The sequence below is a fragment of the Uloborus diversus genome, chromosome 5, assembly GCF_026930045.1.
Source record: "Uloborus diversus isolate 005 chromosome 5, Udiv.v.3.1, whole genome shotgun sequence".
Lineage (NCBI taxonomy): Eukaryota > Metazoa > Arthropoda > Arachnida > Araneae > Uloboridae > Uloborus > Uloborus diversus.
In genome coordinates this window covers 82,092,269-82,236,447 of record NC_072735.1, presented here as the reverse complement: position 1 = coordinate 82,236,447, position 144,179 = coordinate 82,092,269, and the positions used below count along the sequence as shown (strand labels likewise).

Below are 144,179 nucleotides of genomic sequence, written 5' to 3'. Positions count from 1 at the left end.
GTCACAATTTCATGAACCTGTCTCCCTTTCAATGACATCACTTGTGAAGGATCCCATTTATCATGTCAAAACTGCTATTTACTAAACAATTTTTTTTTTTTTTAACACAATCACTAAAAAAACTTCATGTATTTTTAAACATTTATACAGTAATTAGACAAACTGACTTTTACTGCTGAGAGTGTGGTAGGGGGAAAAGCAATAATCATAAAACTTTAAAATATAAGCGTATGAGAACTATAGTTTCATATAAGTCATCTTAGTCATCTAATGTAATATTTTCATTTTCAAATTTTATGACTTCTATAAGCAATTTGTAAATCACATCTTTATGAAAAATATATAAATATGCGAAAATACTACATTAAAATTTCAAAATAAAAAGCTGTAATTTAATAGTAAAATACACTAAAACATTGATTTACTTTGTAAGTCTTACTTGATCTAAAGCCCTCGATCCGTCTCTTAAGTGGCGACACGCTCCAGCGTCCGCCATTTTGTGTCGTTCCGCAACTTTCTCCCTATCTGAATAGTAGAAAAATGCAGAGTTTCGCTCATTGAAAAGTATCTTTTTATCAACGAATGTTTGCAATTTTTTGATCGTAACTTATGTAACTGATAATATACATACAAAAATGTTGAATTTTGCCTTAGTAAAATATTTTTTTTATTATTAAACCGAATATTAGTAAAAAGGTGTTTTGAAGAAATTTTCGACTATTTTTAAGAGTAACTTCTTTTTTCCCCCCCCCCATATAGACCTTCTGAGTTACAAATTACTTGAAGTGTTTTAAATATGCGTTTTATTATTAGAAAGTTGGTGTAGTAGAACCAGGGATGGATACAGAAAAATCTCTCGGGGGGACCCGGGAAATTGAATAGCACCTCCTTCTTCCCCCTGCTACATACGGTGTTTCATAACAAAGTTTTCATTACTTTATTTTAAAATGTCTTTTTTTAAATTTTTTTAGGATCGCTTAAGCTAATGATACACTTCTAAGAACATACATATTATGTACCAATATACTTTGAATGTGGACGTAAAACATCTTTAACGTTTCAAGCCAATTAAATACTAAACCATAATAATGTTACCTAAATGCTATACAATTAGCGGTTTTAATTTTAGGAACAATGTCGTAATGATTATAACACGAGGGCAAGGTTATTCAATAAAAAAAATATACCCATACCTTATTTGAGGTTTTAATATTATTTTATAGTATTTTAACTATAAAATATTATTTAATTAAGAAAATCATAGCTATTAAACATATAAGTTTTACTGAAAAATTCAGGACAATTTCTGTGCGGATTTCGAAGTAGATGCTAATTGTTCTTGAATCCATGATACAGTTGAGATAACATATTCATATTACATACCGCCTCCATTAATATCATGGTTTTCTGAAGAAACTACGATATGATTTCTTTCATTTTGCATTTTTTATAAGCTGAAAAAGAAAAAGCTATTACTTCGCAAATAGCTTCCTGGATCAAAATAATTCTTTTTGGCACGTCTGCACATTTTTTGAAGAATGTTAGTTATTGATTCCATCAAAGAAAAATTAGTGGACGAATCGCGATATTACGTTCCCTTGAATTCAAAACCAGCGGGCACGGGCCTCCTCCCCCTCCCTTAAATCCACTACTGAGTAGAACAGTAGTGAGCTAAATTGATTATGTCATAAATTATTTGTGGGCAACAGTTTGAACTTATTCATGCAAAGCAGTATCATTTATATTACTAAAGTGTGTAGTTTTCTTTCTTTCTTTTTTTTTTTTTTGCCAACACTTTTTTGTTTCTCATGACGATTTTACATTAAAAAATGCCTTTCATTTAAACCTGATATTTAAGGATACTACTAGTTCTTAAAAATTCAACGAAATGATGATAAAATGTAAACAGTTTTAAATCAATATTTAAAAAAAATAATAATTGAAGTATTTGATACCAATAGGAATTCAAATAAAAGAGTGCAGATTACATCTGTGACGAACTGTTATAAATAGTAATAATGAATTTGTAAATTAACAGATACTGTGATAAATCATATATATATATATATATATATATATATATATATATATATACATATACATATTTTTTATTAAAAAAGTTTTCACATAAAAATAAAAATTAAACGAAAACAGATTTTTTTTCCGGGCAAAAAAAAAAAAATTCTTCACATAATTATATAACTTGACTTGAGTTACATGTTACTGTAATCTCAAAGAAGCTTAATTTTTTTAATGAATAATTTCACACTTTTAATATCTTAATTTTTACGCACAAAATAGATAAATAATTAACTTGGCAACACACTGAAACTCATGGCTATGACACAATTAAAAGCAAAACGACGTGTTCTTAAAATAATTTTGCTACAGTTATTGAGACATTTTGAAACTAACTAAACAATAGAAAATTTACATTAAAAATAAATAAAATAACTGGTATATTTAAATTTTGGCGGTTTTGCTATCATAAACTCAGAAAAATCAGTTTGGAAAACAGGGCAAATATTTTATTACTGCTAGCAATTTATTAGGTGCCATTACATAATTGAGCTTTACAATATTTGAAGGAACTATTTATGATGATTTTAGTGAATGTCCTTATTATCCCATAAAAATTAACAAACCATGAGGCAGTTTCATGAAAAGTAAAAAATATTACAATTTCAACAAGAGTTTCATAAACTATCTGAAATTGCGCAGCAATATTGATGAAAACATTTAAAATACATAAATAATCTTTCAATGTACTTCGATATAGTAATTTTGAACTGTTAGAACATCTTAATGCACTACACCAAGGCATCTTCACATTAAAGATAGCGTTTGATAAAAAATACGAATAGCAAAGAGAAAATATCTAGTATTCCGCACAGTGAAATCACACAGGCAACGACACAAAATGGCGGACTGAACCCACGTGACTGCCTGCCTCCAATCGCAGTCGAAAGCGGCGCGCCGTGCATGGATCAAAGTGTGTCGCCACTTAAGAGACGGATCCAGGGCTTTAACTTGATCGACCTACTAAATTTGAAAAAGAAAAAAGTGTGAGCTGTTGACATTTGTTTCCTTTCAGTCTTCCTCAAACTGTTCGATTTCAGGAATATTACATCTATATAAAAATTAAATAGTAAAATATACAAAACTGCTACGTTACATTTATTTATTTAAAAAAAAGTGTTTAATTTAACAATAAAATATGCCAAATCTCAACGTGTTTATTTTTCTTTCCCAGCCGCGATCAACTCAGTTGAGACAGAATTCCCCCCCCCCCTCTTTGCCCTTGTGGCGAAGCTAATAGTTCTTGATCAAAGTATTTTAAAAGACTGTCATAGAGGATGGTTATGTAGGAGTGATGAAGGAGTTTGAAGGGCCCTTCAAAACAATTTCCTAAATGAAGAAGTTTTGAAGGAGCGTACGAACCCTGGTCTACCGGTAGCTGTTCACGCAAGTTAAGAAGAGATTTTTATGTAGATCTTCTCGATTACCTCTCAAATTAAATTATTGTAGTAAAAATGCCATCAAATAGGCAAATTTTAAGCATTTTTTTATTTTTTACAATGACAAAAAAGCAAGAAGTACAGCATTATTGCTTCAAGAATTTCTGTTTCCTGGCAAAAACTCACCAATTCCTACTAGAAGGATGGACACTGAATTGATAAGTTAGCCTAACTCTATAATGCATGAAATAATTACAGATTTTTTTTTTTTTTTTTTTCAATAATTTCAGGTTAAAAAAAAGGAGGAGAAAAGATCTTTTTGAGGGGAGAGATTTGAAAATACGGATTATTTCTCTGACAGTGCATGTACATATGCTTTGAAAGACATCAAAAATGAAAATAATAGGAAATTCTGAATTCTTCAGTGCAAAAAAGGAAGCCCGGGCTCCAAAAGGGAGTTGTTCAAACGAAAAGAACTTATGAAGAAATGGAATAACAATGTCTCATCAAAAGCTTATGATTTAGCTTCTAGTTTCAAACATCTCAAGCAACGATGGCCCCTTTGTTGTGGAGGTCCCGGAGCAGTAGCCCCGCCTGCCCTCCCTTAAATCAGGCCCTGTAGGCAGTATCCTTTACCTAGGAAAATAGTCCATCTTCTAGACCATCACTCACATAACTGGTTCCTTCATTTAACCAGTTACTATTTTCCTTGTTTGGCAACTGTTTTGCAGACTTTTTTATTTAAAATTCTACTTAAAGCACTATTTTTAGACCATAACTTAGTGGCAGCCCTGTTCTGTTTATCACGGCAGCATCAAAAACTTGGCAATCTGATATTTATCAATGGAACAATGATATGATGAAAAAGGATGGCTTATAAAAATTGTTTTTGGTTGAGACATTTTTTTTTCCATTCTGGTTCATATTTGATCTACCATCGTAAAAATGTTATTGAAGAAGGGCTTGATTTGGAAAACGTTCAGTTAGGCCTTAATCATCGATGAAACAATTTTATGATCTTAAATCATTTCTTGAGAATTTCTCAGCCAGGGATTTTACCTGGGTGGGAAGGCCGAAGGACCTAAGTTTTGTCATGTTTTTGACTACTATATTAGAATTGGTAATATATGTTATAACGAAGGGCTCTGGGGACTCAAAACTCTCTTTGCTGCCCCACTACTTAAGTCATATTAATAAATTTTGTTATACATAATTGGTATCTTTTGTTATGTGTAATATATAATTCTTACTATGCATTTATTTAGCCTATTTCACTGTGTAAATTAATGTGTAATTATATCTTAAGTGACTAATTGTTTTTTTTTCTTTAGCTAGTGTAAAAATTAAGTACTAACAAGCAGAGACTAATTCCATTAGCCATCAAGTCAGTAAAGTGCTAGCTGGTGCTGCTGATTGGAACTTGCATCGTTGTAGAAAAATCGAAAAAGGATACTAGACTTGCAAATCCGAATAAGAAGAAAATGTATAGATGCAAAAAAAAAATGTATAAAACTTTTTTATTCATAATAAATTTGTAAATATATAAATTGCTCCAAAATATTCTTTTTGAAGAAAAAAAAAACAAAGAAACAAACTTCCTAAAATAATAGTGGCTGCTTACCGTTGGAAGCTCCCTATTAGCCATTAGAAAAGTTTTTATAATCTTGTAGCGCATGAATGCAACATGTTTCCTATTTTTTGTTTTAATGACTTTACTTTTATCATTTAGAGAAAACATTCTTACAGAATTAAAATATCAATGAGTAGAATAGGATGTTCGCATCTGATACTTAATCTTAATACATTCAGGGTCTGGTTTAAGCGTAAGCATGAGAAGCACAGGCTTTAAGGACCCCAAAAATTACAAAAAAATATATAAAAATTTCATAATGGGTGTTTAAATTTGTATTGCACTATAAAATTTTTCTAAACATTTTTATTCAAGTATAAGTTTATTGCTGGCTCTGTTTTAACGAGGTTTACGAGTTCAGTGGAAACCTAACTCTCTCCCCATGGATTGATTAAACTATTTGGAGTGATGTCTACTCACTATCTGGAGTAATGTATGAGATCACTCAGATGTAACTCTGTGTTGGTACGGATCGAACTATTACTGCTTAAGGCATTTATTTTGTTTCTGTTGATTTACAATGTTTCAAAATGTTTGAATCTTTTGTATTTTTTTTTAATGTAAGTTTCAAGTTACAAATACAGAACTGTTGATATTTATCCGGATTATACAGGCTGATAAATTGACTAGCACCTAATTTGCTGGGCCCAGAGCCTGTTCTGAGTTTTCACTTTTGTATCCGTAATGTAAAAACAATTTCTTATTACTATCTAGCGTTTCATTTAGTTAGAAGCAATACTTAACATGCAACTAACAAAATACATGCTGAGCTTGGAAACCAGTTTGGGGGAAGGAAAAGACTTAGTTTAAGATATTCAGTGACATTATCAAAACAGATATACCCCGAAATTTTTTGAAATTGCAGCTGCAAAAACCCAGTTTTGGGTAATGTTTGAGGGAAGAAAGATTGGGGCCAATCCCTGGGAATTTTTTGAAATTGAAATCTTCACAACACAATTGTGATAATATCTTGGGCATGGGCGGAGTTGAGGGGGGGCTTAAGGGGGCTAAGCCCCCCCAGACAATCTATTAGCCCCCCCAAACGGAAAATAAGAGTATCAAGCGAGGTTAAAAGATTTTTTTTTAATATATGTATGTCTAAAACAAATTATTTTCGCTCTTCCAAAAATTTTTTTTAACAGTTAAGATTCATTTTTGTTCATCAAACACTCTGCAAGACTTTTCCTCTTTCACTTAAGGTATACTCTTCTTATTTCTTTCATAGTGCATCCATTACGGATATCGAACGGTGCTGCCTACCGAATTATTTTGCTGGAATACAAAGTAATGCACGAGCGGAATTTAATTAGACCAGACTCTTTTATTTTTAGCCCCCTCCCCTCCCCCACCAAAAGGAATCTACAAGACCCCATACACCCACTTATTTATCTTACTGCTTATTCCCTCTTCCTCTCAAAGTTACGACTTTCACGGAACCCCTTAAATGATTTGCGTAGTTCTTAATATTGAAAAGAAACTTTTTTTTTACTGCTACAGGTGCATACTGCTACAGTGGCATTGTAGCAGTTAAAAAAATCCAATATTTTATCATTTGTTATTGAAATTATGAAAAAAAAATATTCCGATTGTTTCATCGTTTTTTTTTTGACTCGGGACCAAGACCGTGTAATAAATCTTGGAAATTTCCATTTTATGGGCCAATTCGTTCAAAACTGTTTTTAGTGGGTTTTCTCAAGCACGATCACGTCTTTCAGAGATAAAAGAAAACAAATGACATGTTTTGGTTTGTTATTTTCCCTTTTCTATTTGACTGCTCAAATGTAGATTCCACATTTATTAATAACGCCTGCCCAGCTTGGACAACTCCTTCAAAGGCAGTGCTAACAATCCATGGAGTACCCGACTGCCCCCAAGACGCGGACATTAACAATGACAAAACCGCAAAAACAGTGTTACTCCTTTTAATCTGTGGGAAAAAATTAGATTGGGAAGGAAGAACCTATCGGACATTCGGCCGAGGCGAAGCCCTAGGGCTTGGGAGCATGTACATGGTCTCTGTTTAAAATGTCCACTTCCTGCCTGGTTCCAGGGATCTTTTGTGAGTATGGAGGAGGAAGGGATGCTTTTATGGCCCTTTTATTTAAGGCTGTCTGAGAAATCGTTACTTTCTATTCTTTTTCAAAGGCACTGGCGCCATAGTTGCATCAAGTAAAACATCCGATAACAAATACTTTGTTTCTTTTTTCGCCGTGTTTACTTTTTTTTTTTTTCTCTTTCCATCAGTTTACATGCATACCGCTTTGAACCAATGACTTTTTGAACCAATTAGGTTATTTTGAAGATTTCATTCTAGCAAGAGAGCTGTGGCTGTGAATCATTTATTCTTTAGCTCGTACTATGATACATGTGTTTTCCTGCTCTATGCCACTCAATTGACGGAGGAAATTCTCTTTTTGAGGTAAGTACGATACTTAAGAAAAAAAGTTTAGTTCTCTAAACTATATTGATTGAAAATAGTCATCACTTTTATTAAATGTAACCTGAAATAACAATTTTTCATAACAAATATATTTAATGAAATTTTGAAATATTTGCTGTACAAAATGCTTTCTTGAGATTTAAGTAAAAACAGTTTGCATTAACCCAGAATGTTTTCCCCTATTATGAATGTATTTATTAAAAATTAAAATATCATCTATCGTAACTTTTTATGAAGAGCCAGAGGACAGCTAACATATTTTTTTTTTGTAAATCAGACTTGCAATCAGCATCAAAAGTTACCCGTTCATAAGAACCAAACCTTTCCTCAACCTAAAATTTTTAACATAAAATATTTAGTTAAAAAAAAAAAAAACACAGTACGTTATTCGCATTTTTTTAAGCTTAGTACTTTTATAGTTAATAACCTCATTATTTTACGAATAATGGGAAAAGTGCTTTTCTATTACTGATATTTTGAGTTTGAAGGAGATCTACAATTGGTAAAAAAGAAGACATGTGTATCAATAGCTTACCGTTTAATAGATCTTACCACATGCAAGAGATTTTTAAGTGATTTCTTTCAGCTCTATTAAATTGAGAAAAAATTATTTCGTACTGCTGAAATATTTTCTTTTACATACCGTATCTAAACTACCATAGGCCAGGGTTCGAAAATATCATGATGTTTTCAAAAATATCCGATATTTTTAATTAGCACAAACTAAAATCTTCCAAACAGATAATGCATCCTTAAATATCTCTTGATTTTCTTATATTATAATTACAATGTGCAGACGTAAATAATTCAGGTTTCTTTCATAATTTATATCTAATATTCCATTTTACATTTCTACCAATTTTAATTGGGTTAATTTAGCATGAGCTGTATTACTCATTTTTCTTCTGTTAGCTACTTTTACAGTTATATGATTCAGAAATGAATAATATACATTAGTCGGTGCACGGTCATAAGAAATTTTGTTTTTTCTGAGCAATATTTAATGTTTAACTAGGCACTTCTAATATGAATTAAAATTGTTACATTGCTAATAATTTTATGAATATAAAATGCAAGTAAAATGGGATTATTCTATTACTTCGTTATATTAATGATGTGTTAATACATCACAGAAATATAGTACACAACTTTTTGGTAATTTTAATAACGAATGAACAATATTTTTATGATTAATGTACTTTTTTAATTGAAAATACCGTAGTTGAAAAAATAAATATTGAAAATATCAAAATATCGTGATATTTTCAAAATAGATATCGGATATATATCTTGATATATTTCTACTGATATATATCGGCGAACCCTGCCATAAGCACGTAACTATTATTTTAATATATTACCTTTAATTAATGCCTTTTGTAAATTAAAATATTTTGACTTTCCAAATGAGATATTAAATTAACAATTTAAAATGTAATCCAAAACCATATGGTAACATAAGTATTTAAAATATAACATAATAATTTGGAGAAGATCTTCTCTGTATCTACTTCAAATTTCTATTCAAAATATTAAAGTTTTTTAACTACTACTTAAAAATACTTTGCGTCTCCAAATAAAAACGTTCTGACTTCTCTACCAATTTTACAAGGGTCAATATTTGGATTCCTCATCACAATACTATGTTCCATTTCTTTACATAAAGTCATCTAGTACAAGTCCTGATTTTGGCAGGGGCACCATAGAAGATTGTAAATAAGAGCAGACTTGTCGAGAATTAAAATAGAAGTTTAGTTTAGGAAGATCACCTAGGATTTCTTTTAATATATGCATAAAAAGTTGGTAGTACTAGACCAGTGGTTCTAGTAGTTTTTGAGTCCGTTGCTCTAGAGGCTGACTGACACTTATCCCGCCATTCTTCCTTTCTTATGCCTAACTGCAGTTAAAAAGTTAAAGTAAAGTGTATACAAAAAGCAATTTTATCTAATCGCTGTTTAACTTTAAAAAAAAAAAAAAAAAGTAAAATTATCTTATTTACGTTTTTTCTTTCTTTTTGATAGCTATTTGAAAGGAAATTCTCAACTTAGATCACTGACGTACTTTTCATAAGTAGAAAAACCTTTTTCAATCAAATTTGGTCATTTCAATCAATCCTTTTTAAATTGGACTGTGAGGAAATAAAAAAAAAACTAATGTAAAACAAAGCTAAAATTTAAAAATTCTTCAACTTGGCAATGAATGATAAAATATTTCCCAAAGGTTCAACCGAGGCATTAGTGGCTGGTGCAATTAGGTATTTCACAAAGCACGCATACAATCCGGGATCAAAACCAATCGGGGAGTTTCTGTGTTCATGTGCTAATTGACCGATAGAAAATGCTTTTTGAAGAACAAAAACTGGAACTTGTACGCACAATTGAAAACGTATTTTTAGATGCACAATGCAAAATCTAAAAGCCAACATATTAAAGAAAATAATCACTGATTTTTAGCTGACACCGAAGTTAGAGATAAGAGATTACACTGCATATGGAAAGAGATCCAGCGGCTAATTCATAAAGTGACCTGTGTTTCTATTGTAACAATTGTTTTTTACGAGCTAGTTACTTTGTAATAGTAACTTAAAAAAAATGCCTTCTGTTTGCTTTTAGAATGCAGAGAAGTAAAGATATACGATCTTTTTTTGGTGCAGAAAGAAAAGAAGACGAATGCCATTCTGCGCCAAGTCTAAGTCCCGATTTGCTTATTGACAGAGAAATAGTATCTAATCCCAAAATTGTTCAACATGAAACAACGGATCAAGGCCTGGCGATTGCTAATGCAGTTGAAGATTTAGGGAGCATTGATTCTGGCCCTAAGCAGCCTCATTTAAGTAAATATCCTTTGACTAAATTCTCGAAGCAAAATCGTTCCTTTTCTTCCAGCTTGTTTTCTTCTTTCAAATGGCTAGAGTACATAGGCGGATTTACGGGGGTGCCAGGGGGTGCACCGCACCCCCAAAATTTTGGTTAGGTTTTCAAAAAAAAAAAAAAAATGATTTAGTATATTTCACTCAGAAGAGCAGTGGGGGAAAAAAATTCATAGCTGCTATACTAGTAAATTTACTTGAATCCAGTGTATCACCACACTTCACTAGTGCAAGAAAAACATAACTGTGTTTTCATATTAAGAATTAAAGTAATTTTATCCATTTGGAAAAAAAACCCTAATAAATAATTTCATGCAAATAAAGAAACTTCTCAAACATTTTATTCTTCAGTGTTGTGTTATTGTATAGAATAATTGCATATTCTGTAATTGGGTATTAATTCGTATATCAATATCAATTCTTCTATTTTGAAACAACTACGGCTAATAAAGTCCCCAAAAAAAAAAAAAAAAAAACATGACTGTTGCAACAATATTTATCAAATGAAATCTATTCCGAAATCAACTAAAAACCAACATTTTTAAGGTAAATTTTCAAAAATGTTTGAAGGAGGACTCTTGGACATTTTGCTGCAGTCAGGGCCCGATTAAGACATCGAGGGGCCCTAGGTCAAATACATTTTGGGGGCCCCCTGTATTTAAACTTCATAACTTTAGCCATTTGCTGAAACAATTTTAGCCATTTGAGGGACCTAGGCCACGGCCTAGTTGGCCTGTTCAGGAATCAAGCTCTGCCTGCCATGCTGCATCCAGGGGGAGGGGGCACAAGACCGGTGATCCTCCCCACAAAATGCTGAAATGATGTTTTTAAAAAAATATTCTTTATTATTGAATGGAAGAAAAGATCTTATTTTGAGAAAACGCAGTTACTTGAAGAAAAAAAAAGAATGTTGGGGAAAAAATCTTAAAACGAATTGTGTGCTCCCCCCCCCTCTCCTCGCACAATCCTCTTTCTTTCATATCTCCTCCCTTTTTTTTCTTTTTTTTTAAATTTCGTTTTCATTTTTTCTATTTCGTTTTCATTTTTTCCAGTTGTCCTCAAAATTTTTCTTCCCTGAAGCCTCTCTGCAGTCAAAGTTAATACAGAGCATCTCAAATTTCGTTTGTTGGGCTTCACTTTCGCAAAATTTCTCTAATCACCTAAAAGCATTGAAAATTATTTAAAATTGCCTATTGCCTTTTTGGAGCTTCAGTTTTGAAAAACTGCAGTGTCCCTAACGTTACCAAATATGGTCTTACACATGTGTTTAAGATTTTAATTTTGGAAAATATTCGAACAATGGCCTCCGACCCCCTTTCTCTAATATTATCAAAAGATTGTTAATATTTTGGTTTTGAAAACTACTATTTCGTAATATTTAGTGGGAGAATCCTTTTTTAATACCATGGAGTATTGCATAAGAACTTCATTTTTAGGACTTCAATTTCGAAATTTTTCCAGGGGAGAGCTCCAGAACACCTCGTCCGGTAACAACATCAAAACTTGTTCACCGTAGCGTTTTTGGAACTTCAATTATGAAAAATTAAAGAGGTAGTTTGTGGGGGGGGGACGTATTTCTATCTGTTTTTTCAAAAAATCGATTGGAGACAATCCATAAGTATCATTCCTAACCCAAACTATAAATATGGACTATAATCACATAAGACTTAAATTTCTACAAAAAGCGTTGGAGCCCCACGTACCTTCGTCCCCTAAAATATCACCAAGAACTGTAAAACTGCGTTTTACAAACTACTATTGTAATTTTTTTCTGGGGCGTGAATGCCCTTCCAAACCAGAAGCTGGATTCACCCATTGCTTCTAACAACATCGACTTTCGGTGAAGATTTTGTGCAGTTTGAAATGTTAAGAATTGCCAATCCCCTAATATTACTAAATATGATTTGCATCGCGTTTTTTAGACTTAAAAGTGCGTTCCGACCTAAAATTTCTTTCTGATTTCGCCACTGCCTTGTTATTCCGGGAATATCCCCCCTCCAGATCCCGTTATTGTTGCACCCCCAAAACTTTCGACCTAAATCCGCCTATGCTAGAGTATAGCGTTCAAACAGATAAAGTGTTTTGTTTTGTTTGTCGACATTTTGACTCAAATGGTACGGTAAGTCCTTTTGTTAAAACAGGTTTCAATAATTGGAAGAAAGCAAAGGAAAAGCTTCAAGAGCATAGCAAAACTCATTCACACTTGACCTCTAATTTAAAATATGAAGATTATATAACTTCCCAAAATGTTGGTAGTGTGCAAGACCAAATTTTCTCTCAAGCGAGAGAGGAAGCAGAAAAAAGAAAAAAATATGTGAAAAAAGTCATTGATTTTATTTTATACCTCACAAGGCAAGGAAATGCATTGAGAGGTAATGATGAAACCGAAAACTCTCCAAACAGGGGAAATTTCTTGGAGTTATGTGAACTCTTTTCAAAGTACGATAACGAATTCTCTTTGATGCATCAACACTATTTCAACTTTAGCAGTGGAGTAATCCAAAATGAAATTGTGGAAATAATCGCTAATTTAACAATTAAGAAAATAGCTCACGAAATCAGAGAGTGCGGCGTCTTTTCACTCATTGCAGATGAAGCACGGTGCTACAAAGAAAAGCAATTTTCGATTTGCATACGATATGAGAAAAATTTTGAACCGCAAGAAAAATTTCTAACATTTTTGGACTGCTCTCAAATTCAAGATGCGGAAAACTTGACTCATTTAATAATATCTTCCATCAAAAAGTTTGGCTTAGAAAATATTCCTATTGTTGGCCAATCCTACGACGGTGCAAGCGTAATGTCTGGTATCTATTCTGGAGTTCAGACTCGCATCAAAGAAATTTATCCAGAAGCAACATTCGTCCATTGTAGTGCACACAAAATTAATCTAATAATTACAGACACATGCAAACACATCCAAAGCACTCAAACATTTTTCAATATTGTAGAAAGTTTGTATCACCATTTTGCAAAACCTTCGTCGCATCAAGTTCTCATTGACATTCAGAAAAAAATGGGAATAAAACACTTTGAAATTGGAACGCTGAGTATCACGAGATGGTCATGCAGATACAAAAACTGTAGCACCATCATTAAACATTTTGATGCGATTACAGATGCATTGGAAGTTGAAATTGAAGACGGAAAAGACAAAGGAGCTATTGAAGCCATGGGCATACTCTCTAATATGAATACGGCGAATTTTATTGTGAATCTCTTTGTAATGCATGATATTTTGGAAACAACAGAGGTTTTAAATAAATTTTTTCAAAGCACAGAATCAACTATTGGGCAAGCAATAACGTTGGTGAATAACACGATAAAATGCTTAGAGTCATCTCGGCAAGAAAAAGGCTTTGACCAGTTATGGAGCAAAATCCATAATTTTGCGGAAGATAGAAACATTTCTTTGCAAGGAAGTAGTACAAAAAAACGTAAATTGAAAGAAAGCAGTCGTTTAAGCGATAGCGTCACCTATTCTACGATTGGTAGTCGTATGCACAGCGAAGAAAACCTTCCAGCTAAAGAGCATTGGCAAAGAACTGTTTTCTACAGGGTGTTCGATGAAGTATTACAAAATTTTAAGTTCCGTTTTTCGGGTGAATTCCAAGATATGGCCCTAGCAATTGAGAATTTTTTGAATTTAGATTTTGATACTTCAACGTGTTTCATTAATGCATATAAGAAATGCCTGAATATTGACGAAAACCTTTTAAAAGCAGAAATGAAAGTGGTGAAAAATTACTTTAAAAATGATCAAATTTCAATCGCTGAACTTAAAAAATTTGTTAGTAAAAACGTATTTCCAAACGTTTATTTATTGCTCAAAGTGGCAGTCTCTATACCAATCAGTTCAGCAACAGGAGAAAGGTCTTTTTCTGCAATGCGACGAGTGAAAACGTGGCTAAGGAAATCTATGACTCAAGCGAGATTTGCAAATATATCTGTCATTCACATTGAAAACGAGTTTGTGAAACAAAATGTTAATGTTGACGAAGTTTTCGGAGAGTTCTCTTCACGGAAAAATCGGAAATTTTAAAAATGGTTGCTATGTAAATAGGGAAAACAGCGTTTAAGCATCAAATTTAGAGAAGAATGGTACAGTGACTCACATTTTTCGTCTGGGGCGCAAGATTCTCTATTTTTTCTGAATTATGTATTCAAGATTTATATTTATATTATAATTTAACTTTTTATTATTGCTTGTAAGCATATCTGGCATGATTTCATGTGTGAAACTAATAAACAATTTCTGGAACTGAAGTACCTGTAAGTTTAAGATTTTGTTATTTAAGTGTTTTAGTATAGCTATCTTTTAAAACTGCTTCTAATAAGGAAATTATAAGGAAAGTAACTTTGATTTTATATTTTAACGATACATAGAAGAGTACTGATATCAAACTTTAGGAATTAAATTTTTAAAATGTTTTCTAGCTTGAAAATATCTACATAATCTTTTGTAAAACTCCAAATTGAGCAAACTATACATCATACCTCTACTTGTGTTTTTTAGTTATTTTTATTCGGTCTCATATGAAATAAGAGGATAAGTAGGTTTATGGGGAAAAAATGTAAATTGAAGAAAAAAAAACCCTTTGTTATAATAGTAATTTTTTATAATTTAGTTGGAGTCGAGCCCGGATTTACGTACAAGCTAAGCAAGCTATAGCTTAGGGCCCCCGCTTTGTTGGGGATCCCCAACTCCCGGAATTTCGCATGATTCGTTCCAATAAAAAGAAAAAGTACTTCAAAAAATATATTTTAATTTCTTGTGCTTGAAAACCTTGAAAATTTGGATAAGTGTGACTAAAAAACCACTAATGAAAGGGGGGGGGGGTGGAGTGCCAATATATATCAAATTCAGCTCCTAGCTGCATCCTGCAACAAAACTGGAAGAATAATGGTTCTCACGTTTTTGAAACACATTACAAATTTTTGTGACTCGCATGTTTCATATCTTGCTATTTATATAATTCCGAATGCAGTATTTTAAAGTTTTTTTTGTTATTGCTCGCTTTTATCTTACTTCTGCACATTGTCAATCTGTTTAGCCCGAAAAAAAAAGTACTCTACCTCTATTCCTTATCGTTTTATGCCCCACTTGCAACTGTTGCAAAGAAAAGTTGTTGTCATGAGAAATTCATAGTTTCTTTTTTCTTTCAAATTTAAAATAACCGTTTCTTACAAAGTTAGAACCGGGTATAAAAATGTACAATCAAGTACTAAAATATCAAACTGTTAAATGAAGTGCGTTAAATAATTTTGATTGTTCTAGAGTATCCCCCCTTGTAAATAATTAGATAAGTCGTTGAAAATCCGATAAGCAAAGTAGGCGTAGGCTCCAGTTTTATTTCTTTTCAAGTGTATAAATTAAGAATTATCCAAATGGGTTGAATGTTACTCTTGTTACCCGTTTTCTAACTTTTTACACCATGTCTTTTAAAACATTTTTTACTATTGATTACTTCATATTTAATTCATTGCTGTATTTGTCAGTGGGTTGGGGGGATGATTAAAAAACTAATTGTACCGAAAGCCAATGTCAGCAATTAACAATGCATTATCTTTTCTCTTCCAGCGCTCTTTCTCTCTGTCAACTGCTGTCATTGATTTGTGGAATCAAAAGCAATTTTTACTGTATTATCTTAATTTGTGAAAGAGAATATAGTTTTTAAAAGTTTTGTTTGCCTACTTCCGTCCTGATATTTTTGTAGTTTCAATCACATCTTATAGGGCTTCAAAATGCAGAATTTTATATCTGTTTTTCAGAATTTTCTCCGGGGGAAACCCCTTGGCCCCGAACCCCCTACAATTGGGGATTGTCTATACTCCACTTAAATGGGAGTCTCGGCTCATTCTTTTGATACCATTCCCCCTCTTAAAGTCAATCCAAAAAGGAAAACAGGTTTTTTTTTTTAAATTCATATTCTACATTTTCTTTCCAACATTTTATTTAATATATATATATATATATATATATATATATATATATATATATATATATATATATATATGTGTGTGTGTGTGTGTGTGTATTTATATATATATATATATATATATATATATATATGTATAGGGATATGATATTTTAGGGATTGGGGCTTAGCCCCCCCAGACAAAAAAACCTAACTCCGCCCATGATCTTGGGTAACGTTTAGGGGACCTGCAATCTTTACCCATTGAAGCTCTAAAAACGTAATTTTGGTTGACTTTCAATGATGTTATGTGGAAGAATTTTCGGAAGCTCCTCTCCTGAAAATTTTCAAAATTTAAGCCCTAAAAACTAAATTTCAAACAATCGTTAATGGTAGAGAGGGGGGTGGGGCGAAGAAACATTCCGCCGAAAATTTTTTGAAGTTAGCTTTTGAAAAGGCAGGTTTTTAGAGGATTTTCGGTACTGTTTGTGGGAGGAGAGATTTGGGGCCACTTTTCGTTAATTTTCGGCGACCGTCTCCCGGAATTTTTTCCAGAATTGAAGCCCTGAAAACGAAAGTTTGAACGATCTTTGGTAATATTGGAGGCGGGAGTTCGAACACAACTCGAATTTTTCCGAATTGAAGTCCGAAAAACGAAATTTTTCGCAATTTATTTTTGTGAAGGTTCGAAAATTTCCCCCCGCTGGCTGCGGCCTTGCTTGAAAAACATCCCCAACATTTTAAGATATAGAATTAATCCTTCGGGGTGAATGACACCCAAAATGTGTCTTAAGAGCGTACGAAAAAATACATGCTCAAAACTTGCTCCAATATTTAAAATTTATAGAATCCAACAAACGCAGTAGCATTACTACAAGAAGGGGGGTGCTACTTGAATGGGTTTAAAAGTTAATTAAAAGTATAAAAATTTCATTTCAGAAATTATTTTCAGATTTTTTGGTTGTATTAAACGTTGCATATTTATTTTGATTAGGTAACATCCTTGCTTTAAATTACTTTAGAATTCTCGCGAAAATCTTCAAAAATCCCGGAATAATCCCAGTTTTTTCTATTCTTTGTAATACTACTTATGACTGAAAGGTGGAGGGTGAACGACCTTGGAAACTAATACGAGCGAAGGCAATATTCCACAACAGTATTGCCCAATAATATATGCAGGGCCAATGTCACCTGGTTACCAAAGTATCTGCCAAAGTTGCGAAAAAACTTGCCGGCAGTATTGCCCAATATAATTACCCAACATTGTGAAAACCTTTACCGTTTGGTGGCGGCCGACCCAATTAGACCGATAATGACGAATTTTGTTCTACAAAATTGGCCAGCCCTGCATCTGCCAGTGTTGCAAAAAGCTTGCCGGCATGCACTGGCTAATTTTGTTCTGCCAGTATCAGCTAATACTGGCGTTGTGTAGTGCCCAATATTGTATAAAGTAAACCGTTTGATGTCAGCTATCCTAACTTTACGTGATATTGGCCAGTCTTCCAAACATCTTGTTTGCGACATTTTTTCATTGCACATTCTTTGTCGTAGATGGAACAAAACCCAGCGCCGGAGCGGCAACTTATGAAGGAGAAAATTTTTAAGTGCACTGCGCACCTTGACGAGACCTGGGAGAGCATAAACATGCTTTTAGTTTCGAAAAATTTCTGGGGTACAGCCTCCTGATTTCCTAGCCCCTCCCTCTCTTGTCAGAAAAAGAGCTAAAAACCCTAGTAGCACATGACGTACGACAATATCGTAAAAATACCAATGCTATATCGCTGTGTCATCGGGTCACAATATAAAACGATGTCTAATCTGACAGAGCGTGCGCTATTGTGACTATCGTTACGCGTCATTGTAACGATGACGCAAGTGTCATTATGTAGTCATCCTTTCCTATAGTTACGATATCTTCCTATATCGTTTATGCGTCATTGTAACCATAACGTAAGTGTCATCGTGTCGCAATGAGAGAGGGGTGTAAAATTTCAAAAATTTGAAATTTTTAAATAAAACTGGATTATTTTTTATTTATTCCATTTTATTCATAAAATAACAGTATAGCTTTGAAATATGACTATAATAAAAATAATTTTGTAAAATATCGTTTCTCGTAATATCGTGACGATGACGCGCTATACAGCAAAAACAGTATACGCAATGACGTACAGATGACGCCACGATATGGTGTGCTACTACGGAAAGCTATCTTTTTAAAACTTGAGCTTAGAAAGGTTTCGAAATGGAAAGTTTGAGCGACGAGCATGTTGGGTGCTGGGAACATTTTGGGCTCCCAGCACATTGGGCCCAATGATCCCATCGCCCAAAATGCTCGGCGCCCAATGTTCCAGGCGCTCAATATGCTCGGCGCCCAAAGTTCCTAGATCGGAAAGGTTTACGCTGGAGAGTCACTTACCTTGCCTCTGCTTCTCTGACCTGGCTCAACAGAGCCTAAAATGGCGTTTTTGGGACATCAGTAATTTCTTACAATTTCCCAAGCGATTCCCCCTCCCCCGTCTTGTAATAAAGCCAAAGATAGCTTTAAAATGTTTTAAGGTGTAGGTATAAAGACTCCCAAAGTTAATTATTACCTAAAGATAGCTTTGTTTTTAGAGCTTAACTCTTCCTTGGACACCCCCAAACCCTTTTACGTTGAAAGGTGTCCGTAGGAGAGTACTCTCACCCTTCCAAAGTTTCGCTTATACAGGCTAAAATTGCGTTTTTAAAATTCAATATGAAAAAGTTTCAAGAGCAGCGCCAACCCTGACCTTTTAAGTAATACACTATAAAAATCATTTCTAGGCCTTGAATTTCAGAAGTTTTCCGGGGGAGGTGTTCCTTTATTCCACCTCCATTTCTCTTGCGTTAATACCAAAAAAAAAAAAAGTCAGACATTGCATGCTTTTGATTTCCATTATGAAAATTTCCAAAGTAGATCCCCCTCTCATTTTCTTCAAAGATAGCGAAAGATATATAGCAGAAAATTGATTTCAGTTTCGATACCGTTACAAAACAAAGTCCCGTTTTAAGGTGCAATTTCAAAAAAATTCCGGACTAGAGCCACTTAACTTCTCTTTCAGTAACAAGACATCCCCATAACATCACCAAAAGATCATAGGCGGCTGTACCAAAAAAGGGGTTAAACGAAGTGTAGAGGTTGGGGGGGGGGAAACACTGAAGCTTTTTTTTTTATTATTATTCGTGAAATTGGGCTATAGTATTCCTGGCTTTTAATGCTACTGATTCAATTTACTTCTTAAACTGCAAAATATGGCCTCGAAATTCGGGGCGGAGAATCACTTTAGATTTTTCCTTTCAATTTTAAAATTCCATTTTTATGAAATAAGATGAGTAATGTCCCTTTATTTGGAATATTTAGTTCATACTTTCGTGAAATAAATCAATTTACTCTATAAAAAATTAAAAAATCATTTTTCAATCGGTGTCTTTGTTCATCCTCTTATATTAACGAAAACCACCAAAAATTGCAATTTTAGTTTAACTCGTTACCTTCAAATTACTAATAGATTCACCTCCCCCCTCCCTTTTTCCTGCGATTAAATCTTAAAATTTTATTTAAAAACTTGAAGGAATCAAAATGGTGGATTCAGGGCCTGGTTTTAGTGGTGGTCCTTTCCAAAAAAGGAAGGGGGAGGCCGTCATTTAGGGATTCAGGAGGAGCAAATGCCCCCACCCCCCATGTGCTAGGTCGAATCTTTTTTTTTTTTTGAAGTTCGAAATTTTATGTCAATGAAACGTTGCCCCAGAGGCTGCGACTGGGACTGAAAAGTGCGGGGGGTGGGGGGGGGGGGCAAAAAGAAAAACCTAAAAGCCATAGGATTTTTAGCGGCAGCAAAAAAATGAAAAAAAAAAAGTGTAAAATTTTGTTAGGGCTGGTTTTGAGAGCAGATGAGGGGTAATTGATGTGAACTCACTTATTTCTTAAGATGTTGATGAATTTTGTACACAATAACTTTCTTCGAAGAAACACTTAGACTTACAATAGTTACCAGAAGTTTTTTGAGATGTTAGAAAAGGTTGGTAAAAATTTCATTAAACAACTACACTCCTGTTTGTGAACATTGCAACACCATGAAGGAAGCATCATAGTTGAATAAAATTCAATACCCAGTTGAGTGATAATGGTACAAATAAATGATTACATTTTCAAACCAAACAAACAATAAAAAGAGATAGAAAATTTTGTGGGGCCACCACGCGTCGCAATAAGAGCTGCTACACGACTCGACATGGAGTGAAACAAAGTTTGAATATCTGCCTGCGGAAGAGTATTCCATATTGTTTGTATGCGCAACCAAAGTTCGTCTGTCGAAACAACAGGACGAGGATCACGAGCGAGACGCCGCCCAACGAAATCTCACACATGTTCAATCGGTGACATATCCGGGAAATATGCAGGCCAAGGAAGAAGTTGTACCTGCTGCGAATCAAGGTAGGATTTGACAGTCCAGGCGACATGTGAACGGGCATTATCCTGCTGGAATACAGCCCCTGGCAATCCTTCAGGAAAGGAATAACTTGGGGCTGTAAAACTTTGTTTATGTATCGAATACTGTTCAAATTGCCCACAATTCGTAGCAATTGTGATCGTCCATGATATGCTATGGCACCCCAGACCATAACTCCGAGTGTTCGTCCATGTGGCGTTCGATAATGCACTCCGGAATGTGCCGTTCACCAGCATAGCGCCTGACACGAATTCGGCCATCATGGTGCCACAAATTGAAGCGGGATTCGTCTGTAAAGACGAGCTGCTGCCAATCAGCACTCCAGCTCCTATGCACATTGGCTCATTGTAGCCTCAGGCGGCGATGGTTTTGCGTAAGAGGAATCCTGTATAAAGGAATCCTTGCGCGCAGCCTACGCTGTAGCAAACGTCTCCGAATTGATGAAGCACACAATGAAACACCTGTAGCTGTTGACCACTGTGCTGCCAATTGTCTTGAAAAATCTGTGCGGTCTGTCAGCGCCATACGCACCAGGTGTCTTTCATCGCGAGCTGACGTCACATTTCAGGATCCACTCCCAGATTTCCGAGCTGTCCAACCTTCGTCCGTCCACTGCTTCATCCAAACATGCATGATTGTGCTGCTGTTATGCTGCACAAGAGCGGCTACTGCACGATAAGACAATCCAGCTTCACGAAGGTGAACTATTCTGCTCCATTCAAACTCCGAAATTTGCTCAAATTTCGCTTTCTTTCGTCGAAGAGGCATAGTAAAGATTCAGTTACTCTAGCATATAACCACCGATAATCATACACGCCTCGCTACAGCCGTCTACTTATATTCGGTTCGATCCGCAGTTCAGAGGAAGCTGTTCAGCATACGCATGCGCTACCGGTCTGCAATTCTGATCATTTGCATATCATGCCGTACTTTACATTTCCTGCAATTTTCAGCTCACTCGCGTAAGTCATTCGTGGTGTTGCAATTTTCCCAAACGGGAGTGTATTTAAGTAAAACAATTGATTTACTAATATCTAAACAATGAATACATAAACTAAAAGTTACTGCTTGTGATAAATAATGTTCGGTAAACAGATATACAAAGTAAAACAAAGAATTATGTTCAAAAAATTTTTGACATTTCTGTTTTTGTTTTTTTTATTTTTAGATTTGGTTTCTAAATTGGAAAATAAAATAAATAAATGAACCATAGAAAAATAACCCCCATCCCCCCCCCCTCCGAATCGCCGCCACTGCGTTGCCCTTATAACCTCACATGCGCCACGAAAATATTTAGGCGTCCAGCAAAATGTATAAAATGTATAATTCTTTTCAAAAAAGTTATTTAAATAAAATATCAAGTTCAAAATTTAACTTAAATTTGAAAAAGTCTATATATTGAGCACCATGTGGGAGACATTAATATATTGCAGGAGAGCTAACATTTCTATTCAACGCTTATCGGCTTAACTGTTTATATTGTTCAGCTTGATAACTTTTTGAAGGAAATTTCAAAATATAGGTCTCTTGCGTGTCACCTAAATATTTTTGTGGCACATGTGGGGCCAACTTTTTATCATCATGAAATTTCGAACTGCAAAAAACTTTTTTTTTCGATACGGCCTAGTACAGTGCTGGTTCACACTTTCAGGCTCAAGTCGGCACGGATTGTCATTGTTCAAATTATATGAAACTTTTTTACAATTGTTTTTGCCCATAAGGAAAAACATGAGGCTGTTCGTCTTGAAAAATCTACTTTCGTTTTCTTTTTGGGACACCCCAAATACGCATGCGTGTGTGTACGCACATGCGATATTGGCATTCTTTCCATCTTAAAATTTTGAAGCTTTTTTTTCGATTGGGTCCAATTCCCCCCCCCCCCCCCCTCATGCGGGGAGGACAAGGCGATCAAGCGCTCTCTCGCGGAAATTTAACGTGGACCAAAACGCATTTTTAAGCAGGCTTTGCTTAGAGGATGAGATTATTATAGGGCACTTAGCCCTTGTAGCAAACATATAATATAGGGAAAGTGGGATCCATTCTCTTATACGTATTAATAATACTTAGTGCAAAAATTCCTATAGAAGTGTGCACTTTAGGTGAAACTATAATTGAAGTTTAATGAGCATAAGTAATAAACACTAACCTGGAAACGCTTCTGTGAAAAATGTCGCTTGAACTCCCTAAAACATTATTTTTTGGAAATTTGTTTTGCCTTTAATTCTGTGACGCAGAAAACGAAGCCCAAAAATGTGCAAAACCAACCATACTGTGATGACAGGATTGCCATTTGCCACTCACTTATAGGTAAAAAATTCTTCGAGTTTACCCTGTGTGAGTAGCAGCATCACAACTGAGCAAACACTAATCCAGTATAATTTCGGTTTAACGATATCAAATTTACGGATTCCCTCAATTAAATGATACATTTCACTGGTTCGGATTTAACTTTATTGAATATATATATGCTGCTCGATTTAACGATAACTTTCTCCAGTCCCTTGACAATTGTTAAATCGGTGTATTTGTATAAGAAAATGAATGTCCTAAAAGTTTCATAAAAACTTTTAGGACATTAATTTTCTTTTAAACTTTTAAGACATTAATTTTAGGACGGAGGGAAAATATAAATTAATAAATTAAAGAGGAAATGAAGAATTCATTAAAACTGAAATAAATAGCATGGTGACTGAATATTTATATATTTAACTTTTTTATTTTTTTTAAAAAAAATCTCTCTTTAAATCATTCATTGCTTGTACCTTAAAAGAAAAACACTAAAAGTTAGCAGAACAGTACATTGAAGACTAATCTCATGATCTCTAAATTAAATTAGCATAAAATTCAAGATGCATGTCAAATAAAATATTCAAGACCATTTGATTTTACGATAGATATTTTAAAATTTACTCAAACAAAAACCTGGGGAAAAAAATGTGTATGTTAAAGCAAAATTGATTTTTATTTTAGTCTATTCATTTAATTTTAACTTTTATTTAATTATTAGTAGCTTATACATTTAGCAATTTTTGCAACTTCCATTTCTGAAACATCCTGCATTTTAAGAAAATTTGCAAAATTCCCTAGTTTTTTCCTTTTTTTTCGCGGGGCGGGGGGGGGGGGGGAGATTTTGAATTCTTTGTATTTTCTGGTTTTTCTATGGTATGGCAACCCTGCGTGACATGATTAGTGTAAATAAGTACAAAAGCTTGATGGATATTTAAGTTTTACGGGTGTGACCCACTTTCCCCAACGAACAAAACCTAAGAAGACATAATATAGTAAACTTTATTCTTCATTCTGTTTTTAATAACGTAGTTGACTCTCTTTTGTCCTAAATGATAAATAGCTGAAAAAAACTACCAATGAAAACAATTATTTATTTTTTATTATGTTATTTTTCCATTATATTGATTAAACTTTTTGGAAAACCAGAACTAGTTAGTGTTCCAAATATTTACTGGCGAGTTAGAAAACATAAAGCATAGTAGTGACAGAAATGTACATAATGTGATTTTGTAGAAATGGCAGTCTCTGGAACCTTGAAGTGAGAATCTTTACTTATCCTTATCAAAAGCTAAAATTGAAGGAAACTGACATCCTGAGTTTCCAGTCAAAAGAGTCATTGGGATTCTACCTTATTCCCGAAATATAGCAGCCAACTAATTGTTTTTTCGTTTATCTTGATGGTTGTGTAAAGTCATCCCTGGCTATTTGATAAAATTCTTGATAATTTAACTTTCTCACTATCTTTTTGCACTGAGGAATTCTTTTCTCAACTTCTCTGATAAAGAAAAATTGTGACAACATAAAATAGGTCAGTTAGAATGAGTCAAAAAGCACAAGCAGAGGAAATGGCAGTTAATGAAACCCAATTTCTCTGCTATGTGCCATTCAGTGGGTACAAAAATATAAGCTTCTTGGGAAAGTGGAGTGAAAAAAAAAACATACATTATGAAATCAAATTTATTAATATATGAATACATTTTAACAGAATAGAATACAGTAACGGCTTTGCAACTTGTTCAATCAGAAAAAAGGTTTTTTAGTAGTAACTGCAACAAAACTATCTTTTTTTTTCCTGCAATTGTTAGTAAACAAGTTCCTATACTAATTCATCCTTTACACTTCCAGTTAGTTCTAATTTGGTTACAGTACTTTTACTACTGTTGCATTTTTTCTCTTGCTAAAGCCTTTGGTAAATAAATTACCTTTTGTAGCTTTCTGCCATTTGCACCTATCATCATCATTGCATTTTTTAAAATATGTTTATCTACTTTAGAGAGTTTATACTTTCTACTTGGGGCTAATTTCTTCAATATTAGTGAAATTAATATTGCTTGGAGAGAATTATAACATAAAAAGATTTATAAACTAGTTCACACAATGATTGAAAATATTTTTTTCATCATACAACAAATAGATAAGTGTGAGGCATATAACTATATGATGTTTGCTGCAATATATTTAAAATGTGTTTCTGGAATTTCTAGAAATTTTTCTAGGTCAATCTTTATCTATCCAAAAATTAAAATTCAAGAAATTGATGCCAGTTATAGTAGCTTCAAGTTAAAAGGGTTTCTGATAATCGACATTCTACCCTACTTCAAAACAGCTCAATAATCTAAACAACGCTAACTTTCTTACTAATCTAAACTCACCAACTTCTAAAGCATTAATTGTAATTAAAAGAAATACATAGGATTAACATAATTTAAAACATAGAGTACGAGTATTTAAAACACAGTATTATATTAATAGGAGTGACTTAACAGCATGCAGTAAAGTGAAATATAAACTGTTATAACAATAAATAAGATGATTTAGGACATGAAGACAGCTGTTTTTTGATCCAGACCAAGAGCGGAACACGTCCAGGGGTACTGCAACTTTACTTTGAATGTAAGGCACCAAGAGAAAATGTGTCGACGAGGATGCACTGAAAAATACAAGCAGAGGAAATAGTAGCTAAAATGACACCAAATCTCTCCACTATGTGTCATTCAGTTTTGAGCAGTCACAAAATTTCAGGAACCTGGAGGGTAAAAAAGAAAGCATTCATTTTTCAGTTAAAATATATAATAAATATAAATCAATAACATATAGTTGATCTTAATTTATTCAACCAGAATATTTTTTTTGTAGTTTTTGCATTAAAATAGTTTTTTATCTGCTAATATCAGAAAACAAACCTTTTCTAAAATTTAATATTGATTCGAAAGATCTGTAGTTTGAAAAATACACAAAGAGAAATTAGAATGGAAACAATATCAACAAAACAAAGGTGTTATGCAATTCAGTAAATAATATAATTATTATTCAGTAAAACTTTGGATTCTTGAACAAAAAATTTACTTCACCTATAAATGAAAGCAACACAGCACCATAAACTAGCATAGAAGGATACAATTTTGAAGCAATGCATTACATTTTGTAATCAAGGGTCCACTGTACATGGTTTAGGGCCCTGAAGACCACTGTTCCTTGATCCAGACCGAGAGCCGCGCACCCCTGGGGTAGAGAATAGAAGAATGTATGGCACCAACAAAATATATGTCGACGAGGAAGCACTGAAAAACACAAGCAGAGGAAATGGTAGCTAAAATGAAACCAAGTCTCTCCACTACGTGTCATTCAGTTTTGAGCGGACACAAATTACAGGAACCTAGAGGGTAGAAAAAAGCATTCATTTTTAAGTTAAAATACATGACAAATACAAATCAATAACATATAGTTGATCTTAATTTTTACAAACAGAACTTTTTCAATAAAATATTTTTTTATCTGCTAATATATATGTCAGAAAACAAACCCTTAAACAAAATCATACTCTTCACTTCCAGTTGTTTTATTTATTTCATTATACCAGTTGAATTATGTTGCATTACTTTGATTTCAGTTATTCTTTTGCTTAAGAAAATTTCAGTAATTTGCACCTAACTCATGCTTTTGCAAATTTTTAATCTGATACTCTTCCTAGACCTAGAAACACTTCTTTGAGCCACTTTTTTCTATTCTAAAATTTAAACTTGATTCGAAAGATCTGTAGTTGCAACACAAACTAGCAAAGAATCATACAATTTTGATGCAATACACTACATTTTATAATCAAGGGTCCACTGTATATGGTTTAGGGCCCTTTGAGACCTGCTACATGTTGCTGTGCTTGAGTCCCCAGTGGAGCTGATATTTTGTTTGACTCGGGTTGCACTTTCTGAAGAAGAAAGGCACCCTTTACGAGGAGAAACCCCTCGGCTTCCCTCATGTGCCAGTCCATCAGCAACTTCATTTCCATAAACATTTACATGTGACGGTATCCACTGAAAAGTAATTTTAGGACGTCTGTAAAAGTAATGTCTGTCTACCTGTTACTATCAGAAAGATTTTCATAACATACAGCACTAGCCAAATGTATATAAAAACAGCACATTTAAGATCCGTTACAAAATGACATCACTATTCACAGAATACAGCAAATTTCTCATTAAAGAAAGTTGAAGAATTTACAAAATACAGCAAGTGAAACAAATTGAAAAGAAAAGAGTATTAACAGAACAAATGTATTTTCCAATAAAATAAATACACATGTATTCAGGAAGAATTGCTTTTTATAATCAATGACATTTTAGTAAATTAAGGTAGCACAAGTAAAGATTATGTATTAAAACAAGGATAAAATAATTACTAATGTACACACAATTGTTCATACTATATAATTCACATTTCAAAACTATTTCCCCCAGAAATATTCCAATTAAAAAATTTGTTTAATTAAGCTGCGATGTCTATAAAGTAACACACACAGGTAGGTTACAGGATTTTAAATTTCTCCTTATTAAAACACATAATTAAACAATAATATTATGGAGACAATTCATACGGATTGACTTCCATTAAAATGCAGATACTTCTAAATATTTCACTTTTTACACATATTAATTTCGTTTGAGATGTTAATAAGAACAATTAAAATGACTTACATCGAATAACTTTAAATTCTGGTTCATTCTTGAATTGCAAATATCAATTTCTTACTTCAGTCATTACATCGGAATGACGGGTCATAATCAAGAAAAAACACACACTTGGTTTCGTAATTTGTTCAATCAGGTTTTTTGTATCTCTCACTATGAGATAACAAACCCTTTAAAATAAAAACAATCCATTCTCTTCTCTTGAAATTGTTTTATTTGATGATACCAGTTGTACTTGTGTTGCAGAACTTTGACTTCAGTTGATTCTTCTGCTAAGGCAGTTTTCAGCAATATGTACCTAACTACTGTTTCTGCAAATTTTCAATCTGATCCTCTTACTAGAGTAAAAATCAACTCTTGGAGCTACTTGTCTCTATACTTGAAAGACCTGCAGTTTATAAAATATACCAACAGAAATTAGAACGAAAAGAATAGCAACATAACAAAGGTATTAGGGAATTCAATAAGCAATATAAATATCATTCAGTGAAACCTGATTATCTTAACATACAACATTTTCCAAAAATAAATAAAAGCAACACAGAAATATAAACTAGAAACACAGAGCATATAATTTTGAAGCAATACATTACATGACAATCCAAGGTCCAAGTGCCACAGTTTAGGGCACCGAAGAATGCTGTTTTTTGATCCAGACCAGGAGCCGAGCACCCCCAGAGGTATTGCAGCGATGTACGAATGGATGGTAACAAGAGAAAATACCTTGATCCATGGATGAGAAAACACTGAAAAAAACAAGCAGAGGAAATGGCAACTAAAATGAAACCAAATCCCCCTGCTGTGTTTCATTCAGTTTGGAGAGGACACAAAAAACGTACTTCAGGAACCTGGAGAGGAAAAAAAGCATTCAATATAAATCAAAATTTATAATCAAGAAAAAACACACACTTGGTTTCGTAATTTGTTCAATCAGGTTTTTTGTATCTCTCACTATGAGATAACACAAACCCTTTAAAATAAAAACAACCCATTGTCTTCTCTTGAAATTGTTTTATTTGATGATACCAGTTGTACAGTAAAATCCCTCTAATATGGACACTATCGGGACAATTTTTTTTGTCCGCAGTAGAGAGGTGTCTGCAGAACAGGGGTTTAATAATGTTATTTGCATTGGAACTGGGGAATTAAAAATTGTCCGCATAAGAGGGGTGTCCGCCTTTGAGGGGTGTCCGTTAGGAGGGGTTTCACTGTACTTGTGTTGCAGAACTTTGATTTCAGTTGATTCTTCTGCTAAGGCAGTTTTCAGCAATATGTACCTAACTACTGTTTCTGCAAATTTTCAATCTGATCCTCTTACTAGAGTTAAAATCAACTCTTGGAGCTACTTGTCTCTATACTTGAAAGACCTGCAGCTTATAAAATATACCAACAGAAATTAGAACGAAAAGAATAGCAACAGAACATAGGTGTTAGGGAATTCAATAAACAATATAAATATCATTCAGTGAAACCTGATTATCTTAACATACAACATTTTCCAAAAATAAATAAAAGCAACACATTACATGACAATCCAAGGTCCAAGTGCCACAGTTTAGGGCACCGAAGAATGCTGTTTTTTGATCCAGACCAGGAACCGAGCACCCCCAGAGGTATTGCAGTGATATACGAATGGATGGTAACAAGAGAAAATACCTCGATCCATGGATGAGAAAACACTGAAAAAAACAAGCAGAGGAAATGGCAACTAAAATGAAACCAAATCCCCCTGCTGTGTTTCATTCAGTTTGGAGAAGACACAAAAAACGTATTTCAGGAACATGGAGAGGAAAAAAAGCATTCACTATTAAGTCAAAATTTATAATTAAGAAAAAAAAAACACACACATGGTTTCTTAATTTGTTCAATCAGGTTTTTTGTATCTCTCACTATCAGAAAACAAACCTTGTTTCATTTAATTCACTATACCAGTTGCATTTATGTTGCAGAACTTTGATTTCAGTTTTCATTATTCTTTCGCTTAAGAAATTGAATAGAAAAGAGCATTAACAGAGCAACAGTACTTTTCAATACAATAAATACACGTAATTTCAGCAAGACTTGCTTTTTATAATCAATGACATTTTAGTAAATTAATATAGCATAAGTAATTACTAATGTACTACACATAAGATAAACTAATTACTACTAATGTACTACACATAATTGTTCAACGTTCATACTACATAATTCACATTTCAAAATTATTTCCCACAGAAATATTCCAATTAAGAAAATTTATCATTAAGCTGTAATGTCTATAAAGTAGCACACACAGAGGCTACAGGATCTTAAATTTCTCTTCATTGAAACACATAATTAAACAATAATTGAGACAATTCATATAAATTGGCTTCTATTTAAATGCAGATACTAAATAGTTCACTTTTTCTACACATATTAAATTTGTTTGAGATGTTAATGAAAGTAATTAAAATAACTTACTTCGAATTACTTTACATTTTGATTCTTTCTTGAATTGCCAATAGCAATTTCTTACTTCTGTCGTTCGGGCAGGAACGGTACCTGGAAATAAAGAATATTTTAACAAAACAAATTCCAGAAATTGATTCCTCACCTAAATCAAGTCAGCAAAGAGAGCAATGAAGTTTTTTTTTTCTGATATCATAAAAGGCATAATAAAAGATAAGTAATTAATGCATTAAAACAAAAGAAGGTACCTTGCCGCTACCCACATTGCACGTTGGACAAAACAAAGGTGTTTTGCAATTCAGTAAATAATATAATTATTCAGTAAAAATTTGGATTCCTGAACAAAAAACATACTTCACCTATAAATAAAAGCAACATAAACTAGCATAGAAACATAATTTTGAAGCAATACATTGCATTATATAATCAAGGGTTCACAGTACATATTTTAGGGCCCTTTGAGACCTGCCACATGTTGCTGTGCTTGACTGTGTGCGCTTCGTAGTAAGGCTAGTACCATTTGATCTTCCCAGCTGATTGCCATAAGTAAAGCAAAAACAGGGTGGGTTGCTTTTTACCCATGTGCAGGAGCCCGTCTCTAAGCGGAGCTGATATTTTGCTTCTCTGGTTGCAATTTCTGAAGAAGAAAGGCACCCTTTACGAGGAGAAATCCCTCGGCTCCCCTCATGTGCCAGTCCGTTAGCAACTTCATTTCCATAAACATTTACATGTGACTAACCACTGAAAAGTTTTTTTAGGACGTCTGTAAAAGTAACGTCTGTCTACCTGTTACTATCAGAAAACAAATCCCCCCCCCCCTTTCTAAAATTTATCCTTTTCACTTCCGGTTGTTTTATTTATTTCACTTTTCCAGTTGCTTTACCCTCTGTATTACATTATTCTTTTGCTAAAGCAATTTTCTGAGACTTGATTTTCATAACAAACAGCACTAGCCAAATGTACATAAAAGAGCACATCCAAGGTACAAGATTAGTTACAAAATGACATCACTTTTCACAGAATGCAGCAAATTTCTCATTAAAGAAGGTTGAATAATTTATAAAATACAGCAAGAGAAACCAATTGAATAGAAAATATTATTAACAGATCAAAGGTATTTTTCAATAAAATATATACACATATGTTCAGGAAGACTTGCTTTTTATAGCCAACGACATTTTAGTAAATTAAGGTAGCATAAGTAAAGGATTATGATTAAAACAAGGATAAAATAATTAATAAAGTACACACGATTGTTCATACTACATAACTCACATTCCAAAATTATTCCCCCCCCCCCCCAAATATTCCAATTAAAAAAATTTGTTTAATTAGCTACAATGTCTATAAAGTAACACACACGCCTAGGTTACAGGATTTTAAATTTCTCCTTATTAAAACACATAATTAAAACAATAATATCGAGACAATTCATATGGATTGGCTGCCATTAAAATGCAGATACTACTAAATCTTACACTTTTTCTACACATATTAATTTCGTTTGAGATGCTAATGAGAGGAATTAAAATGACTTACTTCGTATCACTTTAAATTTTGATTCTTTCTTTTGAATTGCAATTCTTACTTCACAGTATTCGTTACATCGGGATGAGGGTAACCTGGAAATAAAGAATATTTTAACAATACAAATTTCAGAAATTGATTTCTCACCCAAATCAAGTCAGCAAAGAAAGTGTTGAAGCTTTTTATTTTGAAATAAAAAAGGCATAATTAAAGATAAGCAATTAATGCGTTAAAACAAAAGAACATACCTGACCATTACCCACGTTGGACGCTGGACGATCCCATTCTTGAGCGGCAAATAGGGGGTATAGGAATAAGATGACATCACCGGCCGGCAGCATAAGAAATGTTTATATTTTTCGAGTCCGGGCAGCCGGCAGCGGAGTCACTTTCGTATTTGGCACAAAGAAGATGTGTTTTCATAGACTAATAATAAGAGTAGACCGAGCTTTTTCATTCTTGCTGATGAAGAAAATTGGTTCATAGATGTATCACGTGACTAGTGGAAGGGCTTGGCGAAAACTTTGGCAGCATGGTTGCTAGATGGCAGCATTATCTATAGTTTGACACTCGACATGTATTTTAAGACAATGTGTCTTCATTAAAAAAAAATTTCCAAGTGCAGAGATTGAACTGTTTTTCTTTTAGTTATGCATTATTTTTGACATTAATAGTTTTGATCAGTTTTCGGTAACTTTTATTTCATTTGGAGCTCTCAGCGTTGGCGTGAACGAAATGGCGTAAACGTTTTTGCATTAACGCAAAAATGTACTAATCGGTATCTTAAATTGAAACTGTAGGTGAAAAATCTTGCCATTTGCTTTCAGAACCTTTTTAGGTTGCGTTCGACGAGTACGACCGGTTACTTAATCACGTGACAACTAATGATCACTTGCTCCAATCAACAGCTTAAATTGGTAACCGGTGAGGTTAACCGATAGATGATAGAACGCTGCGGTTTGTAACTTGTTACTACCGGTCTACCGGTGAGGTTCGTCGAACGCAACCTTGGTAAACAACAACAACGTTAACAGCCATGTGGCCATAGCAACCATAGAAACCTTGAAAGTACGCATGTTTTCTGGAAGACTTTTTTAAATCAGTGGCGAGACAAAAGAAACAAAAATGTTGTGAGAAGAAATTGCATTGTATTTTGGAGAAAGTTCCTGCTGCTCAGATAAATGGGCTTGCAGTTAATTTTTGCCGCTGAAAAGTTTGTAAAATGTATGTAAAACATTGCTCTTTTCCCTCGGTATTTACGACAGAAGCAATATTTGTCAGGATAAGTACTTTTTAAATGCATTTTCAAACTTGAAAAATCCATCATTCTGCTATAGTTTCCAGAAATGTTCTAGTTATCAATATGCCAGTATGTACTGAAATAATTTTGGTATATTCTTAAAAGCACACATTCTACAATAAAGTTATGTAATACTACTTAGAATTTTTTCTTCCTTTTTCAGCCAAAAAAGAAACTTCTTAGTAAAAGAACAAAATCTTGGAAATTGTCACCTAAAAGAAATGCAAGTGATAACCTTGCTGGTAAGTTTTGCCTCATGTTATTAACAATTAGCAATTTTATTCTCATCCTAAGAATAATGTTAGACGTTTATTTTAAAGATATATCTTGAAGCTATCCCATTTTCATTATAAGACTTCTTCCATGCTGTCTGAACAAAGCCGTTTGAATTCTATCTGCCCATATCATATTCAAATTTGAGATGTTAAAACTTTTCTAAACTTCAAAGGTTGGGGTCTGTTGCCTTTGCTATAGATTTCAGGAAAAAAAAAAAATGTCTTTGTACATTTGTTTTTTTATTGTTTCTCTTTCTCTGAAAAAACTTTGACTTTTTCTATTCTTTACTATGTACTAAACTTTTTATATTCTGAAACAATGCTTAGTAAACTAAAGAAGAAGAAGCTTATTGCAGATGTAAACATTATTGCCAAACACAATTAGTATGCTTGTTAATGGCAGCAACATTCTTACCTTTTTGTGAAATGTCTTAATTCATCATAACGTCCTTGTAAGAAGTAAAATTAACACAATGGATTCTTTGTGATGCCAGAACTGTGTCGCCAAAAACAATGAAATTTATTAGTAACTCATTACTTCTCTGCTTTTAAAACATTGCCACAAATAACGAAAAATAGTATTCTTTTTAATGTTAATTTTATAAATAAACTGATTTCATGGCTGAACATAAGAAATGTTTATTTTGAGTATTCTGCTTGCTCGTGACTGAGCGAAAGCGTATTTCTGTCACGTCTCATTAATAGATGACTGTTTGTTACTATTTAGTCAACAGAGATAAGCCTTCTGAGAGAATATAAATATAATAAAATAAAATATAAAAGCTAAATATTAGCCTTTCATATAGATGTTTTTACTTATATGTTTTCATTACTGAAATATTTTATGAGCTTGTATGCTTGCGTGACTGCATTTTTTAAAAAATAAAAATTGTAAAACTAGTTAATAATTTAAATATTTTAAAGCATACTTGCTGTTTTACTTAAACCAAAATTTAAAAGCTTTAAATGAAACAGATTAAAATGTTTAAAAAGCATTTTTTTTACTGTACTTTTTTTAAATTACTTTGAAATTCCAGTAGGTAGTAGGTAAATATGTTTTAACTTTCAAAAATTTTTGCCGAAAGAAACTTTAAACCTGAATAACTTTAAAATTTAGCATTAAAAATAATTTTTAAATTTAAAGACTATTTCTATATCCTTGGTTTCAACTAAAAGTATGAAATAAAATGATTTCTTGATTAAAACCTGAAAAAATTGCAGTTGTTCTTAATATCTGTATATTTAGGCAATTCTAAGGCAGAGCCAATAAAATTTAAATTACAAATTGAGGGAAGACGAAATAGAGGTGGTAAAACAAAAGCTATTGGTTAAAAGGTGTATACTGCCTATTTTTTAATCTCACTTTTAAATTTTATTAGCTACTTTGGAATTATCCTAAATATTTAGATGTTAAGATCAACTGCAATTTTTTACTGTTTTAATCAAGAAATCATGTACTTACTATTTTTCATGCTTTTTAGTGTGAACCAAGCATATAAAAATAGTCTTTAGGTTTTCAAATAATTTTTTACAGAACAAAACCCCTCCTAACGGACACTCCTCTGTGCAACAGTTTTTAATTCCCTGATTACAAGGCAAATGACATTATTAAACCCCTTTCCAGTGGAAAACCCTTTATTGTGGACAAAAAAATTTGTCCCCTTAGTGGCTCCATAAGAGGGTTTTTACTGTATTCTATTTCCAAAACATTATTCCAGACAGTAAAAAGAGGACAATTACAAATTGTAGCAAGACTTCACAAGATATTTTTAAAGCTCTGTATCACATTGGTGCTCATTCCCCCCCCCCCCCAAAGCTCAATGGCGTACCCCCCCCCCCCTATTTTTCTCTACCCTCTTTCCCTTTTTTATTATTTTGCTCTCTTCTTTTTATATTGTTTTTTAAAAATATTTTTCATAAAAAAATTTTTTGTTTATTTTTTATTTATTTATTTTTAATTATCATTATTATTATTATTTTTTTGAAAAGTTATGTGCTACGCCAATGACATACACACACACAAACTTTATAAATAAATGAAATGAAATACAAATACAATGAAATAAAATAAATAACTTCAATCAATCAATAAATTTTCATAAATAAAATTTTAAAAATCCCCCCAAAAATTTTGATGGCACTACTTGCGAAATTATACCCCCCCCCCTGTGGGCACCCCTTATGTATTCAAACTTTTAAACATTAAATCTGATTTGAGTGAAATGTACATTTTCTTCATAGTTTTCTTCTCAAATCACTACACTTAAAATATGTTTCAATTAGCAATTCATCAAGATGGAGATTATGAAGATCAAAAAGGAATTCAGATTGCAGTTGAATTGAAGAAAAACAAAGTACGCATTTTCCTTGTTCTTCAGTTTTTTATACATATTCAGAAGAAGTTGATTGTAATAAGACAAAATCATTGTTTAACAATGATCTGTCTGTTTTGTAGTGTTATTTTTTAAATAATTTTTTGATGCCAGAATCTTACATTGCTTAGGAATAAGATTATTAAAATGCAACTTCTTTTTACCCATGGTTTTGCTATAATTACCGTGATCTTATCTCCGAGCAAAGCAAATATACTGTGTCAAGAAACATAACTTCTAAATACCAAAAATGGGAAAAATTTTACGAGCACAAGAAGCATTAAAAAAGAAAAAAAAACTGTACCACTCTGCTTCATGAGCTGTGTTAGCCGAAGTAAACAGTGCAATATGACCCTTTGCAATGTAGTTCTGCCTTAGCCCTGGCTTAGGGTCGGTAACTTGCTGCTAAATACCCAAGCTTTGCCTTCAATTCACGAGTCGAACCGCACCATGCTGCAGACACTAGCTGGTGGGATAAATTTTCTTTATCTGCCAGTTTGTTGGCACTCTCAGCTTCAATGAGTTGACATTTGCCTCCAGCTCAGTTATTCACTAATCCAGACTAATGAGTTCTAATAAGAATGAAACTGCAGTCTTTGGATGTGATAAACAGGCTGTCTGGTATATTACACGTAGTTCTGCCTTAGCCTTGGCTTAGAGGCAGTAACGTGCTGCTAAAAACTGGTATCCCCTGAAAGAAGAGAAATTTCATGCCTCAGTAGACTTTGGCTGATGTCTAATCAAATGGGGGTATCAGGCAACTTATACTTACAATTACAACACATCTTGTGCTGGCGCGAGATCATCAGCAAAAGTGTCAAGGAAAAAGGTTCCCAAGGAGTCCTTTCACCACTGGTGTATGGCCAACTAGCCGTGGACATTGCTTAATGCTGAATGGGTCGCCGCAAGTCTTCATGTCTATCAGGACTCCGCACATGACACCCTAGGGCTCTCATGTTCACAGCCGGAGAAAGTTTTTCCAACTGACACAATTTCTAACCAGGGGTCGATCCAGCGCCAAATTGGGGCCGCTTTGCGGCCCCTTCACAAAATTCCGCATGGCAAAAGCGGCCCCATTCACAAAATTCCGCGTCGCAGAAGCGGCCCCATTCACAAAATTCCTCATCGCAAAAGCGGCCCCATTCACAAAATTCCGCGTCGTAAAAGCAGCCCCTTCACAAAAATTTATAAAAAGGCAGCCTTTTCACAATATTTTTTTAACGTAAATGTGTACGCATCTACGCGGGAGCCTCTTCCACCTTCCCCCATCTTATCTTTTTGCTTGCTGCGTGTGAGGTGTTTTTGCTTGAGAGCGTCAGAGGGGGGACGGGAGAGGGACACTTGTGATTGGTAGCTTGTTTTCAGGAAAATCTTAAATTTTACTTTGATTACGCAATATATATTTAGTATTAATTTGTGTTGAGTTTCAAAATCCAATTCTAAAATACCTTTACTTAAAATAAAATTATTTTACATGCTGTTTTTATATTTTTATTTGTTTTGAAGATCTTGATTTCCTTACATCGGCCATGGTAAACGACTTTTTCGCATTTTTGATGTTTGCTGTACCTTGTTAAGAGGCAAACAAATAAAATTTCTTATATATTTATTAACATCATTAAATTGCAAAGTTTTAAACGAAATACCTATTCTGTAAGAAGGTCAAAAATCAAAAAATTAAACGCTGAATGCTGGGTGCAGTATTATTTTGGGTTTTAATTACTTTTAAGTTTTTCAAACACATACATGGAATCTTTAATGAGTATTTCACTTCTGTGTTAAGAAATATGTGATATTTTTGAGTCTGTTCATATTGTATTTATTAGGAGTTATCATTACGTTCAGCAGCATGTGCAATTTTCATTGCTCTTAAAGTATTTGAGAGGGGCAAACAGGAAATCTGTTGTGAGACTTTCACCTTAAGAAAGTGTGCCTTGCATATGTATATTTGTAAAAAGCAATAAATGTAATGTATGTCAAATTACGAATAAAATGTTAAGGGTCTTACTTCCCCCCTCCCCCAGCGCATTTTCTCTTGACAGCTTTCAGGTATTCTTCAAGAACTTGCAATCACCCCTGAAACCTGTCTAAGGCTTTTCTATAATGATACGGCAGCTAAAAATGCTTTAATGTAATCTTTTCCAAGAAAAAAATCACGAGAAGGTCTTTTTTACAAAAATAAAGAAAATTCACAAAAATATTTTGCTTTTTCACAAAAATAACGAAATTTCACAAAAATATTTTGTTTTTTCACAAAATGGGGACCCAAAAAATAAAACCTGGATCGACCCCTGCTAACAAACAGCCTCAAGCATTGGGAAAACACATTCTGGATTGTACTGGGCTAATAAAAATTTAACTCTTTTCTACTAACTTTCTAGAGGTTTTTGAATCTTTATGTGTTTTTGATATTGTAGGTCTTATTTAATTTAAATTTCTTTTAGATTTTTACTTTTAGATATTTCTGTGTATTTTTAGATATTACTGTTCCATGTCCATGAGTTTGTGTATTTGCACTATGCATTTTTAAAAAATAATTTTTTGCTGCTTGGCGTTAATTGAGAATTTGTAAATATTTGCTCCTTTGCTAAATGTGTTAGTTAAAATTTTACTCTTTTTTTCAATGTAAATAGTTACTGCTTATTTCTGTGTAAATAGTTACATTAGTTATATAGTTTAAATAGTTGGTATTTCTTTCTTTTTTGAAGTTGAATGCATTTCCTTATCTTTGAGATTCGCTTTCTTCTGATTATAACCTTCTTTTTGTTGATTTTTCTATCTCTTTGTTATACTAGGAATCAAAAATAGCAGATGAAAATGAATTATTGCACCAATTTGCTGCATGTAATAGTACCTACCTACAGAACAAAGCATCTGCCTGGGAATTGCAGTGTGTATGTTGTTTTCCACTAATAATATGTTTGGTTCTTTTTCAATGTAAAACTTGATTTAATGTAAGCATGAAGCCTTATCATCACATAACTAATTCAGGCATTGTATCAAGGTCTTAAATTTCCTGTGTCTCTACAGACTAGCTTTTAAATCTATCTTCTGACTTCTGACAGAAATTTTATTTTTTATGAAAACAAGAACGCGGCCTCCAGCCGATTTGCTGCATTTCCCCTTCTGTGTAGCGCCGAAAGAATAGTTAAACGCAATGCCATTTTGTTCTCACTAAATTCAATATCCAGGATAAAATGGCAACTCAAAAAAAAAAAATTTTTGCTATATAACTTAATTAAAAGTGTTCTCTGGTCACTTGTTGCAATTTTTTTTTTTTTTTTTTCAGGTCTGCCATTATGTGAAGAGTTCCTTAAAAACCCTCATTTTTTTTCAAATGCCTCTAAAATCTGTTAAACAAAAAAGTGGAAACTCTCTTTTTCAGGGAACGTAGAGCTCAGTGGTACTAGCAGGGGCCAATCCAGGATATTTTTCTCGCTACCTATTTTTGTGAAAGTATTGCATCATTCTATTTTTGTGAAAGTTTTTTTTTTTTTTTTTTATCAGCATTGTTTTTGTGAGCTTTTAGAGGCATTCTAATTTTTGTAAAAGAGAAGTAGAACAAGTGAAATTTTAGTTTGAAAAGTGTAAATGTCATCTAGTATTATTTTTAGCAGGTTTTGTTTTTTGGGGAGGGGGAGGGGGGAGCTAAAAACCTAAGAAGTACCAAAAATACCATCGTAATTTCAGCTTAATGGGCTATGTACTGTGTACAATATCGGAAATTATGAGAAAAACGGTTCCCCAAAACATGTTAAAAGATTGAGATAATATTGCATAAATGCACTTTGGCGAGAAACAGCTAAAAATTAGTTAAAATACCACAAAAAGGTTGCTTTTTAAGCGATTTTTCATATAAACCTGCTTAGAATTTTGTTATAAGTAAATTTTGTTTTAAACAGAGAAACAAATTTTATATTTTAAAATGCGAGTTTTTGTGAAATTTTCGATGTTTTTGTGAAGCTACCTGATTTTATAAATAAAATCAGGTAGTCATTTACTTATAACAAAATTCTAATGCTTAGAATTTTGTTATAAGTAAATTTTGTTTTAAACAGAGAAACAAATTTTATATTTTAAAATGCGAGTTTTTGTGAAATTTTCGATGTTTTTGTGAAGCTACCTGATTTTATTACTTGATTTTTGTGAAAGTACCTATTTCAAAACAAGATTTTTGTGAAGGTACCGAAAAACGGTAGCAAAATCAGCCTATATTGGGCCCTGACTAGTAAACTGTAAAAAAATGAAAATTTTTGAAATTGGCATATTTGAGAAAAATTTTAAAAAAAATAATTTTTTTTCAAAAGACTGGAAAAAAAAATAAAGCACATATTTCAAAATGTTGCATATGTTTTTAAACAAGAAAAAATATCCTTTTAAATAAAACAAACCGCAACAAAATATGTTCTTAAGTTCCTGAGGTAATGGACTTTAAAAATTTTGACAAAAATCTGAAATGAGAAGGGCCATCTTTAGCGATCTGTATCTCGACACAAGAGTTTTTTTGGGCTGAACAAAAAAATGTATATCTTGATTTTTTATGAATTTTAACATATGTTAAATTCAAAAAAATCCGAGACCATCATGTTACACCCCTTGTTGAATTGACATGGATTCTACCATTATTATTTTTATTTGAAAGTGATTGCTTAGGAAATTTTAGGCAACAAAACTGTTTGCTGACAGTTGCTATCACTTAAGCAAAGTCAAAAAATAAGCAAACTAGGACACAGTGTAGGTACCTGTTGTTGGCATAAATTAAAGTTAAGTTTAAAATCCAAAAGTTAAGATATTTAAACTAAGCCAACATTAACTGGCCGTGTAATGTCAAGTTGGAGACAAGCAAAAAACATGTTTCAGAAAAATACATTTATTAAATATGACTAGAATAACATCCCCATAAAATACACCCCCAAAATATCATAACAAAAGTGGTTCCAGAAAATAAAGAAAAATGTCACCAAAATGTCGATGCAATCGCTTGCCACTCCGAAGGATCAGCTTGAAGACTCACAAAAGGTCCGCCGAATCACACTTCAGGAATGTCCATACTGAACAGGCAACATTACACAATTCGTAGATCGGTGAGCATCACAGGTAGACACGTGGAACACACTTCCCCGACATTTTAATTGGTCGGACACAACACAACTGGTTCTTCACCTGGACTCACTAATTCCAGGACTTGGAAGATTAAATATCACATACCAAAAAAACCCCCGCTAGCATCGCGGGGAAAAAACCCCCCCCACACGTGAGCCGGACTAGGCTTCACGATCAAACACAACAACTGGGGATCGTTGAGAGAAGAGAAGACGAGAGAAGAGCGACCGCCTGCTGCCACTCGCCACAATATATATGTTTTATCAACCAATGAGATTCCATGCCTCGATGACGTCACCCCACTAACTTCTACTTCGACCATCACTCATTTGCATATTCCACTGCCGCGAATATTCGTACTCCTCTCCATAGCACGTGCGGTCAACGAGTGGAATTAATTCGAGTCGATCAGGTGACAACTCAACTTTTCTGAATCGACACATCGAGACATGCAATCTCCGATGGTTTCAGTAAGCAGTCGCCATTAATTATGGCGTGGGGGAATCGTCGATTGAAGTGTTAGCACCAACTAGTTGACAGGTTCTACTTTTACCAGACTGGGCGTAAAGTAGGTACACTTAACTTTAAATTATTTTCTTTAAACTATCGGCTGTGGACCGAGAATAAAAAATAAAATAAAATAATATTTTATGCTAACAAATTCCCCCCTTCTCGGTTACACAGCACGATACACTTCAAAACGACATGAAAACTGACATATTTCAAACAACAATTAAAAAAAAATTTTAAACACTTTTGAGAAACATTGAAAAATTTACACACTTGAATATTAAACTTTTACATTTTCATAATTACCAAAAATGAGTTTGCACATTTTTTTCAATGTACCCCGAGTCAGAGGCTTGGTAAACGTATCCGCAGGATTTTCTGCGCTTTTCACATATTTTAATTCAAATGTATTCTCCTCTACTAAGTTTCTCAAAAAATGTTATCTGACATCAATATGCTTTGTTCTGGAATTTTCTATAGGGGAATTTGAAAATTCTATTGCAGCTATATTGTCACAATTAATTACAGACCCGGTAAATTTATATCCAGCTATTTCAAAATGTGATGTTTCTTCTAAAATCCTTTTTAACCACACCACTTCTTTTGCTGCTTCTGTCAAAGAGATATACTCAGCTTCCATGGTGGACAATGAAACACACTTTTGTTTAAATGTTCGCCAGATAATAGGTACTTTGTCAATGTAAATAATAATTCCCCCCATCGAAATCCTATCGTCCCTATTTGCAGCATAGTCTGAGTCAGAAAAACCATTGATTTTAATTTCATTTATTGCAGATAGACTTAATTTATAATAATTTGTATATTTTAAATAACCTAAAAGTCTTAATAAACACTGCCAATGTCTTTTACCCGGATTTGCTTGAAATTGAGATAATAGATTAACTGTATAGGCAATATCCGGTCTAGTTTTCCCTGCTATATAGGACAAACATCCCAATAAATTGCGATAAGGTACTTTCTCCATTTCTTTTATTTCTTGGTCCGTTTTTGGACAATCACCTAAAGACAAAATTGTACCTTTCGCTATTGGGAGGGTCGAGTATGGGTATTGATACTTTTCAAAATTTTCACAAACTGTCTTAATGTAAGAATTTTGGTGTATAAAAATTCCCCCATTGATTTCTTCAAATTCTACCCCCAATAATTTTTTAGTTCTCCCTAATTCTTTAATATCGTAATGTTTTGATAAATCCTGAATTGTTTCCTGAATTATGATTTCATTTTTTCCAAAAATTATTATATCATCTACATACATCAATAAAAACACATTTTTGTTTCTTGTATAAACAAAGTTACTACATTTAAATTTCAAAAAATTCAGACCTTGGAGAACCTTATCAATTTCCAGGTACCAATTTCTCCCCGATTGATGGAGACCATATAGCGATTTCTTTAGACGGCATACCCAGTCTTCTTTTCCCGGGATTACAAAACCCTGTGGTTGTCGCATATAGATTTCTTCATGCAAATCAGCATAAAGATATGCGTTTTTTACGTCTAATTGAAAATGGCTCCAACCCAGGAATATCACCAGAATTGAGAAAAACATTCTGATCAGGGAGAAATTGATAACTGGGGAGAAAACCTGAGAATACGATTCTCCTGCCACCTGCCTGTTTCCCATCGCAACCAATCTGCTTTTAAACCTGGCAATTTCCCCTTTAGCATTCCTCTTCAAGTCATAGACCCACTTATTACCAAGTACTGGTTTACCAACTGGCTGGGGAACTAACTGCCACACCCCCCTTTCTTGAATCACTTTCATTTCTTCTGACATGGCTTCTTGCCAATGTTTTACTTCTGGGGTTTTCAAGCATTGATTATAGTTTTGGGGAATTAGCACTTCCGACAAATTTGCCTCTGGCTCGGGTTCCATTTGTTCCTTAGGGGAATTAAAAATATCAAACAAAGGATTATAAGGTACATTTTTACTTTTGAAATCAAATAGTTCAGGATTGTAAACAATGTTATTCTTCTTACAATATTTTTCTACATCATTGGGTGACCTTAACCTGGTTTTATTTCCCTTTTCATAGTAGTAGATATCAGTACGGTCCCCTTTCTTTCTTTTTACTGCATCCCTCACCCATTCAATTTCCTCACAAGGGGTGGGAGCCTTTAGTTCATCTATCTCTTTATCTAAGAGAACTTCACTAATAGGTTTAATAAAAGAATAATCATCATCATTGTCTACATTCCCATTCAAGTTTGATTTCCCCCAAATTAAATTTTCCCTGAAGTCCACATTGATAGTTTCAAAAATTTTCTTTAGCTCTGGGTCCCAAATTCTGTACCCTTTTGCTTGGGTTGCGTAGCCCACCATTATGCCTTTCTTACTTCTCAAGTCAAATTTCTTTAGATTTTGTTTTGGCATGCCTCTGTAGGCAATACATCCAAACCTCCGGAAATGCCTTACTGAGGGCTTGTTTCCCCAGAACAGCTCAAATGGGGTTTTCCCCCTTTCTTTTAGGACTGTTCTATTCCTGACATAATCGAAGCATAAGGCGGCTTCCGCCCAAAATTCTTCCCTTAGTCCAGAGTCTTTCAGCATTGCCCTAACCCCATTCATTAATGTCAAATTGTATCTTTCTACTACCCCGTTCTGTTCGGGAGTATAAGGGTTGGTTCTTTCTATGCTGATGCCTTCTTTAATTAAGTGGGTCTCAAAATTAGAATTTGTAAATTCCCCCCCATTATCAGACCTTATGGCCAAAATTTTCTTGTTGAGGGCTCTCTCTACATGCCTCTGGTATCTAAGGAAATATTCAAAAGCTTCATCTTTTGACTTTAGAAAGTAAATAGTGGACTTCCTTGAGAAATCATCAATTATGGAAAAAATATATCTTTTCCCCCCGAGTGACTCCACCGGAAATGGCCCTGCTAGATCCATGAAAAGAAGCTCAAGTTGTCTTTTAGACCTTATCCCTGGAGTGGGCTTAAATGAACACCTTCTTTTCTTTGCAATAATACAAGGCTCACAATCTGGCCGGTTTCTACTTTTTATATTAAGTCCTTTGACACAGTTCTTCTTTTCAGTTTCCAAGATACTGTCATAATTAATATGGCAAAACCGTTCATGCCACAACTCCAGGTCTAATCCTTTGACCTCGGTTACATTTACATTTGGTGGTGAGTCACTACTTTGATTACTTAAAAATGAGGTGGGTTTTACAAAGTACAATTTATCAATTAAAAATGCAGAAAAAAGTTTGATACCATCATTATTAAAAATACATATTTTACCAGGATACCACCTTAATGAAAAACCAAGACTGTCTATCCTGGATCCGGAAAGCAAATTTCGTCTAACTGTTGGAGCATAATAGACCTCATTCAATGTGATGGTTACTAGCTTACCATCTGTTTTAATTTCGAAAACAATTTTCCCTACCCCCTCGACTTGACTATTTACATTGCCCACAGCTACTTCCATTTTTGTATTTTTAACAGGCCTCAATTCACAAAATAGGTCCCTATCTTTACAGAAATGTGCCGTGGCACCTGTATCCAGTAAAAATACTGGTATTTCCTCCTTCAAATTTGTGTTGTTGGCCTGTACCCCTGATACTTTACTGATGGTGCAAAACATTCCAGCCTTAGGGGGATTACTTTGTTTGGAAAAATTACGATTACCTTTATTTTGATTATTTGGTTTTCTGCTCCAACACCGAGCCGAAATATGCCCCTTTTTCCCACATGTGAAGCAAACTCTCGTTTCAAATTTATTTACATTTTCAACTTTCCGCCCAGTCTGGTGTTTATTTTGAACAGAAAAAGCATTAACACCTGAACTACTGTTTCCAAAATTTTCATTTCCTAAAAATTTTAATCTTCCCTCTTCTGCTAAAAGTTCATCCAAAACATTTGAAAAGTTAAATTTACTTTCATCCCATCTATAAATATTTTGTACTATTCCCCTAAAATTTTGATCTAAACTACGTATTAGTTGAAATCCCTTTAATTTCTCATCCATTTTATAGCCATTCTCCTCCAACTGTCGGAGCAAACACTTCAATCGAGCCGCGAACATCCCAATAGTTTCTTTTTCATTATTTCTGCTAGAAAAAAACTCCTCCCACAATCCGGCAACACGGGCTAAAGACGGAGGTTCAAAATTCAATTTTAATGACGTCCATACAGCATATGGATCGTCTAAATCATCTATTAGTTGTTTTAACTCATCCTCTATGTTGAGGTAAATAATCGCCACTGCTTGGCCCCTCCGTTTCTTTATTTCTGCCGAAATACCTTCTTCTAATTTTGTTTGGGTTAATTCCCATAAATCTCTTTCTATCAGTACCATTTTCATATTTTTCGACCATGTTGCCCAATTGCAGGAGTTAAGTTTCTTAATGTTTCGATAGTCCCGTTCCATTATTCTGAAAACTTTTGCAAATTTGTCTCCAACTAAAATGACATTCCACCACGCTCTGCTACCACTTTGTTGGCATAAATTAAAGTTAAGTTTAAAATCCAAAAGTTAAGATATTTAAACTAAGCCAACATTAACTGGCCGTGTAATGTCAAGTTGGAGACAAGCAAAAAACATGTTTCAGAAAAATACATTTATTAAATATGACTAGAATAACATCCCCATAAAATACACCCCCAAAATATCATAACAAAAGTGGTTCCAGAAAATAAAGAAAAATGTCACCAAAATGTCGATGCAATCGCTTGCCACTCCGAAGGATCAGCTTGAAGACTCACAAAAGGTCCGCCGAATCACACTTCAGGAATGTCCATACTGAACAGGCAACATTACACAATTCGTAGATCGGTGAGCATCACAGGTAGACACGTGGAACACACTTCCCCGACATTTTAATTGGCCGGACACAACACAACTGGTTCTTCACCTGGACTCACTAATTCCAGGACTTGGAAGATTAAATATCACATACCAAAAAAACCCCCGCTAGCATCGCGGGGAAAAAACCCCCCCACACGTGAGCCGGACTAGGCTTCACGATCAAACACAACAACTGGGGATCGTTGAGAGAAGAGAAGACGAGAGAAGAGCGACCGCCTGCTGCCACTCGCCACAATATATATGTTTTATCAACCAATGAGATTCCATGCCTCGATGACGTCACCCCACTAACTTCTACTTCGACCATCACTCATTTGCATATTCCACTGCCGCGAATATTCGTACTCCTCTCCATAGCACGTGCGGTCAACGAGTGGAATTAATTCGAGTCGATCAGGTGACAACTCAACTTTTCTGAATCGACACATCGAGACATGCAATCTCCGATGGTTTCAGTAAGCAGTCGCCATTAATTATGGCGTGGGGGAATCATCGATTGAAGTGTTAGCACCAACTAGTTGACAGGTTCTACTTTTACCAGACTGGGCGTAAAGTAGGTACACTTAACTTTAAATTATTTTCTTTAAATTATCGGCTGTGGACCGAGAATAAAAAATAAAATAAAATAATATTTTATGCTAACACCTGTTACAGAAAGCTCGATAAACAATCAAGCCAGCTGGTTGCCACAATGACAATCATTTTCTTATTATTAGCATGTAATCAAATCAATAGATAGTAATTATGATAGTAGGTTATGATAGTAGTTTTCAGTGGCGCCGACTCCTTGGGGCCTGAGGGGGCCCGAGCCCCCTCAAAAATATTTTTGAGGGGGCAGAGCCCCCCCAATAAATCAAAAAAATTATTAATTACATTATGCTTTTTAAACTCATAAATTTATCTTTTATTTTCCTTATTTGAAGATAGTTTACCTTGTAAAATACATTCAGTAATGAGTTAAAACAAATAATTATTACGGTTGTGTAAGCAGGTTAACTGAAAACAAGTGGTGTGAATAATGATAGTGTAACAGTGCTGCGAGTACTGTAAAAATTTGTCATAGTGCGCGAATTACGGGTCAAGTCTGTTGCCGGTGGGCAGCGCTGCGGTGCGCTCACCTAAGTGTTGCTGACCCGGAAAAAATATATGAGAGCATGATTTGTATATAAAATGGGAGGCGTGATAATTTTGAATACTTTTAGGAATTGTGTTTAAAAGAAAACCTTCACAAAATGATGATCCTTCCCTTCCTCGGAATCGACGTATACCAAAGAAGTGAAAACAACGAAGGCAGCTCACCGCACACTTTCAACCGCACACTTTTCAGGAATACTGTTGACTCCAACTACTTTTGCGAAATGGCTATAACTCGATTTTTTCTCCAGTATTCAGACCTAACGCGAATTTCGCACCCGCAACACGAAAATTCTCGGGAGGGAATCGTGGTGTGTTCGTATCGGCTTTGGCTACTAATTTTTTTTTTTTTTCATGAATGGATCTTTTTCCTTTTAGCATCGCTGAGAGTGGAAGTTCCGTTTTCATTTTAAATGCGAAAGTTAATGAAATATAATGACACCTAAGAGCACTGTTTCATTTAAAGTTTGTGAAGATAAAAGGAGAAAGTTTCTGACAATTAAAGAAAAGTTAGAGCTTCTTGAAAAGCTGAAGCTCAACTAAAAAATGCGTTGAAGGTACCACGAGAATTAGATATGAGTGAATCTTCCATACATACAATTACAAGTCAAGAAAAGGAAATCCGCAAAAATTCACCGAGTAGTGTCTTAGTAAAATGCAAATATTTATGAAAATGGAAACTGCTCATGTATTGTGTACAAATATCATTAATGGATCGACTGTTCAGTACAACTAAAGATGCATTTGCTTTTCTTACTATATACTGTGCTTGCCGTATACTGGTTTATTTTTTCTTTCTTTCCCATTGATCATTGATTTTGTACATCGTAGCAGTATTTTATGTTGAATAAAACGGTATTTTTAAAAAACAAGTAACATTCAGTTCTTTATGTAAGAAACAGGAATGTAAAGTTAGAGTAGAGTTAAGAGATGGTTTTTAACAGTTTGACGGGGTGTTTACAAGTGTCTAAAATAAATGGGTACGTTTATAAAAAAATTTACACATACCTTTTTCCACCACGCAAAATTTCGACTTACGCGAGGGGTCTTTTGGAATGCATCCCTCGCGTAGGTCGGGACTCCAGTGTACTACAAGGCAATATACATTGAGGTTTGTAAAATGGTGCAATTTTGCATTGTTGGGCGATTTACATCAACTGGACGCACACAGGTCATTGCAGTTGAACAAGAGTGCTTGCTTTTATTAAACAAAGGTGAAACATTTTGAAAAATCAACTGAGTTTTTCAAAAGTGACCTAGACATTGAGAGACTGCGTTTACGCTTGAATATGTTAGCCGATATCACTAATGAAAAAACAACTGGTCTTAAAAAGCATGCTTAAATTAAATTACCTTTTTACAAAAATACTGTGTGTGTTCGTATTTATTTTTTCCTTTTTTCAAAGCCTAAAAATATGTGTCGGGCTTGTCGACTTTTCGGGGCTCTAATGTTGATTATATGACTTTAAAATGCTTTAAAAAAACTTTAAAACTCACTATTTTTCATCTCAGATTTAGAAAATTTCCTGCGGCATACCCCCTCCCCCCAATATTTTTTAAGTCGGAGTTTCTGGGAGTGCCCTTCAGTGCAAGTCAAGCGCCGTACCTTTTCCATGCCTAGCTACGGCACTGCATGACTCCCCATAAAATAGAACAAAAAAATGTCTCTTACTAAGACAAGTGGCATGATCTAGTTGAACCAGAAAAATTTGTATACCAATTTTTGGATTGTTTTACTTTGAAAACGCCATGTCACATACTGTTTGTTTGTTTAAATTATACACACCAGAAAGTATGTAAATTGGCATTTTCAAGGCACGAAAAACGACCTTTCTTTGGGGGGGGGGGTAACCTCCACGGGGTTACATAACCCCATAAACCCCCGGTGATGACTGGCCCAGCCCCCTCAATAATTTTTCCAAGTCGGCGCCCCTGGTAGTTTTTAAAAATTGCAAGGAGAGTCGGTGAAAATTAAAGAAATAAAAAACCCGGAATCGGAATCAGCATGTTTTCAAATGACTCCGACTCCTTTACCTCCAAATCAGTCCAACTCTTTGACTCGGACTCCACAGCCCTGCTTATAACTGCGTTTTTAGAACCTATAATTAAAAAATTTTCTGGGGAAAGCATTTCTAGGATATTCATTTCCATTTTTGAAAAATTAGAGAGCATCCCAGTATCCTCCTCCCCCCCTCTCTCTCTCCCCCCTCTTCCCTCTTGTTAAAAATCGTCAAAAACTTTATTTTTAGGACTTCAATTTCGAGAAATTTCAAAGGCAGAGTCTACGAGCTTTACCCCTTCATAAAGTCTCTGAACCTCTCCTCCTCCTAACATTACCAGTGCTTGTGTAAACTGCAATTTTAGAACTATAGTTTCGAACATTTTCCGGGAGAGGAGGACCTTCACGAATGTTACACTTATGACTGTAGGTTCAAAAATGTAGACTCTCTCTCTATCTCTTGTTATATATACATTTCAAAAAAAAAATTGACTGACTTCAAGAATTTGGAAAGTGTCGAGGTCGAGATGTTTAACATTAGAGTGGTTAGCTTTTTTATACTTTTTATGAAAAAAAACTATCAAATACAATTCTGTTTCTCCACTGTACAGTGACTCATGGTATAACGCTTAACACTTTCAGGTCTGAGCTATTTTGCTCTCATATCTCCCTCCAGACTAGGGTTTTTTGGCGCTTTGCATGATTTTTTGAAAAATACTTAGAAGATGTGTATTTTAGTAATTTTTATTGTATTACATACTTCAAGATGTTTTCTTTCATATTAAAGGAACTATTTAAATGAAATAAAAATCAATTTTTAGAAAGAAATTGTCGAAAAAAGCATGTTTGAAATTAAAAAAAAAAAGGTTCCGCATAGGAAAACGTAATTTTTAACCATAAAAGCTTACCCAGACTCAATTAAAAACTTACCTAAATCTTGAACAAATATCTGAAAATAGTTTTAATTTGAAAATAAACATTGTTTAATAAAATTTGCATTTGTATAGTACATTTCAAAGCACAAACTCGAATTTAAACAGCCTATTCTATCATGATTCATGTAATTATTTCTGCCTGGTGCTGTCATCTACATTTTTTTTTTGAAAGTAAAAGGTTCATAGATAGTATCTAAAAAGGTTATAAACATATGGAATTCGTACTTTTATAGCTAAGAGAGTAAAAGTGTGACCCCGAGAGAATCTCGGGCTTAGTTCCCTTCACCAAAAACGAAAACCCGAGTGACGCTCGGGCATAGACCTCAAAGTGTTAAGATTACTATGAAACAGATGTCGCGGTGTAGAAGGCACACAAAGAGGTGAGGGTAGTCAACTGGATTTTTTTTAGTGGTTGGAGGGGGGAACCGCATGTCACTATTTTGCCCCGGGGCCCGGGTTGAGCTCTCGGCGGCCCTGCAAATGATTATGAGACCTGTAAATGTTAAATTTAATCTCTCAAATTTTGTAACTGAACCTTAATAGAATCAGTAGCGAATTTTAAGGGGGGGGACATTCGTCTATTAACCCATTCCCTGCCCTGGCTGATACAGGATCGGCCGCACAGTGTGTGTTAAAATTGCCGCATCCAATGTAGTCTCATCGCAAGAAAATGGTTCCTAACTGCCTTCGACGATCCTGTGTCGTCACGGCGTTTCTAGCAGTTTTTGCTTCGGCCGAATATGTGTCGGCGATCCTTCCAGGGGCAGAACCCTGGTATTGCGCTTCTCTGTTGGGTTCTGCTGCTTTTAGAGGAGCGGTAATCAAGCTCTTTTTCCTTAGTCAAAAGGGATGTAACTTATAGTATTTCAAGAAACTGTTGTTGTAATTTATTTTATTTTACTAAGATATTAACCTTTCAAGTACCCTTGGATGGGACACATATAATGCTTTAAATAATCAGGCAATATATTTTTATCTTTTCGTGGAAATTTGTTTCTTAGCATTCTGGCTTTTGAACTCATGATGAACAAGTGTGAAAATATTTCCTTACACATTTTACCAATATTTCTATGCTTGAATAAAGCAAAGAAACGGAAATATTTTTTTCTTGTTATCAAAGATCCACCTTCTTACACAAGCATCCTTCACTAATTTTTTCATAATCCTCAAATTTTATAATTTATTTTACAGAATATTATTTTTTTTTAAATTCTTTTACATATCTTAATTTTGTACGAGTATGTTTTATTTTTTTAAAATTATATAATGTGTTTATAACGCTTTTTATTTATTTGTATACTATTATTATTTTTTATTATTTTTTTATTGATTTATTTATTTTTAAATGATGATGTTTTCAAATTTAAATTATAACTTTTTATGTTCGCAGCACCCTTTGATGGATTTTTAGTGATACAGTTTTGAATATTTTTAATTTCACAAACAAAAATTATGACCACCACTATACGTAGAAGTTGACCTTGCAAAACATAAAAAATATACAACAGTACAAATGAAATGATATCTTGAGTTCTTTTGTTGCACGCTTTACTCATATGAAATGAAACATTTCTTTTCTCTCTTTCTTTTTCAGACTTTATTAATTGTCTTAAAATAGCTCCAATGTTTTAATTGCACTTTTTTATGAGATTTTAAAAATAAAAATAAAATATTTTGTTTCTTTTCAATAATCAAATTGCCTTAATTTGTAAATAATCCTATGAAACTAACTAAAATTTATCCAAGTATGTTTTAAAAAAAGAAAAAAAATCCGACTTGATTTCATGCAAGATTTTCTTTTTTTTTCTTCTGAAGACGTGGTCCGAAATGTAAGCAGTAGAGCTTGCTTTGAAATTCCTTTCTAATTTAAACTGTTTTTTTGTGAGAAAATGATGTGGAAGGGTTGACCACAAGATGCCAAGACTTTCTGACCACTCTTTGAATGGAACTAACTTGCTTGGATGTTTGCAAAAAGTGAGAAATAGGGGATTAACCACAAGTTCTGATCTTTTGTAATCATGTATCTTTAAAATACTTCCCACGCTTGAGCAACTGATATCTGGGCACTCAGAAGGGATTTAAAAGTCATCTGAGTTACGATAAAAAACCGACCAGCAAGGGGATGTCTCTGTGTTTATTAGTCATTTTGAAGTGTCATAATGTATCAAAAGGCACCGAAAAATACTTTTTATCCTCTTAGAAAATCATTCCCACAGTTAAAGTGTTTTTGTCCATTCAATTCCCTTGCTCACAGGTTGGATCGATCAGTCAATTATTTGAAGAATGTTTTGTTGAGGCCTTTTGAAAGATAGATCATCTAACCTTTAACAGTTTTGATTTCTTAAGTTTACAAAAAGAAAAAAAAAATGATGTACTGAGATAAAAGCAAAAAGAAAAATAAATCAATAAAATAATTAATGTTGTAAAAATAATTGCTCTTCATCCTATCCTCCACTGTTTATTATTTTTCTGTTATGTACTGTGTAAATTTAATGAATATTTCAGCACATATTAGCAACCTTGTGTTTTATTGCACTATTTAATTCAGTGCCTAAAAACTAATAAAGCGAAGCGATTTTCGAATGCAACCTGAACAGCAAAAACAGCATTAAAATCCTGATAGCAAAATGAGGAGAAAATTGCTATTACAACATAGCAAAAGGCAACTCCGTTTGTTATCTGTGGCATGCGCGTTAAGGGTTTTCGTGCTGATCATGGAATGAGTTAATTTTTACTTCCTTTTACAAAAAAGGAAGTATTGTATTCGCGAAAAAATTTTCACTCAAAAATCGCCCTTAATTTCCATTTTGCTCACCCCCAAATGAATGTTGAGTTTTTTTTTCGATTCGACCACATGCGGAAAAGTGCCTGAGAATGTATAGACACGCGAAATATCCATTTTGACCATCACCGAGGTAATTACAACGACTTTTCTCGTGACGTCTGTATGTATGTGCGTATGTGTGTATGTGCGTATGTGCGTATGTGCGTATGTGCGTATGTGCGTATGTATCTCGCATAACTCAAAAATGGTATGTCCTAGAAAGTTGAAATTTGGTACATAGACTCGTAGTGGGGTCTAGTTGTGCACCTCCTATTTTGGTTGCATTCGGGTGTTTCTAAAGGGGTCTTTTGCACCTTTTTGGGGGGAAATCATTGTTAATTTCGATGCAAACTCAAGTGGTGTTATAATTTGGCGGTCACTTGGCGATATATCGCCAGTCTTTTGGTTGCCAAGTTTTGTCGCCAACTTGGCGAAAAATTTGGCGATTTTTTTTTTTTTAAATCTGCTTTCAATGTGGCCATTGCTAGTGATATTTAAAGAGTTAGAGAGAGAATCCCATTAAAATTGCAATAATAGGGAAATAGCATTACATTGGTGTAAAAGGAAGTCATGTGATGCACACATCAGCTCGTTCTTTGATGGAATCAGTAATTGACATTTAAAAAAATATGTGAAGATAATCAGTAGCGTAACTAGGGGTTGGCAGGAGTGGCTCTCGCCAGGGGTGCAGCAACCAGGGGGGAGGCATTTCAAATGATTAAGAAAAGTTTTTTTTAGTTTTTTTTTTAATCATAGAACTTGAAAAACGTTAAAAAAAAAAACTCGCAAGAAAACGAATTAGAGACACTTACATAACATCTACTGAGAAAGAACATTGGGCATTGTTGAAAACTATTCTAAAAAAGAAAATAAGAAACAAATTACGATGCTGCCTCTTATTTGTCGAATCAAATAATCAAAATGTTAAAAAAAAAAATTTTTTTTGAGGTCACAATGACCTCCGGTGATTTTTCATATGGACGACCCTGGAGGAGGGTGCAATTTCTTTAGTTCGCCAGAGGCTTTCGACCTCATAGTTACGCTACTGAAGATAATCCTGGAAAAGCGCTATGAAAAATTGAAATGTGTGTGTGTGTGGGGGGGGGGGGGGCTTTCAATTTCTTGGGCACCCTCCAAAAATTATTTCTGTATCCGCCCCTAAATAGAATTAACATTTTGCATTTAAATCCCTAAGCACTGCTGAATGTAGCAACTAGTTTACCTGAAAAAAGACCACATTGTAAATAATGAGTTTACTTAAATGGAATGTATAGAGAAACACATGGTACAAGTTAGAGAGTGTTGCAAATCCAAAGTGGAGAACATATTTATAATTACATACCTAAAACAACTTTAGTATGTTAAAAAAAATTGATTTATATCTATATATATATATATTTTTTGCATGTACTGATATAGTTACTGACATAAATTAATATATTTAAAAAATGTATTATACCTCTGCTTTTTCACAGTGGAATCGTTTTGTGTACCGAAGTCGGGATTTGAATCCGTTAGATTTGCGACAACTGAATGCATATTTGACTGATTGGGAAGAAGATAATGCAAGCAATATTACAAATCTATTCCAGGATTTTCGCATTTGCCGAGAGGTTAGTGTAACCTTTCCTCCATTAATAGCATTTAGTTAGAATTTATGCATATTTCAAACTTTATAATTCTATCGAATGAATATAGTGTTGCCTTTTATGTAGTTTTCAAGCTTATATAATGTTTTCAATTCCAAATATTTAGTAATTTAATTTTGTCTATCCTCATTGCTGAAGAGATTCAACTTAAATTTTTAATCATACATTTTCTTTCTGATTGCACTTTTGCTATGACAAGATAACTGATATGGTATTTATTCAGCAGGTCTCACTAACTGTTACTGTATATTTTTGTAGATGTGTGAAGAGATTAAGTGTGGCCTTCTAGAATCATCAGAAATTAATTATAAAATTGTAAAAGCATGGATGGAGGTATGGATTTCATTTTATCTTTTATTATTGCATGGTATACACAATTATTTAAAACAAGTTTTGCATATCCTAAATACATTTTTAGTAAGCTCTATCCTTAATAATTATTTGATTACAGAAAAAAGTATTTTCTATTTGAAAAAAAATTTTTTTACACCTCCAGGAGCTTAACTGGGACCCAGGACAAAGTACTGACCTCTGTAACAATTTTGCTAAATTGCATCACATTCAACAACGCACTTTATGATTTCATAACATTCTAAAAAAGTATTGAATTGAAAAGAAGCAATTTTTTTCAATCACTTTGGGTCATTAATTTTTTTGAAAGAGTGATATATGTGCATAAAATTGAAGTCTTTTGTTATCTACTTGGAATAAGAGCAGTGAGGAGCAAGTTCAATCTTGAATGAATAAATCCAGTATAGTAAAAAAAGCTATATGTATGAAATGTTTTACGAAAATGCCGCAAAAGTACAGCACTACCCGAGTCAACCTCTACAAGGTTTTAATAATTTCTTAGAATTCTTATGTTAATTGGTTTCTGGAAGTAAAGTATTTGTTTTAGATTTCCTACAATATTTCTCTGTTGACAATTTAATGCACTATTTTTACCAAAAAAAGAGAGCATCTTTCCAAAATATATTTTTAATTATCAGCTTAAACGGTTCTAAACACTGCATTTTATTTAATATGCAATGCTTTTCAGGTAGGGCAAAGAAAGGAAATCATTGATAATGAGAAGAATATCATTGATAACATAAATCAGGGAAATTTGGTGATCTTAATCAGGGAAATCGGGGAAATGTCAGGAAACGTTTTTTACCAGTTCCTGTCACCACCCATGCATAAGGTTAATTCATTTCCATGGAATTCCCCCTCCCCCCAAAAAAAGGCTGTAAAATCACTGGGAAAAAAATGAAAAGTGTTATTAAGCTTAATGGAATAGAAATTTTATGTTGAGAAAATTTATCGTTTGCCCAATCTCAGAAGGTTTGCCACTTTTTTTTTTTTCTCGACTGTGACTAAATGAAATTTTGTTTTTGTTTTGAGATGAAAATTTTCCCTTTTGACTATTATTTGGCAATTTATCTTCTTTCTTTTTCTGTTGGATTTTAGGTGTTGCGTTTAATTTGTTCGAGAATTTTTGGTTTGCCATTCTCTTTCTTTAAGAATGATTATTTTGACGGGAAATTCACGATACTTTTTTCAATATTTCTTAAGCTTTGAATAAGAACAAAATATAAAATGAGCTTTAGTCTTAAACAATGGAACTATTATTTATACACATCATTGTGCTTATGATTTTATGACTCAGTTATAGATTGATCCTGGTATACTTTTAACTTATTTTAAATAAATAACTAAGTTTAATTTTGGAATTTAAAGCGGTAGATATATTTATTGCAATTTAAAACTTACACAAATAGTTAAGAATCAGAAATCTATTTTTATTGTAACCTATGCACATTTACCACCTATTATTTCATTTCCAGAGCATAAAAAACTTGCAGTTTATGATGCGAAGTAAAATAGACATTGCTACTTTTGAATTTTTGATGGTAAGTGTGTTATTTATCATGATTTTATTATTATTATTATTATTATTATTGTTTTTTTTTTTTTTTTTTTGAAACCTGACGAGTCATAAGTGTTTTATTACGTACTTTTTCTTTTTTTAGGAGAGAGTACTTAAATCTTCAGATTAAAAAAATTTCATACTTAATAAATTCATGCATATCATGCTTAAATTGGCCGCTTCAAAACTTTAATCTAAAATATAAACTTTTATCTTAAATTAAAGTCCTTAATTATCTTCAAAATATTTGGTCCAAGAAAGTTTCATGTATTATTTAAATTATTTTTCTTAACTTCCACTTTCATTCTAGAGGGCACTGTCCCCAATCTGTAGGTGCACAAAAGGATTATAGCAAAGTTTCCTGTTCAATTGAAGTTATGGCGTCCCTAATGGGTTCTGTAAATTTAATTGATTCATTTTCAAATGTATAATTAGAAATTATCCTTATTAGCTTTTTTAAGCATTAATGAGATATATCCTAAAAGGACTTTTCACTGCTTATCTTGAGGTAGTGATGCAAATAACATGAAACTAGATGAATATTTTCTGCACCTTGTCTTTTGGCATAAGAGGCAAAATCCTAACATTATGCAATAAACCATACACATAAATTTATGCTCCTGTTAAGCAATGTGTTGTACCTAGAGATGTAAAATTTCTGGAAATTTTGAAATGGTGAAAAAAAACAGGTTTTTTGCCGTTTTTTTCGGGGAAAATTTGAAAAAATGAAAAAATTGATTTTTTATGAATAAAAATAGGGTTTCTTACTAGCTGTGTGTTTCATTGAAGATATAAAGGGTTAAGCATCAAAAAATATATGCAATCTACACATCTTCTTTTTCTGCTTAACAGAAATACACATAAAGGTAAGTTTAATTAGATATATATTTTTTTTATAACTGATAGCTTTCTTGGTCACCAGAAATAAGTGAAGTCATCATTCAACCAATGATATTGGGTAAGGTGTGTCTAATCATAAGAATTACATTTTCTATTTTAGATTGCCTTTGAAACTTGAAATAATAATTGTAATTTTTGACTATCAAACATGATTGATATTGTTTGAAAGAAAAATAAGTATGATTTCTCTTCCTTACAATGTAACTTTGCTGTCTGAAAATGAAAGCTAGTGAGTTATGATTTTTTCCAGTCCAGTCCAGTCTAAGTCGAAATCAAAACTAATTTGGGTATTCTTTCCAACAGAAACCCCAAATCAAAACTGCGTGATGGTTTCTAAAGCTGAACCGAAACTGAAACCAGAGTTTCAGTTAACTCATAGGGCCGTGCTAAGCACAGTCGTAAAAGTAATCATACCTGCACTTTTGAACAAAACTGAGTTATTATAACCAAGTTTTTCTCGGTTTCGTATTTTACTTAATTAATAAAATGTTTTAGGGTCATTTAATCAGAAACTATTCTTTAAAAAAATTCTGGGGAAAAAAAAGCAAAAACATCTGAATCAAATATATGGAAGAGCCAAACTTTGAAACACAGTATCTCTGCTTGAGCTCACTTTTGTGCTTAGCACGGCAGTACACAGGTTGTGGCAAAAGCAAAAAAAAAAAAAAAAAAAAAAAAAAAAAAATCAGACTAAGATTGCATCATCAAATGGAAGTAAAGTAATTTCATCTTAATGAGTGTCGTATTTATTTTTGTCTCTCACTTAATTGGAAAATAATTTACAATAAAATGAGTGCAATTTTGTATTGTTTTTCTGTTTTCTTAGAATTTTAAGCAAAAGATCTGTCATTTTAAAGTTGTTTAACCAAGTAGAACAACAGTTTGTTGGCTTGTTGTGCCTCGGCAAACGGTATTTGATGCAGTATGTCGCTTCAAGTGACTTGGAAATGATAGTCGATATCCGGAAAGTGTACAAAAATGGACAGTGAACATTTTAGTTAATTGTCAGTTCATCTAAAAGCGAGTTCAATGAAATCATTGTATTTTCACGAGAGAAGTAGTTTGTAAGATGGGGTAATTTGACCGATAACACTCCAAGGTCTACCCTAAACTACACATAGTTTTGAATTCACTAAACCAGTTGCTTTATAGGGAATAGGATTGATTAAAGGACTTGCGGTCTTTGAATGAAAATTTCAATAAGCAGTTGCACCTCTGTATTACTTCAAAAGGCGGCCAGTTTGAAACCCTTTAATTTATCGATTGCTAAAAGTATTCTCATGTTATTATTTTATGTGTTTTGTTAATTTATTTATTTTTAATAAAGTACATGTAAAATTGCATGCCTGGGTTTTTCGTTGCCGCACCATGTACATTTGATTCGCAATAGGCAGAAACATAGTTCTGTGATTAAAGTTACGCTTGTTTGTTTTTTAAGAAGGAAAATAAATTCTTCACTAAGGATATTGGTTTTGTGCAAAAAGTATTAAATGTTTTATCTATATGCAAATTATATTTTCTCGCATTAACTTGTATTATCAAAGTTAGACAGTATTTTAACATACAAAGAAGGGGTAGGGGAGGAAATTGCATCAAAATTTAAGTATGAGAAATTTCTAATCACTTTTTGCTGAAACTTTCATTTAAAACTTCCTGAAAAGTTGAAAAAATTCAATTTTTCTGGAGTAAAAATGAACTTCTTCGGGGGAAAAAAAACGTTTTTTTTTCCGTTTTATTCCGAAATTTTTTGTTTTTTTTCCCTGACTGTTTTTATCTCTAGTTGTAACTAACTTTCATTAAATAAATAATCCTTGAAATTTCATTTGTTAATTTGTATAGTTTTGGTTCATTGTTAATTTTTTTTTAAAAGAATTGTTTTGACCAGTTATTAAACATTACTCTACTATGTCGTTTTAGGCCGGGAATGAGTACATCAATGATGAATCTTTTAACATAGAATACTGCATAACCGACAAGCCTGAAAAAGATATTAGCATTCCACCAATCACCATGTGTCTTTGGGGGAACCTTTCAAAAAACTTGAGGCATAAAGGAATGGACTTACCAGAGATTGGGCTGAGTTTTGAGTTACCCCCGGATCTGATTCGTATCAATTGTGCTGTACGCATTCTGCATTCTCTGTTTGATTTTGCAACTCCTTCTTTTTGTGCCACTTCTTTGCCCAAGTTCTTCAGTTTGGGAAACATACCTACTCAAGGTAGCATTTATTTTTCTTCGGAGTAATCAATTTGTATCCTTAGGAGTTACAGGCATAAATAGCTTTATTTCTTCTTCCCAAAGTTAATAAAATCATGTCTAATAGGGAAGGTTTGAACAGGTAAAAGTTATCAAGGAAAAGAAAAAGAAGAAAGGGAAAAAAAAAGTTGCAATTTTTGGCTTCTATTTTTTGTGTTTGTTATAACATGTTTTTAGAAAAATCTTTTGTATATAATAGAGAGAAATCTCATCTAGTGGCCTGTACTACTGTGCTATTTCTTTCAATTTCAAAGTAAAAAAAAAAGACCATACCTTTTTCGTATCAGTGGTTTGTTCAAATTTTGTAATCAGATCAATTTGATAATGCAGACAGCTCATTTTTTAAGCCACAATAAGGTTTTTTTTTTTTTTTTTTTGAATTATTTTGATTTTGTTGAACAAACTCAAAAAAAAAAAAAAAAAAGAAAATAATAATAATAATAATAATAATAAATGTATAGGGAAGATCTCTCTGAGGAGATTTTGCAATTCAAAACTATATTGATCAACGCTAACTGTGTTCATTAAAGAGAACCACTGAGAGTTGTTAGAAAAGAACTAATGTAACATCAAAAATAACAAATTTTAGCAGGTTAAAATACATGTAGCATTTCTAACAATTAAGGATTAATCGATTTTTTGATTTAAAATCTTATATGTGTATATATATATATATATATATATATATATATATATATATATATATATATATATATATATATATTCAATTTCTAATGGATAATTTTATTTTTTCATCATTTGTGTTGCTGAAAAATTGTATTTTTTTTTCTTTAGTTTCAATGATAATACACATTAAAACTACAAACACTATCATTTAGATACAATCATTTATCATAAAATCCCTATATCCCTATCGTTCACATCATATCACTGTTAGCCTTATTCAATAAAATTTCTAATGCTGTTTTTTATAATTTTGTTTTCTCTTAAACAGCTGAATCTAATGAAGTTTGATCTACAGTTTTGACTATGATACTAAATTGTTTAAAATAAAAAGTAACTCATTTTTGTGAACATTTAACATTTGTAATGTTTCAAACAAATACCAAGTGGCAAGTTATCGCATCGAGACTGCAGTTTCATCCGTGTTCTGAATTTTCAACCTGGAACAGCCATAGCAGAAAAAGAGGTTTTAAATTTTGCATGGAAGCTGAGATTACCCTCATATTGGTAGCTAAATTTCAATCCAGTGCAGCAGTGTGAAGATAATCTTAGCTTCTGTGAGAAATTTGCCACTTCCAGCATGTAAGAAATGATGTGTATTGAGCAAAAATCAGGTGTTAAGACCCAAAAAAATAAAAATGAAGACATTTTTATGAGAAATGCACATAGTCTGTTTTATTCAAAAGTTAATGATTATATTTATCTCAAAATGACAACATGTACTGCAATATTTATTTATTCTAACACCATACAGAACATTATTTATATGAATTTTATAATGACAATAAACAAAATGAATGTTGCATAGTATAATTTTTTTCCCTTTGATTGTGTAAAAGTGTTTATTGTATTTTAAGAAACATTAAATCTGCTTTCTTTTCCTTCTAGAAACTTATTTTGAAACTTTGCTGAAGGATATATATTCTGAGAATTATAGCCAGCATAAAGACATTCATAAGGTATCCCATTTAGTTTAAAAGTTATGGTTTTTATATAGTATTTTAATTTTTAGTATTTTTGCTTTTAAAATTGTTATACATGCATACTGTTTAGTGTATCTTTTTTTTTTTTCATTTTTTTAAACGTAGGAAGAAACAGTACTTGGGAAAAGTGCACCTGCTGCTGGCAAATTAGCTGCTGCTGTAGAAAATGCATTGACTGCAAAAGTAGATTCAGAAAAAACATCTCCGGCTATGGTTTTTAGTAAGAACAGTTTTCTGTATTCTTTGAATGAAGTATGTGTTATTGTTGGGAGTATGGGGGAATGTATGGAAATTAAACTTGTAGGTGCAACTATCTCGAAACGTCACAATGTGAATCTAGATATTGACACCAATAAAAATAATTATAACTTTTACAAAAACTTGTATTTATCCTAAAATTATTTCATTTATAAGAAGAGTGATTTTGTTATTTTCAACTACAGTAGAACCTCGATTTAATGATTGTCAAGGGACTGGAAAAAGTTATCAATAAACCAAGGATATTGTTAAATCAAGGAGCATAGACATTCAATGCAGTCAAATCCAGTCGAGTGAAATGTATGGTCAAATTGGGTAAATCATTACATTGGATATTGTTAAATCAAAGTTATACTGTATTATACAGGATTTGTATAAAAAGTAATGAGACTGAACTGTGTTTTAAGAATTTATTGAAGATATTAATACTCGTACTTAAAATTCTTCAAAATGAGACCCTTGGCCTAGCACACACTCAACCCAGTGAGTCTTCTAAGCTTTGAAGGCTGCTTTGTAGTCTGCTTCCAGAATGTCCTTTCAAAGTCTTGTACTAGCGTGTTCAAGGCATCCAGAGTTCCATAGTGATGCTCTTTTAGTGTTGTTTTCATCTTCTGGAATCGATAGCAGTCTGCTGGGGCTAAATAGTAACTGTATATGGGCTGGGGAAGCACAGAGATACCGGAATTGAACAGGAAGTCTTGGAGGATGAAGCAGATGTCTCCAGCATTTCCCAAGTTTTCAGCGATGATGTTGTGAACTGTCTTTTTATCAAGTCCAACTTCATCTGCAATCATTTTCACACTTAACTGGCGGTCCAAATTTAGCACAACATGCAAACGTTCCACATTTGTGTACGCTCTGCTGATTGACAGATACCCTGTTTCAGATTCATCCTTGAAGCTCTCCCGGCCATCTTTGAAACACTTGTGCCACCAAAACACATGCACCTTAATAGACAATTATCTCCAAATGCTTGCTTACACATCTCTTAAGTTTCTGAGGCGGATTTATCAAGTTCCACACAGAACTTAATCGTGTAACGCTGCTCAAATGTTCTCTGAATTTAGAAGCTGGAACCGACATTCGTAACACAGATACACTATAACAACAATGTTACCAGAACAAAGACTCCCAGGCAACTGTGAATCGGAGTGAGTCCCACCAGTAACAACCACCACCGACCTAACGAGTTTGTGTGCACTTGAAAGTTACAGTTGCATCAGGGAACTAGTATGTTGTGGCCATCACGAAACTTTCTTCTATATTTTTCCTTTTCTGATCCCTCCCCATGCTTGACGAGGAAGCAATATTCCTAACAAAAACAAAATTACACATGCAAAAACTTGACAACCATCCCAATGTCTGAATTATTGTAAAAGCAAAGCAAAGAGCGAAAATTGAAAGTTATTTTAAAAGCCTTGCTTGAATTAAATACAAATATTTTATTTGTTAACAAACATAAGATGGCAACAGTTAAAAATTTTAAATCATTGAAATAATATTTCCGATCATTTCATACAATTACTAGTATGTTGTGGCCATCACAAAACTTTCTTCTATATTTTTCTTTTTTTTTCTGATCCCTCCCCATGCTTGACGAGGAAGCAATATTCCCAACAAAAACAAAATTACACATGCAAAAACTTGACGACCATCCCAATGTCTGAATTATTGCAAAAGCAAAGCAAAGAGCGAAAATTGAAAGTTATTTTAAAAGCCTTGCTTGAATTAATTACAAATATTTTATTTGTTAACAAACATAAGATGGCAACAGTTAAAAATTTTAAATCATTGAGATAATATTTCCTATCATTTCCATAAAATTAAAATCACGAGAAATACGCAGACGACAATCCATTACGATTTATCTTTCTTATTGTTGCATTAATAAAAATATTTTTATTCGCCAAAAAAAAAAAAAAAAAAAAAAAATCAACACCTCTTGGAGCGATCGGCGTCAAAATTGAACCAAAGCCTGTTTACAAATGGATTCACATATATTCCAAATTTCAACCAGAACGTAGCATTACTTCTTGAGATAGGGCACTCAAAATGGAAAAAAAGAACGGGTGATTGCGCTACCCCCTTTTTAGCTGTTGACACAAAAATAAAATCAGTTCTTATACCCACTAAGGGCTACTTGCCGATAAATTTTTCTTTCATTCCGTTCATTATTTCTTGAGATACAGCAGTCACAATTGACGACAAAAAACGTTCTATAGCTCAACCCCCGTTTGAGTTATTGACACCAAAATTGAATCAGCACCTGTTCCTGTTAATACCAACATATGGACCAAATTTTGTTTGATTCCGCCAGTTACTTCCTGAGGAATAGCAAGCACGCGTAACTCGAAAAACGTCCCATTGCTCCACCCCCCTTGAAGGAATTCGCGCCAAAAACTAATGGGCACAAGTTCACATAGGGGCACATATGTGTACTAAATTTCGTTCGATTTCATGCGGTAGTTTTTGTTGTAGAGCGGCCACAAAAAACTGGTCACACACAGACGTGACACACATACATACACACACACACACATACATACATACACACACACACACATACAAACACACACACACACAGACAGACAGACATTTTCCAAAAGTGGTCGAAATGGACTCACCACACCTCAAAACGTTCGAATCCGTCAAAATTCGAAATTCGAAATTTTGCACGAATCCAATACTTTCTTCTATATATTAGATATAGAAGAAAGTAAAAATGAGTTTCATTACTTCCCAGTAAGCAAAATTTCTTGCCTCCGTATTGCATAAAGGTTGACATGTAAGAAAAATCATCTTGTAATAATGCTGCCTCAGTATTGTGATATTACTCCATTTATGCTGTCAGCAGGCTGCCACAATTTTGACTGACAAAGTGTATTTAGCATAATATCAGGAAAATATCAAGGTAGGCTGCTTTTGTAATCCTGCATAGGTATTGATGTCACAGGATAATATCAAGATGTTGTCATGAGAGCATTAAATCAAGGTCTAGGCAAGATGATCTTGCTTTTGTAATCTTGCATATGTATTGACTTTTTTTGCACGTCAGAACCGCTGCGGACCTCCACCAGAGTTTCCTCTGGCTTCGTCCGCATATGTATTGACAGGAAAATGTCGGGATACATTGACATGACAGTATGATATCAGTACGTTTGCAAGATGTTTTATCTATTTATTTATTTGTATTATTTTCACTTCAAAATCGAGAATTAAATTTCATTCTTTAATTATTTCTGTTATTCTTCAAGACTGATTAGTTTTCTAGCTTAAGAATATTTTCTTAAAGCTGACATCTGATCGGAAATTCATACAAAGATATTAATAGTACTCGCAATTAAATTTAAAAAATGAAAGTTTCTTCTTTTTGGGTAATACTTGACTTATTTTTTTAAATTCTTGCTTCTAATTGTATTATAAAGACATAAAATACCTAGTTAGGAATTATTGTGGAAGTTTTTATAGCACATTAAAAAGTAAATATAGCAATAAATAAATAAATACAATAAAGTACATTTCCGAAATGATGTCAGCATTGAAAATATCCCAGGCTCAAAACATATGAATTAATCTTAAAGAATAACAAACATAATCATTGAATAAAATTAAACTTACTCGTGAGATTGAAGTTATAATACGAAATTCTGGGCTGCATGTCCTTTGTTTCAAAGTCTAGGGACGAAAAACCTTTTTTTCGGCTATTCCTATCCTTGATCGCACATCGTCTGTGATATGACTTGTCTAGTACTATATAAATAAACTGATGCAGTTATCAGTCATTCATAAGTTTTTCCTGAAACAATACTATTCCACACTAAAAACTAAGCAACCAACTTAGCGAAGCCTAAAGAATGCAACGCCACGTGCAGCGTGGAGCTCCTGGATCGACTGTATCGAAGGTTGAAGGAGGAAGATAACATGCCAGCAATGCAAGGGACGCTGGGTATAAAGAACTGTGTGCATACGCAAGTATCAAAGAAGATCCACCTGTTCTATTGTGTATTAATTACCGTGACGGCGACAGCATGAAATCAATACCATCTTGACGGTGACAGCATGACATCAATACCATCTTGACGGCGTCAACATGTATGCAATGCTGGTATTGTAAGGTAATATCAATATCAGTATTTTAAGATGAATGCAATGTTGCATACGTGTTGTTATTGCAATATTGCTTTTTACTCTTTATGCAACCTTTATGCAGTATAAAACACGTCAATATTGATGCCGTCAGTATAATATCAAGATCTGTCAAGGTTGATACCAGAAATTTTGCTAGTAGGGTTTTTATACAGACCCTGTATTATAACCCTACTAGCAAAACCTTCTTCAAAGCCCCCTTTATAACTTTATAATTTTACCCTACTAGCACTTCAAAAAATCATCTTTTAACATTTTTTTTCTTCTTAAGTTACATTGTTAATGCTTGTGAAAACTAGTTTAAGATTTAATTGCATTTCTTTTTTCTGGTAAACAAAGGAAATATTGATAGAACCTATTGAACATTTTTTATGTTGTAGAATTAAACACACATTTATCTTATTTATGTATTATTGTTATTTTAATACAGCTCCACCTGAAGAGCCTGAAATAACAATTGTTGATCATTGTGAATATTTTGTTGTTGGAGGTTTTTACCATTTTGATCTACTTCAGCTACCTACTCCAACTGTGAAAGTTGACTGTTGGATTTTCACATATTGTAAGAAATTTTCTGAAATATTGTATATTTATTTCCTTAATTTCAAATGTACTTTTATTTGTGGATCATATGGTATTTTAAAGATCTCAAATTTAAGTTACGTAAAAAAAATTATTAGAACTGTTTTTCATCTAAATTGTTTATGACAAATGCAAAAGCTATTTAGCTACAAAAAGTTGTTACAAAAGTTATGCCTATTCAGTGGCCTTTTTTTCTTTTATAAAGTATGGGCACTAGCTTAAAGAATTTAAAAAAAATAAATAAATAAATAAAAAAGCTCTGGCAATGGGGTGGCACTTTACAGCTTTTTATCTTTTCTTTACAAGATGGTGCTGCACCCCGTTTGCGAACTTCTTAGTGGTGTGCTAAATTGAATTGAGCTGCCAATGTTAGGACTCGACCGATGCATCGGCGCCGATGGTTCAACAATTTAGCCATCGGCATCGGCGGCCGATGCTAACTTGCAGGAAACATTGACCCATCGACCTTAAAAAACATCGAAAAGCCGATGGAATTGGCCGATGTTTTTGAAAAAAAAAAGGACCTTTGTTGTTTTACTTTTTAATACAAAGTAACAGGAGTTATTGTTTTCATATAAAATTGTTTACTTAAATTTCAGTATAAATTTCTATTTTAGTCACCCCTGAAAGAGTTTTTTATACAGCATTCAGGTACCAAATAAGTTAATTGTTGCGTTGTTTCTTGCGGCTGGATGTACGTGTCTCTCATAATTCATAACTCAAAAATGGTAAACTGTAGAAGGCTAAATTTTCGCATGTGGGGTGTGCGTACGTTCCAGTTGTGAACTTCACTTTTTGTTTTCGATCGGGTGTTCTAAAAAGCCTATTTACTCATTTTTTGTGGCTATTAATTACTTATTTCAATGCTAAACTAATACAGCGTCTCAGACTGACGATCATTCGATGATATATTGCCGAATCGGAGACCATGGAAACAAATATGAGGTGGCGAAACCGGTTTTCTTTCATTTTTAACCGACTTCAAAAAGGAGGCGGTTATCAGTTCATACGGTATGTATGTTTTTTTTTTTTTTTTTGTCCACTCACAGCGTCTCACCTAGTGAACCGATTTTGATGATTATTTTTTTAATGGATAGGGGATGGCTCAACTTAGGTCCCATTACTTTGTTTGACCATATTTGTCCTTTAGAAAAAAGTTATGGGCAAAAAACAATAAATTTCATATAATTTCCCTATTAGATTTAAATATGAAACCCATTGTTATGAAAGTTTGGTGCCATACAGCAGTAACATTAATAGTAATTGTAATGATAATTTTGAATGAAGGCTTCTCTGAAGCATCAAATTTCTTCAAGGAATATTTCGATAATGGGGAATCTGGCGCTGTCGTCTCATTTTTGGCGCAAATAATTTTATTTTAGTAACCCTGCTAATTTATAGTAACCCTATGTGAAATATCAAAATCTTCCTTTCTTCAGTGCTTTTGCTCCATAGTAGGGGTAAACCTAACCTGGAAGCGAGGTGATGCAGTGATTAGGGTCTGCTTAGCCTTCACAATGCTACCATTAGGTTTGCCTCAACTACTCTGTAGTATTTTTATCATTATCATCTATGCCGATAACAGATGATCGGGGCTAAGTAAGAAAATACAGGATTGCATCATGAGCAACTTTGATGATGCTGTGAAATGTAAATTAGTTAGGAAAAACGCAATACTTAAATGGTTATAATTAAATTAACTACACATGATTTCCAGAGAGGAACAAAGATAAGATTTTAGTGTCAATCGCTTAAAGTTTAAGGCATGTCAAATTTTTTTTTTTTTTTAGTATGGAGCATTTTTAAGAAAAAAATGAAGTTTCGTGATGTTAACTTCTTACTATTTCTGAAATACCTACATTTACACTAAAAAGAATGAAATAAAAAAATTTTGAAAAAAAAAAAAAAAAATAGAACCGACTTCAAAATTGCTCTAAAAAGTGAAAAATAAATTTATTCTTTAAACACCATCGATAATGCTTTTAAACTTAATTTTTGAAGTTGGCGCAAAAACGATTGATAAAATCATTCACAGCCATAACTCAAATACAACTATAAATTTAACCAGGCCCAGTTTCTTCACTATCACATACATTATGCTTTGATGACAGCATATTTGAGTAACGATATAAATGTTTCGTACGTAACTTTGGATGCTTTTCTGAAAAAAAAATATGAACGAAGCATGGTTACACTGGATTTTACGTTTTGTTTTTGCGCCAACTTCAAAAAATATGTTTAAAAGCATTATCGATGGTGTTTAAAGAATAAAATTATTTTTCACTTTTTAGAGCAATTTTGAAGTCTGTTCTTTTTTTTTTTTTCAAAATTTTTTTATTAGATTCCAGTTGAAACGACGGTAATTTTTAATTTTTCGATACAGTCGACTCCTGCTACAACGCGATTCGACTTACGCGAAATGGCTACAACGCAAATTTTTTCATGAGTAACAAATTTTAGAGTTAACGCGAATTTTTTGTCGACAACACGAATTTTTTGGAAGGAAGTATCAGCTTTATATTAGCAACTAAATATTGATTTTGTGAATGTTATTACATTCCTTTAAGCATCACTGACAGCGAAAGTTCCCATATCAAACGAGTCTACGTGTCGCGTTAGTGTATCCAATAACCATTCAGCATCTTTTATTTATTTATTTTTTTCATTTTACATATTAAAGTTGATGAAATATAATGGTATCTTCATCTAAAGTTCGTGAAGATGGAAAGAAAAAGAAAGTTTCTGATTAAAAAAAAGCTAAGATTCTCGATATGCTTGAACAACTACAAAACGTCGATGGTAACGCGACAATAAGTATGAGTGAATCTTCCATATGTATACAATTAAAATTCAAAACAAAAAGATATCGGTAAAAGTTCAGAACTTAGTTTCAATATCGAAGCTTGCAGAGCAGTTTAGCAAAGTAAATGTTATGAAAATGGAAGCTGATCTTGTACTGTGGATTAGAGAAATGAGGAAGAGGACCTGTGTTGCTACAAATTGAAACGTTATAAAAGAAAAGGCAAAACAACCGTATTTAAAAATGTATTAGATCTGAACAACGATCTGATAATGAAGCATAAATCATCATTATCTTTATTTTTTAACTCATATTGTTACTGTATCTATTGTTAGAGTACTATTATAGTACAACATTTTATTATTACTAAATACTGTGCGTACTATGTTTTATTCTATGTCTTTCCCTCCCATTGATCATTCATTTTGTGCATCTTACGTATTTCAAGTTGAATAACAGTTTTTTATTTTTTAAATACAGTATAAGTTCAGTTCTTTACGTAAGAAACTGTACCGTACAGTTGAGGAATGCTACAAAGCAGTTTTAGGAGTGTTTATAAATGTCTAAAAGAATTTGATCTGCTTCTTAAAAAATTGTATACATATATTTTTTCACAACGCGAAATTTCGACTTACGCGAGGAGTCTTGGAACACATCCCTCGCGTAAGTCGGGACTCGACTGTATTTGTAATATGAATCACAGTAATGCAGTCTTTTCTGTATTGCTTCAGCGGAGCTACAAGTTTGAGGCCCGTCGAAATACATTTTGGGGCCCTATTTCTCTAGCACAGAAGTTGTAAAACATTTATCATAAGCATTTTTGTAACTCCTACGGTTCCCGTATGGTTATGGGGCCTCTCGCGCAATTGCAGCATTTGCTATATTTTAAATCCGCCACTGCACGTCAAAACAAACTAGGGTGCAAGTTTTAAAAGGGTTTTCCTGGCTCAATGTTTATGATTATTTTGAACTCTATTTTTTATGATTATTTTTTGTATTTCCGAGAACACTTGCATGCCCCTCCTCCAAATTGATCAGTTTCTGAAATTAAACTCTAGTTGTACTTCTGAGTTGTTCAAAATTCATAAAATTAGAGATTTTTTTTTCAAGCTTTATCTATTGTTGTCAGAAATTGATTAAAAACGTTTTGAATGGAAACAATTCTTTAACCAAAGGGACTTTTGAATTTTTTCTTCGAAAGTGCTGAAGTGGATTCAGAAACTCTTCCGAGGCGTTGGTGGTAGCGGTTCTCTACTAAAAAAATGTGGCCGAAGTTTAAAGTTGTGAGTCACTCCAAAATCAGACGGCGACCCCCCTAACCCACCCTCGTCGTTTCAAGCACTTCTTAAATATTTAGCGATTATTTATTTTGGTCAAGAAATATCATCTTGCGTATTTCTTATACTTGTTTCACCTATATTTCGTAATGCGCCATCTTTTTTGCATCATTAATAGCGATCGATTTTTTTTCTGTTGTGAGTAACTTATATATATATATATATATATATATATATATATATATATATATATATATATATATATATATATATATATATATATATATATATATATATATATATAATAAATGAGTAAGTTATTTTCGTTTTCATCATATTTTTAATAATATGTTATAGAAAAGTTTCTTAGGATTTTCTATTATGCAATTTTTTTAAATTTCAGAAAATTATTGTTAAATTTCAAAATTTAATTTGAATTTGTTTGTAGTGCTTCATAAAAGATTAAACAATCAAATTGTTCAATATTACGTGTGAAAACATCAGATCAAGTAGTATATGTATTCAGTTATTAACTTGATGCAAATATTGAGTTTGTTTATTGTGGCTGCGTTTTAAGAACCTCGCTCTTTTCGTGGCTATTTCTTTTTTTTCACAAAATTTATGTCACGGTTATAGCTTTTATGAAAAATGCAAACTTTTCCTTTCATAAATTTTAAATAAGTATAAAAATATTCCTATTATGATTTAATATTGTAATTTATCTGTTCCCTTTTTTGTTTAATTTGATGACTAAAAAATGTCTACGTGCAATCTTTCCACTTTAATTGCGTAATTTGTTGACGGTTTCATAGTTTTATTCTTAATTTTTTTTTGAGTGAATAAACAACATAATTTAATGTTTTTTAACGATGTTTAGTGTACCTAAATCCATACATTGTTACAATGTTACCTTAATCTTTGTTATTTGTTCAATTTAAAAAAAGAAACAATTGGTTATTAACACCGCCTGTCTCTAAATAATAACAGTCTCTTTGTTTTTCTTCCTTTATTTTTATTTTATTTATTTACTTATTTTATTATTTTTATTTTTTGCTGTTGTTCTTTCTCTTTCATCATACAGCAGTCAAAAAAGGAGAAGCATAACTACACCCTATACAGATTGTACATAGTACGATCCAAAAGTTCGGGAGACAAGCTGTATAAAACCTTACCCAAAATAGTTCACATTACCTAAGCACATCCACTTTCAAAAGGGCACCTTGAGAGACTATATACTTCTGCCAGTTTTCATATAACTCTTGGAAACACTCCTGGAAGCCATTTTTCGCTACCTTCTGTGATGCAGCTTTATCTTCTCCTGACGGAAGACAGCGGCGTCCATGCAAATGTCTTTTTTGCTGGGAACAGGTAAAAGTCACACGGAGCTAAGTCTGATGAAACGTTATGTTATTTCTTTGTCACATCAACGTTGGCAGAAGTGCATAGTCGTTCAAGGTGAGTATTTTGTAGATAGATGTACTTCAGTAATGTGAACTATTCAGGGTAAGGTTTTAAACAACTTGTCCTCGAACTTTTAGATGATACTACGTACGTATGAGTTTTCAACTTACTATTTCATAACGTTTTTGAGTGACGCAAGTTTACGCGCATGAAGCCATCACAAGAGACTTTGCGATAATTAACTAAGGAGGCGTTCAAAATAGATCGTTCGGTCATCTATATGTTCTTAGGTACATATGCATGTACAGATGTGCCAAAAAAACTTGTGAAGTTTAAATTGGGTGATCGTAAAATAAAAATTTAGGTCGAAATCTGATTTTTTCCTTTTTTTTTTGTGATTACAATTCCTTATTCGTAGAAAGGAAGTAAAGTGAAATGAATCAATGATCCTTTAAATCCCTGACAATCTTATCAATTTATTTCTGTTAGTTTTTTTTTGCCATCGGTCAACGGCATCGGCAATTGGCCATTTGGAGGAAAACAATCGGCCATCAGTCATCTTTGAACAATTCGCCAACAATCGGCATCGGCCTATCGGCCAAAAAATGCCATCGCTCGAGCCCTAGCCAATGTGAAGATAGTCTCAGCTTTTGTGAGAGTACGTTTAACACGTACGTAAAACACGTTTAGAGATAACATCATTGATTTTTTTTTCTAAATCATGCTGTACAGCAGCACCTACCAAGGATAACTGTAACTAGAACTGTAACTGTAACTAGGTAGCTTTGTTTACATCTAGCAGCAGCTAGCATGGCTGGAACGAAATGTTATACATAATAAATGTAGTCGAGATTAATCGTTGAAAATTTCACTCATTTCTATTTAATATGGTGTCAGAAGCAAAGTAAATCGTCCAAATAATCAGTATTTGCAATTAGTGGATTCATCATGGCGTCTAACCTTCCAGTTCTTCATATTTTCGTAGCTGGTGCTAACCCTTTGGAATCCTGGAAGTTTTGGAAGCAAGATTTTCCGAATTACTTGGAATCTTCAGGATTTACAACAGTTGCTGAAAAAAGGAAAACAGCTCTTTTCTGACATGTTTGCAGAGATGAACTTAAAAAGCAGTATAGAACATTTTCAATCCAGCCACTTGTGAATGCAACAGAAGTAAGCTTGCAGCAAATTTTAGAAGAATTTGATAAACAGTATCAAGATTATCAAAACGAGATTTACGCATCATTCGTTTTTCTGGAAATCAAGTAAAAGCAAGGCGCAACCTTCCAAGATTTTTATTACGGCTTGAAAATTGCTGTAGAGGACTGTAACTATGAAGCCAGCGCTGAGGGAATGTTATGCGATAAAATAATGCATGGATTACAGGACAAGCCTCTACAGGAACGACTTTTGAGGGAGACAAGTCGAAAAATAAAAACATTGCAGGAAATCCTGAGCAAGTGCCGAGCTGCAGAGCAGTCCAAGTGTCAAGCAGTTGCCGTGAATGAATCAACGGAAATTATTTTGTCTCCAAATCCCCCAAAACATTCCACGAGCCACCAGCAGTCAGAAAAAAAAGGGGACAGTTGTAGAAACTGTGGATATACCCATGAGCTATGCAAATGTCCAACTTATGGAACTACATGCAATTGTTGTGTTAAGAAAAATCATTGGGCAAAACTATGTCGGTCCAAAAGCTATAAACCTAAATCAAAACATTTGAATTCAAATGAAATGTACCTTGGCGAATTAAAATTAAACAGTATGAGTGGAACAGAAGAAAAAGACTGGGCTCAAGAATTGCAAATAAATGGATCTTTAATTAATTTTAAACTCGATACTGGAGCTCAAGTAAACGTCATTCCCAAAAGATTGTTTGAAACATTTACTCCTCAACCTGAATTATATCCTAGTGACTAACCTGTCCTCGACTATAACTGCAATCCTGTACCTATTTTGGGCACCTGCAAACTTCTGTGTGAAACTCCCAAAACAAAAAAACAGTTTAAATTTGTGATGACAAGCTTAAATTCAAGCCCTATTCTAGGACTAAATGCCTGTACAAAGTAAGGTCTTATCAAACGAGTATATCAACTGCAAGGGATGACAATTCAACCACCACTACCCAAGCCTAATAAGTGTTCTGATGATAACGTTTAACAGTTGTTAGAAGAATTTCATGATGTTTTTACTGGAATGGGAAAATTAAACAGAGTTGTAAAAACCAACTTGAACCCAAATAGTGTACCGCATGTCACAATTATATAATATCAAAGAACGAGGAATAATTATTAAAGTAGAACAATCGACAGAATGGGTCAGTAACATGGTTGTTGTTGACAGCCCCAAAAAGTTACGAATTTGTATTGACCCTAGAATGAAGCTATTCTAAGGCCTCTTTACCCCATTCCAGCAACCGAGAGGTTACTTACCAATCTGCAAGGATGTACAACCTTCAATGCATTTTTGCTCGATGCTAAAAATGGGTTCTGGCAACTACCTCTTGATGATGGAAGCTCCTACCTCACAGCATTAGCAACACCTTGGGATAAGTACCGATTTCGTGTTCTGCCTTTCAGCTTAAACAACACACCTGAAGAATACCAAAGAGCAATGGAAGAAATTTTCGAAAATGAGCCACAAATACTGCCATATTTTGATGACATAGCGTTAGACTCAGAAAATGTGTCCGAGCATTACTCTTTACTTAGAAGAGCACTTACAATTGCCAGAAAAGCTAATTTGAAGTTTAATCCCTCAAAACTGCTGTAAGCTCAACAACAAATAGTGTACTTAGATCACATAATTTCATACAATAGTCCGTGGAGTTTGTGACAAAAATACCCAAAACATTTCACTTCCGGATACCAGTCTGAAATTTTTCACAATGCTTATGTACATATCTAAGAACAAAAATCCGCCGGGAGGCATTTGATCAGAGGTCATGAACCCTCTGTGATGACGTCATCAAAATGGCCGCCTTATTAAGAGAAGTACGTTAGTTTAACTGCTTAGAACTCTATTATGGATCTTAATATTGCGATATTAAAGTACATCATTTAAAAGCGCTTTAAAAGAGCTATTTAATAGTGATTGACTTTTTTTCCTATCACTAATTCTTTAGGAGTTATTTCAATTAACGTCATCAAAATGGCCGTCTGGAAAGGTGAGTACGTACGTTTGACTGCTTAGAACTACATTACAGATCTGTATATTGTGATATGAATGTGTATCATCTGAAAGAGCTTTAAAAGATCTATTTAATAGAGATTGATTTTTCCTCTTAAGACAAGTAGTTTTAGAGTTATTAAAATTTCCGTCATCAAAATGGCCGTCGTGAAAAGGTGAAAAGTTTCGTTTAACTGCTCAAAACGCCATTAGAAATCATTCTTCCGTAAAAAATAGGTACACTAAATAAAAGCTCTAAAATAAACTATAAAAATATGAATTTGTTCCCCCCCCTAGTAAATAGTTCACTGCAAAAACGTAACTACATGGGGCGGGAGGGGGGGGGCATTCTCATTGAACTGTTCCAACTGTTTCACCGCATCTAACCCGCTCTGAAACTTTTAATTAAAAATTCCTTATCAGATTAAATACATATATGTATTGTCACATAATAATTCACTTCTCCTGCAAGTGCGAACGTTTGCCGTCTAGCGGCAAAAATCAGAACAACTACTCGATTTTTTTTTCCCGCCAACAAGCTGTAACTTTGGATTGTAATCCGCCTAGCTCGTTTCTTTCCAGTTCAGCTGTTCTCAGCAATAATTAATTCCATAGTGATATGTTTATTATTCAGATATAATTTTCAATAACTGAATATTTGGTTAATGCTGTAGCAAACAATATCAAATTAAGGTGAGTCATATAATTCTATTACACGGTTTGAAATCGATAACTTCAATTGTTGGTTCCATCTAGCATTAAAATTATCATTCATTCCTTTACGTCCTTTACAATAAACAAAACGTATTTAAAACTCGCAATATTTTTTAGAATAAATTTTTCTCCTTCATTTGGTCCATGTGACCTCAAAATACTAACATAGCTTGCAATCATTTCTTTCATGTGCTTTTGAAAAAGTAAAATATTTAATGAATAGAATGTTTGTAATCTAGATCCCATCTACCCCTGCTAAAATCTATTCAGTGGGCAATGCTGAATGAGTATGGTGAAGATAAAATGTTGGTCATGTTCGGTGGTCTCAACATATAGAAATGGGTGTTTTATCTGCAATAGGTACATGAATTGAAGGAAGTGGATGAACTGAACTCCTAGTAGAAGCTCATGTTACAACATCAGGAAGAGCAGAAAGAACGCAAAACGTTTCGCATGTGAAGTGAAGTCTATACGCTCACAATTTTGCAGTAACCACTTTCCAAGTTCTGTTAGAAAAAGCGTTTCAAAATCGAAAAAATATAGATAGACAAAACATTTACAGACTGGGTTAAGCGAAGATCAGAAGAATCGCCTCAGTTTATTGGAAGATCGCCATAGAGCTAGAATGCATACTTTTAAATCTGATGCGTACTATTCGTCAAGGAAATTTCTCAGATTTTACTGTCACTCTTGAGAACATATGTCCATGGATGTTTGGTTTGATCATACAAATTATGCCCGATGGCCTTCAGTATTTCTGTGCAATCTGAAGCAGTAGAGATGCATCCAGCTATTTTTCAAGAGTTTCATAGGAAAAATATATCTGGCTCCAAAACTGAGAGGAAATTTTCCAGGATGGCACACGACCATTTGCATGAGCAAAACAACAAATTAATTTTAAAATCATCAACTAATCTATCACATTTAAGTCATGAGGTGTCATTAATACAATGGGTGGTTGCTGGACCGGAAGTTGTGCGCCTGATTGGGGAAGTTGAAGAAAATCAGATCCTAAAGTCTGACGTCACTACTGAAAAGCTAGATACTAGATACATGAAGATACTAGAAGCTTTTGTATTCGGTATGAAACTCATGTTTCCAGCCTAATTGAAACATTTGAAGAACACAGGAATCCGGGAATCCTTTCGAAGATGACGATTTAACTACAGTAAACAGCAACAAAATTATTCTCTCGGACGAAAGTGCCATTGCTGTGATGGTCAACGCAAGTCAATTCAATACATTTGTAGAAGATCTCTTAGTGTTAAGAAAATTATCCATACATGATGTTATTGAAAGAAACAATCGCCTCTTGATGAGCAGAAAAATATTTCTATTCAGTCCAAAGACAAGCAAAACATTGTTGATTTGAGGAGGGGTAGCACTCTTTTTGCTAAGCTATATGTTGCCTGCCAAGCAATTCAAATGGATGTAAAAGAATTTTTTTTCTCATGAAAACAGCTCGTGTCTACCTTCTATATCCAACCTTGGCAAATTTAGGAAACCACTAAAAAAGTCCGGTGTACTTTCTTGTATCGTTCAATCAACTGGACTGGTTTTGACGGCTATTCCGGAACTAAATTGTTCATTTATGGTGCTGCACTGATTCACATGCTTGTTCCTCAGTCGAACTGTCCAATGATACTGTGATTAGATTATGAAGCCGCACATATTAATGAGACGAAAAAGTGTTCATAGGGTAGATTTAGTTTTTGACCGGTATTCAAAAGGAAGTTTGAAAAGCGACACGAGACAATGGAGAGGATCTGGACCAAGAATAAGTATTAAATCCAATGTTTTAATACCGAAGTCATTTACTAAATTTCTTGCGAAAGATAAAAAAAATTGAGCTTTTCGAATTTTTGGCAGAAAATCTCGTGAAGATGGATCTACCAGATGGGAAGCAGGTTGTATGCTCGTACAAAGACACTGCAATTGCTTCAGCCAAGAACAATTTCGAAACCATGTTTCCCGTATCCCACGAAGAAGCCGGTGCGAGGCTATTCCTCTATGTGCAGCATGCAATAGAATAATTGGGTCATGTAAAGATCACCGTGAAAACTGTTGACAGTGATGATGTAGTGGTTGCTATGTTCCGAGTTCCGAAACTGCAAGAACTATGGGTGGAGTATGGAAGTGGAAAATATCTACGGTATCTTCCCATTCACGTTTTGCACCATAAAGTTAAACAAGGTGTCACAGATCTTCTACCTTTTTCCCATGCCTTTACATGAGCACTCGGTGTCTAGTTTTGCCAGCATTGGTAAAACTAGGTACTGCATGGAAAATGTGGATGGCAGTTAGAGATGTTGACAAAAAATTTTTGTACTCGACTAAAGTACTCGAGAGTATTAATGAAGAAGATGAGCATTTCCTACTTATTCAGCGCTTCGTAGTCTTGACGCATCATTCAACAAGCTCAGTGGAAACCGTAAATGAGGCTAGGAGAATTTTCTTCACCCAGCAAAACAGACCAGTTGATTGTATTCCAGCATCTAGCAACGTTTTTCTGCATCACCTTAAGAGAGCAATATTGCAGTGTTTACTATGGACAAGATGTCTTCAGCAAAATTTTCAGCTCTTGGATCCATATCAGTGGGGATGGAAAAAAAATTGGTGAAGAGTTTGAACCTCTTTGGTATGCACACCCCAAAATAACAATGCAGAAATTACAGGAACTTATATCATGCAAGTGCAAAGAGATGTCTACCCACTGTCGATGCTTCAGATCAGGTCTGAATTGTACACTTCTTTGTAGTTGTGAGGGTCAGTGCAATACGTAAAACGTTCCTTAAAAAAACTTAGTACAGTTTTTGTTATAACAGCTATTTTTTCTTTGTTATTAAAACATGTAATTTTCGTCTATTTCTCTTATATGTTTAAAATGTAAGCATTTTAGCAAAATTGTTTTATTATACGATAGCATTCTCGATCCATTTTGGGCGGTGACTTTGATTATTTCTGCATTTTAACCTTTCTTTCATTCAATATAAAAATAAAATACTGACAAAAAGTATTAAAACATGAAGTGCAAATTTAAATTTAATGAAACTGGAAAGAATCTTTTATAATGCAGGTATAACAGTAAAAGTTTTACTCCAATATTGCAGAACACAGGAAAGTCATTGTTTTTCTATCAATTTTCACGTAGATACTATAATAATTATTAAACTATTTGTCTTCTTTGCTAATAATAAAGCTCAAAGTTTGTCTGGATATCTGTCCGGATGTCTCTCTGGGACGAGCATAGCACCTAAACCATTCGGCCGATTTTCATGAAATTTGGCACAGAATTTGTTTTTAGCATGGGGGTGTGCACCTCGAAGCGATTTTTCGAAAATTCGATTTTGTTCTTTTTCTTTTTCAATTTTAAGAACATTTTACCGAGCAAATTATCATATCGTGGACGAGTAAATTACAAAATTATCATAACGTGGAACGGTAACATACAAAAAAATTTTGAAAAAAAAATTGAACCGACTTCAAAATTGCTCTAAAAAGTGAAAAATAATTTCATTCTTTAAACACCATCGATAATACTTTTAAACATAATTTTTGAAGTTGGCGCAAAAACGATCGATAAAATCATTCTCAGCCATCATAACTCAACTACAAGTATAAATTTAACCACGTCTAGTTTCTTCACTACCACATGCATTACGCATTGATGACAGCATATTTGAGTAACGATATAAATGTTTCGTTCCTAAGTTTGGATGATTTTTTGATAAAAATATGAACGAAGCATGGTTACAATGGATTTTACTTTTTGTTTTTGCGCCAACTTCAAAAATTATGTTTGAAAGTATTATCGATGGTGTTTAAAGAATGAAATTATTTTTCACTTTTTAGAGCAATTTTGAAGTCGGTTCAATTTTTTTTTCAAAATTTTTTTTATTTCATTCTTTTTAGTGTAAATGTAGATATTTCAGTAAAAGTAAGAAGTTACCTAGTAAGAAGTGCGGCTCTATATCACTGTATTGCTTTAGAAAAGCTTTTATTAAAAATTATCATTACAATTACTATTAATGTTACAGTTATATGGCACCAAACTTTTATAACAATGAGTTTCATATTGTCGCGTAGATGAAGATAGCGAAGACAATGTGAAAGCCAAATGAAGCGAATACTCGTTAGTCTCAACGCGAGATCTTTATTCAGAACCACGAATGAACGTTACATCTCCTTATATACAACTTGAAAAATCGCTGGAACTTTCCAGACTTGAAAAGATACAGAAATTAATAGAACATTCGAGAAAATACGGGAAACAGTAGAAACGAAATTTTAGTAAAATTCACTTTGTCCTAGTCGGGATTTGAACCCGGGTTGCTCGTGTGGGAGACGAGAATTCTACCACTGAGTCACCGTTATCCACGGATGAAAAGTGCGAACTTCGCTACAATATCATTTTAATCATTTAATAGGGAAATTTACTGTTTTTTGCCAATAACTTTTTTTCTAAAGAACAAATATGGTCAAACAAAGTAATGGGACCTAAGTTGAGCCATCCTCTATCCATTAAAAAAAAATCATCAAAATCGGTTCACTAGGTGAGATGCTATGAGTGGACAAACAAAAAAAAAAACATACATACGGTATGAACTGATAACCGCCTCCTTTTTGAAGTCGGTTAAAAATGATGAGAAGGCCAGGGCCCACCCAGGGCTGTGGTGCAACTGAGGAAGGAAGGAACCATAAAATGGCCGAGAAAATTAACATAGCAAATTGGGGAAAAATTCATCATCCATTGTTTGTAAATATACAGGCGAATCAAATGACCTTTTAATTTTTCTACGAGCAAAGCTGTGCGGGTACCGTTAGTAGAAAATAAAACTAAGCTCTGTTGAAGAGCTTTTTTAAACGGCTTTCAGATAATGTATTTGAATTTTACAAAAATATGACCTATTATGTAGTTCTAAGCAGTTAAACCAATGTACTAACCGATACATGGAGGCCATTTTGATGACGTCACTACAGGGGATCTTGACCTCCAATCGATTGCCTCCCGGCGGTTTTTTGCTCTCTTATATGAACATAAGTGCTGTACAAAATTTCATACTGGTATCCGGAAGTGAAATGTTTTTGCACAAACTCCACCGACTACAAGGGGATTGAAGCAGATCCTATTAAATTTCAAGCTATTAAGGAATTCCCACCTCCTGCTGATAGAAAGTCTTTACTAAGATTTCTAGGAATGGTCACCTACCAGGCCAAATTCATACTCAACTTATAAGAATTCACTCATTCCTTGTGACAACTGCTTAAAAAGGATAATGTTTTCATATGGGAGTCTAACACACAAATATTTTTTGAAAAAATCAAAAGCATATTAACACAAGCACCTTGCTTAAGCTTTTTCAATGAAAACAAGCCAGTTCTGTTGTCTGTTGATGCAAGTCAACATGGTCTGGGTGCTGTCTCATAGGCGGATTTAGGAAGGAATTCCTGGGGGGGGGGGGGGGCGGCAGGATTTTTTTAGCAACATTTTAAATTGCCCCCCCCCCCAACTGTTTTGGTTTGTTTTCCCATGATGCATTTGGCTATGCTTTACTTTTTTTCGTGTGTCGTTTTCATTACTATGTTTTTATACTGTCCTTTTTGAATTGACCTTAAGAGAGGTGACTGGTATCAAGAGAGTGACGCAAGGCTCCCTTTTAAGTGGGACATAGAATATCTCCAATTTTAGAGGGTCCGGGGGTTTCTCTCTCAAAGGAAATTTTGTAAAATGGATATGAAATTCTGCATTTTGAAGCCTTATAAGGGTTAATTGGATCGACAGAAATCTCGGGAAAAAATAGACAAATATTTTTTTTAAAAAATAGTTTTATGATTTAAATGTGCTTTGTGATGTAAATGTGTGTTAATACTTGTGTTGTTAGTACTTTAAATGAAATGCTGAAATTAGTTTTTTCAAGCACTTTTCATTTTTTAAGGAACAAATCATGCAATTTTTTACGAGTTACGGACCCACTTCAAAGTAGTGGCCCGAAGATGTAGCTTGTTTATCTTATAGGCAAATCCAGTCCTATATGTAATTCACTCTTACCTGCAGATTTTTGTAATTTTTACGAAAATTCGTCAGTTTTTACGGTTAAAGGATTTTTACAATTTTAGCAATCTAAACGTGTGAATCCAGAAGGTTCTTCAAAATCTTTCGTCCATGGGTGCAAGACCTTCCGTCTCAGGACGGATTTCCGTCTTGGACAAAATTTCCGAGACGGAAGTCGGGGCGGAAAGAAATTCGATGACTTTCTTTCAAAATTTACTTAAAAAAGAAAAATTGAGTGTTTGAAAAATATGCTTTAATATTACTGGACCGTTCCATAACCACGAATTTACATGGACATTCTCTCGGTTTTCCGCCATGGGCTTGTTTTGTTTGCAACGTGTTTTTGGAGGAGTGACCTTTAGACTCGAGTCGTTCAACTTTTTTTAGGTATAGCTCTGTTATTTCCAACTCACTGCATTGCAGGCTGAGGAGTTGCTCGCTATTCTCCCTGATTTTTCGAAATAATCGGCTCTAATTGAAAATTTAGCCTTTTCTCATGCTATTTTCAATCATCCTTTCGTTTTTCATTTGTGGTTTTTTTTTTTTTTTGTTGCAAACTTTACACGAATAAATGAAAATTATGTACGCTGTTAAAATGTCTTGAGTTGAATCTGAATCACCGATTGAGACTGACTGCTGACAAGATGAAATGTTTTCGCCACAGCAAAAGGCGTCCACCATACCAGGTAAAATGGAAACTATCAGGGATTTTGAAGATTTTAATGAAAATGGGAATTTTGGAAATGATTGGGGGGAAATTTCAAGCTGGTTGAAAACACCGATGGGCAACCATTCCTGCATTTTTGACAAAGACTTGAGGAAGCACTAAATTCCAATGTCATTGAATCTAACACTCATAGAATGGAAATATGGAGGGGGGGAGAAAGAGAGAAAGGAAAGGAGAAAAATAACGGCAGCACGAGTTTGCGAAAAAACGCTGCTCTTGCTAAGAGGGTAAGTCTGCAAATTAACCCACGATACTGAGGTCTTAAAACGTTTATATCATGGACAATCTAGGGGGGGGGGGGTATTTAAGGACTCCAGTATAAAATATCGAAAAACTGAATTGAAAGCCATTTTTGAAGCTGGGAGTGATTTAACATTTCTCCTCTGCAAAGTCTTAAAAATTTAAAAGTCAAAAAGTTTTAGGGTGTCTTTAATGATGTAAAAGTGGGGAGGGGGAGGTTTTAAAAGGAATTGAGAAAACTGATGGAGTTGTAAAAGCACTAATTTAGGCAATCTTTGGTGAATTTATGAGAGATAATTTTGGTGTTCTAACATGAAAATGTTTTGTAGCTGATGTATTAAAACTATTTGAGGCTATACTTAAATGACTTAAATGAAAGGGGTTTTGGGACCCTCTCCCGAAAAGTGTTTTTAATTGAAGTCTTAAAACTTTTAGACTATCTTTGGCAATGTCAAGAGGGAGAGTGGGGGCTCTCTTTAGACGAAATTCCGAAACTGGAGTCATAAAAGTGCAACTTTAGACCGTCTTAGGTTTCAGGGTTCCCCTTTCCCAAAAAATATTTAAAGCTGAAGTATTCCGAACTCAGCTTTAGGTAATCTTTGGAAGACTTAAGAAGAGGGAATTCGAAGGCTTTCTCTCAATAAGTTTTAGAATTTAAATTCTTAAATATTCGGTGATGGAAAGGGGAAACCGCAAATTTTTAAATCAAATTTAGTGAACTTAGGGGAAGGAGTTTAGGGGTGTGAGGGTCTCTCTCCCCGAAAATTTCTCCGTGCTGAAGTATTGAAATGCTATTTAGGCTATTTTTGAGTGAGTTAAGAGTTAGGGAAATCGTTTGTGCACTTACAATTTTTAATGAAATACGCCCCTATCCATTGGTTAAAATTAATATTTTAGAATAGGTATTTAATTATAAGATCGATGATCTATTTTCAACAAAACTGCACGAAAATTTTTAATAACATAATAAAACTTGATTTTTAAGAAATCAATAATCAAAAAGTGCCAGAAACTTTATCTCCTTAAAGTCTTCGTACACTTTAAAAAATATCTATATATTAGAAAAATAATCTAACTTTTTACTAAGTTCGGGCAGTATACCAACAATACCTTTTAAACGTCTGGGAATAGATTTCATTGTTCTTCCTTTCTTTTTTTGTGCAATTTCTGAGTAAGTGTTTAACCGCACTTCAAGTTTTACTGTTTCTAGTTTGCTTTTCGTTTCAATGTCGTATTTTCGTAATCTAGCCACCAGATATCTCTAAATATGCTACATTAAGTTTAAATCTGGGGATTGAGGAGATATTTTTAAGATTAAGGACAATTTTTGAGGCACCAGACGCAAACGTTGAAAACCGTGTGCTTCTCATCTTTATCTTGATAAAATATAAAGTTGTTCCCGATAGCCAAATTTTGGGCTAATAATTAAAAATTGTTTTTCAAAATATTCAAATGAGCAGCATGATTCACTATTTCATCAAAAAATTCCAAACTAACAAGTCCTAACGCTGATATGCATCCTCACACAAGAACACCTTCACCGTACTGATTAACTGATCCAACTAAGTTTTAAGATTAAATTCCTCATTTTTTCTTCTATTTACAATTACAACACTTTAACCTTAAATGTTGAATTAATTTTCATCTGTAAGTAAGACGTTATTCCAAAACATTTTGAGCTTATTTAACATTGATTTTGCAGTGGAAAGCGTAAGCTTTCTGTTATTCGCAAGAACGAGAAAATTTCTGCCGGAAAAGGTCCCATTTGATCCAGCTAATCAGAGAGCTTGGCGAACAATTTTAAAATTAAGTGCGAAATTTTTCATTAAATTCTGCAGAAACTTTTACAGCACTCAAATGTGTATTTTTCATAATTTTTTTAACAGTAAATCTCCGATCACGCTTTGTTAGCTTTGCCAGTTGACTTTTTCTAACCTTGCTTTTGATCTGATTCCGTTCTCAAAAGTATTTTATTAAGCACTTTACTATAGAATGGTATACATTAACTAATTCAGAGAGATTTCAAACCAATTTACCACTACTGTGAGGGGCAAAAAATCAAATTTCGAATGCTCTTTGTTGCTTTTTCACGAATACCAGCCATTTAAAAATAATAAGCAGAATATTAGGGAATAAATGCACAACAAATTCAAGCCAAATGACTTTACAGTGTCAACACAATGCAAAAATAATTTTTAAAAAATGACCTGTTACAATTTTAATCATGAATTTATTCCAAAATATTTCAGCGTACGGTGACTTTCGTGGCGTAGTGTTTCTCTATCTCTTCGTTTTTTGGCAAATTTCAAAAATAAAATCAGTTGTGATGTAAAAAAAAAAAAAGGACTTCATATTCGAATTTAGTTTTGCGTTAATTTAGTTTTACTGCAAAATTTCAAGGTGTACGAACACTTTTGGGAGCCACTGTACATCTAATGAGAGTATCTTTTTAATGCAATATTTCACAAAAAACTACTCGAAATTTGGACTCGTCAGACAAAATTTTCTGGGAAAGAAAAGTTTATGGGAAGTTACAGTGACCTCCTATCATGTAGCCCCTGAATGCCTGCTAATCAGGTATGCTTTTACAAGAATTATTTTAACATTATGAGTTCTATCGATGCTAATGCGTTCAACTTTTTTTTTTTAAATGTTCCTTCTTTTAAAAATTTTAATGAAATGGCTGCTTTAAAAACTGAGCTTCAACTATTCCATAAAAACTTTAAAGTTAACTGCTTAGATGAAGTAAAGAAAGCTTTGTCGTCAGCTGTTAAAGAAGTTAGGGGTCTGTTTCAAAATGTTGAAAATTTGGTGCAGCTGCTTTTGGTGTGCCCCGCTTCGTCGTGTGAAGCTGAAAGAAGCTTTAGTGCGCTGAGAAAGCTCAAAATGTATCTAAGGTCGACTATGACACAAAAGCGGTTAAATCATGTTGCTTTATGTTACATTCACAAAAATATCTTGAATGAAATTGATCACAAAAAAATAGCACAGATATTCGTATCCCATATGCAGTCTAGAAAAAATGTATTTGGTGGAATTTATTTTTTTTTCTTATTGTGTAAATATGTAAATCAAGATGTACTGTTTAAAAATTTTGTCTTGAATGTAAACCCACTTCTATTTGATGTCAAGTTTTTATCTCATATACTATATATATATACACGCATTTTTCTTGATACAACTTGAAAATGAAAGTGTCAAGATGGTCCCCCAGCTGACGACGCCAATGCTACACACAACACACAGAGGTATTGTTGCCTGCAAAACAAAGGCAAGGGAATATTTTTACTGGCCCAAAATGAACATCATAGAAACATACATTGAAAAATGTGAAATATGTCAAAAATATCAGAGGGCGAATTGAGAAGAGCCTTTATTTGAAGAGATACTCCTAACAGGCCATGGCAAAGAGTTGAAGCAGATTTTCTACAACTGAATGGAATCAGATATTTATTATTGACTAACTATTTTTCAAAGTATATAGAAGTGCAACATGTGCATGGGACGTCTGCTCCTGCTGTTGTTATTGCAATGAAATCTACTTTTGCCAGGCATGGAATACCTGATGAACTTGTAATTGATGGAGAACCACCTTTTGACAGAAAAGAGCTTGAAAACTTCACGCATGAGTGGAACATAACCCACTGTATAACATCTCCATACTGGCCAAAAGCAAATGGACAGGTGGAAGGAGCTGTACAAACTTTTAAAAATGCCATGAAAAAAGCAAGTGAAGACGGGAAAGATCTCCATGTTGTTCTTCTAGACTACAGAATCACACCGACAAATGGACTAAAATCTCCATCTGAGCTCTTAATGGGCAGGCGTCTCAGATCATTTATACGAACTTTGTCTGAAAAATTGCTACCACATTTTGATATAAAAGAGGAAGTTGAACAACTGAAAAGGAGACAAATAAACTAAAAGAAGTATGCAGATAAGGGAAAAAAAATCTCTATCCAAATTGACGATTAATCAAGAAGTGTGGATCAAAGTAAAACCAAAAGACCCTTGGACAAGAGCCAGAATCACAAAAGGTTCTTTTCGCACTTACGCAGTAGAAACACAGAATGGAAGAATCTATGTTCGTACAGGGCCGGATTTGGAAGTGTGGAGGCCCCGGGGCAACGAAGGAGTGGAGGCCCCTAATCAGGGTTCGAAAAGATCATCATCATATTTTCGAAAATATCCGATACTTTGATATATATCCGAATATTTTGATATATATGTATGTATCCGATATTTTCAATCAGTACTTTAATAGTAAATACATCCTGAAGTTACTGCTATTTTTTTATTTAGGATATTTTGTAAAAATTTTACTGTGGGGGCCCCTTTGTTGTGGAGGCCCCGGGGCAGTAGCCCCGCCTGCCCTCCCCTAAATCCTGCCCTGTGTTCGTAATAGAGTTTATATACATCCTTTCAAAGGAGATGTTCCTGAAAACAACAGAGAACCGTAGAAGACTTTTATTGTAAAATTTGTGCTGATAACACAACAAACACAAACAGTTTTTCTACTGTCCCAAGCAATCATTCTATACCTGCGGTGCCTAGAAATTGCACATGTTCTGGGAGGTTGCTAAATAGACCAATAAGGTATCAAACATAATTCAAATAAGGACATAAATGAATGCTATAATATTAATTTCCATTTTTGTGCCTGTTATTATCTAACTGGATCAGAGTGCAATAATATTTATGTATGTATATTGTGCTAAATTCAAAGTTTATTACTGTCACATTGTGTAAAAAGTTTTGTAATATCAATTTCAAATTTGTAAGTTTATCCATGGAATATTTCATTTAGTATATTATTAATTAGCGGTTTTGGTTTTAGCTTATTGTATGTAAATCATCATAACCAGTTGTCAAAACTTTAATTTATTTATATAGTCCTTTTTACTGGTATATATAATCTAAAAAAAAAAAAAAAAAGAGTACATGATATATATTGTAATTAATAACTTCAACTTCAATCTTAACTGTAATTGCAACTAACTAGCTTTGTTTACATCTAGCTGCAGCTAGTATGGCTGGAACGAAACGTTGTACATATGAATAAACGTAATCGAGATTAATCGTTGAGGACTTCACTCATTTCTATTTAATACTATTTGTACTGGTTATCTCCCAATTTTTAATTTTGCCACTTACATCACTTTGCTTCTCACTGTTTCATACTGGTATCAATTTGGATTTTTTTTTTTTTTGCTATTCTTATTATTTTTTTTTCATTTGGTTTAGGTGAGGACAAAGTGCTCAAGCATATTCCATATCATACAAGTATCATCCCAATCAGACATCCTAAGCCAGATATGTCCCCTGCTGTTGCTGCTGAATTTGCTGATTCTGAAATCAAGCGATTTGACAAAGAAATGTGCAGTGCTATATCTATTTCAATTCAGTGAGTAAAACTTTCTTGTTCCTGTCCGTCATTATGTAAATCCACATAAATGATTACTTTAATAGTTAATGTTCGAGTAACAAAAAAACCGTAAATTTGGTTTTGTAAGAATGAAGTTAAAAAATGCAAATCACTTGTTTTTGTATTATTTTTTTTGTCTTGTGTGTGAAACTTTTTTGATTACCGTATTACCCCGCATTATCCGGAATGCCGGGAAAAAGCGAGGTTGACCAGCATGCCAGGAAATCGAATTTTCCGGCATGCCGGATTATTTGCGGTTTATTTTGCAACAAAACAAAAGTAAATTTTCCCATTTAGTTCCAATCAGAAAGCAAACCACTGTAAGAAAAAAATTAATGAATCCCGAAAGTAACCTTCTTTCAAAAAAATGTGCTTGTTATTTATAATAGGTCCTTATTAATGGATTTGATTATATGCCAATAAAATAATCCAGGAAAAATCATCATTACTGCGATTTGTTAATAATTTTTTTAAATAAATTATTTTAGGCTCCTTTTAGAGAAGTAAGTTTAATTTTTATTTATTGAATAACTATGGTAAATTCTTTAGCACTGGTTTAAGGGGGGGGGGTAACTTATCGCTTAAATGTTTGTTTACTTAGTTTTAATGTGTTTTTTATAAAATTATAAAATTACGGGGCCCGTCCGGAGCTTGTTCGGGTTGAAAAAGTTATCTGTCTTAAATAAATATTATGCAGATTTCTTTTGTTTTAAAATATCATGGTATCATGCTATACATACACTTTTTGTTTCGTTTTTTAAGAAGGGTTTTGAAAAAAATTGATTCACTTCATTTCCTAATCAAGAGAGACCAACCTTTACTTCCCCGTCAACAATATAATCTTCCGGTATGTAACGTTATACGTTTGACCTTCAGTTTTGATGATTGTGATGGCATAAGACGTTTTCATTGTGAATTGCTATTACTTACATTAGAAATGGAAATGTACAAGGACCATGGGTTTTTGAGAAATATTCCTGAATGACCTGCTGCTGATCCAGTAAGAATCCCAGTTATAATTCATTTGAATAAATTTTGATGCATTAGCATTCTGTGACTCTAAATGTTTCCCAATGTTCAAGGCTAATAGAATACTATCTATTTTATCTTTTGCTGCCCAAAATACTGCAAAGTTTTTGGCGATTCTAATACTGACGCCGCAATTTTTTTCCTCTCAATTGATCCCATCCATTATCATTTATTCCAATGAGAACCTTTACCAGTTCTGTCTTTGCAGATGCAAGACAATCATAGACTGTTTTTATGTATGTAGGAACAAAACCGTATGAAACATAACCTGGTAGTGAAGACAAACTATCCTCTCCAAACCCAAATGCGTGAAAAGGTTTTGGCGGTGTTTATGCCTCCATCGTGATTTATTATTCACTTGTTTCTATTCCTTAGCATTCAGTTCAAAGGAAACCTTTAACTATTTTGTCATTGCAAGTATGGGGCAATCAGCGTTAGTGTTTGCGTACATAAAAATAGATCAGTACAAAAGATAAACTGCAAGTGAAGACAAACTATTTGTTTAAAAAATTAGTATTGGTACATATATATACATAATTTATAGCCTATGTCACTCAGTAAGAATGCACCTTTCACATAGTGAAAGAAGTTTTCAAATAGCTGCAATGGTTCCAGAGATTACCTCGAACATATAAATACACAAAAATCCGCCCTCTCTCTTTATAATATTTGTTTTGATTCGTTATTAAACAATATTTTTCTTGTTAAAATAACAAATGACATTGTTAGTAAATATTATTACAAAATCAAACTGTTTATTAATGCTAATGAGATATGTATAGAACTTATATTCATTTTTAAGCTGAACATTCATTTTTAAGCTGTTTTTTAAAGTATTAATTTTTTTTTCTAACCTCGATTTCTCCGGCATGCCGGAAAGTACCAGACAAATGTTATTGAAAATCTGGTGTCCCCCGAATTTTGCGGCATACCGGATAATGCGGGGTAATACAGTATGAAGCAACCAACTGATCGTTAAAATACTTATAATTGTTTAAGCAATTTTTCTAGCTCTTAAAGGTGAAAACTCTTTTATCTCGCTTAAGAAACTGAAAAACTTCTTGAAATTTTGATATGGTATCCTGACATATTAGATGATGTTATTCACAAGTTATTTCTTGTAATAAAAAGGCATCATTAAATAGAAATAAATGAACATTTGTATTTGTAGACAATATTGCTTGTACACATGATTGTTTTGTATCTTGTGCAAATCTAACCTGTCATAAATTGTTACTTAATGACTTCATGCAATCTTCATTTACTTATTATTTCTTTATTTTATCTATTTAACTCTCAAAAGCAATATATATATATATATATATATATATATATATATATATATATATATATATATATATATATATATATATATATATATATATATAACATTTTCATCTAAAATTATTTAGAAAGGAGGAGTACAATAAAGATGAATAGGTATGGATAATATATTCGGATATATCTAGATAATACCTCATACAGTTTTTTGTAACAACAGATGCTCTGAAGAATTATTCTGAATTATTCAAAATAATATAGCTGAATTCAATAATAATTTTAATACTTATAGGCTTTCTGAGGAGATTCTTTTCCTTGAACAGCCATTGCCAGCCTTTTGGCTTGAGGACAGAAAAGGTTTTACCACTATTGGATTTTATGAAACAAAACATGATGAAGGTTAGTGTGAGAAATTACGTAGCCTTAATATTAATTCATGTATCATGTTATTTCTTGCTAAAATGACAATGTTGGAAATATAACAATGTTTTATTTTGGCATTATTCATTTGTTTGTTAGGTGTTATATTGGCTAATTCTAGGAATTTCAAACTGATATCCTTTCAATGTTACAGCTGAAATATATTTTGAAACTTTGAAAAAGACCTATTAATCTTACTACTATTATATATGCGAAAGTTTGTCTGTATGGATGTATGGATGTTTGTTACTTTTTCACGCAAAAACTACTGAACGGATTTTGATGAAACTTTACAATAATATAGCTTATGCATCAGAATAACACATAGGGTAGTTTTCGTCCCGTTATGGGGGGCAAAACCCCCTTAGGGGAGCAATAAAACACAATTTTTGTATAAATTCTCTAATATTGGGATGAAAAAATACTTGCACATATTTTCATTATATGTCCATCGAAAGCTCTGATTTTTCTGATGAAGATGGCACCTGTTCGAAATTTCTAAGTAGAATAAAAAATGAGTTATGAGCTTTTTAGTTCCATGTTCGAAGGCTTTCCTCAACTCAATACAGTATTTAGTGTATCATCTCAACTCCCTGTCGATAGCGACAATTGTTGTATTGTTGACTATTTTTGCTTTTCGTGACTGTTCAAGGCTTTTCTCAAGTCAAATCTTGAAGTAAGATTTTTGCACAAGATTGGCAAATAATACATGATTTGGCTGATCATTTTCCACTTAAACGGAACTTTAATGTAATGAATGGTTTTTATTTATGCTGATTGAACACTTACTCATTATCTAATCAACCAGCAGATCGCCAAAATTTTTGCAGAAAGATTTCCGTAGCTGATGCATTTGGCAGTTTTTTCAACGTCGCTGTTTTTGAAGCCGAAGACTACATCATAATGTTTCTCAGCTTTCACCATGTAAACAAAATATCACCAATCAAAGAATTTTCAAAATACTTTTTTTACTGTGTTAAATAATCCAGCAACTAAATTAGGCAAATCCATAAACAGCACAAAAACTTCCATTAATTTTCCTTTTTGCACAATTTCAAACAATCACCAAATTTTACTACTTATTTTGGAAACAATTCGGATGAAACTGTTTAGCGCCATTTTATGGTGACCAAAAGTATCTCAGCATCTGGCGACGATATCTCTGTAACAAAAATTAATATCATATCGTTTTACAAAGTAAGGAAAGAAGGGGGGAGCATCATCGAAGGTACCCCAAAACGACTTTTGCAAATTCGGTAAAATCGCACCAAGAGCCCACAATGATTGAAATTTCCCAAAATAACTAAGCAAGTATAAGGGGATTACGAGCGCAGCTACTTTTTTTTAATCACTTCGTACTTCATTAGCCATACAGAGAAGGTTTTCAACTCCATGTTTAAAAAAAAGTATCAACAGATTAATCTTTTTAAACATGAGAAGATTATTTTCATGTTTTGGAAATTTGTATATGCTTAAATATAGTGCTTTCGTTTCTAAATCAATACTATTTTGTTCTTTATACTTATTGCTATTTTAGTTTTATGGGTAAGGAAGAAACTCGATTTTTAATCACGTCAAAAAGATGTGTTTTAAATTCTTTCACTTAAAACAGAAAACAAAAGCAAAAAACGATTTTTTCTCATATTTATTACTGACCCAGGCAACGCCGGGTATTTTTGCTAGTAAACCTCCATAAAGTCTTTTCATTCATGTAATTTTACCGATATAAATTTATTAATAAAAGTGTGTGCGAAAAATTAATGAAACTAAAAATAAAATAATTTGCTCACTTTAAAGTGGAACCATAGGCGGATTTAGGCCGAAATATTTGGGGGTGCAACAATAACAGGGATCTGAGGAGGGGGGGGGGGATATTCCCGGAATAACAAGGCAGTGGCGAAATCAGAAAATAATTTTAGGGCGGGACACACTTTAAAGTCTAAAGAACGCGATGTAAACCATAATTTGTAAGATTAGGGGATGAGCAATTCTTAACATTTCAAACTGCAGAAAAAGTCTTAAACGAAAGTCGATATTAGAAGCAATGGGTGAATCTAGCTACTGGTTTGAAATGGGACTCACGCCCAAGAAAAAATTTGAAATAGTAGTTTTGAAAACGCAGTTTTACAGTTCTTGGTGATATTTTAGAGGCAAGAAAGATACGTGTGGCTCCAAGGCTATGTTTAGAAATTTTAGTCTTATAAATGTGATTATAGTTCATATTTATAGTTTGGGTTATGAATGAGACTCATAGACCGTCTCCAATTGTTTGTTGAAAAGCAGATAGAAATACGTAACCCCTTCCCCTCCCCCATGCTACCTCTTTAACTTTTCATAATTGAAGTTCCAAAAATACTACGGAGGACAATTTTTGATGTTGTTACCGGACGGGGTGTTCTGGAGCTCTCCCTTGGAAAATTTTCGAAATTGAAGTCCTAAAAATGAAGTTCTTCTACAATAATCTATGGTATTAAAAAAAAGGATTATCCCACTTAAATATTTCGAAATAGTAGTTTTCAAAACCAAAATATTAACAATTTTTGATGATAATAGAGAAAGGGGGGTCATAGGCCCTTGTTCGAATATTTTCCAAAATTAAAGTCATGGTGTAAGTTACATGGTGTAAGTAACACATGAGTATAAGACCATATTTGGTAACGTTATGGACACTGCAGTTTTTCAAAACTGAAGCTCTAAAAACGCAATTTTAAACGATTTTCGATGTATGGTGATTAGAAGATCTTCCTTGGAAATTTTACGAAAGTGAAGCCCAAGAAACGAAATTTGAGGTACTCTGTAATAACTTAAACTGGAGAAAGGGTTTTGGAGAAAAAACATTTTGAGGACTAATAGAAAAAATGAAAATGAAATAGAAAAAAAATCAAAAAAAAAGGGGGAGGGGGAGACATGAAAAAAAGAGGATTGTGCGAGAAGGCACATAATTCACCGCCAATAATCTGAAGCTGTTGAAAAATTTATATGTCAGTATTTCTTTTTGAAAGAGAAATTAAGATTTTTCCCCAACATTCTCTTTCTTTTTCGTAAAATAACTGCGTTTTCCCAAAATAAGATCTTTTCTTCTCTTCAATAATAAAGAATATCTTTTTTTTAAACATCTACTCAGCATTTTGTGGGGAGGGTCAGGGGCGGCAAATAGGGGGATCAAGAGGGGGCGGTCGCACCCCCAAATTTTCTGAGCAGAATGATAGAAAATGAGTGAATTCAATTTATGTAAGACGGAAATCAATGTTCATTAAAGGAAATCTCGCTGGTTCTCAGCAACTACTTGATGAAACTCGACACATTCCCAGACTAGAAAAAGTGTTTTTCATTATTTGGATGATGACTTAGAATTTCATGAAGTATTTTCCGGCCTTTTCAGAACATAGAAAACTGATAGAGAACCATAGGTAATTTTAACTAAAGAAGACATTTCTTCATATAGGCTAAATATTTCATACTTGTGCGCTCAGTTTAACAATGGTATGTCCAATATGAAAGGCTCGTGCAATGTGATTGCATGGTTTTCACAAGAAAATTCCTTGATATTTTACATTCACTTTTTGGTTCATTTTTCGTGTATATTTACTTAGTGAGTGTTCATCGCTTTCTTCTGCTAAAAACACGTTTCAGCTGTTCAATTTATTATATGCATTCATAGAAACTTCTTAAAAATGCATGTGATTGTTGAATTAAAAAAAACATATCAACAAATACCTTTTATGGGGATCTATAATTATGCAATCTCGGAGTGACACAAGATGGTCTTCAAGAGTTAAAACCATAAAAACATTTCTCTATAATTTCAAAGCAGTGATTTGACGACTGGAAGAATTATTGCAAAAGTATTCTTTCAATATGGTGAGGAAAGCTCATGCCCTTCAGCATGTATGACTTCGTTTGAATTTTTATTCAATTTGTTTATATTGAGGAAAGTTTTTGGAAAATGCTTTACTCTATCAAAACATCTTCAATCTGCTACCCTTAATTTTCATACCATTCAAGCCACAGTTCAATCTAGAATCTACAATTGATCTGTGCACCATACTACCATAATTCAATCTACAATTGAAACTGAAAATAGATTTTACACAGATGTATAATTCAATTAAACGTGAAACTTTTCAAAAAAATTCTGCCTCCGAGCCAATTTTAAAAAGGCGGAAAAGAAAAATAAATAAAACGAGCTGATGTGTGCATCACATGACTTCCTTTTACTCCAATTTAATGTCATTTTCTCATTATTGGCAGTTTTAATGCGATTAAATAGTTTACTCTCTAAATATCACCAACAATGGTCAAATTAAAACCAAATTTTAAAAAAAATTTAAATTTTTTTTAAAAAAATTGCCAAATTTGTCGCCAAGTTGGCGATCTATCGCCAAGTGTCCGCCAAATTATAATACCTCTTGAGTTTACATCGAAACTAACAATGATTTCCCCCAAAAAGGGGCAAAAGACTCCCTTTTGAACATCCGAATGCAACCAAAAAGGGAGGTGCACAACTAGATCCAACTAGGAGTCTACGTACCAAATTTCAACTTTCTAGGACATTCCGTTCTTGAGTTATCCGACATACATACGCACGTACGCAAGTACATACAGACGTCACTAGAAAACTCGTTGCTTTTTTATCTGGAATCATCAAAATGGATATATCGCGTGTCTTTACGTTCTTAGTCACTTATCCACGTGTGGTCGAGTCGAAAAAAAAAAAAAAACTCAACATTCATTCGGGGGTGAGCAAAATGGAAATTAAGGTCGATTTTTGAGTGAAAATTTTTTCGCGAATACAATACTCCCTTTTTTGTAAAAGGAAGTAGAAAGTGACAAAAATCTACCTGATGGTGTGAAGTCAAACATTGATTTTTTTAAAAATATTTTGTATGAAGTAATAGATTCAGTTTCGAATGAAATTAACACAAGATTTGATGATAATTATTTTTCTGTATGGTTGGCTCTATATTATTTGGATTGGATTTTGAAAACAAAAATTAAAGTGTTTCAATTATGAGTAGAATTTTTAGCATGAGGCAAGAAAAATTTCAACCAATATGCCGACAGACCGGTTATCACATCCAGGGACTGCAGTTTCGTCCTTGCTATGGACTCATCATTCTGGAATAGTGAATAACAGAGCTTTAAGCAGATGACATCTCATTGAAGCTGAGAGCGCCAACGAGACTAGATTATTCAATAATGAAAAATGAAGCCCCTCATAATTTTTGAAGTTGGTGATTTTGAAGAGCAAGATATAAAAAGTGTTTTCATACATAACTTTGTTACTTCAATTATTTTTTAACTATTACAATCAGCTCAGCTAGTAGAGAAAGATTTTTTTATGTCTCAGGAGGTTAGAGAATTATTTTCGAAGCACAATGTGCAAAAAAATCAAACGAAGTCATACATTCTAAAAAGCATGAGCTTTTTCACCATCTTTTCTATTTAGCTGTGCTGGTAAAACAGAACGACACTGGGCACTGATAGATTAGTAATACGATTCCCTGCTCTTCTGAATTCCAAAAATCATGCATTAAAAGTTTTCCAAAAGGTATAAAAACTTTATCGAGATGTTTTGTGTGATAACTTATTAGAAAATGAATCAACATTTTAATTGTTTCTAATACTAATTTTTATTCATATTAAACCGATTTTATGACCACTTCCTGTTAGCTTATGTGTGTTTGGTACCGCACTGTGGTAATACATATTTAAGAAACTCGACCCCCCAAATGAAAAGCTGAAATGCCGCCCCTGGGGAGGGTCACCAGTCTTGTGCCCCTTCTCCCCTGGATGCACAACTGCAGCAAAATGTCCGGAAGTCCTCCTTCAAAAAGTTTTGATTATTTACCTTAAAATTGTTGGTTTTCGGTTTTTTTCGGTGTAGATTTTATTGATCAAGTTTCTTGCAATAGCCATGTTTTTTTTTTTTTTTTGGACTTAATTAGCCATTGTTGTTTTAAAATAGAAGAATTTGTATTGATATACGAATAAACACCCAATTACAGAACATGCAATTATTCTATACAATAAAACAGCACAGAACAATAAATTGTTTGAGAAGTTTCTTTATTTGCATGAAATTATTTATTAGGTTTTTTTTTTTTCCAAATGGATAAAATTACTTTCACTAGCGACGTGTGGTGATACACTGGATTCAAGTAAATTTACTAGTATAGCAGCTATCTATTTTTTTCCCCCTGCGTTTCTGAGTGAAATATACTAAACTAATTTTTTTTCAAAACCCAACCAAAAATTTTGGGGGTGCGGCGCACCCCCTGGCACCCCCGTAAATCCGCCTATGAGTGGAACATAAAAATAATGAGAAAGATTCTGTATGTTAACAGGCCTGAAATTTTTGCAATCAGGAGGGGCTATTTTGGTGTATTTTTTAACAAAATGCGTTCAACATAGACTTTATGTACCCCTCCCCCCCCATTCCGGAAAATTTTAAAATGACACCCCTGTGAGGTGTCAGGGCTAACTGTCGTGAGGTAAAAAAAAAAACACAGGGTGGTTCGAGTTTGGTAGCCTTTTAATTGTTTCAAATGCATAAGTAATGCATGATCTGTATGATTATACGTATAGTATGTATGCTCTGTATGTGTATAATGCATGTACAGAGCATATGAGTGAATTCAGCTTCTAGTTTTGGAAGGAGCCATTGCTAGTTCTGAGTAGTACTTGATACAGGAATTTTTATGATAATAAAACATATACATCTATTGAAGCCCTTAGAACAGTTTAATCAAAGAAAGTACTGCAGAGTTGTAACCACACACTTTTTAAATCATTGCATTTAGGGTGGTCCAAAAAAGGCCCTTTTTAAAAAATTCCTGATTTTTGTTGATCCTACCCCCTCATTTGGTTCCATCTGAGTAAAAAATAATTAATGTGAAGTTTGAGCTCATAATTTTAACATTTAGAGGTAGCTCAACAGCCTCAAAGTTCCGTGTTTTACCATTTTATGCCATAAATGCAGATAGAAATAAAATTGACGCTAGGAAAAGTATATAATTTATTTAATTAAAATTGCCAGCATTTTGTAAGTTAAAAATAGTAACATAAGAATAATATTTCAACAGTTATGTATAATGACTTTCCTTAGTACACATTACAAACTCTGCTTTTTACATCCGGGATAAGCTCGTCAACTTCTGCGACAACTTGCAACAAGAATTGGAATTGTTCTTCATTGCGTGTCATTTTTCCATTAAACTCTTTTATAAGGGCTATACCCCCTTTCAGCATTATCATTAACCACTGAAATTCCTTGAATAATCCTTTTTGCTTTCTTAAAATCCGCCTGAAGCTCTCTGATTTCTGGAGGTACGTGAATGAAGGTATCAGGTAAACCCATGCTTTGAAAAAATGAAATTGACCCCTTAGTCACAAGTTCTTCAAATTTCATATCCATAAAATGTTTTAGCAAAATCTTAGGGCGCTTCACCACATTATTTTTCCCGTTTACTTTATTCATCGCCTTCACCATCATCTGTCTTTTAATGCAGTGTGGCACTTTATTGGCAAAAAGGGCTAATACCACAAGCTCTTCCGACAAATACCACAGGTGATTGGCAAATTTCTGCGTTGCAGTTTTGCTTATGTCTTCTTCAATCTTTTTATACTTCAATAAAGATTTAATTAAAATCGTTATACGGTGCATTTTGAGGCACAGAAGCAGTGATCCAAGCCTTTAAATACACATGTACAACAAATATGCATTTTTTTGCAATCCCTTTTGTTCTATTTACGTGATGGTAAATAGACAGCTAAACATCCATATTTTGAAACAATACAAAATTTTGGACATCCATCTAGCATGATGCATAGCCCCAGATGCTACAAATTTGATACCATGTGGAGGAGCTTTACCGAGAAATATTAAGCATACTGTCTGACCACGGTTTGTGTGGAAAGACAAACATCCGTTTTACAGCAGGAAATGGACGAATCTATTATTTTTTAGCGATGCCAACTTTTGCAGAAGCAGAGTCTCATTCAAATGAGAGGCATACCGGCATCAAATGTTTACTTTTTCCCCCTCATTTAGATAGATTCCTCTTATCTGGACCTTTGAAAATTCCATACAATTCGTGGTTGGACAGTAGTTCAAGACATTCTCGATAGTCATCTCTCGCTTGCGTGTCATGTAGTAATCTTTCAGCAAATACTGTTGTATCATCCTTTACATCTGTCACTTGTGCTAAAATGTCCTTATTGTTGATGCCTATGATGTATTTGTCTTTGTCTATGAATTCCCAGTAGGCCTGGAAACGTTTAAAAAGAGGTACGTCTGGTGTGGAAGAAAAACGCAAACATTTATTAAACACCGCACCATTAATTAATTCCATAATGTGATGTCGACATGGAAAATATAGTAACCTTTTCTTTAGTTTTTGCTCTAGTAAAACATGGGTATCCTTGCTTTCCTTGGTATTGACTCTCATTGTGTCAAAGCACGTTGAAGAAACTTTGTCAGTAAGGCCCCAGTCCTGCAAAGCTCACCTTCTTTATTTTTTTTTGTGTCATTGTACTTCTGGTTTTTTTTTTTCAATAACTTCCATTGTTAATAAAGTTTTTCTAGCTTGGGCTGAGAGTTTTGGGGTCTTTGTACGGGTATTCTTGCTTTCTGCCAAAATTTTGCTATTTCTTCTATTGTATTTCTTGAAGATTCTCTTACGGTTTTCTTTAATTCAATATGGTTATGAAGAAACATGCCCAATTCCATACGAATTGAAGGTAGTTTACTACTGTCAGCTCCCTTATGGTTGGAACTAAGAAGATAAACCTCTGATTTTGATCTAATTGATGTATTTGCCATACTCAGTTATTTTAAAGTAAAGAGACATATGCATTTCAAAAACAAGTGCAAACTGCAATTCCAACAGTGGTGAAACCAAAACAATTAAGAATACAAACATAAGCAAAAACAAGTTGAAAATTTATTCGATCACGACTGTTAGGAATAGATTTTATGTATTTACTTGTATTTACAAAAGTATTTTCATGATGGCTATTGTTAAGTCTCTATATAAAATAGCAATTTTATAAAGCAATTGTTTTCTTGCTAATAAAAATAGCAATTGTATTTTACCTTAGTGAGATCAATGGTCGTGTGTCGTACACGTTTTATTCAGCAATGATGAAAACTTCATCTGCGATGAGCTACCTCTAAATATTATTGAAATGTTTTCAAATTTTGTCTGATTTATTTTTTAATACATTGGAACAAAATGGGAGGGTAGGACTCAAAAAATTTTCACCTTCGAAATTTTGGACCACCATATGCAATGCATATGCTACTAACTAGGGTACCCTGAGGGTGTAAAACAACCTTCAAAATTAACATCAAAAAGTATGTTAGTTGATGTTAAGCAACATTGCTACACACTGTGTGTAAACATTGCTTCTGATTTTGAATATTATGATAAGCAGGTAAAAACAATTTTGTAATTATTTTCTATATGCTCTATATTTCTTGGGGACCCCTTGAGTTAAGAGGCCCCTAGGCAGGACTTTCTGGGCCTAGTGGTAAATCTGGCCTCTGATCTAAGTATTAGCAATCTTGATCTAACCTTAAATATAATAATCACTCAGATGTAAGGAGTTTCTCCCTGGTAGTTTTCCAAAATCAAAGTGTAAAAAAATGCAGTTTTCAATGATCTTTGATAATGTCAGGGGGGTTTATAATTGAAGCCTCAAAATACAAAATTTAAAATGATCTTTAATCGTGTCGTCAAGGTGAGAAGACCCTCCACCAGAGAAATTTTGAAGCTGTTGCTCTTCAAAAACATAGTTGTAGATATATTTTGGTAATGTTATCATGAAAAGAGAGGGTTGGGGACCAACCCTCGGCAATTATTTAAAATTGAAATTCCAGAAACGCAGTTCTAAATAATATATGATGATATAGAAAGTGGGGCTAGTTCCCTTGTAAAGCAGTAAGATAATACAGTTGGCTCTCTGTTCAACGACTTTCAAGGGACCACAAAAAATCATCCTTAAGTAGAAAGTGTCCTTAAATAGAATGCTTTTAACACTATAGTGGGCCATCTGGGACTGTGAAAGGCTGTTGTTAAATAGAGGAAGTCAATAAATAGAGCATCGTTAAGCAGAGAGCCAACTGTATGCTTATCATTGTTACTACCTGAAATGTATCCCAAACATTGTATTTTCTAATTATAATGGAAAAGTAATTTCCACAAAATTAGCTTGGCTTTAAAACTGTTTTGTGAATGCTAGCATTTTTATTTTTGAATCAAAGAACTTTAAACTCAGTATTGATGTGATGTTTCAGATACAGGACGCTTGTTTTTCAAAACTAACCATTTTGGAATCATTGGGATGTTACAAAGAAAATATAACAATATGCCTTACCAGGTGGGAGTAATCAACAATTTGCACATACATGCACACAGATAACTAATGCACAGCATTTATGTATTTTTTTTTAATCCAAATTTTTTTATTAATGTGCTGTCTGCTGTACCTTACTGTATAAGCATGGGATTGTAGTCTAGTGCAGGGGGTCTTTAACCTATGTTCTGCTAGCCACAACCATTGAGAAGAGATAAAATGGAGGGAGCGAAGACTTTCATTCATGAAGGAAAAACCTCCAAGTCATGTGATAAATTTTAAAGCAAAGCATAAGAGGAAATCTGGTTTCTTTGGTTTGTTTCACGCAAAACATGCCACCCATTCGTCTTTGTTGTTTAATGTCACTTGGGGCCTTTGGTTCAGCTTTTGCTAAGCCAATGATTGGACTTACTCCCTCTATTTTAATACCTGCTTTAAGGCCGCAACCGGCGTGTGAAAATATTTTTCCGGCTCCAGGAAGCTTACAAACCGAAAAAAGCATTTTTTATTCGATAATGTTTTTTTAAGCGTTTTTGCTATTAACTATGAGTTCAGCAATTTCAAAACAAAAGAGGTAAGAATTAGTAACAAATCCTTATTTATAGTATTTTTTCAATACTTTTTTCAACAAAAAAAAAGTTAAGTTATATAAAGAAGATGTGAAGATAAATAAGGAAATGTTGCAGCTTAAAAACTAAGCTCAGAAAGTCTCAAAAATCACCTCTGAGAGCTTAATTTAAAAAAAAAAAAAAACACTAAATATATGGTTAAGGGGGGAGCTAAAGCTAACAAGACCATCTAAATTGAAATAGTTTATTTGTTGACCTGCATCGCCTCTAAATATTTTGAGACCTTTAGTATAGTGTATATGCATGGGGTTATAGTCCCTGTTCAGTGGGTAAATTCTCCACGAGCAGATCTCAGCCCAGAGTACACAAAAGCTATTGTGAGCATTTTTTTTAAGTGTTAAGGGTAATTTTTTTCATCTGCTGTACAGAGATTATAAAACGCACTTTGCAAAGTCTTGTTTGCTGGGATTTGAAGCTTCTTTAAAACAGTTGCCATCACAACACTTAAGCACCATTAAAAATATTTATGAAATTAAATGTTTTTTGATATTTTCTGCTTTTTGTTATCTCTGTCTGACTGAATTTATGGACTGAACATAATGTGGGTTGCAGAGATTTACGCAGTGGAAAAATGAAACAGGACAGAAATTTAAAAACATTTAGTTTTATTTGTAAATTCAAATGTTAAAATCCTGTTCAATATGAACTTCATGCTCAAACATGTTACTTAAATGGTCAACTCGCCATTATAACTAAAGACACAAGCCTTTATAAGAAAAGAAAATTATAGCGCTGCAGCAAAACGTGTGTGACGTCACACTGACGAATTGGTAAGAAAACGTCATTGCCGATTCGTCCCCCCGCATTTGCATGAGAAAACATCAGAAACAAATTAAAATCTCAACAAACGGCCCCCTTTTCTCATACAAATGCTGAAAACATACTAATTTTCTATTATGTACTAATTTAAAAATTACTTCATTTCAACAAAATATAACTCATTACTATTTGTCAAAACAATTCATTAAATTTATACCATAAATTCAACTTGAATTACCAATTATCATTCTTAAACTAGAAAATTTCTAAAAAAACATTTAAATTTTCACTAATTAGCAATATTCAATCATCAAAATTACTGCAATTAAAGTTCATAAAATAAAGTCATCTCTCTTGAAAATAGCTGAAAGAAAAACACAACAAAATAATTCATGTTCAACTTTATTATTCAAAGTCAACCTTTTTTTTCCTTTTTTCTTTAAAGTTCAATTCCAATTTGAATCACAACACAAAAAAAATTATTTCCGAAAAATGCTTGAACAAAAGTCCTCGAAACTAACTTTTGACACTGGCTTAGTGAACAAACCAGCTTTGTTTTCCTTACTAGAAACAAATTTCAACTCGCATATTTCTTCTGCCACTAATTTTCTCACGAAATGATACTTCACATCATTATGCTTTGTGCGGTTATTCTCTATCGGCGATCTTCAAAAATTTATAGCAGACATGTTGTCGCAAAATAAATTGCACCCTTTTAAATCGAATTCTAAATTTTCATCACTTAAGACGTTCTTTAACCACACCGTTTCTTTGGCAGCTCCACACAGGGCGACGAACTCTGATTCCATTGTAGAAAGGCTTACGCATTTTTACTTGCAAGTCCTCCATATTACTGGCACATTATCAGACCTCCAATAGACACATGATCGTCTCTGTTCACTGCAAAGTCAGCATCTGAAAAACACTTAATTTCCAATTTGTTAATATTGGACAAGCATAATTTGTACGATCTTGTCCACTATAAAACTCCTAATAATTTTAACATTGCCTCCCAGTGTTTCAGTCCGGGGTTTTCTTGAAATTGTGATAGAATGTTCACCGCAAACGCGATGTCTGGCCGTGTTCTGTTTGAAATGAACGATAAACATCCTAGTAGGTTTCGATAAGGAATTTCTTCATGAAAGCTTTTTCTTCCTCAGTTTGCGGACAATCTAGTTTTGAGAAAACGTATCCTTGAGACATCAGTAGCGATGTAATAGGAATTTTGTACTTCTGGAAATTCTCAAAAACTTGTTTTATGTAATTTTGCTGAACAGTCCATTTTCATCTTCAAAAAATTCGATCCCTAACAATTTCTTTGTTTTACCTAGTATTTTTAATTTAAATGCTTTCTTTAAATTTTCTATAACTTGATTTATTATTTCTGTAGTTTTCCCAAAAATTACAATGTCGTCCACATAAATTAAAAGGATAGAATTTTGATTCTTGTATACGCAGTTACACCACAATATTTTTTCAAAATTAATTTTCTTAAGGACACTTTCTAGTTCAAGAAACCATTCCCTTCCGCTCTGGTGCAATCCGTATATCGCTTTATTTAGTACACAGACTTTATTTTTATCTTCAATAAATCCTTCAGGTTGATACATATAGATTTTTCCACGTAAATTCGCGTACAAATACGCATTTTTTTATGTCAATTTGACAATTTTGCCATCCCATTAAACATATTAAAATAGAGAAAAATATTCTAATAAAAGAGAAACTAATAACGGGGCAATATACGTCCGAAAAATCCCTTCCTAGTTATAACTGATTGCGACCAACCTTGCGCGGTATTTAATTATTTCATTCTTCTCGTTTCTTTTAATTGTATACACCCATTTACTTTTTTAAATTCTTTCATTTTCTGGTTTTTCTATTAAATCATAAACATTTTGTTCTTTCATTACGTTAATTTCTTCAATCATCACGTCATTCCAATTTTCCACGTTTTTGGATTTTACTGCTTCGTCATAAGTATGAGGTACAATTTCTGTGAGATTTGCTTCATCTACTGAAGTTACTTTTCCCGAATACTTATTCTTTCCACTGAAATCAAAAAAATCTTTTTCAAATTTTAAATTTTTCGCATGACAATACGTCTCTATGTCATTTTTCGATCTGAATCGCGTGTTTGTTCCTTCTGAGTAATAGTATACATCTGTTTGCGAACCGTCCAGTCTTTCGACAGGTTTTCGAGTCCAATTCAAATCTTTTACGTTTTCAACTTTAGATGTAGACGCGTGTTTGATTTCTGAACATTCACTACTACGTTCTTACCCCTTTTCGTCTTCCGATTCACCATTTTCAAATTCCGAATTGTCTACATGAAAGTTCCTAACTGTTTTTAGGCTCAGACCGCTTCCACAACTTTAGGGTTTTCACTAAATTTTATGTTACATGTTTCAATAACTTTATTTTCATTAGGTATCCACAGGCGATAACCTTTTGTGTTTCTAGCATAACCGATCATTATGCCCTCCTTAGCTCTCATTTGCAATTTATTTCTTAATTGTTTCGGGGTTCCAACATAAGCTTTACATCCAAATACTTTAAAATATGCTACAGAAGGTTTTCGATTATAAAACATTTTGTACGGAGTTTTTGCAATTCCATGACATACCCTATTCCAAACCTGTACAAAACAATTTAATGCTTCAGCCCACCAAGATTTTTCCATTTTACTGGAATTTAAAATTGCTTTAATCCCATCTAAAGCCGTTCTGTTGAATCTCTCACAGACCGAGTTTTCTTCTGGTGTGTAAGTGTTTGTGCGTTCGGCATGAATTCCATGTTCTTCTAAATATTTCTCAAAATTACTATTACAAAATTCTTTACCATTGTCCGTACGTTAATTTTGTTCCCTGTTAAATTTTCAGCTCTTCTATGAAAGTTTTTGAAATGTTCGAATGCTTCATTCTTTGTTTTCATCACATATACCATCACGAACCGACTGTAATCATCTATAATAGATAAGAAATATCTACTTCCCCCTTTAGATGGTTCTGGTAAAGGACCACATACTTCCATGTAACATAACTGCAAACATTTATCTGACCTTTTGAAAGATTGTGATTTAAAAGATATTCTACTTGTTTTGGCTAAAATACATGACTTACACCCTTCATCTACTACATTTAATTCAGGAAGACCACGAACACTTTGATTCTTACTTGTTTCAATGATGTATTTATAATTAACATGACAAAACCTATTATGCCATAATTTTGAATCGTTTGCTCCCTTCACTTTTCCCGTTTTTGCGGCAAAAATACTTTCCTTTTTATCTTTAACATTAATTTCATATTTATACGGTTTTAAATGATACAATCCATCTTGCCTTTTCGCGAAACAAAGTTTTTGCCATTTACTGTTGTAAATCCAAATTTTTCCGTTTGTACCTACGAATTTTGCCCCCGCTTTTTCTAATTTTGAACCGGATAAGAGATTTCTTCTTAAATTAGGATTATAAAGAACGTTTTGAAGCTCTATCCAATTAATGTTTCCATTTAATCTAACAGCAAACTTTACAGTTCCTTTCCCGATAACATTGCTCTATCACGCTTCAAATTGTACTTCTTTACTTCTCGAGCATTTGCCTTCGCGTCCAAAGTTTCTTTCGTTCCTTCTATAAATTTCCAACTTCCTTTATCCAATAACACTACTTTTACATCAAATTTCCATTTGTCCCAGTTGGTGTTGCTGAATAATTCGAATCCTTGGGGAAGTAAAGCCATGATTGCAGCACAAAAGTTCACTCAGTAGTAAAGACAGCAAAAGGTTCAATATCGGCCCCCATCACAAGCATCATCTATCTAAATTTTCAAATTCATGTCTTGGCCCATGATCTTGTAGAGATTTACGCAATGGAAAAATGAAACAGGGCAGAAATTTAAAAATATTTAGTTTTATTTGTAAATTCAAATGTTAAAATCATGTTCAATATGAACTTCATGCACAAACCTGTTACTTAAATGGTTAACTCGCCATTATAACTAAAGACACAAGCTTTTATAAGAAAAGAAAGTGATAGCGCTGCAGCAAAATGTGTGTGACGTCACGCTGACTAATCAGCAAGAAAACGTCATTGCCGATTCGTCCCCCTGCATTTGCATGAGAAAACATCGGAAACAAATTAAAATCTCAACAATTGCCTTATTTTAGATTTATTTATGTGAAGGAGGGTATGCAGTTTCAGAGGAGGTGTGATGTCATTCTTGATGAATTTGTGTCCCTCTTGAATACACATTGGAGTTATTTTAATTATTTTTTTTAATTCTACGTGTAGCATATTTTTTCCGTTGCTATACATAATAATTCCATGATTCCATTTAAATCCTCTGATTCAAAAGGATATCAAAATAAATTCTTATGCTTATTCATAAATTCAAAAAATATGCACATTCATTAACATTCTTTTTTCCCCCCTCAAAAAATGGTTATCTGAAGTATTTTTTTATTTTATAAGATTATTTTTCTCGAAATGAGAAAAAATGAATTCTTGCAAAAAAAAAAAAAAAAAAAAGCCTGTAAGTTGTTTTTCCGCAGTGAACTCCTTTTAAGCGCAAATTATTTTCAAAAGACAAAATGTGTGTTATACACATAATATAAGAATTTTCTTTTTAATGTATGACCATTGTGCATATTAAGTTATTCATTGTTGGTTGAAAATATTATGCGGTACCTTTAAAAAATTTTTTTAGTATATGTAGATGAAGAATTAATGATACTTTTCAATTTAATCAGTCTTGGGAACTTACCTCTGAAGGACAGGCAAATTGCGCTAGCCTCTTCATCACTGGCATGCATGTTGGAATACAGATTGAGATCCTTGATAGTGAGTGCTGCATTAAGAAGATCGAGCAAGATGGGAAGTCTCTGTTTCCAAACTGCTACACCATTTGGATGAGTCCAGATAAGTTGGTGAAGGTTAGTTGTTTGTGCTTTTTATTTTTAAAAAGTATGTTAAAGCAGGACAATGCAGTTGCATTTTTTTCTGTCTTACTCAAAAGCTTTAGTTGTAGGAAATACTGACTGAGATTGAAAGGTTCAGGAGAAATTCATTGTTAAGAAAAGTCCTGGCGTTTGTTTTCAATGCCAGTAATTAGGGGGAAAATATAGCTAATGTCAATTTAGTTTTAAAAAAAAAGAGAAAGCACATTTCAAATATTTAAAATATTTTGTTATAATTTCATCAATATGGAATACCATAGCCAACCAAAATATATTCAAATCTTTTCTTTAAGTTAGGCAGTAAATGTCAGGGCCAGATTTGGAAGTGTGGAAGCCCCGGAGCAACGGATGTGGAGGCCCCTAATCAGGGTTCGAAAAGATCATCATATTTCGAAAATATTTGATACTTTGATATATACCCGGATATTTTTATATTTATGTATATATAGGATATTTTAGACCCGTGAAAGTTAGGATATTTTGAAAAAATTTTATTGTGGGGGCCCCTTTGTTGTGGAGGCCCCGGGGCAGTAGCAACGCCTGCCCTCCCTTAAATCCGGCCCTGGTAAATGTTAAATATTTATTGCTAAAAAACTTAATTCTTAAAATTTTTATTCAAGAGACACACAATATTTAATGACATAAATAATGTATGACTAATTTATGACATGGTTAAATAGTGGGAAGTCTATATAAAGTACTTAATAACCAATTTCCTTTTTTAAAGTTGTAAAATGTTTTTTAAAATCTTATCATGTTTATTTAACATTCATAGTAATTTAGCATGTTGTCATTTTTATGCTTATAATTAATAATTTTTAAACATATTATGTTTGTATATTTTTTTTTTTTTTTTTACGGAAGAATCCAATGATTCTTCTGTTAGAATATGTTGAAACACTCTATATTAATTTTACTGTATAATAAAGGAGTGTACTTGAAATGCATTTTTGAATCATTTTGAAATAGAATTTAAATTAAAAAATTATATTGAATAAAGTAAATACTTTTTTACTCAGTGTTCTTTTTGAATTATCTATGGAAGATTTTGAAAAATGTTAGTTTCATGTAGCTATTTCATGTAGTAATAGTGAATCAGCGCATCTTCTGTATCGTTTTAAAACTAAATTTTTCAACTTAATTTTTATGTGTCTAAAGTATTTTTTTCTCTGCTAGATTGTTGAATAAAAATTGTTGTTTTTCATTCAACAAAATGCATATCTTATCATTTTTAGAGGCATAAAAATTGCTTTTGAGTACATAAATACCACATAACACCATACTATTTTGTTCACCACTTTAACTGCAAAGCAAGTGGAAAAAATTAAAACAAATTTTTGCTTTCAGAAATTAGCATTCATGGGTATCAATATTACTGTTGAGAATGATGTGGATAAATATATAGAAACATCAAAGAAGGTAAGGACTTTTATTTTACCCCTTAGCTAGTATTTTTTTTAAATAATTTTTAACATTTCCTAGGGTTTCTGTTTTGTTTAACAACTACTATTTTTCATAGTTCATCAGTTTTGTTAAAATTAATCTAATTAAGTTGACGATTCCCTCTAACCTGCCCTTTAAAACTGAATTTAAGTATCATTCAATCAACCCACTGGAGGAGGGGGGGGGATTTCAATAGAATATAATGAATGTGTTCCAAATTCATTGCAGATTAAACATCAATTCACAATGTGACAAACTCTCTGCTAAAAATTTGCTCATAAAGTGAATGAAATAAAATAATTTTGAAATAACTTGCAGACCTGTATTTTGAAGTTACATGGAACCATAGGGGTTTGATGCTGTAAAAGGAGGGGGGCAACCCTAAAGCTGACTTTTTTTTTAAGACAGTTAAATTTTAACGTCATTGTTGATCAGTTGATCATCTGAACTTCTCTAAAGAAAAGCTTGGGATGGCTTAAAAACATGGGGACATATGGTCACAGTAGACTCCTTCCTTCAAATTCCGAAATAGCTTAATTTTTTGATTAACTTGAGAAAAAAATAAAAATAAACATATATTTATTGAGAATTCTTCTTTCTTTAAACATGAAAATTGATCAGTTTTCAATTGATAGTTAATTTTTGTGGTGAGAAAAGTGGAGGGACAAACCCCTTTACTTTTCAAAGTGAGTGCGCAGTTATTCTCTTTGGGCCCTCGTACAAGTTGCCTACCCATGAAACTACTTTCTCAACTCAAAAAGGTATGAGCCTCAAGACTCATTTCATAACTTTAATTCACTTTCATTGAGAAAATAATTCCACATAGACACCAAATTGGAGATCTCCAAGGTGTTTAATCTTGTTTCTTTCTTTTTTTCTTATTCTCTACTGAAAGATAAATTTTATTATGTATAGTATAGGTAAGGCAATTGAACATCCTTTTTTTAGCAATTTGTATCATGTTTTAAAATTAAAAGTGAAAACCAGATTTTTTGAGTTTTGTCCCCATTTTTTTACAAATTTTTCCAAGTTTGCATTTTGACCATATCTGTTTGGTTTGCATTGAATTAGAGTGACACTTCTCTGGAGCAACCACTCTCCGTTACTGAAAAAATGGTCGTTAATGGAGGCTGGTTATATTTTAGTTATGTTTTATATTGAATATTTATTCAATGGTGAACATTCAAGAATAAATATGAATTTAAATAATATTATGCATGCGTGCAAAAGAATGTGTTCAAAATATAGTGCAATAATTGACTTAAATGCAAAAATTGACAATTTTTTGTAGGTACAGAATGTATTAGATTAAAAATATGAATTTAAAAAAGAAATTGCACAATTTTTAAAATATAAGTGCATATAATTAAGCATCAATTTATTGTTCTTTAATTTATGATTAGAAAAATATTTGTTAAAACATCATGTACTTAAATGCAAAAATCATTAAAAAAAATTTTAACTTTTTTTTGCACCTAAATATTGCACATTTAAAAATATTCCTTTGACCTATAAACAGAATGAAATTAGTTGTCTTGGTAATATTGTGAATTTCCTTCAAAACTCTACCAATTGTTACATGTAATAAAGTTATTACCAATTTTTTTTAAGTAAAATATTTTTTAAATGAACATTTCGGAGAAAAATATTATCAAATACTCATTATGTATATAAAACTTATTAATATTTATATTTATGCATTATGAATATTGCAGTAAAAATTGATTATATTGCACAACTTTAGCTTTAGCATACTTTTGGCCAGTTTAAGACACTATTGGACAGTTTTGGATGGTAAAAACCACTTGTCCTGTCCTAAACCCTAGGCCAATAGTTTATTACCCATAGTACCTGGATTTTCAACAATCTAGATAGCATTTTTTTTTGAGTTGGGGGGTCCCAGTTTGTACAGATAAACAATCTTTGTAGTTTCATTTACACACCAAACTGTCCTTAAGTCTATCTGAATTTAAATGTTTATGGATTTGTGATTGTTTTTCTTCAATGAAGACCTGCTTTGTAAAAAATATTTTTATTTTATATACTTCTTTTTCTTCATAGGAGGAAACAATGGAAAGCTGGACATTTTCTTGCATGTCTGTTCTATGCCACTCTTTTAATTTTTATTGGAGTAGATGGAATGCTACATTACCTAAAGATCAGATTGTTTTAAAATATAGACCTCAAGACTCTGACGAGCCGGTATGTATATTACTAAATAAAACTGATAAAATGATCATTTTAAAAAGATGAATAACATGTTAATTTTTATTACAATGAGCTGTTATTTCTTGAATAGGAAAAATTCAGTCACATACTAATAATGCCAGACAATTCTGTTGTAATAAAGTGTGCTGAAAGTCATTCCAAGTTTTGTGATGACCCAGCGGATGGAGAAAAGGTAAATGATGTGTCCATTTACCATTCATGTTTTTTTTTTTTTTTGAGCAATCACGATTGCTCATTGCTTTCATTTGACTGTTTTTGGCGTCCTATCATTTTATTTTCCCACCGCCGCCCTTCGCACCATCACCGTCGACCGGCTCCTCACGATGCTGCTCCTATAGCAAAAGCCATCTCCAGGTTGCATCCATGTCCTACACACACGCGAATACATACACAACTACACATGCACACACACATACACCTACATACACAAACACATACACACAACTACCCACACATTCATGCCTGCACACAGACAACACATATGCCTACACACACATGCACATACCCCGCCCCACACATACACATTCATACACACAACTACCCATACTTATGCCAGCACACAGACACAAACACGCATTCCTACACAAACATACACATACCCAATACACATGCCTACACACACACTCGTGATTACAAAAAACATAATTTGAATTCAAAATGTCAAAATTCAAATTATTATTATTATTTTTTTAAATCTTGTCAACATGAAGAAACAATGAAGAATCACTTCTGCTCTTTTGAAAATGTTTTCATCTTAACTTTTATCATTATTAAATGAAAGAATAGAAAAATTAAGTTTTACTTAAAAGCTAGAAAATTGCCTGTCAAGGCATGTCGGGTGAAAATTGCTTCTACATTTGAATGAAGCCATTGCTTGTTTGCTGATATTTTGATAGTTGAAATTGTAACCCTAAACTTCAGTAGGTAGCGTTCATTGTTGAGCATTTTTTCGTTTTTTCATTCCCCTGAAATGACAGGCTTGCCAGTAAAACAGTTAAGTGACCGGATCCAGTTCAACCTCGTCAAAATAAAGCCTTTCCCTGCATGTCCAACATTGCCAGAAAATATTATCAAATTATCATGCCGTAGCGCGAGTTTCATTGTTGATGACGTCAGTGTTACTCGATCAGTGAATTGATGATATTTTCTGATTGTTTATTATACAATTCATTGTTCATTCTTAGATTGCTCCATGGATTTTGTGCAAAATATTGCAGTAGAATAATGTTATTTCTTCCACACACAAATGGTAACTTCACTACAACTAACACTGCATCTACCCACTCTTGTTAATTTTCTTTATTTCCTTATACAGAGTAAAGGAAATATTGTATTCAAAAAAAAAAAAAAATCATTTCAAATTTTAACTTATATTGCCATCAAATTGTCTACTTTCATTTTTGGTTGCAATTGGATGTTTCAAAAGGGCTTTTTACTCTTTTGTGCTTTACTCACTGTATATGTACCTTATATTAGACACTTATTGCAATTAATGATTATGAGTAATAGATTGAATCAACTTTCTTTAAGTTGATTTCAATCCATTAGTTACAGCTTCATGAAAATAAATATTGTTACAATGGTATTCTGTTCAATGCTTGAATAAGTAATGAATCTTCAATTAAACTTCAATTCTGAAACCTAGTACAGCAACATAGCATAAACTTGTTTCCTTTACCTTGTAGAAATGGAAAGATTTGTACCACCTTGTGAAAGAGAGAAGTGAAGAAGAGATTCCATTTGCAAAGCATTTTGAGTTTGTAAATGCTGTCTATTTCTTGTTAAGTACTTGTAAGTTATTTAGTTGCTCATAAACTGCCTTTTGAGTGCATCCGTAAATTTAAAGTTTCATAATAAAAATTATTACTATCATTAACAAAGATTTGTTTCGGCTAATGGTTTTTCAGTTGCTGAAAAATATCAAATATTAAAAACCCACAAAAGCTAAGTAATTATAATGACTTTTTAATGCTTTTTCATTAACAATAAGCATTTATTGCAGGCAGAAAAAAAGGTTATTAAGTATATGCTTTATGGTTTTGTTTATCTATGGTGTGATAGTTTTATAAATGGGGAAAGTTTTTTTGAACGAACTAATAATAAAATTTTTAGCAAATATTTGAAAAAAAAAAGCTGTTTTTTGACTTAAAACATGCTAAGTTTGATGTGCAGATTTTCCACCTATGCTTAGTATAGATCCTTGTTTTACGTGGGTTTATTTTACGTGGTTTAAGATTTGACACCTTTATTTTATTTTACACGGATGAGTTTCGGTTTTACGTGGATGCCGCAATGCAAACATATAAAATTTTCCTCTCTTTCAAAATCCAAATCCTAAAGATTTCAGATTACATGTAACTAACTACTAACACAGTTCAGAACTCACTGGAAGAAGAGCTTTTAGGAATGACAAAGGAGGCCAAAACCAACGAGGATACAGACATTGGTGACCCACAACCAAAAACGTTCACATTGAAAATTTTAAGCCATTCCTAGACAATAGAGATGATCTTTCTGATTTGTTAGTGAAGGAAGATTCTGTCATGGAAATGATGCAAGTCATCATGGATGCGTTAATGCCCTGCAAAGAATTACAGAGAAAAATTCTTAATGACTGCCAAAAGACTCATAGCCAGCTCCTCTTTATAAACAGAACACGATACTAGTTTACGTTTTCTTTATGCATGTTGTGCATAAAAGTTGATATAAGTACACATTAAACTTATTATACAATTAGTCATCACTAGAATAAAGTATTTTGTTATCTACGGAACCAAACCCCTATTTAACACTAGTATTAGGTCTCAATTTACGCGGCATTTCCATGGAACGTAACCCGTGTAAAACGAGGGTCTGCTGTACTTCCTGCATATTACTAGATAGTTTAGTTTTTACAGTTCTTAAAATTAAAAAAGGCTTTTTAATTGTAGTATTACCAATATTGTTGCATTGTTCAAACAATTCATTTTGCAAGAAATGAATTACAATAACAAAAACAAACAAAAAATGTTTCAAGTAATTGAATTGTTTACTTCAGATATCAGTCAAGCATTTTTGTTTCGAAAATTAAGTCATTATACAAAAATTAGCATTTTAATACAGAAATATGTCAAAAATAGCGTTTCTATAGCAAGAAAGTAACAGTACTCGGTACTCGGCCAATTTGCCGAGTACTCCGTACTCGGCTCAATTTTTATCAGATACTCAGCCAATACCGAGTAGTTGCAAAAAATTGAATATTGTCCAATACAGATATTAAAATTTATAAAAAAGCGCAAGCATATATAATTTTTTGCAATCATTTACAAGTCAAATTTAAATTTTGAGAATAGTGAAGTTTGTAATGCTTCAATGGAATTAAGCTTTATTTTAATGTCCCCAAAGTTAATAAAACTTATTTATTAAAAATTGTGCAAAAAAAGTAAGTAGGAAATGTGAAATTTTTATATTAAAAATGGATTTTTGCTACAAACAAAAATTAGTTATAAGAAATATAAAAATACTTTTGCTTAAAAAACAAATGGAAATAAAACAATGTTAAAAGCACAGTGCAGACACGTGTTTTGGCATTACAAGGAATTCCTTTTTCAATGCACAAAATGTGAGCTCGTGGATTTAAAGGCATCCGACAAAAGTCGGATTCTTCTGTCAAATGTCTTTACATTCTTTAGCGCACATTTCGTAGCTGAAAAAGACGTTCCTTGTAATGCAGAAACACGTGTCTGCAGTGTTCCTGCACATTTGTTTTATTTGCTTCTAAAAATTATTTATGTTTGGCGGACTAGAACTATAATAGATTGGTAAAATTTGTTTTAATTCCAACTTGATTAATCATACCTTTTATTTATTTATTTTTAATTTTAAAAATAATTTTTTTGTAAAATTTTTGACATAAACAAAATTTTTTAAATAATGCGTAATTAAATTTCAGCAGGAATTCAGTTTAAAAAACTATTATATGGACAAGGAGGTCTATACAACTATTCCAATAAGTTCAAAATTCATCACATGTGTGTCGGCGGTTCTTCTTAAAACATAATTGGTACTTAGTAACCCGGCCGAGGACTCTGTACTCGGCCAAAGTGCTACTCGGTATGTCTCTACTTTAAATTTCAGCTTTAACGTAGAAACCCATCAAGGGACAGTGATTGTCTGCTTTAAACTGTGGGATTTTCTCCATGGCGCACCTTCTGTTCTATCATGCTGCTTCTCTGAATTGCTACTTACAGACCAAGAAAATTGTTTAGATTATACAGCAGTGAATTAACTCTTTTCTGCACTCACCATTTAAAAATTAAGAAATCAAAAATTTAGTATGAAGAAGAAAATAAATTCCTAAATTAGGTATTTAGTTTTAATTGCACTACAGTAAGGAAATATCTGCAATTGTGAAACAGATCATTCTTTTTGTGATGGTCCATCAGGCCGAATTAAAAATACAGTTGTAAGGGTTTGTGTCTGTTTTTCATTAAGTATCTTTTTATAAAATTAATCAAAACTCCCCTATTAGTGGGGATTTATTCTTTTCATATGAGTTACTTTGCAACCTCCATAATGTGCATTATTAAAAGTGTTGCTCAAATCCATACCCCAGGTCAGTATATTGAAGTGATTTTGAGAAGATTAGTAAAAAAGATTGTTTCACTGTCCATAAAGTTATATCTCAAGCTAATTTTAATTTCAAAACTTGGTGACTACTATGTTACAAAAATTACCAACTCAGACGAAACTTTAGGAAGAGGGGCTCCTAAGGACTTAAGAGACTTTCAAAATAACAACTTACAAAAGTCTACTGTAACAATAGTCCAGGAAAAGTGGTGGTTAAACCCAGTGGCGGATACAAGGCAAGGGTCATGGGGGGTCATACCCCCCCCCCTTACCTCTAAACCGTCGACAATATTATTAGTCCACACTGCGTTCCAAGCACTTGATAAATAAAATTTAAACAATTCCAGTAATATTTTCAGTTTATAAATTTTTTAAAGAAAATATTTGAAATATTGCTTGTTTTCGTTGATTGTGAAATTAATTAGTCACGTTTATGCTATTCCTGGCTGATTTGGTGCTTTTTCTTGACCCCCAAGCAGTTTCAGAAATTTTTTGTACAAAAACAGTAAGTTCGTTTATGGGGGGGGGGACTTCAGCATGACCCACCCCCTAAAATAGTAGTCTGTATCCGCCCCTGGTTAAACCATACATTGATGGATTCAGTCCTGCAACGTTTACACTCCTAAAAATGGATCATTCCAGTGGCTTACTGAAAAGACTTGCCCCTCAAAAAGTGTCAAGTGAAGAAGTATTTAAGCATTTTATTTACTTACATCTCATACTTCATCTTATCCAGCTGCTCATCAACTTATTTATTATTAAATCTATATATATGTATCATACAAATATGCCTCAGTTTTTAAGCATTTTTCGGCAGAAAAATAACACTTTAAACATTGCAAAGTCAGACTAAAAATAGTTGATGTAAGAAAAAAAAAGCTCAATTCTTAATTTTTTCTGAAAAACATGGGAAGAAGAACTAATTTAATAGTACTTATTTTAATAGATTAGTTTTTAGTATGATTAAATATTTACACAGAAGTTAATAAATCACTATCTTGAATCATTTATTCAAGGGCTAAAATTTAGGGCAGGATGACATATACAGAGCTTTCTCAAATCCCTTCCTTGAAAATAGTCCAGGCAAGAAATTCTTGCCCAGAGAAGTTTCATTATCTTAATATATAAAAATCAATGTCCTGAGATAACATATATATATATATATATATATATATATATATATATCAACGCACAGCCAATACCGCTGAAGACTCAGACTTAAAATTTGGCAGGCATGTCCACATGATTACGAAAGTATCCGCTAAGAAAGGATTTTTTGAAATATCAATTAGTTCGGGAGAAATTAATTAAAACCCCTTAATATATGTGAAATTAAAACCTGTCATTGAAATTTAAATCCCTTATTTTCAGAGGCTTTCCTCCATTCAAATCATTATTCAGTACTTCATCTCAACTTTTGGTCGATAGCCAATTTTAAATTTGATATTGTTTTTGTTTCTCACGTGATTCTTCAAGGCTTTTCTGAAGTCAAATAATAATGTTTCTGTCTTTTGCTTTCATTTTTTCAAAACTAGAAACGAAGTTTTTAAGAACATCATCACAGGCGGACTATCCTTTTAAATTTAGAAGAGTGCAGTTTCCTGTAAAAGTTTGCTTTGCAATAACCGTTAATAAGTCACAAGGACAGACATTAAAAGTAGCAGGGATCAATTTAAGAGTAGACTTTTTTTTACGGCTAATTTTATGTAGCTTGCTCCATAGTCAGTTCATCAAGCAGCTTAATAATTTTAGCACCAGAAAAAAACTAAAAATGTTGTATACGAAGAAGTTCTTGCTTAAACATAGGTATAACAATAAAATGTGAATGGCCTGTGTTTGCAAAGATAATCAATACTTTAAAAGGATCGTTAATAACAGTTAAAGATCGGTTAAGGACAAGGGCATATACATAAGGAGTCCAGGGGCCCCGGGATCCTCCAAAAATTAGAAAAAAATATAGGTAATAAGTAATTATTACAGGGATTTTCGAAACTAGGTGCACCAAGCACTGTTAACCCCTTCTAATTCCATTACCCGAGCAATGCCGGGTACAGGAATGCTAGTCTTATATTAAAAAGAATTGCTTGTTAACAATTTGTATAAATTTTGAGATAAGCACAGCACTCCAAGCACAAACTTTTACAATACCGGCATACTGAAGAAATTGAATTTTAGCCCTTGATATACACAAGGTGATCACAGGAAGAACAAAATCATGTTTCCTGACTTCTCACTGTCCAACTAAATTGGTCCGATTTCTCTTATAGCCAATTTTTCATTTTCATAAGGTTATATTTCTACTCCTCCTTGTTACTTGAATGCACCTAGCCAATAATACTATTTCAGGCACTAATTTTTTTCTATGAAAAATGAGCAAAAATAACACAAAATGTACTGAGACTTACTTACTAAGAAGGCAAAAACTACATTAACAAAACGAATGTTTTTTCCATTTAAAATTAGTTTACTACTCTCCCTACATCTCCAAAGAGAGCCTGCTAGTTTTTTAGACTTCAGTTTTTAAAAACTTTTGAAGAACATCCCCCATTGTTACCCTTTCCTTGAACTTCACAAAAGCTAGCTTTAAGTCGGGCTTTCAAGATTTCCATTTCAAAAAAATTACAGAATAGCGCTTGAATCCCCTTAGCCTTCAATCATCTAACAATGGCCTAAAATAGAGTTTTTAACACTTCAGCTACGAACAATTTTTAAGGGAGAGCCCTTCAAACTTCACAAAAATTTGCCTAAATTTGCATTTTTAACACTCCAGTTTCGAAATTTTTCAAGGAAGAGCCTTACTTTTATCTTACCAAACACAGCCTAAAAGTTTTAAAACTTCAATACTAAAACTATTTTTGGCAGAGTGGCTCCTAATTCTCCCCCCTTAAGTCACTTAAAAATTTCCTAAAGTAGTGTTCTTTACATATAGGTCAGCTTCAGAAATTTTTCGGGGGGAATCTCACCAACCCTAACTTAACAAAAGACAGCAGCTTAAAATTGGGGCAATAAATCATCATTTCCGAAACATTTCTGGAGGCTGGAAGAGAATCACCAAACATCTACCCCTACATTTACCGAAGGCCTAAATTTGCGTTTTTTAAGGCTCCAGTTTCAGAATTTTTTCTAAGTCCTTCCTATATTTACATCACCAAGGACAATCCAAAAGTTTTAAGACTTCAAATTTTTCGGACGAGAGCCCAAAACTTTCCTCACCATTGAATCACCAAAGATAGCTTGAAGCAGAGTTCTGAATATACTAGCTTCAAAATTTTTTTGAAAGAGAGCCCCCTAAATAATTGTGATAAATTCACCAGAAGATGGCTTACATTTGCGTTTTTAATGGTTCAGTTTCAGATTTTTTTCTAGAGAGAGCACCCGCCCTATTTTGACACTACCAAAGACCATCCAAAATTTTAAGAGTACAAATTCGAAATATTTTCGTAAGACCGCCTCCAAATACGTAAGTTATAGAAAGATAGCTGAGAGCTAAAGACAGCTGAGATGTTTTAATCCAGCTTCAAAAATTTGTCGGCAAGCTACAAACCTCTCCTCTCTACTCATGAAAGATGGCCTACAGTTGAGTCTTTAAGGCTCCTGATTTTAATTTTTTCTACAAAGAACTCCTGTGCCCTTTACCTTGGTATTACTCAAGACAAGAAACAGCCTAAAAGTTTTAAGACTTCAATTGCAAAAAGTCTTCTGGTGAGAGCCTCAGAATCCCCTCTCCCAAATTCACCCAAAGATAGCCTAAAACAGAGCTTTTAATTCTTCAGCATTTTCAAGACTCCAGTTTTGTAATTTTTTCAACAAAAAGGACCTCTCTCCAATATTTTTACGTCACTAAAGACAGCCTAAACTTTTTTTCGACTTCAGTATCCTTCAAAACATTCCAAGGGTTCAAACACTCCTAAGGACTCTTAAACCATTCCTCTTAATTCTCCGAATTAAAAAAATTGCCTGCAATTTACGTTTACACAACCTTGTTCTCGAACGATTATAGTCATTTTTGTATTTTTTCTTTAGAAAGTGCCCCTGTTTAGAAAGTTGCCAGTAGTAGTGAAAACTAAGGACTTTCAAAGGATTTTAAGGACCTTGAGCAAAAACTAAGTACTTTTAAGGGCCCTTACTTTTGAAAGTGAAAAATAAGGAGTTTCTAAGAACTTTTAAAGACCGTGGGAACCCTGTTATTCATGTTTTGGTCAGACTTTTACATTTTATTCGTATTGTTACAGGTTTATCATTATAAAGAAAATTCAGGTTTTAAGTAATTTTATTTTGTATCTAGTAGTGTTGGGTATAAGAAACTTTCTATACCAAACATTTTGCATTGTCCGACCAGCATACTCAAAATGAGTTTTTGAAGACATGTAGCTCTCCACTAATTAAGAAAGGAAGAAGCAGCATTATACAACAATATTATAAGTTAATGCTAAACAAATAAATAAATAAATAAATAAATATATATATATATATATATATATATATATATATATATATATATATAGTTTTTAACTAATGTTATCATTTTTATTGCAAAACTTCCCAAAACAAAAAAGCTTTGAAAATAGATTTGAACAGACTGTTTATTGCAGAAACCAGTGAATAAATAATTACTTTTGCATAGAAAACATAAAGCAAGAAAAATTTTTGCCAACAAAGTCTACTTTAAGCAGAAATTAAATTAACACCTTCATAAAAAGGTAATGAGCAGCTAGACTGTTTTTCTTAAAACAACAAATTTGTGGTTTGACTGGTTTATGAAATAAACGGTTCATGACCCTCAATTGTTTTATTGTAAATGTACAATAGGCCATAAAAATGTTTTATTTGGTGATGTTCAAATCTCAACCAATAACATCACAGACAACACCTTTCATTGTATGCACGATAAACTGATCATCAATAAGAAAGAAGAAAGTGCAGTCAAGAAATTTGGGAGTCCTGCACTTGGCACCTTTATTCCCATCAGAATGAAATTAAATTATCGCTCTTAAACTACCTATATAAAAACCACCATAGCTGAAAAATTACTTGGTAGAAAAACAGATTGCTCAAGTACCATTGGTTCAAAATGCCAAATTTTCAGTTGATTGAGGTCAGAAACATTTTCATGAGAACATAAAAGTAACCCACTCAGCACTCATTCTAGTTAGTTTTTGCCTTGAGGTTCAAATATACAGGAAGTGCATTAAATATATTAATTTCATGCACTTTGTACACAGTTAAATCAACTACATAAAATCATTTTGAAACATTGAGACTAAAATATATATTAAAAAAAAGCGAGGACTAATAGATATCAAGATTTAATTTATTTGAAACATTACAAAAATTACAAAATTTCAAATTGAATCACCTTGATATGTTGAATAAGGCAGTAATTGAATGAGCTTACATATTGTTTACAAATGACAATTGAATAATAGATTTATTTCAACATTCAAGAGTTAAGAGCAAAAATAGTATTTTGAATAGGAAAAATTTACACTTTGCAAGAGTATATATTGGATTTCTTGTCCTGCGCTGAAAAGTCCAAATTAACGTTTTGAAATTTAAAAAAAAATTAAAGTATTCAAACATGTATAGTATTTATTAAAACTAAGCAACAAAAGCCTGAAAAATAGAGCACATTTCACATTTGCCTGTAATTCAGATAAAGCTTTATAGTTACTTGGTTAGAAATAAATTTTAGGAGGCACCTTTAAGTATTTTAATATTTATCTACATTAGCAAATATACCTGAATTTGAAACACCAAAAAATTTTTAAATAGTTTTCAAATATGTTGGTATTATTACTGAATTCATTTGATAATGATACTTTGAATGAACGACAATAAGTACACTGCTGTGGGCAGGTAAAGAGCAGTAACTGAAATGTTTTCTTTCTTTTTTTTTTTTTTTCATTTTTGTAATCTATTGTACGTTAGTTTTATCGTATGTGGTGGCTTATTTGCTTTTTGCTTTGGAAAAAAAAACCCCGTCTAAATTCCAACATTTCCTACTGTCAGTATTGAATCCAAAACTCGTTTCTTCAAATGTCTTAAAAACTCATTCTTGCAGATACTACTATTCACCTGCCCATGGCAGTACAATCAAACCCGTTTATAACGAGAGCTGATTTAGCGAGGAAATTGAAAAATTTGGTTGATACAATTTCAATTCTATGGGAGAGTGATTCATTTTTAGGAAGCAAACCCTGCTTAAAGGGAGCAATATATTAGTAATTCTTAAAATTTCGTATTGACTTTCAGCTCAACTAATATTTTCTTGGAAATCCTGAGAACAAGTGATGATGGTACGTTGTTTTAATTTGTGGAGTAGAGAAACGTTTGAAAATTATACATTTATTGACACGAATGTTATCCAAGGCTGTTGTAGCTCAAATTCAAGCCAATGCAGATGGAAAAAAAAAAAAATTGTGAAAATAGAAATTGTGTGACAGTGTCAACAATAACAGTAAAGGTGAAGCATTCAAAGATCAACATCCCACAATATACTCAATGACTTTTCATAGGCAGATAAACTTTTTTCGAAGCCAGGAGTGTAAATGACTATGTTTTCCTAGCCATGAGTATTCCTCGAAAATAATAACACTAGACAGTTTACACAAGATAATAAGATCAAATAAAATAAATAAACTTCTTTGGTACTGTACAGAAATGAAAAGAAGAACAAAAAGCAAGTAGGTGTGAATATTCATGATTTTTTATGAACTTTTTTTACGAGCATTTGGTTAAAACAAGATAAATATTGCAGTTCTTTCAAGCTCATTTTAAGCGAGTTTGATTGTAATACAATTTGGTACAAGTTTTTTTTTTACTTGTTTTAATTTTATTTAAAATACCCACTAACTTCCAATTATTTTTTCTTCTGCACTTATAACAAATTAATTTTTTGATATAAGAGCAAAAAAGTCTTTAAATATTAATTCATATATTAGTTAAGAATTTCAACACAAGAAAAGTGCAACAAACTACATATTAACTAAAAATGGAAGAATGGTGAGCATACATTGAATGTATGAAATGATACTGAAATAATAATAAATTATGCTTTTTAGCCTAAAAAGAGTATAGCACCATTTATTCAAAAGTGAGTATCCACAAAAATGGGAGAAATTAAACCTGCAATAACATAAAGGCAAGATAAACTATTTTTTCACTTGAGGAAAAATCACACAATCTTATTATATCTTCAGCAAAACCGAATGACATAAATGTATTACATTTTAAAATTGTACTAAAGATATCACATGATGTTGCGTAAAGCTGGAGTAGTTTTAATGAGATAAATATAAGGTATTCATGCAATAGTTATGCCCCTTTTACGGCACAATGATAACTACACCTACAAGTTTAGCTGGAAAAGTAATATTGAATGCAGACATTTTTCTCTTTAAAATCATAAAAGTTTTGTAGTTTTAAAAACCCCAAAAAATTTAGCATAGTGGTATGGAATAATTCTCTAATAAATAATATTTGCAACACTACAACAAAATAAATTAAGTAATATAATGAAATAAATAAATATATGAAACAAAACTGATCAACAACCTCCACAATTCTAACAATACATAAAAATCATAAACCCAACGTAAATAAATTTCCTAATACAAATTGATATCTACAAAATACAATTAAAAATTGAGAATTATTTAAAATATTGTTTTTTCTTGCTGCTTTGCATTTTGCAATAATCATAGATTTTTCCATTTGGCTAACACATTTATTAAAAGTTCACAGAAAAATAGAATTATGCTAAGGTTCAATATTTTTCAAGAAGGATTGGTATTTGATACTATATATACTCTTCATTTTAAAAATATTTAAATTAATAAAGTTTGGATCATTTGTTTTGCAGTACACAATTTAATATAGGGTTTTAAAGAGGAATATATAAGATAGCAAAAGATGACGCTAGCTATTACAAAATGCTGCTAAAGAACAAGTTTTAGGATTTTATGCAACTGTGTACAATAAATTGATTTGAAAGGCATAATGACAAAGGACTTTTCATAAGGAAAGTTTGTTTTTCATCTGAACCACCATTGTTAAAAACACAAGATTAAAACAATATCTAAAAAACCACAAGAAAATTAATAGCTATTTTCATTGTGTTATAGCTATATACAAAACAAATGGTGTCCATTTGCATTTAAAAAACGAATTCCAAGATTTGTGCGTCATTTTATAATAATTTCAAATAATTACAATTGAATATTTATAGGAATATTATTGGTAAAAATTCAATACAGGTAGATCATCATACAAGCTGAAAGAGTAAGGGAGAAAAAATACATACTATAGCTTATTATGAAACATGTCATTAATTTTGCTTTTGCATTAAAATCTTATAATTCCTGCATTGAAAGGTTACCAAATTATTTTATTAAAAATTACTTTTAATGCAATTAAATGCTACAAAAAATGCATTGATTTGCGAGATAACAACCATGTTTACTAGAGAAGTCATAAAACTCGTTTACAATTCATGAAGAAACATTTTAAAATCTACAAACATTACTTTACAAAATATAATCACAGCTAATAAAATTTGACCCATGCATAATAAAATCAAACACCTACAACTACATGCATTAACTTATGTACAAAGATGCATCGATATATGCATATCTGTATAAATCAGCACTTAACTCGATTATGCAAGTTTTTACATTTGATGCCATTTAAAATATCTGCGTCAAAAAGCTATTACTGTTTATAAATTTTAATAAGTAGTCATTTTTTCTCCGGCAACCATTTACAACATTTCTTCCAAGAGGAGCAATTCTTTTTTTTTTTTTCAATTTGATGGTAATTTTTATCAAGGCTGCAGAGTCGGAGGAAAAATGACCAACTCCAACTCCGGGAATTGTAGAGCCTTCGACTCCGACTCTTTGATCCCAAAATCAATCCAACTCCGATTTTGCAGTCACTGGCAGAGTTGCGGACTTGGATGGAAAATGACCGACTCTGACCCTTGAAATTCTAAACCTCCAACTCCCGGCTGACTCCTTTACTCTAAAATCAGTCTGACTTTGACTCTACAGCCCTGTTTTAATCATAAAACTAAACTTGCTAGCAAAACTCACACAATATGCTTTAATGATTATTGTGTTAATTAGAATTAATTTTGTTTGAAGCTGTAAATTTCAAAATTTACAATTTTTAGATAACTTAGTGAAATTATCAAGGGTAATTTTTTAGGGAGTAATATAAATATTTATAAATTAAAGGGAGCAATTTCAAATTAAAAAGTAAGCAAAAGTTCTCTTGCAAGCTTCCATTTGAAAGGAGTATAGATGATGCAAATTAAGAATATTGGCTTTAAAAATTACATTGAGGTCATTTTGGCTAAGGTAAAAAACATGGTCAAATCAACACTTCTCCGTGGTTCCTTGAATTTCATTTTCCTCAACTAACACCCTAAAAAGTACTTGAAAATTGAATACAGTCCTTAAAAACTATTTGGGAATTTGAAGCATTGAATAAATTGCTGCATGTAGATAATAAGAACATTGGATGAAAACCAAATTGCAACCCAGGAAAGAAAATGACTACAAAGCATTTTGATGGTGTTAATCAGTGGCGCATTCAGGAATTTTGTAAGGGGAGGGTCCAGGATTGAAAGTCCCATTCACATATCACAATCCAACACGAGGTCCAACATATTCACTTGATTTATCAATTCGCGAGAACAAAAAACAGTGAAAAATGAATTATTGAATAAATAATTAACATAATTATTAAGAAAAATATCATTATTATCTGCAATTACAAAACTAAAAGCATGATTATTATGGTGTATTCATTTATAGTCACCAGTCTGCTTCTATAGGCTTATCAAACATCATAGATCAATTTCCTTTATAACTTCCTCAGAGTGTGATGGTGACTATGCTTGACTTAGCAGTGCAAGATCATTTAAATGTTCATCACATGTGGTATCACTTAAGTATGTTTTTAGCCTCCTCCAAGTCAAGAAAGATCTCTTGCTCTTGCAATTCATTATAGGAAAAGTGCACAGTAAAAAAAAATATATTTTAATAGGGGAATTTTATTTTTTCTCTTATGAGTACTGAAATTATTCTAATCTTTGTTTGGAATTATTGTACGAACAAAATACATAGAATCAAAATCAATAAAAAAAAAAAAAGAGCTCAAGGGAGGGGTCTGGACCCCCAGGACCCCTATCCTTGTGTGCGCCACTAGTGTTAATAAAAATAATATTTGAAGATGAAGATATAACTTTAACTGCACAAAACATGTAACATTAGCATTATAAAATGCATTCAAATAAATTAGATACCCAGTTTCATGTGATTGCAGAATGAAGGTAAATGAAAAGGTGCCGACAGCTTAAGTCTATTGGAAGTAGAAAGTACATCCGACCCACAGCTTTGGTGGTTTGCTTTTAGTGGAGTCGAGTTAAAAATAAAAATAAAAAACTAACTCAAGGTCAACACTTGATGAGAAACCATTGCGTAAAAAATCTTCAATGGATGGAACAGTTCTAATTGTTTTGTCTGGCCAATCATGATGATGATGAACTTGGTTGAAGTGCTAAAACTGGCATTCAAGATTTTTAGTAAATTAACATTTAAAATGGAGGGTAAAAAGATAGGTTTTAAGAAAACTAACATAAATTGCTTCATTACTTTAACAAACACTATTACTATTTGAACTTATTGGTGATATTTATTTCTCAGGGAAATCCAAATATTTAAGAAAGATCTTGTGTCTGGTCGAAAGTGTTCTTAGCTAGGCCTCATGTTTGTAGGAATTGAATTATCAGAGAAATTAATTAAAAAACAAATTGATTAGCATTTTATCAATTTTGGTAGTGGAACCATACTTACACATTAAAAATACTGGGACAAATCGAAAGAACAAATTTTTCAATGTATGATGGCATTTGTTTAGAATTGCCAAGTTATATAGAATTGAAATCATATTTTTTTTGAATAGATTTCAAGCAATTCTAAGCATCGATTCACACAATTTGTCACAATGTCATTGTTGGCCGATAAGGAAAGAAAGCTTAATAATTTAAAATTATTATCTGTTACTAATTTCTATTTGTCAACAAATAAAATACTAGTAATTGATTTTATCAGTTTTTCAAGGATTTTCAATTATTCCTCTTCTCTCTCCTATTGCAACTAGCAAATCTTAGTAGTTGTGCTTTTCTGTGTTTTCCCATGTTAATAATGTAGGAAACATTTTAGTGTATTTAAATCTAATATGATGGAGTGTGAAGCAAAGGGGTGTAAGTGTAAAATTTCAAGATAATCTGTACAAATGGTAGGAGAGTACATAGGCGTGCACACAGGGGTCACCAGGGGTACCCCCATTAGCACAAAGAAATGAAAGTTAATACGAAAGTGGCTAACATTTTACAGTTTTAGGTTCATTAATTTCTTGCCTCATATGCTTTAAAAATGCTTTTTTACTCACAATATTTGAAAATTTTCCTTCAGCAAGCAAATATGGGAGCTTCTCTAAGCGTAATTTCAACTTCCTGGTATAGCGTGGTACCCCCATTTCTGTAGCCCTGAGCACGTCTATGGGAGAGTATCTCCTCTGCGTTGGTGCAAATAATAGTACTAATAGCCCTGGTAGGGTCTTCTATACAGCATGATTAAGGGTGTGGGGGCCTGAACGGTAAGGCATCGGACTTGTGATTGGAGGGTCACAGGCTCAATTCTAGCCAGTCAAAGATCCACCATCTGACTGGGGGGGACGTTAAATATGCTCGTAGTCACAAAGTCCTCAAAGGGAAATAATATCTCTGGGGGTGCTGGACCAGGGATTGCTCGGTTTCGGGTCTGGATCAAAAAATCAGAGCTGTCTTCAGGGTCCCATCCAACTGGTTGAACCACACAATGTGGTAGGTATGGAGGACCCTAGAGTGAAAGGTATACAGCATGATTTAGAAAAAAAAAATCAATGAAAGCCAATCTAGGATCTGATCTTCAAATGTGTTTTACTCCAAATTTAATAAGTCCACTTACATCCCTTTGCATTCCACTGCCACATATGAGACAGTGAGAAGCAAAGGGATGTAAGTGGACATTTTCAAGTTTTGAGTAAAATGCATTAAAAGATAACGTCCTAGGTCGGTTTTCATTGTTTTTTTTCTAAATCATGCTATACAGCAGCACCTACCAGGGCTACTAGTACTATCTCTTGCCCCAAGACAGAAGAGACTGGTTATCTACAAATTTTAATTTTGCACTGACATCCCTTTGCTTCTCACTGCCTCATATGTTTTCTGGCCAACTAGATTCATCTTAATATAAATTAAGTTTAGCCTTCAGGAAAAAAGTTTTTTTTAAATATTTAATTCGATATTAGTTCTTGTTATGGCATCTACTAGTATTGAATCATAGTTTTAACCATTAATTAAAAATTTCATACTGAAACTATAAATATTAGTTACAACAAAATAAAACCATATTCTGCTATTCAACATTCGATAACATTGGCATCAAATGAAAAATAAAATTCTTTGTCATTGTCAATATACGAGTTAAACTACTGGAATCATCATTCCATTACAGTAATGATTATTATATACAAAATGTAAATGAAAACATTGTCCACAATAGTAATTTAAAACAATTATGTGTATCAGGAAAATAGGCATACATGCATATCATGGACAGTGCAACAATAAATTAGAAAAAACTTGAACTTTTCAAAATTCATTTGTATACATATTTACAACTTTGTATTCTAAAAATTAGTATTTTTGTTATAGCTGCACAACTAGGGCTGAAAAGATAAAATAAAAGAGAGAGAAAAAAAAATTTTTTAGAGATAGATAAAAAATATTTACACAATTTGAAACAGTTTAAGAGCTATAAGAAAGATTAGGTCTTTTAACACACACCTCTTTCATAAAATCAAAATGCAGTATGGAATTAGTTAACCGGAATAGTTGGTTCAGCTTTGTTTTGGATAATTGGTTGCTGATCACTGTAACAGCTATTAATCAGACTTGTATGTATAATATATTTGTTTCTAATGTAGTAATTCCAATCTAATTTAACCAGAATAAGAATTGGATACACTCAATCATTATTTGTATGTTTTCAAGATCAAAGATTAATTGAGGCAGTGAGAAACAAAGAGATGCACAAGAGGATATTTTCACGTTTTGAGTAAAACGCATTTAAAGTTGCGGTTCTTGGTAGGCATTCATTGAAACATTTTTCTAAATCATGCTATAGAGTTGTACCTACTACGACGATTAGTACAATCTATTGCAACCACAAAATGAGGAGAGGATCACCTACCTGTACCTTGTACTGGTTATCTCTTATTTTTTTTTAATCATTTACATCCCTTTGCTTCTCACTGCCTCAATTAGAACTAGATATCTGATCCCCAGTGTCTTTGGGAGTTATGGACAAATATTTCGAGTTTCAGGAGCTTGACGAGTTTCGGGTGGGGTTACAATAACATGGTCAGCTTGGCAAGAATAAAGATAAAAAATTGAGTTGGTGGACTTATTTTATACTTTAATAAAATGTTTCAAGTTATTTCATACCTTTTTTTTTTATTTATTTGGTCGATTATTTAAAATTTCAATGGAAAGCTTAAGGTCTGATTTATTTATTTGGTTGAATTTTAACATTTCAATGAAGCTTTTGTAATTTGCTAGGGTGCAAAGATTTTTCGCAGTTCACCCTAACCATGTTCCGTAACTCTCTGAGTTTCCTAATATCGCCAAAAATCATCACAGCTGAAATCTGTTGTATTTTTGAAATTGTATTATGATATTCACTTCAATTTTCATTGTTGATAGTTGAGAGATTATGGATGATATAAAAAAAAGAAATATATTTGCCAATGAGCAAAATACCAAGGTTTCAGAAATTTGGATGTCCAGATTTGAGACTGTGTATTGCACTAATACCACATGTATTTTCATTGTTAAGACACAAAATGCTTAAAAAACAGCCAAACTAATTTAGGCTTAGCTTTAAAACTAAAAGTTTTTAAGGAAATGTGTAAATAGAGCAGACAAACCAAATGCATAAAACAAAAGTAAAAATATGTGGAAGCCTTCACAACTGTGTCATGAAATGACATACAAAAATAGTATTGGAGTCAAAATGCTTTCAAAACAAGTAACCAATTTTTTTCTCTCTAAAAGTTGATACAACTTAGTCAAGTCTCAATTACTTCTTTTTGAAGAACTTAAAGTAATTGTATTATCACATTATCATTTTCTTTTAATGAATAAATTTTTCCCACCCTTGAAAATAATGCAAATAGTGATACACAGCCAAATTTGTATATAAATCAGTGATCTAAAATTTTCATACTGCTTGTCCTTGGATTTGCAAGTTAACTGTGTACAGTTTTTTTTAATTTAATTTTATTTTATTTATTTATTTTTTGAATTTGTTTTTATCAAGTATTTAATTGGGGAACATTATACTCTAAATTCAGAGAATAAATCAATAAACTGTTGCAGAACCAAGCACTTAAATTAAGGCATATAATAAAAGAAATGAATTGTCATGCCTTTTTCAAAATACTTCATAGTTTAATCTACCTATGAATTGAATAAATAAATATTTGAGATGTAATGGGGCAATAATAATTTCAGTAACAATGCAAAATCTTAGACCAAAAAATAATTAAAAAATAACCAGTATGATCTTATAATAAGGAATAGTAAAAGAAATATATGATTTTATCAGCATAGTAAAATAAATAAAATATTTATGATTCAATAACAATAAATCAACACAGCATTTGATTATTCAAAAATAATATATAATGCAAAATAGTATCTGATTATTCAATATTGTTTTCTACATTGCTCAATCAGATTGCTAAGGGGCTGGGGGAAGAAATCAAAATTCAGTTACAACATTTTTTCATAATTTTTACATAAACATTAAAAAAACTGGAAAATTGACTTCTAACACAAATGCTGGCCTTTAATATATTTATAAATTTATCAAAAAAAAAAAAAAAAAACCACATAGGATGCATAGCATGCATTTTTTGAAGTTAATTGGTTTAAGATGATTAAAATTTTAAAAGCACGAATATGACAAAACATAACTAAAGCATTCACATATTCACAAAAGAAAACATATTTTGTAAATTAATGGATGAATATTCTGTAATGAGACTAGTATGTAGTGGTTTCTTGAGTCACGTATCACCTATGCAGCCCTAGTTGAATGCAGTATTTTCTAAGCTCCAGGAATAGATGCTATGAGTGAAAAAGAGAATAAAAGCACCAAACTTGGCACATGGAGGTCTTTTCGCTGGAGGAGGAACATCAAGAGCACAGTCTCACGCTATTAATCACACTGTGGACACGTTCTAGGTGTTCTTCGATTCCCCTCAGAGAGGTCTGAAGGTCTGATTGTCTACTTTTCTGCTTCTGAAAGGAGAACATTTCATTCCAAACTAAAGACATAAGCTACTAACACTAAGGTAAAACCCGAGCTGCCAACTTTTGAAAATCCAAAATCGTAGCAGCATTTTCAGTGGGGAGGGGGCGTGTCTGCTGCCATAGATTAAAACAGTGAACAGTATAAAGAACAAAAATAATGATACTTAACAAATTCCAAATATGATACATTAATATATGGCACAAAATTTTTTTCCTTCTTCACAGAATTTTTGGCAGTTTTCCCACTTTTCTGCCGAAGATTCAATGACTGCATCAGCGTTACAATCTAAAAACTGATCCATCTTTACACTATGCAGCTTTCGAAGAGTGACACTTGTTGCGCAAAGACCGTCCGCCAGCACACGTGTAGAAGTTTGATTTTTATTTTTTTTTTTTTGCAATCTGGGGATTATAAATTAAAAAAAAAAAACAAGAAACAAAAAATCGTAATTTTTGGACCCGTTTTCGTAGCGTCGTAGTTTAAAGCTGTAATTCGTAGAAACTACGATTTTTTCATCGCAGTTGGCAGCTCTGGGTAAAACTACCAGTAGTTGACACTTATACTGCCGTCATAATCATAGTTGCCGTAACTCCACTTTAGGTAAATGTTCAGGAAGGGCGATTTAGTTTCTTTCGCTTGGGCCACCAATTTAAATTGTGACAACTCTTTTGGTGATTATGTTACTAGGAGGTATTTTGGATGCTCTTTGACATAAGATCGTTAAATTGGACGATTTTCCAAAATTTGGGGCTAAAATGGCGGTTACGGCTTTTATGCGTAGTATACGACTTCATTCTGGAGCAGCAGAAATGCCGCAACTCCCTTCTTTAGCGTGATTTCGGCTACAAAGTTGCGATTTGAAACACCATTCAGTGAAATTGTACTTTATATTTGTTATTTAACTTTTGCTTTGTAAATAAAAAGGATGAATTAAATTAAAAATGAACCTTTAACACCAGCCAAATAAGTTTTATTACATCAAAAACAAAACAAAAAGTCTTACTTGTTATTCACAAGTTGATACCAGGTCAGTAACGTGTCTGGTTGTAAAAATTTGCATGTTAAATACCATTTTTCGAATGACATACTTATCCAAAAATTTACAAAAGTATAGTGCTTTCAGTATTACAATTTAAATACCATTCAAAGGAGATATTTATACAAAAATTGACAAAACTATAGAGCTGTCAGGATTACAACTTAAATAACATTGATTAAATGACATTTTTCTAGCCATCGTCGACATTGCTGCGGAGATCTGCAGCCTTGTTATTCACTGGAAGATTTTCCCAAAATAGCCGTCTGTTTTCTGGCATGAGGGGGAGCAAGGTTTTTAAAATTCCTTCTTTTCTTTCAGCTGAAATGCCCCGTGCTTCGGAAATCGATTGCGGCATGCCCTTGTATTTTTGTGCCTTTACTGAAAGGAAATTGAGTGGAATGTACTCCTTTTCTGAAAAGTCAGTTTTATATTTAACGTTTTGCTCTCCCCTCTCCGCAACAATTTCGACGATATCTTTTAAGTAGGGCCTTGGCTTGGCCCGACTTATTTTGTATTGTGATGACTCATCTTTCCATTCCAAAAAATCGCTTTGACCCATCTCTTTCACCTTAACTTTGCCAGAATTGGCTTCACCGACAGCTTTAACGAAATCCGAAAAGTCGTAGGTTTTTTTTTGACGTTTCAGTGATAGTTCGACCTGGTGGTGAAAACTATCAGCCGCCATGAAAGTATGGCCAGGCTCAAAATAACGTAAGGTAATAGAGTTTGCAGCTATTTCGTTGGAGTTAACTATTTTTACGATGTACGAAATGAGAGTCCAATTTTTATTTTGACCGGCGCAATTATCCAGCCAGATAACTAAATAAAGTATGTCCCTGTGACAAACAAAAAACGAATGGAAAGCACTTACAAGATCTTCTTTTTTGCGCCCAGAAGTGCATTCATGCCATAGGCAGGCAAAAGGGGGTACCTGCGGCTTATCGCCTAACGGAGCGAAAGTCTCATTAAATACAACGATTCTTGGACAAAATAATACCTTTTTAAACATGTCAATTCGCGGTAACATAATTACTTTTTCTAGATCAGCAGAAACGTACAAGGTCTCGGCGGAAGTAGTTTGGCTGTCGGCGCGATATTTTTCTCGCGCTGCTGTTGCTTTCTCAATATGTTTTTTCCATTCAATACAAGAAGTACAGTCACTTGACAAAGAATCCTCTGTATGCAGAGGGTCATATAGCTTAAAAATTTCGCAATGATCGCACTCTTCATGACCAAGTTTGGTAAACGAAATATTCAAATCTTTGACACATTTTCGGTACAAATCATACGAACACGTAATATTTGGATACTTTTCAACAAAATCCGCATGCATATCAGTGACCGTTACGTCGTTTGGCAAATATCTTTTGTTCGGAGCGTGCTCCCTACGGTAATGAGACACGCTAGGCGAAAAAGATTCTATGTGTTTATTTATAAGATCTCTGGTTGTTTTGTCTCTTTCATACCGACCTCTTTTATCAGCAGTCACATAGTTACCAAAAACTTTATCGCCGTTCAGGACCTTAACAATGATTCTATCGTTTTTAGCACTATAACCAAGAGTTGTAAGGAAGAATGTTTTACACACATGGCAAGCTTTTCCGTTTTCATCTTTTAACTCGTACGTAACAGATCTCTTGCGTTTATCAGCATTCTCGCCGCGCCTTCTTTTAACTACCGATTGTGTTACACACGACGAAACAAAAAGCTGCTGTTCATTCGGTTTCATAGACCCAATATTCAGAATTTAAGACGTATCTTTGATCATTGGAAATTTTTGAACCGCAAGCTTTAAAGGTGCAAGCGCAACTAGCTTTGAGTTGATGTTGTTTAACTTTCTTTGACCGTTGATCCTCTTTCCTGTCATTTACAGATTGGCTGTACATTTTTCTCTTTCTAGTGGCACCCCTCTTCGTCAAACTTTCGGCTACATCAGATTCCTTAACGCTCGGAGTACCGGTATTTGAAGTGGACTGTCCCAGTTCAGTGCTGCTGCTGCCGTTTGCCCTATTTTTCTTTGCTTCCGTTAATCGTATATAGTAATCAAACGGATCACAATCACTGGAATCCGAAGAATCAGTGCAAACAAAATTTGGATTTAGCATGGAGCGGTTTGAACTCGTATTAATGTGGGACGGGCCCGCTTTTGGTGAAGATGCACTGTTATTGTCATCTTGATCCAATTTAACTGCCTCCCGCTCCTCTGGATCGGTTTCCATTGTGGCGGTCAATTTGTTATACCCTAACAGCCAAACAGACAGAAAACTCATTAAAAAGGTGACTCTTGTTAAAAGCCGTTGTCCCACCTAATTAGTCTACGTAATTAAAACTAGTAACTGCAATATTGCACTAATAAATACACAAACTTTAGTGTAAGTTTTTAGTGAATTACAGAATAAAAATAAACTCACCTGACTTTTGAAGTCTCCAAGAGCACTTTTTTTTAGGTATGCACTATTGCTGCTGAACAATAATTCACTCGGGCACACTAGATAGGTCATGATCACACGTCCACGTACTAAAATAAAATGAAGGTGTGCCACAGTCTACCTTGCAAAGTAAACATCACCAGCTAAAACTTCCGCGCTGGCCCTTTCGCGCATCGTGTCTCTGGTCCGTTCCTAAGCGTAAACACAGTAACTCCACCACGCGTGCGGAGTTGCGGCATTTATGCCTATGATTGGATTTGCGGCATTTATGCCGAGTACCGACTGCATTTTGGAGGAGTTGCGGCAAAACTGGCTATCGATTTAGGTGGGAAGGACGCTTCAACCGAATATATCCTTTCGTACACACATGCGTAATGGCCTATAGTACCCAAAAATCGCAATAACTCAAAATCGACAAAAAGTGGAGTTACGGCAACTATGCGTTATGACGGCAGTATAACGCAGAACCTGAAAGGTAAGCATTGCAAAATTTAAACACTATTTCATAACCTTAATTAAAAAAGTTACGAGAAATAACCCCAAAGATCTAAATACCTTTTAATTACGATTATAAAACAATGTTTAAATTTGCAACGTTTGCCTTTTAGCTTATTCTTTACAAGTATCAACAACTGCATTGTTAACATTGCAACAAGTTGCATTGTTAACTACTGGTGGTTTTACGTTAATCGTAGTAAAATATTATGTACAGTTAGAAATGTAAAATTTCCGAAAATTTTGAAGTCGTCGAAAAAAAAAACGTTTTTTTAACCGGGTTTTTTTTTCGGGAAAAATTGGAAAAATTGATTTTTTTAAGAATAAAAATAGGGTTTCTTAATAACTCTGTGTTTATTGGAACATATAAATGGTTAAGCATTAAGAAATATATGCATTCAACACATCTACATTTTCGTCAAAGTCGTCGTTCAACTAATAATATTGGATAAGATCTGTCTAATCATAACAGTTACATTTTCTACTTTAGACTGCCTTTGAAACTTGAAATAATAATTGTAATTTTTGACTTTTCAAACATGATTATTATCTCTTTATAGTAAATAAAAGTAAGGTTTCAAAGAATTTCTGGAAGGAAGTCTGTGGCGGACGTGCGCCCAGGAGACCCCATCGCACCTACAGCCTTGAAATTTTGTGCAAAATTACTTCGAGCCCCGGGGTTGGGAGTGTGCACTTGGGGTTTTATTTTTTTTTAATTCAAATTAGTTTTTTTTTTTTTGTAATTAATTTTTTTAACTCAAATTTTGCATAAATTGCCTATTATTTGCCTATTAAAGGGGTGAAAATTACTTGCATATATTAATATTATATATCATTGGAAAGGGTAGAATTTTCCGCGTTCTATGCAGTTTCAATGCTCTAACTTAAAGACGGCGGGAGTTATTTGCGTTTTTTAGCTCGAACTTTTTTAGGCTTAGCTAAAATTTAGGCACTACTTTCTTCATTAAATCTATCAGTAAAGCACAAAGGAATTGTCCCACAGTTTTCTTTTTTATACCACTGAAAAGAGCGGATTTTTTTACTCTAGATCTAACTCGACCCATGGTCAAAATACTGAGCTTCTATCTCCAAAGGAAAAAAGTTACAAGCTGTTAAAAATCAAGTTTGAATAATCTCATCTTCATTAAAATTATTGATATTTTATTTGACGTTGCCATAGTTACGTCTTTTCGATTTGCATGTTTCTTCTTTCTTATTCACTAACTTTAAGGGTTTAATTTTAAACGGAAAATCTTAGGCTCAACTCAATTCAAGCCCGAGCTAAAGAGTAAAATATGTTACTAGAGATCACGAATATGAAAGCGACTTTCCAAACGTACAAAACTGCAGTTTTTTAATGCTCAGGAGCCCCTTAGCCCTTACCGCTCTGCAAGTTGGTACAAGTTATTTTGAAATTCGGGGAAGGAGTGCTTTTTGATAAAAAGACAGCTCATAATGCATTTTTAATGTTTCTTTCTAATTGATCATTTTAATCTTTGTGATTCAAATAAGATTGCAAAGCAACCTTGGGGGGTTGGGGAGCATCAGGGAGCAGGGGGCAGAGCCGGCTAGTTGTTTGAAAGGAAAATAAGTATGATTACCCTTACTTACAATGTAACTTTACTGTCTGAAAATGAAAGCTATTGGGTTTTGGTTTTTTCCAATCCACTCTTAGTCCAAATCAAAACTAAATTGGTTTTTCTTTTCCTTTCCAACAGAAACTCCAAACCAAAACTGCATAATGGTTTCTAAAGCTTAACCAAAACTTAAACTGGAGTTCTAGTTTATTCATACGGCTGTGCTAAGCACAGAAGTAAAAATAGTCATACCAGCACTTTTGAACAAAACTAAATTATTATAACCAAGTTTTTCTCTGTTTTGTGTTTTACTGAATAAAATGTTTTAAGGTCATTTAATCAGAAACTATTTTTAATTTTGAAAAAAAAAAAGACATCTGAATCAAATATAAAGAAAGAACCAAACTTGAAAACACAATATCTCAGCTTCAGCTCAACTGCAGATTCCACTTTTGTGCTTAGCATGGCAGTGTACAAGGTGCAGCAAAAAAAAAAAAAAATAAATAAATAAATAAATAAATAAAACACTCTGACAAGGATTGCATCATTGAATGGAAGTAAAGTAATTTCATTTTAATAAGTGTCTTATTTATTTCTGTCTCTCACTTTATTAGGAAATAATTTACAGCATATCTCCTATTTTATGTATTGTTTTTTGGTTTTCTTACAATTTTAAGCAAAAGATCTACTATTTTAAAGTTGTTTAACCAAGTAGAACGACAGTTCGTTTACTTGTTGTGTCTCGGAAAACAGTATTTGCTGCTTTATGCCACTTAAATGGCTTGGAAATGATAGTCGATGTTCGGAAAGCAGGGCTGCGGAGTCGGAAGGAAAATGGCCGACTCCGACCCCGACTCCGACTCCTGGATTTTGAAACGCCCGACTCCAACTCCGACTCCGGATTTTTTTAATTGTATTTTTCAATTCCCTCTCTCCCTTCAGGAGAAGGGGGGAAACCTTTAAACAGAGATTAAAATATTAATTCCTTTTTATGAAAATTTCGCATTTTTTTTTTTTTTTTGTAAACCCAAGATGCATACAACGTTAGAAATTCAATTTAAAAATCAAATTTTCCAACAGTTACGAGTTTAAAAACGAAATGACTTAAAAATTCCTTTAAAAAAATTGAAAAGGATTACCTTGCCCCCTTTAATATTTAACAAATAGATATTGATCAAATCGTGTGTTTTCAATTTCTGAAAGCTTTAATTTGAGAAAAAAAAAGCTTTTTTCCTCTAAGTCCAAGTTCTTGAGAGGGTGTGGTTTGCCCCGGGTGACACCCATGTGGTAGTGACACCTAAAGTTAATTTCAGAGTTTATAAAAGGTATAAATACTTTAATTTTGAAAATTCTCCCGATTATATTTGAAATTCTATTTCATCAATAAAATTTCAACGAAAATAGGGCACATATACGTCAGGAGCAAATTTTACACAAAATGCGGCGGTATACAGATTTATACGAATAGTTTTTACTATACCTATATTTCTTCTTCGCTAAATTTTTAATTTCAATTTTATTGGCTGCTTTAGAATTAACCTTAATGTGAAGATTTTAAGATTAACTGCAATTATTTAGTATTGTAATCAAGAAATCATTTATACTTATTTTGCTCCAAATTTTTTAGTGAGAACCAAACTTATAGAAATAGTCTTAATAAAGAAAAAAAACATTAGATTATTTCATCGGATCTTTTGTATTCGTGTTTTCGCGCAAGAACTTATTTGAATTTGTCGATCACTCTCAAAAGTTTCCACCTGAGGTACGGGCCCCGACTTACTAAATTGTTACGTCCCTTTTACTATTTTATAACTGAGATCGAACAAAACACTATATTTTTATTTTTATTTGAAATTGATTACTTGAAAATGTTAGGCGATAAAACTGTTTGCTGACAGTTGCTATATATTAGTTAAGTTAAAAAGCAAGCAAACTAGGGGACGGCTACAGAAAGTTCGATAAGCACTCAAGCTAGCTGATTGCCATTGTAGCAGTTATTTTTTTTCATTAGTAACTTTTTATACATGTAATCGAACCAATTGCTAGTAGTCAGTTTTTAAAAAATTCAATGAGAGTCAGTAAAAATGAAAGACAAAAAGAAGCCCGGAGTCGGAGTCGGAGTCGACATGTTTTCTAACGACTCCGACTCCTTTACCCCAAAATTAGTCCGACTCCGACTCTTCGACTCCGACTCCACAGCCCTGTCGGAAAGTACAAAAACGAACAGTGAACATTTCAGTTAATCGTCAGATCATCCAAAACTGAGCTCAATGAAATCCTTGGGTTTCCACAAGAAGTCGTCCGTAAAATAGGACTTTGTGACCGACAAGTGCGAGTGCGACTAAGAGCAAAAACAGCTCAAACAGGAGTTTTGTGAGTTCTAAAAATTCAGGCATTCGTATGACTTCAAAGATACTAGAAACATTTGAGACAAGCTGCAAGTTCATGCTGGAAGAGATACTTTTCACTGATTTACCGTTCAATCAGCTCATAACCCCCAGAACAATAGGATTGGGTCTGTAGACACTCTAAGCACCTTAGAAAATTGTAAACATCACCAAAATGCAAAGTGATGATTTGTCTGTGATGGAATCAACACAAGCGACAAAAAAAATCTGGGGTTTTTTTTGTGGATGAAGGCGATTAAATGAATAAAAAAAAATGTACCAGAAGGGCAATTTAGAAGGTGTTGTACTTCTGTGGACCTAAGAGCACTTCAGCACAGCAATGTAGATTAGACATTTCAATTTGACTCCACACCAGTTCATACAGCCAAAAAGACAAGAGTGGTGCAAAGGCACATTGTTTTTGACATGTTATCATCTTTAGAGTGGACACTCTACTCGATAGACATCAATCCCATTTATTACACTGTACGGCCTGTTTTAGAGTCAAAGGTCTACCCTAAACTACACATAAGTTTGGACTCTCCAAACCGATCGCTTTATAGGGAATAGGATTGTTTAAAGGACTTGCGACCCTTGAATGAAAATTTCAATAATCAGTTGCACCTCTGTATTACTTCAAAAGCGGGTAGTTTGAAATGAATTAATTTTTATTGATTGCTAAAGGTCTTCTCATATGATTACTTTTTGGGATTTTTTTATTTTTAATAAAGTTACATGGCAAATTGCTTGCCGCACCTTATACATTTGGTTCGCACAGTCAGCAGAAACATAGTTCTGTGATTAAAGTTATGCTTGTTTATTTTATGAAGAAGGAAATTCTTCACTGAGGATATTGGTTTAATTTTTTTTTTTTTTGCAAAAAATATAAAACGTTTTTTGATCTATATAACGTTTTTACGTTTTTTTTTACGAAAATTTGTTTTTTTTTTCGACTATTTTCATTTTTATGTACAGTACATGTACAACCTCATTTATATAGATTAACTAGGAGTAAAGGCAAGCCAGATGATGTAAAATCAAGGTAGTACTTCTTCTTCTTCTTTTTCAGCACTACAGCCTAGGGCAGGCCAAGACCATCTCAATCAGTTTCCTCCATCCCGCCCTGTCAGCAACAGATTTCCTCCATCCACTGAGGCCAAATGTTTTAAAGTCTTTTTCGGCACAGTCAAGTCATCTGGTTGGTGGGCGGCCCCTTTTGCACACCATCTGGATTTGTGAAGGTGATTTTATGGGTAAGGTCCCTACTACCTAGTCTAAAGAGGTGCCCCAGCCATCTAATGCGATTGGCTTTAATAAAGTGGATAATATCTGGCTGTTTATAGAATTTTTTATATATCTCAAAATTATAGAGAGTGCGCCATCTGTTGTTTTTCTGGACAGCACCAAAAATTCTTCTCAAAATTTTCCTTTCAAAAACCGTCAATCTATCTTTTTCTGCTTTAGTTAAAGCCCAACACTCACTGCCATAAGTTAGGACTGGTCTTAAAAGGGTCTTGTATATGTTAATTTTTGTACTTAGGCGAAGAAGTTTACTTTTTAATTGGCTTTTCAAACCAAAGTAGCATTTGTTTGCTATTTGCAATTGATTTCAATGCTAATATCATTGTTTCTAGTAAACTCCTCAACAGATTCAAATGAGTAGCCATTAACAAAGAATGGGGTAGAATCAAATGATTTATGGTTTATTTCCATATATTTGGTTTTGTCAGCATTAATGCTAAGGCCCATTTCTTTAGAAATCAAGGTAGTACAAGGACGGGGAATAAGCAAAGCAAATCCTTTAATATGTAGACTTACCGTTCATTACGACAAAAAAAAAAAAAAAAAACATATTCTGTAACAAAATTACATAGACTTGTCTACAAGACATTAAAAAATGTCAAAAGAGTTTTTCATATCATTTCTTAACAAAGTAGCAGTCTATAGTCTTCTGGCTCAAACATGTGTGTTGTTTGAATAAAGCACGGTCATTCAAAGCGCTTTGTAATTATAGTTCAGTGGCAGTGGTGTTTGTTTGTTCACCGAATTTATTGTACAATCTACCCAGAAGCTGTACACTGAATCAAAATAAAAAATGAATGTTCAGTATACTTAAAGCTATGTTCTTGCTATCATAACTTAAAATTATCTATGTGAACGTAAAGTTTTTTTTTCTTCTTTTTTTAAGCTTACAAATTTGATCCAGATAAATGAGAACCAAATAGGTTTTACCATAATTGTTATGTTTTTAACTGCTTTAAAAAAATAATAATACTTACATCCTATAATTCACTTAGTTGAACCAATCTGCTTAATAGTTAGTTAATTGTAAATTTTTTAATGATTTTTAGAATAATAATACTTACATCCGATAGTTCCCTTAGTTGAACTAATCTGCTTTCTAGTTGAGAACGCTTCAATCGCAGCTCTAAACTTTTCTTTAATAATTTTCTTTTTTCATCACTTTTAGCTAAAAACAATTAAAATTTTTTAAGGAATGAAATTAAACGAGTTAAATTATTGTAAATTTGTTTAATAAGCCACAAACTGAGTCTTAGTTCATCTACAAAAAAATTAAAAATAAAACATTTGTTTGAAAATGAAAGTTAAGTTGTAAGTTACTACTTAATGCTATTTATACAAATGTGCTGTCTATACAATCCAATATGATAACAAATTGTCATGAACATAGCAAACATATGATTTAGATTTACAGGGAATTCACCCTCCTTCTTCAGAGCAAGCTAACAATATATACAATTAAAATAGTGCCGAATTGAAAAAAAAATGTTCTAAGTATTAAAACATTTCTTTCAAAAACTGATAAATAAAAATGGTATAACAAAACACATTAAAGCTTAAAAAACTGGAAAAAAGTCAAATCTTGCATTGTATATCATAAAATTTGATAACATAATGCAAAAAAAAACTTTGCACAGAAAAAATATAAAAAAATTGCAAACAGTTTGAAAAAGACAGTAACTATTTGTTCCGTGAAATAAACTTTCTATCTGAAGGAAATCAATTTTTTTCTTAATGCTATGAATTTAATATCAAATGATGAAATTGATGATCAATTGAATGAATGGCACATCTTTGCATTGAAAAAGGTGTTTTTTGTAACACCAAAATACGTGTCTGTAGTAATTTGCAGTTTTTGTGCATTAAAATGTTGACAATTCATTCATTTAATATGCTAGAATATTTGGTACTTCAATATGCACTGGCCTAAAACAGTAAAACCATAGAAGAATGTATATCATATTTAGTACCTCATCTTTATCACCACTAGCTGCCTACCTTTTACTTTGCACCCCTTTCGCACTTTTCATTTTCATGAATTCTAGACAATGAACTTTTCTGGTGGTCATAAAATGTTCATAAAATTAAAAAACAAAGATGTAAATTTTTTTAACTTCTGCCCAAAATGGGAACAAAATACTCACTTTTGAACAGTTGAATTGATAGAAATTTTACCAGATCAATCCTTCAGTGAATTTTACAAACGCTTAGTTTTAAACTAGTTAGTTACAAAGTATGGAATAACCTGAGCATAAGTTGCATTCTTAAACAAACTGCAGTAAATTCTAGATAACTCAAAAGTCCCTAAGTAAACTCTCGAGTTATGGGAAGTTCCAGGGCCAGGGCCGCGCCCTACCTATGTGTAAGGTCGTGCTGGGCATGACAGCGCCGGAGTCAAAATGGCGCTGAGCTCTACTGATCAAAAATGCCCCAATTGGAAGAAAAAAAAATCTCAGACCAAAAAAAAAAATTTAACTTTTCATTATATTTAAAGGTGGCGAAGAAATTATACTGCTCATTGAAACAAGCCATCCATCTCGATGCCTATATCTAAAAGACAACATTATTGCCTTGTTGAGTCTAAACATTCTTTTCGAAAGTGCAATCTGAAAACACGTGATGCTAATTAATGCATAGTATTCGCATTTTTTTTTCGTAATGTGGAGCCATGAATGCTTTTTCGGTATCTCTATAGTACACAAAGTCGAGCATACGAGACGCAAGAACTTTACAATTCCCCTTTGGTTCTTGTGGTTAATGGCGTAGCCAGGATTTCATTTCAGAGGGGTTCCAATAAAAACCTATCCAGTACCAGATGTCCTCAAATCCGGTTTTGCTAAAAATCCTTTAAGAAGTTAATATTTTTGATTTTTTAAACGTTTTTCAGATGTTCTTAGACCATGCTTTGGCTTTGAAGTTGCTTCTTAGCAGTAGGAATATTTATCTTTTGTCATAATCATCACTTTTTTATGATATCATTGTTTTTTTTAGGAAAACAAAAAAAGTGTATATGTTTTCAAATTCGATTGATCCTTGCATTTAAGAAGTAGAGGAAATATGTGTATAGAATTCTGAGCACTCAAATTGTGTTCTTTTTTACTATGCAGGAAAACTACGTGTAAAACATGGATATTTTCCATTTTTGAAGTTTCTCACTCATTTCAGGGAGAGCCCCGACTTTCTGGATCCACCCTTGGCTACGCCACTGCTTGTGCTGAATATGTTGAAAGATGTTACGGGGCTGAAGTTTAGCACTGAAAACAGGACAAGGGGTCATTGTTTTAAGCTATTTAAATCTCAGGCTAACATGGATATTAGGAAAAATTATTATTATAGCAGGGTAGTGGAACCTTGGAACAGTTTACCGGAAGAGGTGGTAATGAGCAAGGGAGTAGATAGTTTTAAGAGGGCCATTGATCTTCACTGGGGATTGTAAATTGATTAGGACCAGTCTAGCTGGGCCCAGAGCCTGTTGTTGGTCGTCACTTTTGTATTTGTATTTGTATAATTTGTACAATACATATTTTCGTGATTTTTAACTATTGTTCGTGGTACTTCAACTGCTTTATGTTATCATACGTAACAAGCAACGATAAAATTAAAAATTAAAAAACCCCCGACTGAGTCGCAACTG

At 33.1% G+C, this 144,179-nt stretch overlaps 2 protein-coding genes across 2 annotated transcripts in view; one reads left to right on the top strand and one right to left on the bottom strand.

Annotated features, from left to right (window-relative positions):
* Nucleotides 1-38,469: 38,469 nt before the first annotated feature.
* LOC129222374 (dynein axonemal intermediate chain 7 homolog) lies at nucleotides 38,470-113,107 on the top strand. Its single transcript, XM_054856870.1, has 16 exons — nucleotides 38,470-38,562; nucleotides 54,483-54,620; nucleotides 54,915-54,989; nucleotides 56,483-56,548; nucleotides 59,383-59,683; nucleotides 61,294-61,364; nucleotides 61,494-61,608; nucleotides 66,223-66,354; nucleotides 87,995-88,154; nucleotides 90,778-90,884; nucleotides 101,206-101,288; nucleotides 107,402-107,584; nucleotides 108,956-109,027; nucleotides 111,113-111,253; nucleotides 111,351-111,452; nucleotides 112,966-113,107. Exons 3-16 carry the CDS (start codon nucleotides 54,915-54,917, stop codon nucleotides 113,092-113,094), a joined length of 1,737 nt encoding a protein of 578 aa, XP_054712845.1. The 5' UTR covers nucleotides 38,470-38,562; nucleotides 54,483-54,620; the 3' UTR covers nucleotides 113,095-113,107.
* Nucleotides 113,108-131,198: 18,091 nt separating this feature from the next.
* Nucleotides 131,199-144,179, bottom strand: part of LOC129222987 (PHD finger protein 21A-like) — a 116,870-nt gene continuing 103,889 nt past the window's right edge. Inside the window, exons 10-11 of the mRNA XM_054857551.1 lie at nucleotides 141,610-141,713; nucleotides 131,199-131,303 (exon numbers count right to left, since the gene is read on the bottom strand). Coding sequence (XP_054713526.1) covers nucleotides 131,199-131,303; nucleotides 141,610-141,713 — 209 coding nt within the window. The remainder of the gene's footprint in view (nucleotides 131,304-141,609; nucleotides 141,714-144,179) is intronic.

What these genes read in the sequence shown, in the direction of transcription:
- LOC129222374 (XM_054856870.1), top strand. Translation starts at nt 54,915, where the DNA reads ATGTGTGAAGAGATTAAGTGTGGCCTTCTAGAATCATCAGAAATTAAT. An exon ending in ATATAGAAACATCAAAGAAG is followed by an intron (nt 109,028 to 111,112) that starts GTAAGGACTTTT and finishes TTTTCTTCATAG; the next exon opens with GAGGAAACAATGGAAAGCTG. An exon ending in CTCAAGACTCTGACGAGCCG is followed by an intron (nt 111,254 to 111,350) that starts GTATGTATATTA and finishes TTTCTTGAATAG; the next exon opens with GAAAAATTCAGTCACATACT.